This window comes from Amblyraja radiata, chromosome 21 (genome assembly GCF_010909765.2).
Source record: "Amblyraja radiata isolate CabotCenter1 chromosome 21, sAmbRad1.1.pri, whole genome shotgun sequence".
In the NCBI taxonomy this organism is placed as follows: Eukaryota; Metazoa; Chordata; class Chondrichthyes; order Rajiformes; family Rajidae; genus Amblyraja; species Amblyraja radiata.
Window position 1 is genome coordinate 5,580,435 of NC_045976.1, and position 144,179 is coordinate 5,724,613.

At 45.2% G+C, this 144,179-nt stretch overlaps 2 protein-coding genes and 1 non-coding gene across 3 annotated transcripts; 2 read left to right on the forward strand and 1 right to left on the reverse strand.

Moving 5' to 3' along the window:
* Window positions 1-15,831: 15,831 nt before the first annotated feature.
* On the forward strand, window positions 15,832-106,581 carry LOC116984958 (plexin-C1-like). Its single transcript, XM_033039320.1, has 8 exons — window positions 15,832-15,966; window positions 15,998-16,783; window positions 53,837-53,989; window positions 76,068-76,202; window positions 97,911-98,011; window positions 103,248-103,368; window positions 104,731-104,899; window positions 106,481-106,581. The coding sequence occupies exons 1-8, from the start codon at window positions 15,832-15,834 to the stop codon at window positions 106,579-106,581; spliced, it is 1,701 nt and encodes a 566-aa protein (XP_032895211.1).
* Window positions 60,936-61,062, reverse strand: LOC116985426. Its single transcript, XR_004415262.1, has one exon. It is a non-coding gene; the product is annotated as a U6atac minor spliceosomal RNA (small nuclear RNA).
* Window positions 106,582-126,519: 19,938 nt separating the features above from the next.
* LOC116984959 (plexin-C1-like) lies at window positions 126,520-136,170 on the forward strand. Its single transcript, XM_033039321.1, has 8 exons — window positions 126,520-126,553; window positions 127,262-127,323; window positions 130,270-130,409; window positions 131,054-131,242; window positions 132,680-132,770; window positions 133,270-133,461; window positions 133,571-133,726; window positions 135,991-136,170. Exons 1-8 carry the CDS (start codon window positions 126,520-126,522, stop codon window positions 136,168-136,170), a joined length of 1,044 nt encoding a protein of 347 aa, XP_032895212.1.
* The last annotated feature ends 8,009 nt before the right edge of the window (window positions 136,171-144,179 follow it).

Consider the following 144,179-nt stretch of genomic DNA (forward strand, 5'->3'; position numbering starts at 1 on the left):
ACATGAACTCCATTCTTCTCTCTTTGTTTCTTAACATACTCTTAAGATAATGACAATCCATGTTTGAAAAACCCGCCAAGAAACTTGCGCTGTGCATGCGCAGTAAGCTGCTGAGCAGCGCATGCACGCAGTCCACGGTGCAAAGGCAGAATTTCACTGCCTTTATAGACCGTTGTCATTGAAGGCTTGAAGCAGCGTCGACGACACGTGAGCTGCACATACGTGTTACATATACTGCGGATGAAAGGCACGGGTGAATTATGCCTACCTAAGAGAATGTTCTCTTAGGTAGGCATAATTCACCCGTGCCTTTACTATTTATATTTAATAATTACCATTTTATAATATTAGTCAGAGTAGGCACTGCTGACAGCATTTACCTGCAGTGTGGAAACAGGCCCTTCAGCCCAACTTTCCCACACCAGTCAACATTGTCCCAGCTACATGAGTCCCACTTGCCTGCGTTTGATCCATCGGATTCAGATTCAATCTTTATGGTCATTGTGCAGTGTACAGTACAGAGACAACGAGATGCAGTTAGCATCTCACCCAGAAGAGCAAAAATAGAATAATGGAACAGTAAAATATATATATGTACATACTGTAGCAGTAGTGCAATTTTTCCTGGTGGGAGTAGTGTCCGGTGGGGGGGGGGGGGGTGCAGAGTTAAGTAGTGTAACAGCCACAGGGAAGAAGCTGTTCCTGTACCTGCTGGTCCGGCAATGGAGAGACCTGTAGCGCCTCCTGAATGGGAGGAGGGTAAACAGACTGTGGCTGGGGTGAGAACAGTCCTTGACGATGCTGCGCGCCCTTCCCAGACATCGCTTGCTCTGGACAGACTCAATGGAGGGGAGTGAGGAACCGGTGATGCGTTGGGCAGTTTTCACCACCCTCTGCAGTGCTTTCCGGTCGGAGACAGAGCAGTTGCCATACCATACTGTGATATAGTTGGTAAGGATGCTCTCGATGGTGCAGCGGTAGAAGTTCACCAGAATCTGAGGCGACAGATGGACCTTCTTTAGTCTCCTCAGGAAGAATAGACGCTGGTGAGCCTTCTTGACCAGTGTTGATGTATTGTGGGTCCAAGAGAGGTCATCAGAGATGTTGACCCCCAGAAACCTGAAGCTGGAAACACGTTCCACCTCCGTCCCGTTAATGTGGATGGGGGTGTGCGTGCCACCCCTAGACCTTCTGTAGTCCATAATGAGCTCCTTGGTCTCCTTGGAGTTAAGGGCCAGGTTGTTGTCAGCGCACCATGCTGCTAGGAGCTGGACCTCCTCCCTATAGGCCGACTCATCATTGTCGCTGATGAGGCCAATCACCGTTGTATCATTTGCATACTTGATGATGGTGTTAGTACCATGTACAGGTGTGCAGTCGTAGATGAAGAGGGAGTAGAGGAGGGGGCTCAGCACACAACCCTGTGGAACGCCGGTGTTCAGGGTGAGGGTTGAAGAGGTGTGGTTGTCGAACCTAACAGACTGGGGTCTGTTAGTTAGAAAGTCCAGTATCCAGTTGCAGAGGGAGGGGTCGATGCCCAGGTCGCTGAGTTTGGTGATCAGTTTAGAGGGGATAATGGTGTTGAATGCTGAGCTGTAATCGATGAACAGCATTCTCACGTAGGTGTCTCTGTTGTCGAGGTGGGAGAGGGCGGAGTGAAGTGCCGTTGAGATGGCATCCTCCGTACTCCTGATCTTGCGGTAGGCGAACTGATAGGGGTCCAGTGTGGGAGATAGGCAACCTTTGAGGTGTGCCAGGACCAGGATCTCGAAGCACTTAGTGATGATGGGAGTAAGTGCAACTGGGCGGAAGTCATTGAGGCTTGCTGCAGTGGAATGTTTTGGCACCGGCACGATGGAGGTGGTTTTAAGGCACGTGGGGACAATTGCTTGGGCAAGTGACAGGTTGAAGATGTCAGTCCAGATGTGGAGTCAGCTGCGCAGCACAGGCCCTGAGCACGCGCCCGGGGATGCCGTCAGGGCCAGCAGCTTTTCGTGCATTAATCCTGCTCAGTACCACATACATGTCATAGTGGGTGAATGTGAGGGGCAGGTGATCAGCAGGGAGCACAGCCTTGATGGCCATCTCTTGATTGTCCCTGTCAAAGCAGCCATAAAAGTGGTTAAGCTCCACAAGGAAGGAGGCGTCGCTGGATGTGGGGGTAGTGTTGGTGGATCTATAGTCTGTGATGGTCTGGATGCCTTGCCACATGCGTCGGGGGTCGGAGTTGTTATTGAAGTGCTCCTCAATCCTTAGCTTGTAGCTATGCTTGGCCTTCTTGATGCCCCTCTTCAGGTTAGCCCTGGATGAACTGTAGGCTCGAGCATTGCCTGACCTGAAAGCGGTGTCCCTCCAAACCTGTGCTATCCATTCTCTCTCACCTTACTTTGTAATTCGATGTCACTACTTACATGTCTCACAAACAGAGCATTAACATTACCGGAAATACTTTCTAATTGACTGTCATGGGGCATAGTGGATGTGTACAATGATGACACAAAGTACAAGGGCAGTGTGCATTTGCCATTGTACCATCCATCTCTATTTTGTCCTTTGTTTTAACAAATACTGCATTTGCTGAGATCGTTCATTTTGTTTGCACTAAAATAAACTACTTTTCTACTTTTTATGTCTCAGTTTAATTTGGTGACTTTAATTTGCACTGTCACTTAATTTATGTCAATGTACAAATTAAATAAATGACATTGCAGCTTTGAATAAGTTGGCACGTTCCAGTAGCAATGTTACAACATTTTGAGATTTAAAAGATCAAGTCTGCAATTTATCCCATCAGATAAAGCATAACAATAAGTTTAATCTGACACCTAATTCACTTTCATATCTTTAGTATTAAAAATGTTATGGCCATTTTCATACTCGGAAATTAGCATCGTGTTCCCTATTGCTTTTCCATTGACTTAACTCAAAAGCTGTGATTGAGGACAGTCAAAAGCCCATAACTTTCTTAAAAATTAAGAGAACTGAATGAAATGTTCAGTTTATTATCGTTTGAAGCATTCTGAAACAAATATGAAACAATCTTACTTGGATGACCTGAAATTAAAGCATATAATTAGTTAGTTACCTAATTGTAGCTAATTGCAAAATTCAATTACTAGATCTAAACATCTATCCATTTCTTAAGAAAAGGTTAACATTTTTAAATAGCCTAAGTGTCCAAATAACATTCACACAAGAATTCACAATATAACATGATTTTTAAATCTCATTGTCATGAATTTATAGGCCAAATGGAAGGAATTTAGTGTTTAATTCCTGTAAATTAATGGCCATTTAAATCATCTTGCGAGTGAGATTTTGTGGAATGCGATCGTTTGGAACATTGCGGTAGCGGTGAATTTAAACCCCATATCGGCAGGAAAAACACTGCCGGTTCGTATGGGGCATTAATCACATTTTCTCCGATTACATTTTGATTAAAGTAATCCTAAGAAGCAAGTTTATATGTAAAATAGACAACGTATCTTATGTTTTGTTCCGTGCGTGAGATCCGTCCCGTTGTCGGCGTTGACGGCGTTAGAAGTAGATTTTTATTTTACTCCAGCGATTAAATTGTCCAGTGGTTTTTTTTAAAAACTTCCGAGAACGGCAGTCGGAACGATTTTTCAGCATCAGGCAAGTAGCCCAAGAAAATATATTTCGGACAGGCAGGAGAAAAATACATTTTAATACCGCCCCCCCCTCAAAGACACCAAAGTCGCACACACGGCCAGTGACAGAACTGCAGCGCCGCTGAAGGTAAGTTTTGTAACATACCTACTTCCAGTATTAACATAATCTGTCTTTAGATTGTAATTGTAAGAAATCACTCATAAAATATTGTGCAACTATATCTATTCCTTGTGTAGTTACTTTTAACATAAAATAATTAATAATTGTACAGCATTCCATGGGTCGCGGAACCGGGGGGGGCTAGGGGGGCTGCAGCCCCCCCTGCACTTTTTTGGCTAGACATGTCTCAATGTCTCCGGCTGCTGTGCTCTGAGCAACCTGGGTGGGTGTTGGAGAGCCGGGACGGAGGGAGAGATGGGAGCAGAAGCAGCGGCGGGGGCAGATGCGGATTGGGAGCCGGGGCTGGCGAGTGCTTGCCGGTCTGGCAAGTCGCTCGCTGAAGCTCCGGCCATGGAGCAGCCTCAGTGCAAGTGTCCCGGGCCGTCGGAGGCATGTGAAGCGTTGCTCGCTGCCATGAGAGTCTCTGCGCCAAATTCGCCCTGCTGACTGGCATGGACCAGGCTGTGGCTCGGTGCATCCTGGAGGACAACCAGTGGCTGCTGGAAGTAGGTACCAAGCACTGGGTAGAAGCGGTGGAAGATATGGGGGTGTTTGGAGAAAGCATCCTGCTTGCCTGCTAGATTTTCACTTACTGTAACTGCAGGAAAAATGTTCCTGATGTTGGGGGAAGTTCAGAACCAGGGCCACAGTTTAAGAATAAAGGGTAGGCCAGTTAGGACTGAGATGAGGACAAACTTTCTTCAAGCAGAGAGTTGTGAATCGGTGGGAATTCTCTGCCACAGAACGCAGTGGAGGCCAATTCACTGGATGTTTTCAAGAGAGAGTTACATTTAGCTCTTGGGGCTAGCGAAATCAAGGGATATGGGGAAAACAGTAAAGGGGTACTGATTTTAGATGAACAGCTATGATCATAATGAATAGCATTGCTGGCTCGAAGGGCCGAATGGCCTATTCCTGCATCTATTTTCTATTCTTGAGTATATGGCAATAAAACTCGACCACTTGATTTTGAAGCATTCATGCATAGTGGAGGTATAATGTAGTCATAGAGTGATACACTGTGAAAACAGGCCCTTCGGCCCAACTTGCCCACACCCGCCAACATGTCCCAGCTACACTACCCCATATCCCTCCAAACCTGTCCTATCCATGTATCAGTCTAACTGTTTCTTAAATGTTGGGATAGTCCCTGCCTCAACTACCTCCTCTGGCAACTTGTTCCATACACCCACCACCCTTTGTGTGGAAAAAGTTACTCCTCAGATTCTTATGAAATCTTTTCCCCTTCACCTTAAATCTGTCCTCTGATCCTCGATTCACCTACTCTGGGCAAGAGACTCAGTGCATTGAAATGTATATTTCCAATGCGTTTAGATTTCTCGAAAGGCTTCCTTTAAAAAAAGTTTAGTTTCCACAAACACATACCCCCTTTATTAATGTCATGGTTTGATGATTCTAATTTCAAATCAAAATGAAATATACGCCAAAAGGAGAACGCATACTTTCAAAATACACTGATTTTTTTCCCCGAGCAAAACATAATTTGTATGACTTTGCAAAATCAGGAAATGTTAAGATTATTTCTTGTCCCTTTTCCAACTACACAAAAAAAAAATAGCACTTGAAATTATAACACATTTAAAAGTTATTTGTCAGATTTTCTGTACCATGGCATTGGCGTTGATCTGAGGGGGTGGGGATGGGGGGTATGTGGCTTGTATTATTTCCCCCCAGTTTTTGGAGATACGTGTTTGGAGATAAACAAATCTACATAACTAAAAGTCTCATGTTGACTACTTCCTGTCTGCGCTGTATATTGATTTTAGAAAAAAATGCTACCTTATATCGCTATGGTTTTTGACCAGCCTACTGACATTCCTCCTCCACTGAGGCAGCCCTGAGGATTTTTACAATTGATGAACAATAAAAAAGTTATAAGTGTTTAAAATTTTTTGAGATCAGCTGATTGGTCCTCTCGCCTCTCAATCACCATGATGAAGGTAACGTCCATTCTGGGGGAGGCAGGACTATAAAACCCAGGATGCCTGGACGTGAGTCAGTCACTCTGGAAGATCGCGAGGGAGAGACTACGTCTGATTCTGCTGTGAGTCAACTGAACTGTGAGTCTACTGCACTGTGAGTCTGCAACGTACTTGCAATAAATGATTTGTTAGCCCTTAATGAAAATAAAATGAGTTGTTTGGCCTGTCCTGTGCTTGAAAATGAAATGGCAATGGAATTGAAATGAAATGAAAATGAGATGAGTTGTTCGGCCTGCCCTGTGTTCGAAAATGAAATGGCAATGGAAATGTAATGAAATGAAAATGAGATGAGATGTTCAGCCTGCCCTGTGCTTGAAACTGAAAGGGCAATGGAAATGAAATGAAATTAAATGAAAACGAGATGAGTTGTTCGGCCTGCCCTGTGCTTAAACTGAAATGACAATGGAAATGAAATGAAATAAAAATTAGATGAGTTGTTCGGCCTGCTCTATGCTTCAAACTGAAATGGCAATGGAAATGAAATGAGTTGAGTTGTTCGGCCTGCCCTGTGCTTGAAACTGAAATGGCAAAGGAAATGAAATGAAATGAAAATGAGATGAGTTGTTCAGCCTGCCCTGTGCTTGAAACTGAAAGGGCAATGGAAATGAAATGAAATTAAATGAAAACGAGGTGAGTTGTTCGGCCTGCCCTGTGCTTGAAACTGAAATGACAATGGAAATGAAATGAAATGGAAATGAGATGAGTTGTTCGGCCTGCCCTGTGCTTGAGACTGAAATGGCAAAGGAAATGAAATGAAATGAAAATGAGATGAGTTGTTCAGCCTGCCCAGTGCTTGAAACTGAAATGGCAATGGAAATGAAATGAAGATGAGATGATTTGTTCGGCCTGCCCTTTGCTTGAAACTGAAATGGCAATGGAAATGCAATGAAATGAAAATGAGATGAGTTGTTCGGCCTGCCCTGTGCTTGAAACTGAAATGGCAATGGAAATGAAATGAAATGAAAATAAGTGAGTTGTTCGGCCTGCCCTGTGCTTGAAACTGAAATGGCAATGGAAATGAAATGAGATGAGTTGTTCGGCCTGCCCTGTGCTTGAAACTAAAATGGCAAGGGAAATGAAATGACATGGAAATGAGATGAGTTGTTCGGCCTGCCCTGTGCTTCAAACTGAAATGGCAATGGAAATGAAATGAAATGAAAATGAGATGAGTTGTTTGGCCTGCCCTGTGCTTGAAACTGAAAGGGCAATGGAAATGAAATGAAATGAAAATGAGATGAGTTGTTCGGCCTGCCCTGTGCTTGAAACTGAAATGACAATGGAAATGAAATGAAATGAAAATGAGATGAGTTGTTCGGCCTGCCCTATGCTTGAAACTGAAATTGCAATGGAAATGAAGTGAGATGAGTTGTTCGGCCTGCCCTGTGCTTGAGACTGAAATGGCAAAGGAAATGAAATGAAATGAAAATTAGGTGAGTTGTTCAGCCTGCCCTGTGCTTGAAACTGAAATTGCAATGGAAATGAAATGAAATGAAAATGAGATGATTTGTTCGGCCTGCCCTGTGCTTGAAACTGAAATGGCAATGGAAATGCAATGAAATGAAAATTAGATGAGTTGTTCGGCCTGCCTTGTGCTTGAAACTGAAATGGCAATGGGAATGAAATGGCAATGGAAATTAAATGGAGTTGTTTGGCCTGCCTGAAACCACTCATTTTGGCCCACAAGGTCCTGAGTAGCCGAGAAACCAGTCCCTTTTGCTCAAAATGCCCGTATTAGCCCAGGAAGAGCATTTTGGGCCAAAAGACCCGTGCCAGGCCAGGAAAAGTCCAGAAAAAGTGCCTTTCACTGAGATTTCACTCAGATTTTTTTTGAAGAGTCCTTTAAGTCCATCAGGCCTGTACTAGCCCAGGAGGAGTCCCTTTGACCCGTCAGTAAGAATTCCCCCTGCAAGTATTAAACCTCACCCCAGTATTTGTCTCCCTCCCTTCATTGGCTCCCTGTGAGATCCAGACCAGGATAGACATTCCTCCTTCATTGCTGTGTTCTGCAGAAATAGATGAAACATGTCTAAAATTGATTCTCTATCCTCTCCCCCTTCTCTCTCATTAGTTTGGACATAATTTCTGACAGTTTCTGAGCTGCCAGCCCACCAGCCCTGAGTGACTGAGCTGCCAGCCCACCTGGCCTGAGTGGCTGAGCTGCCAGCCCACCAGGCCTGAGTGACTGAGCTGCCAGCCCAATAATCCATTCGGCCCACTATGTCCCTACTAGACCTATGGAAACCAGTCCCTTCGGCCCACAACACCCATACTAGCGTTCCAGAATGCCCCCCCCCCCAACTGGCCACCAATATTGGAATTGTTGGAGAGGTGGAATATTGCGTTGGGGACCAGCCCTCCTGTGTGAACGTGGGACCCAATGGGTCCCATTTTGTCTAGTTACTTTATAAAAGTCAACTGACTGCCTACCTGAGAGAACAATCTGCGCATGCGAGGTTTTTAAAAGATATTTTGAAAATCGACTGACTGCCTACCCTGAGTAATTACCCACGGCACGTGCCTGTAATATATGTATAATATATATATATATTTATATATACACACACACACACACACACACACACACACACACACACACACACACACACACACACACACACACACACACACACACACACACACACACACACACACACACACACACACACACACACACACACACACACACACACACACACACACACACATATATATATATATAATATAATCAAAAGTCTGATCTTGACCACTTCCTGTTTGCACTGCATATTGATTTTAGAAAAAACGCTACCACTTACGCTGTGATTTTTGGCCATCTTACTCAGTCTCCCTCTGCTGCGCAGGACAAGAGGATATTTCCTATCAATGAAAACTAAAAGACTTACTAATGTTTAAAAAATATTGTCAATCTCGTGTCAATCACGCCATGAAGGCCACGCCCCTTCCGGTGGGAGGGGGGAAGGACTATAAAACCCGGAAGTGTGGACGTGCCTCAGTCGCTGCAAGATGGGGGAGCGAGTGGTCACGACTCTCTGAGCTGTGAATAACACTGAACACATGTCGACTAAACTGTGAGTGTCGTTTTACTGATCTGTGAGTGCCCTTAATGTGGTTTGAAAATGAAGTTTGAAAATGAAAATGTGGTTTCAAAATGAAGTTTGAAAATGAAAACGTGGTTGGTTTGAAAATGTGGTTGGTTTGAAAAGCAAGCAAAATGTGGTTGGTTTGAAAAGCAAGCAAGGTGTGGTTGGTTTGAAAAGCAAGCAAGGTGTGGTTGGTTCCAAAAGCAAGCAAGGTGTGGTTCTTTGAAAAGCAAGTTTGAAAATCTATATAATTAAAAGTCAGATCTGGACCACTTTTTGTTTGCGCTGTATATTGATTTTAGAAAAATTGCTACCACTTACAGCCGGGGAGAGAGGGGGAGAGGAGAGGGGGAGAGGAGAGGGGGGGAAATGAGAGGGGGGAAGGAGAGGGGGGGGAAGGAGGGGGGGGAGAGGAGAGGGGGGTGGAGAGGGGGGGTGGAGAGGAGGGGGAGAGAAGAGGGGGGAGAGAAGAGGGGGGGAGAGGGGAGGGGGGAGAGGAGGAGAGCTAGGGGGGGGAGAGGAGGAGAGGGAGGGGGAGAGGAGGAGAGGGAGGGGGGAGAGGAGGAGAGGGAGGGGGGAGAGGAGGAGAGGGAGGGGGGGAGAGGAGGAGAGGGAGGGGGAGAGGAGGAGAGGGAGGGGGGCAGAGGAGGAGAGGGAGGGGGGGAGAGAGAGTGCCTTTTTACTTCAACCCAAACCCAAACAACCATTTGCAGGCAGTGCTTTTTTACCTCTAACCATATTTTCATTTTCAAACCAAATTAAGGGTACTCACAGTGCTGTAGACATTTGTCAGTGTCATTCAGAGCTCTGATTGAGGCACACCACTTGCAGAGACTGATTGAGGCACACTACTTGCAGAGACTGATTGAGGCTCACCACTTCCTGGTTTTATAGTCCCTCCCCCTCCCTCCAGCAAGGGCAGCAGAGAGAATGGGGAATTTTGTAAAAACATTAATATCTCTGTCAATTTTCATCGACGGGAAAAATCCTCGGCACACATGCGGCGGAGGGGGGCTCTGAGCGAGGTGGAAAACATGACGGCCGTAGGTGGCGGCGTACTCTCGGAAAGCCAAAACCGGTCAAGAACAGACTTTTAGTAATATACTAGACCAAGTGCAGACCCGTTGGGTCTGCTCCCCCAATGGTGTGATCCCCCAACCCAATATTCCACCATGCACAGGGGAGATTCCAGCACTCCCCTGCCTCCCTCAGCAGTGGATTTAAAAAAAAATCCAATTTCACCTCCCCTGCCTGCTGCAGCAGTTCCAATTGCAATACCAATTGGCCCTCGCCCTCCTGTTGAAGCACTTGCTGTGATATCCCATTGAGGTGAAAAGTTCAGAGTGTTCCTGTCTTGCAACTTTGTTTTGAAGTGTGTTGGAAGCTGATAGGAAGGAGCAGCGAATCAAAAGGAAGAAAGGCAGCCGGCGGACGGACGGACGGCAGGCGGCAGCCACAGACTTTTATATAATAATATATATATATATATATATATATATATATACATACATACATACATACATACATACATACATACATACATACATACATACATACATACATACATACATACATACATACATACATACATACATACATACATACATACATACAGTGGGACCTGTTGTGCCTTGTCCCTCAACGCGACCCATTCCCCAAAGCAATATTCCACCACTCACCCATAGCCCCCAACTGCGCAAGCACAGCTCATTTCCCCTCATCCCTCCCTCCCCGGCCCTTCATCCTCCCTCTTTCCCCTCTCCTCCTCCCCTTCCTAATCCCTCCCTCACCTCTCCCTCCCTCTGCTTTCCCCTAGTCACTCACTACCTCCCCCACTCCTCTCCCTCTATTTCCCCCTCCTCTCCCACTCTCCCTCCTCACCTCCCCCACTTTCCCCCCTCTCCGTCCCTACCCCTCCTCTCCCTCATACCCCCCACTCTCCCTCCTCACCTCCCCAGGATCTCGAGTTTGCCGCACCTTTCAACCGCAGCAGGGGCGGTTTCTCTGGCTGCGGCTGCTCTGGCTGTCGCGGCTGTGGCCGTCCCCTCCGGCCGCTTCCAGCCAACTGGCTGTGTGGCTGTGGGCGTGCAACGCTGGGCAACGCTGGGCGAGGCAGGCGCCGCCGGTGAATGACAGGACAGGAAACCAATCTGCATGCCGGTCACTGACAGGAGAGGAGACCAATCAGCGCATGCGCGGTTTATAAGATTTTTAAACCGTAATAACTTTGAAACTATACCATTGATTGGAACAAATGTTGGTGCACTTGAGCACAGGAGAAGCGTTATTGTGTACCGTTTTAGCACAAACAAAAAAAATGCAAACCGGAAGAGCACAGAGTTTTAGTTATGTAAGTGGGACACATTGGATCCCAGTCACACAGGAGGCCTGGTCCCCCAATGCAACCCATTTCCCAACGTAATATTCCACCACTCACATTTTCCAACGCAACCCGTTCCCCCAACCCAATATTCCACCACTCACGCATAGCCCCTAACTACGCAGGCGCGGCTCATTTCCCCTCATCCCCGAGCACTCACTCCCTCTCCCCTTCATGTGTGGGAGGGGGAGGGAGGTGGGGTGTGTGGCGGGAGTGGGGTGGGAGGGGAAGAAGGGAGGGGAGGAAGGGAGGGGGCATGTGTGTAGACGGGGAGGTGTAGGAGGAGGAAGAGGGTGGTGTGGGAGGATGGAGGCGTGGGGCGGGGGTGTATGGGGAGGTGTGTATGTGGGCAGGAGGGTTGTGGGAGGTGGTGGTGGGATGTGGGAGGATGTGTGTGTGTGTGTGTGTGTGGCTGGGGGGGGGGGTGTTGGGCGGGGGGTGTGCGGGGAGGGGTTTATATGGGCGGACTGGAGGGAGGTTGTGGGAAGAAGGGGAGAGGGGGGTATCATGGGGGAGGGGGGGCAGGAGCCCGCAAGGGGGACCAGAAGGCTAGGGGCTGGAGCTGGCGGTGCGATGGAGACACACAGGGGGCGCTGGTCACCAGTCGTTCTCCTCCGCCGGGATCAAAGTCTCCGCTTTTCATTTGGTGACATCGACGACATCTCTGACTCCGGGCTAGGCTGAGCTGGGTTGGGTCTCCGACTCTGGGCTGGGCTGGGTCTCTGATGTTGGGCTGGATCTCTGATGCTGGGCTGGATCGCCGCCGCTGGGCTGCCTTGGGTCCCTCCGAAAATTGGGTCCGGTTGGAATCCTCGGCCGACCATCCTCAGTTCCAGTAAAGACGCAATGGCCCAGGAAGGGGGCGGACTGTCCCGGGAGTGACAGGAGAGTAGCTCAATCTGCGCAGCGTCATCTGCGCAGCGTCGACTGGCAGGAGAAGAGATCGATCTGTGCACGCGTGGTTAAAACATTTAAAAAAAACTTTGCTATCTTGTACACCATTCAACCGATCGGAATCAAACTTGGTGCACTCGCAGCACAGGAGAGTGGTGAGTGAACCGACGAAAAATCATAGCGCTATCTCGTACCGTTTTTGGGCAAATAGAAAGATCGTGCAAACTGGAAGATAACAAGATCAGGGTTTTAGTTATTTACTGTACCAAGTGGGACCCGTTGGGCCTGGGCCCCAGGCAACCCATTCCCCAACGCAATATTCCAACACTCAGCCGTTCTCCCAATGCAACCTGTTCCCCCAATGCAATATTCCTCCACTCACCCATAGCCCCTAACTGCGCAGGTGCCACTGAGGGGTTCCCATGGTGATGCCCCTGATCCCCCTTCCTCCCCCCACCCCCCCACCCCCTCACTCCATTCCCCCTCAACATCCCCCCCTCGCATCCGCTCGTATTGGCTCTCTGGCGGCACAGCCATTCCCACCCATAGGGTCCCATTGTGACATAGAACACACAGGTATCACTGCGCAGGCACAGCTGACAGGGACAGCAAGTGGAAAAGGGATTTATTAAAGCTTAAAATGTGAATAACTCTTAAAATATTACAATAATTTAAATGTTAAAGATGAGATTTATTGGCCACTCTTTCTTGTTGTGTCTCTTATTGCATTCTGCAGCCAGGGAAGGGGGTCGGCTTCAGGCGGGGGCTGGTGGGGGCTTGTGGGGGGAGCGTCCTGCAACCAGGGGAGGGGCACGACTGCAGGCGGGGCCGGTGGGGAGCACTGCCATGGCCTACCACTGTGTGGCGGGGTGGGTGTGTAGAGTGGGAGGGTTGTGGGGAGGTGGGGGTATGTGGGCAGGAGTGGTGCGGTGGGAGTGGGGGTGGGGGTGTGTGTGGCAGGGGGGTGTAGAATGGGATGGGAGGAGTATGTGGGCAGGCATGTGGGTGAGTAGGGAGGGGGTAGAGGGGGAGGGGAGGGGCTGTATGTCTGAGAGGGGGGAGAGGTGTGTGTGGGAGGAGGAGGAGGGTGTGGGAGGGGGATGTGGAGGACAGGGGTGGTGGATGTGTGGGCGAGGGGTGTGTGGGGATGGGGGGTGTGGGTGTGTGTAGGAGAGGGGTGTGTGTGGGCGGGGGGTGTGGAGGGGAGGGAGGGTGTGGGGGAGGGGGCTGTGTGTTGGTGCGGTGTATGTGGGATGAATGGGGGATAGCGAGCGTTGTGGAGCCAGGGGGGGGGGTGTGTGGGGGTGGGAGCAGAGGTCCCTCCGAAAATTGTGTCCGGTTGGAAACCTCCGCCGGCCATCCTCAGCTCCAGTGGACGCGATGGAAACTTCCGCCGGCCATCCAGAGCCCCCCTTAGCTCCAGTAAAGATGCAATGGCGCAGGAAGGGGCAGACCGTCCGGGGAGTGACAGAAGAAAAGACCAATCCACGCGGCGCTGAACGGCAGGAGAGGAGCTCGATCTGCACACGCACAGTTTTTAAGATTTTCAAACCTCTTTACCTTTTACATTAGACCACTGATCAGAACGAAACTCGGTGCAATCGCAGCACAGGAGAACTGTGAGTAAGCTGGCAAAAAATCATAGTGCTATCGCGTACTGTTTTTGCACAAATAGAATGGCCGTGCAAACCGGAAGATAACAAGATCAGAGCTTTAGTTATGTACTAGACTAAGTGGGACCCGTTGGGTCCCATGTTCAAACGGGAGGGCTGATCCCCCGATGCAATATTCCACCTCTCCACCAATTCCAATATTGGTGGCCAGTGGGGGGGGGGGGGGGCTTTCTGTAGCGCTGGTATGGGTTCTTGGGGTGGCAGCTCAGTCCCTCAAGCCTGATCTGCTGGCAGCTCACTCGCGGCTGGTGGGCTGGCAGTTGACTCATGGCTATTCCTTGAAATTCCATTTCTATCAGGGTGCAAGGCCACCAAATTCAAGTGTAGTTTCCTACCACTTCAAGCAGCGTGCAAGGCCACCGATTCAGGTGCAGTTTCCTACCACTTCAAGCAGGGTGCAAGGCCACCGAATTCAAGTGCAGTTTCCAACCACTTCAAGCAGGGTGCAAGGCCACCACTTTTAAGTGCAGTTTCATACCACTTTCAGCAGGGTGCAAGGCCACCAAATTCAGTGCAGTTTCATACCACTTTCAGCAGGGTGCAAGGCCACCAAATTCAGTGCAGTTTCATACCACTTCAAGCAGTGTGCAAGACTGCCAAATTCAAGTGCAGTTTCATTCCACTTCAAGCAAGGTGCAACAACACCAAATTCAAGTGCAGTTTCATTCCATTTCAAGCAGGGTGCAAGGCCACCGAATTCAAATGCAGCTTCATACCATTTAATGCAGAGTGAAACCACCATAAAACCACACAAAACACCTAGCTCACAGTTCAGTAGACATTCAGTGTGTTCAGTTGATTCACAGCTCAGACAGAGCCGTGACCTCTCCTTCCCCCATCATGCCGAGACTGAGCCACACCCACACTTCTGGGTTTTATAATCCCTCCCCCTCCCACCGGAAAAGGTGTGGCCTTCATGGTGTGATTGACAGGAGAGAGATTCTCATCATTTTTTAAACACTACTAACACTTTTATTTTTCATTGATGGGAAGAATTCTCTGCACCTGCTCAGCGGAGGGGGACTGAGTAAGATAGCCAAAAATCACAGCCGTAAGTGGTAGCGTTTTATCTAAAATCAATATACAGTGTAAACAGGAAGTAAGTGCATTTGCAGTAGTGCCTTTCAACTTCAAGCCAAAGCACTCAAGCCACCATTTGCAGTAAGTAGTGCCTTTCTACTTCAAGCCAAAGCACCCAAGCCACCATTTGCAGTATTGAGTGCCTTTCAACTTCAAGCCAAAGCACTAAGCCACGATTTGCAGTAAGTAGTGCCTTTCAACTTCAAGCCAAAGCACCCAAGCCACCATTTGCATTAATAAGTGCCTTTCAACTTCAAGCCAAAGCACCAAGCCACCATTTGCAGTAAGTTGTGCCTTTCAACTTCAAGCCAAAGCACCCAAGCCACCCTTTGCAGTAAGTAGTGCCTTTTAACTTCAAGCCAAAGCACCCAAACAACCATTTGCAGGCAGTGCATTTTTACTTTAAACAAACCATTTTCAAACCACATTAAGGGGACTCACAGTTGAGTAAACATTTGTTCAGTGTTATTCAGATTGTATAATAAGATTGCCCCATCAACGGAAGGTTAGAGGCCCGACCGCTGGAGAACCAAGGAGAGAGAGATTGAACTTTTTTTCGTCTTCCATCACAGTGAGGAATGTGGAGGGGTCACTGTGGTGGATGTTTATGTTAAAATGTGTTTAGTGTGTTTTGGTGTTTTTTATTGGTATGACTGTATGGCAAATCAAATTCCTCCTATGTTGCAAAACATACTTGGCTAATAAAGTATTATTATGATATATCTATACACATACATACATATATTTACAAATTCTGAATAGATTATTTCAGAAGATGGTGAAAAAAAATACCAGCAGGTAATTCAAACGGAAAAGGAAGCGGGCGCTATCGTCGTGCAAGTTGTTGTCATTGCACAGTGTGAGTTGTGAGCGCACACAGTATGGAAGCGGGGCGCTTGTAGCCCTGGTGTTGGACACATCTCGCATTCATGCATCCTGCACAGGCTCTGCGGATCTGCCTCCTGCTCTCCAGCCTCCTGCTCGCCCGGGCTGAGGAGAGCAGCTACCGCTTCGAGAGCAGCACCAACAACATGGCCATGAGCAGCCGGGGGGGGTGGCAGGGTGTTCGTGGCCAGTAACAACTACTTGCACCAGTTCACCCGGGGGCTGGTGCTGGAGCGCTGGGTCCGCACCGGCCCGCGTCTGGACGGACCGTGTGAGAAGAGCCAGGGCTGCTGCCAGCGCTGGACCAACACCACCAATGTCAACCGCATCTTGGTGGTGGACGAGGACCACGGATATCTCATCACCTGCGGCACCGTGAGGGGCGGCACCTGCGAGGTGCGCCAGCTCAGCAACATCAGCGATTCCCAGCAGAACCAGAAGGGCCGAGTGGCCACACTGGACATGAGGGCCTCCACCCTGGCTCTCCCGGTGCCTATCGGCAAATCGACCCACATGCTGACCGCCGTCACCTCCACGGGCGAGGACAGCAGGTTCATCCCCGCCGGCTGCAAGGGCGATGGCAGCTACTACGACATCATGGAAACCCGCATCTTCTTAAGGTCTCTGGAGGCCCAAGTGAACGGGAGCCGCTTCCTCAACTACGATTCCGAATCTGGAGAGACGCTCGTAGACCTGCTAACCTCCGAGGAGCACCAATTCATGCAGGGTTTCCACCTTAACGGCGCAATCTACATCTCAGTCAATGCAGCCAACAACAAAGTCGTCTTCGCCAATGTTTCTAGCGTCAGGGAAGGCGTTCTGGTCAGCGTCTCCTGCAGCTTAGCTGGGAGTGGGCCCCTCCAGGTCTTGTCGTCTGCCCTGGTCAGCACCGCCGGCTCCCCGTCCTTCCTGGCCGCTGTGCTCTCTCGCCAGGAACAGCCGCAACACAATGCGCTCTGCCTCTTCGAGTTGGGGCGCTTCAACGCCGTCAAAAAGGTACGTTTTGCTTGGAAGATAGACACAAAATGCTGCAGTGACTCAGCGGGGCGGGCAACTTCTCTGGGGGGAAGGAATGGGTGACGTTTCAACACCTTGTCCTACTGATTCACTACCTTCAGTGTCTGAAGAAGGATTCCGACCCGAAGGTCAGCCCATCACCCACTTCTAAGGATGGAAATATCAAATACTAGAGGGCATAGGTGTAGTGGCCATTTGGCCTATTTTGCATGTCATTGTGGATGGCATGTTCCTTTAAATTTTAGCCAGCCCGTTATAATGTGGGTGGGATTTTATGACGTGTCTTGGGGCGTGTTTATGCAGCTTAACTGCTTGCGTGTTAGTTTAGTTGGAAATTCGTTTTGGACAGGAGAGGGAGAAGGTTTATCCTTCGACCATGTCAAGCATGTCAAGCATGTCAAGCATGTCAAGCATGTCAAGCCTCATGTGAAGAAGAAGACACGAAGAGTTTTCTAGTATCTGAAGTAATGCGCTGGAGTTCGAAGAAGATTGCTGGAACAAGTCGGAAAACCTTGGATGTATCTTACTGTTTTATATCTACAATAAAGAAAATATTCATTAAAAGACTGTGTGCTGAAGCTTTATGAAAGTAGAAGCTCTGTAAGTCTCTGAGGCAGCTTGCATGCGTACCGAAGATATTCCCCTTATCCCCTCTCAACCAATTAGTGGCTAGGGAGTTAATTTCCTGAAAGATCTGAAAAATCTGCCGCTACATTAAGTCGAAGGATACCTCCGGCAGGGGGTAATTGCCAGTCCCAGAGATTGGGACAGAAGAAGAAGAAGAAGAAGAAGCAGAAGATAAGTAAAAGCGAACCTCCGGCGGGGGTAAATACCAGTCCCTGAGATAGGGACAGAAGATCGAAGTGCGAAGGCTAAGACCTAGGAGAGGTGCGGCCAGAGCAGGACGAAGGCTAAGACCTCGAAAAGGCGCAGCCAAAGAAGATTGGTTCCAATCGTGGAACTGAAGAAGATCTCGGCCAGGAGGAGCCTTGAGGTCTATCAACAGCATCGGAACGCATCGGAAGACGTATCACTGGATTGTGAGTACGAATTGATTATTACCTTTTGAATTAAAATTACGGTTTTAATTGAAAGAATTCTGTAATAGAGCTCAACAAGCTGTTTTCTCCAGCGTGTCTGGGAAAGGCAGACCGACCTTGGATTGTTTTGAATCAAAGAGATAAAGGAGCATTCCATTGGAATTAGCATCATTTATTTTGCACCTGGAATTAGAGAGAGGTTCTCTACATTATCAGTATGTTTTAGTTTTGGAAGAAATTGTTGATAATAACAAAGTCACTCAGAAGCAGAGACTTTTTTTCGACTAATTTAAAGACTTGGCAATCTGCCAAGACCTCTTTTAAATCATGAAGGAAGATGAGGGCAGAGCCATGCCAGAAGAGCCACATGGTGGTGAAGAAAGACCAGCCAGACAACTTAAACTCACTGAGAAAGGTCGAAGTTATGTTCTCAAGGAGGCTGAATTGGATAGGAACAAGTTGGGGAAGAAGATTAGAAAGCTGTTTGAAAGTGTGAAGACACTCATGGAATCAGAAGAGAACCAGGACAAGGTGGAAGAGAAATTACGCCTGATAAGTAGCCTTAACCATGAGCTGAAAGAGAAGCAGGACACACTGCTGGAGGCAGAGCGTTCTCCAGAGGAGCGTGAAAGACATTTTAAGTGGGATTGTGAAAATACGGAGTATTATGATGAATCCAAAGAAGTTGTAGAAGGATGGTTAGAGCAAGTTAGCAAAAGTAAAGGTAGCAGAAAAGAAGATAGCCAGCCAGAAGAAGAAGGTGATGAAATAGAACCGGAAGATAGTATCTCAAATGTATCTTCACAAAGATCAGGCCGTAAATCTGGTAGCTCAGCCAGTTCGGTTTCGAGGGCTTCTGCTCGTTTGGGAGCAAAGGCTGAGTTAGCAGCGCTCTCAATAGAAGCGGATGCTATGAAGAAAAAACATGAGATGGCCCGACAGCAAGAAGAGATGATGCAACAGATGGCCCGACAGCAAGATGAGACAAAGCGACAGCAAGAAGAGATGATGCAACAGATGGCCCGACAGCAAGATGAGACAAAGCGACAGCAAGAAGAAATGGCGCGATGTCTGGAACAACTGGAATTAGATACAAAGTTGAAGGTGGCTAAAGCCAGAAGGGACATACTGGAAAGTGAAGGGTCTAGATGCAGCTCTAGATCATCAAAGGCGATAAGCTCTAGACAGAGAGCCAGACCTGCTCAGAGTGAATTGGCAGTTGAATCGATTCCACGGTCAAAGTCCACAGGATACCTTGGATTGGAAAACCTAAATAGGTTGAGTGAACCTTCAGCTCAGCAAATGGGTGCTGGACCGAAACTGGCTACTATAAGAACATCCGTACAAACTCGAGAAAGACCAGTGGACCAAGGAGAAGGGAATCAGGTTGGTCTATTGGCACTGCTACATAAGCAATCTGAATTCAACGAGATTATAGCTCGACGAAATAAATCTCTCATTTTGCCACCAGTTGAAATTCCTACGTATGCTGGAGATCCTTTAGAATATGAAACTTTCGTGAGGGCACTGGAAGAGGTATTAGAGAAGAAAGTTATGGATGAAAAAGAGCGCTTACGGTTTCAGGTGAAGTACACACAAGGAAAGGTGAAGGGGCTTGTGGAAAGTTGTCAGATGGAGCCAGACAACCAGGGCTATAAAAAGGCGAGAAGATTATTGAAGGAACGTTTTGGTGATGAACAGAGGATTGCGAATGCATACATTGAAAAGGCCCATGATTGGAAAGAAATCAGGCCAGAAGATGTGGATAAATTGAGTGAATATGCAATATTTCTGAGAAGATGTTGCAGCTCCATGAAAAATCTTGGCTATATGGAGGAAATTAATCTTTCAAGTAATATGAGAATCATCATTAGCAAGTTGCCCAGAAGAATGAGAGAAAAGTGGAGAGATAGGGCAGGTGAAATACGTGATAAGAGCAAACAAGTAGCCAGGCTACCAGACCTGGTGGAATATTTAGAAAGAGAAGTACGGTACATGTCAGATTCATGCAGCGGGATTATTGAAGAAGCCAAGCCACTTGCAATTTATAAGGGTTCTACCTATGTCAAAACTAAACAAAAGACAGGGCCTAAGAAAAGCAATTTTGCTACCAATATAATACCTGAGAATGTGTTAGGTGGAGCCAAAGAGGATGCACCGACCAGAAAGAATGAATTCTGTCCATTTTGTGATGAAGTAGGTCACACCATAAGATGGTGTCGTAAATTTAAGGAAAAGAAATATGAAAAAAAGATGGACTTTTTAAAAAGGAATGGAATCTGCTATGGATGTTTAAAGAAAGGGCACATGGTAAAAGACTGTAGGTGTCCAATAATTTGTGACAAATGTAAGCAGAATCATCCTGATGTGCTTCATACTGTAAAGAAAGAGCCAGATCATACTGAGCAGAAAAAGGAGTCAGCGGATGTAAATGCTATCACCTCGCCTCAAGTAACTGCACATATTGGGGCCGGAGAGAAAGCATGCATTTTCTCTATTTTACCAGTACAAGTGAGAAATAGGGAAACTAATGTAGTGTTGCATACATATGCATTTCTGGATCATGGGAGTTCAGCTACTTTTTGCACAGAGAATTTGATGAGAAGGTTGGACATTACTGGAGAGAAAGTTAAAATTCAAATGCGTACCATGAATAAAGAAAAGGATTACCAGAGTTATTATATAACAAATATGGAGATATCCAGTTTGGATGAAGATAATTTTATTCCAATTTCAGAGGTTTTCACACATGAAACAATGCCTGTTGGTCGTCAAAATGTACCCAGATGTGAAGACTTACAGCAATGGTCTTACCTGAAAGAAGTCAAAATAACAAAGATAAATTCTGATATTGACTTACTTATTGGAAGGAATGCCCTGAGAGCATTAGAACCTGTACAGATAATTAGGAGCCAAGGGGATGGACCATATGCTATGAAGACCCTACTAGGATGGGTTATTTATGGCTCCTTGGGTAAGAATAAGGAAAGCACCAGCAAAATGAATTGCCGTGCTGTTGCTGTTAACCAAATATCTACAGGTAAATTGGAAAAGCTGTTAATGAAGCAATATAATCATGACTTCAATGAAAGTACCAGCCAAGAACATGAAGAAATGTCTAGAGAAGAATTGAAATTCTTAGATATTATGAACCATTCAGTTAAGATGAAAAATTGACATTATTGTTTGGATTTACCTTTCAAGAAGGAAAGTGTCAATTTACCAAATAATCGCTATATGGCTGAACAGCGTATTCATGGTTTGAAACGTAAATTTGTTAAGAACACGAAATTTCAAGAGGAATATACATCCTTCTTACAGAATATGATTAATAATGATTATGCTGAAAGGATACCAATGAATCAACTATATCGAGATGATAGAGAGATCTGATATATTCCGCACCATGGGGTGTACCACTCGAAGAAAGGGACATTGAGGGTGGTCTTTGACTGCGCGGCAGTCTTTAAAGGGACATCACTTAACAGTGAATTACTGCAAGGTCCAGACCTTACTAACTCGCTCCTTGGAGTTCTCATCAAATTTAGGCAAGAACCGATAGCTTTGATGGCTGATATCAGAGCAATGTTTTATCAAGTGAAAGTAACTGGTAAACATATTGACTATCTGCGATTCTTATGGTGGTCTGAAGGGGATGTGCAGCAAGACCTTGTTGATTACCGAATGAAAGTACATCTTTTCGGAGCAGTGTCATCTCCAAGTTGTGCGAATTTCGCTTTGAGGAAAACCGCAGAGGATAATAAAGATTATTTCCCAGAGGAGGTAATTTCCACTTTGAAAAATAATTTTTATGTGGACGATTGCCTAAAATCCGTATCTACCGAGTTAGAGGCAATTCAAATAGTGAAGCACCTAACCTTTCTCTGCAATAAGGGAGGATTTGTACTTACCAAGTGGGTCAGCAACAGTCGTGCTGTTTTGGAAAGCATTCCACCAGATGACAGAGCCGAAGAAACCAAGGTGATGGATTTAGACAAAGACAATTTGCCAATGGAAAGGGCACTGGGACTGCACTGGTGTGTGGAAACGGATGTGTTTAAGTTTAAATTGTCAATTCAGGAACGACCATGCACAAGGAGGGGTATCTTATCTGTGATTGGTTCAGTATATGATCCTTTGGGATTTCTGGCACCATTTACACTGCCAGCCAAGTTAATTTTACAGAATCTGTGTCGAGAAAAACTTGGTTGGGATGAGAGTATAACTCAAACATCCTCGCACAGTTGGACAGAATGGTTAAAAGACCTCCAAAAAATGTCAACGTTTAAGGTAGATCGGTGTATAAAGCCTAAAACCATTGGTAATATCGGAAATGCGCAACTGCATCACTTTTCGGATGCCAGCGAAAGTGGTTATGGGACTGTTTCATACTTAAGACTACAAGATGTAAACAAAAGAGTGCATGTTGCATTCGTAATGGGAAAAGACAGAGTAGCACCATTGAAGCAAAAGACGATTCCCAGAATGGAACTTACAGCAGCAGTCTTAGCTGTGAAAATTGACATAATGCTGAAAAAGGAACTGCAATTTCAACTGGAAGAATCTACCTTCTGGACCAATAGTACTACGGTTTTGAAATACATTAACAATGAAAACAAACGTTTTATGAGATTTGTTGCAAATAGAGTTTCCTTTGTACTAGGAGCTACTAATGTTTCTCAATGGAGATATGTTAATACAAAGGAAAATCCTGCGGATGAAGCCTCTAGGGGACAAACAGCAAATTGCTTTCTTAATAACAAGAGATGGATCAATGGGCCAAAGTTTCTTAGTAAGCCAAGTAGAGAATGGCCAAAGCTTGAACTCGGATTTGAAATCTCTACAACAGATCCGGAAATTAAACAAAACATTTCGGTGAATGTGATTGAAAAAAACTCATATGACACCGTGAATAGTTTAATTACCCACTTTTCATCATGGAATAAATTGAGAACATCGGTAGCCTGGTTTCTTAAAATAAAAACAAGATTGTTGATGAAAATTCGGGAAAAGAAACAAATAACAGAAAGTATCTTGGAGAAGAATCCTGCGGAAAGGGAAAAGGAAATCAAATTCCAGACGCAAGTTTTTGAAGCTTCACCTATGTCTTGATGATCTCCTCAAAGCAGAAAATGCGATCATTTCTTTCTGTCAAAGGCAGAAATACAAACAAGAGATATTAACATTACAAGCTGGTGGAGAAGGGGTAAAAAGAAGTAGTCAATTGTATAAGCTCGACCCAATTTGGGAAGGAGATCTTCTGCGGATGGGTGGACGCCTAAACAGATTGGCCATGCCTGAAGAAAGGAAACGTCCTATCATTCTCGCTAAGGACTTTTACATAACAACATTATTATTACGGCATATTCATGAACAAATTGGGCATGGAGGAAGAAATTACATGCTATCCCAGCTTCGTAAAAAATATTGGGTTACCAAGGCTAATTCAGCAGCAAGAAAGATAATAAAAAATTGCATCATATGCACGCGAGAGCGTGGGAAACTTGGTATACAGAAGATGGCAGACTTGCCTTTGGAGAGGATCACTCCAGACAAACCTCCATTCACAGATGTGGGGGTGGATTATTTTGGTCCTATGGAAGTTAAGAGAGGACGTAGCCTTGTGAAAAGATATGGTGTGATCTTCACTTGTATGGCGAGTAGAGCGGTACATCTTGAAGTTGCATCTACACTCGACACGGACTCATGTATTCAGGCATTAAGGAGATTTATTTGTCCACGGGGTCAAGTTACTTCGTTAAGATCGGATAATGGTTCGAATTTCGTTGGAGCGGATAGGGAACTAAAAAAAGCACTCAAAGGCTTAAATCAGGATAAAATCCAATATACTATGCTTCAACAAGGCATAAAATGGAACTTTAATCCTCCTATGGGTTCCCATCATGGCGGTATTTGGGAACGATTAATTCGTATGGTACGAAATGTGCTGCGCTCCGTTCTGAGACAACAAGTTTTGGATGATGAAGGGTTACAGACACTGTTTTGTGAAATTGAGGCGATTTTAAACGATCGACCTATTACGAAAGGTTCTGACGATCCTAATGACCTGGAAGTACTCACACCAAATCATATTCTTCTGCTGAAAACCATTCCAACACTTCCACCTGGGCTTTTTGTAAAAGAAGATTTGTATATGAGACGTAGATGGAAGCAAGTACAATATATGGCAAATCTTTTTTGGAGGAGATGGATACAAGAGTATTTGCCTTTAATCCAAGAACGACAACGATGGCTAAGGATTAAAAGGAACTTTGTTCCAGGCGACATTGTGTTGGTGGCTGACTCTACAGCATCTAGAGGTTCTTGGTTAATGGGTAGAATACTGGAAATCATGCCTGATGTTCAGGGTTTGGTACGTATAGTGCGACTGAAAACAAAAAACAATGTTTTAATAAGACCAATAACTAAGTTGTGCTTGCTTCTAGAAGGCGAAAGCGAAGATGGAAGTGTCGAGAAAGAATTGTGATTGCAGATATATAGTGCATGCTATTTTTTCCTCATTAGTATGGTGGTTAGTATCCACGCCTGGCATGCGGGCGATCGCGGTTTGATTTCCTGACGAGGGAGCCACAGGGTTTTATTCCCTGATATTTTGATTTTGATTTTGATGTATGTTAAGCCTTAATGGCCACTTTTTTGATGTTATTTGGTAATTGCCTCATTATGTATTCGGAACAATTATGGGCCGGTAATAAGTGGCCATTTGGCCTATTTTGCATGTCATTGTGGATGGCAAGTTCCTTTAAATTTTAGCCAGCCCGTTATAATGTGGGTGGGATTTTATGACGTTTCTTGGGGCGTGTTTATGCAGCTTAACTGCTTGCGTGTTAGTTTAGTTGGAAATTCGTTTTGGACAGGAGAGGGAGAAGGTTTATACTTCGACCATGTCAAGCATGTCAAGCATGTCAAGCATGTCAAGCATGTCAAGTCTCATGTGAAGAAGAAGACACGAAGAGTTTTCTAGTATCTGAAGTAATGCGCTGGAGTTCGAAGAAGATTGCTGGAACAAGTCGGAAAACCTTGGATGTATCTTACTGTTTTATATCTACAATAAAGAAAATATTCATTAAAAGACTGTGTGCTGAAGCTTTATGAAAGTAGAAGCTCTGTAAGTCTCTGAGGCAGCTTGTATGCGTACCGAAGATATTTCCCTTATCCCCTCTCAACCAATTAGTGGCTAGGGAGTTAATTTCCTGAAAGATCTGAAAAATCTGCCGCTACAATAGGTTTAAGGTGAGAAGGGCAATGTTTAAAGAAGGTATGCGGAGCAAGGTTTTTACACAGAGTGGTGAGTGCCCGTAACACTGTGAGAGGTAGTGGCGGAGGCAGATACGATAGTTATGTTTAAGAGGCTTTTGGATCGGCACAGAAAATGGAAAAACAAAAAATGGTGGCAGCGCGGGCACATCGCGACGCCCCGTGTCTCCCGAGAATTTGCGAACTGGCGATAATCTACTTACTTGTACTTCAGAAGGTCTAGGGGCGGCACGCACATCCCCATCCATATTAACGGGACGGAGGTGGTTTCTGGGGATCAACATCTCCGATGACCTCTCTTGGACCCACAATACCTCAACACTGGTCAAGAAGGCTCACCAGCGTCTCTTTTTCCTGAGGAGACTAAAGAAGGTCTATTTGACTCCTCAGATTCTGGTGAACTTCTACCATCGAGAGCATCCTTACCAACTGTATCACAGTATGGTATGGCATCTGCTCTGTCTCCAACTTCAGAGGGTGGTGAAAACTGCCCAACGCATCACCGGTTCCTCACTCCCCTCCATTGAGTCTGTCCAAAGCAAGCGATGTCTGCGAAGGGCGCGCAGCATCGTCAAGGACTGCTCTCACCCCAGCCACAGACTGTTTACCCTCCTCCCATGCGGGAGACGCTACAGGTCTCTCCGTTGCCGGACCAGCAGGTCCAGGAACAGCTTCTTCCCTGCGGCTGTTACACACTTAACTCTGCACCTTGGTGATTGCCAGCCACCCCCCCCCCCCCCCGGACACTCCTTCCCCCAGAAAAATTGCACTACTACTACTGTATGTATGTATATATATATTTATTGCTCATTATTCAATGTTTGCTCTTCTGGAAAGATGCTAACTGCATTTCGTTGTCTCTGTACTGTACACTGCACAATGACAATAGAGATTGAATCTGAATCTGAATCTGGAGGGATATGGGTCATATGCAGGCAGGTGGGAGTTGGTCTTGGCATCATGTTCAGCACAGACATTGTGGGCTGAAGGGCCTGTTCTGGTGCTGTACTGTTCTATGTTCTATCTGTTGAAGTGGACATATCACTAGGGAGAGGTAAAATCATTTCCAGACTCTTAAAGAATGGAAGAAGAGATAAGTGTAGATTTGACTTTGCAAACATCTTTTGAGGAGGAATTGGAGGATGGCCATCTTTGTGTATAGCCCCAGGAGATACTAAATATTTCTCATCCGTTTTTACCGAAAGCTAGATTACAGAAGTTAAGGAATTGAAGCATAGGCGTTGTGATGTCTTGGGTCGTACACGGATTACCAAAGAGTGGGCATTGGTGGCTTTAGAGAGCAGTGAGCTGGATAAATCTGCAGGGCCCCATCAAGTACATCTTTGGACCTTGTGGGAAGCTGAGTCAAAGAAACTGCAGAGGCTCGTGCAGATATGATCCAATCACTGAGCCCAGTGGGGGGAGGGGCGTGGTCCAATCTCTGAGCTGTGAGGGGGTGCTCTAGAAATACAGGCACAAGGTTCCCTGAATGTGTAGGAAGAAACTGCTGATGCTGGTTTACACTGAAGATGGACACAGAATGCTGGAGTAACTCAGCGGGACAGGCAGAATCTCTGGAGAGAAGGAATGGGCGACGTTTCGGGTCGAGACCCTTCTTCAGACTCAGAAGGTGGTGAATTAGTAGAACAAGATGGGGAAGAAGGTGTTTGGCACGCTCGCCTGTATTGGAAAGAGTATTGAGTGTAAAGTTGTTGGCGAGACCAGTCTTGTTGTATTGTGTGCATTTCTAATCACCCGGCTATAGGCAGGAAAGGGTGCAGATAAGATTCACCCAGATGCTACCTGGATTTTCAGGCTTGGGTTATAAAGAAAGTTTAGATAGACTGCAACTTTTTTATTTGGAGTGTAGGAGACTGAGAAGTGGCCTTATTGAGGTGTACATGTGATGCGATGGGCGTGTTTTGTACACAGAGGGTGGTGGGTGCTTGGAACGCGCTGCCAGGGGTGGTGGTGGGGGCAGATATGATGGTGACATTTAAGGGTCTTTTCGATGGGCACGGAATGCAGGGAATGCAGGGAATGGAGGGATAAGGATTACGTGCAGGCAGATGAGATTAGTATAACCTTTCCACTCCCCTACTCCAACCTTACCCCCTCTGAACGTACAGCCCACCGCGCACTCTGCAGCAACCCTGACATTACAATCAAACCCACCGACAGGGTAGTCTGTTCGTTGACCTCTACCGGGCTGAGGCCAGGCGACAACTCTCAGACACCTTCTCCTACTGATCCTTGGACCATGATCCAACAGATGAGCACCAGTCCTTAATATCAAACACAATTACTGATTTCATCACTTCTGACTGTCTTCCTTCCACAGCCTCCAACCTTATTGTTCCCCAGCCCCGCACAGCCCGTCTTTATCTTCTCCCCAAAATCCACAAACACAACTGCCCTGGTAGACCCATTGTTTCTGCCTGCTCCTGTCCCACGGAAATGATTTCCACGTACCTCAAATCCATCCTATCCCCCCTGGTCCAATCTCTCCCGACCACATGTCGTTTGTCTCTTTACTGACTTCCACTCTCCGAGCCCCCACTCCCTCATCTTTACAATGGACGTTCAGTCACTCTACACCTCCATCCCTCACCAGGAAAGCCTTAAACCCTTCTGTTTCTTCCTCAACCGCAGAACCATCCAATTTCCCTCTACTAACACTCTACTCTGCCTAGCGGAGCTGGTCCTCACCCTCAACAATTTCTCCTTTGACTACTCCCACTTCCTCAAAGTCCAAGGCGTAGCTATGGGCACCCGCACGGGCCCCAGCTATGCCTGCCTCTTTGTAGGGTACGTTGAACAATCACTGTTCCAGGCATACACTGGCACTGGCCCTTGTACATAAGTCTATGAAAGTAAGCCAGGGCTCGAAATTAACGATTGCCCGGGTGCCACTGACCACTCAAAGCGCCGCCGGGCAACCTAAACACCGAGTAATTTTGCCCGGCTTGGCAACCAGATACTGGTTTGTACCAAAGATAGACACAAAAAACTGGAGTAACTCCGCGGTTCAGGCTGAATCTCTGGAGAAAAGGAATTTTGTGTCGGCGGTGATGGCTGTATTGCGTGGGAAAGATACTAGGTGCGGGATGAGGAAGAGTCTCAGCGAATGATGGGCCCCGAACAGCGGCAGCAGCGGCCACGGCCACGATAGCGGTTCCATCTCCTCCTCCTCCCGCACCCCGCCCGCCCTGATAAGGGCCTCTGCTTGCAAACCCGCTAAAGGCGCACTTTCAATACAAACCCTCCCGCACGCCAAGGCCGGGAGGAGGATGGAGGGAGGGGGAGGCCTCGGCGTGCGGGAAGGGTTTGTTTTAAAAGTGCGCCGTTAGCGGGTTTGCATGCAGCGGCCCTTATCAGGGCGGGCGGGGTGCGGGAGGAGGAGGAGATGGAGCCGCTGTCGTTGTCGCTGTCGCGGCCGCTGCTGCTGCTGCTGTGCGGGACCCGTCATTCGCTCCGACACTTCTGAAGCAGCTGCACCATAGATCCTTTAGCTATAGGATCTTTGAGCTGCACCGCTCGGCCCCGCACCTTGCTGTTGGCTGGCGGAGGAGGGAGGCGATGGCAAGGAGTTCCCAACGGCCAAGGCAGCGGGCGATGTTGTCCGAGGAGCGCTGACCCTCCTTCCTCCATACCTCGCGCCCCTTCTCTCTCTCTCTCTCTCTTGTACGCCCCCTCCACCCCTTATCCTGGGACCCCTCCTCTCCATCCCGCACTGATCCCCATTCCCGCCTCTATTCAGTCCTCACTAACATCCCCTGTGCTCCCCTCCCCATCTCCCCCCCCCAATCTATTCCTCCTGTGCTGATCACCCTATCAACCTTGCATTGATTCTCCTGCCGCCCCCCCCCCCCTCATCCATCCTACACTGGTTCCCCAATTCACCCGTACTTACCCCTTTCCCATCCATACTGTACTGACCCACCCTCCATTTACCCTGCACCTTCCCCTCATTCATCCTGTAGTGATCACCCATTCATCCTGCACAGACCCTCCGATCCACACTGTACTGACACCCCCCCCCCATTCATCCTGCGCTGATCTCCCCCCCCCCATCCATCCTGTACTGATCCTCCCATTCAAGAAGAATGCAATCTCGACCCGAAACGTTGCCTATTTCCTTCGCTCCATAGATGCTGCCTCACCCGCTGAGTTTCTCCAGCACTTTTGTCTACCCCATCCATCCCATACTGAACCCCCCCCCCCCATTCAACATCACTGACATCCCCCGTGCTCTCCCCTCACAATTTTACCTACTCCAACCAACATGTACTAATTCACCCACCCCCCCGACCCTATTGTCTTGGGAATGTCTTCAGATCGGACATTGACTATGTTTGATAACGGAATGCAATCAAATGTGTTTTAATTCCCAATGTTATTATTTGTTTTAATCCATAAAGATGGATTAATTAAATGGTGAATAAGTGGAACATTAAAACCGCAGTGTTCGATTGTCACTGCTGCCGTTGACACGTTATTACAGAATTCATTTTAATGGCAAATCAATGCTCTTAATATGGAGTATCAGTACTGTAGTTATTTAATGAGCAACATTCACAACTATACGTACGCATATATGTTACCATGGTCCAGGATTTATTGACACAGGTTGATCATACGTTGAATAATCCAACTACATTTCTGTTTCGCAGTGGAAAGAACTAATAGAAATTGCATTAATTGCAATGTGTAAAAAGAGTAGGTTTACAAGGTTAATTCCCGGGATGGCGGGACTGTCATATGCTGAGAGAATGGAGCAGCTGGGCTTGTACACTCTGGAATTTAGAAAGATGAGAGGTGATCTCATTGAAACATATAACATTGTTAAGGGCTTGGACATACTAGAGGCAGGAAACATGTTCCTGATGTTATGGGAGTCCAGAACCAGGGGCCACAGTTTAAGAATAAGGAGTAAGCCATTTAGAACGGATGAAACACTTTTTCTCACAGAGAGTGGTGAGTCTGTGGAATTCTCTGCCTCAGAGGGCAGTGGAGGCAGGTTCTCTGGATGCTTTCAAGAGAGAGCGAGATAGGGCTCTTAAAAAATAGCAGTCAGGGGATATGGGGAGAAGGCAGGAATGGGGTACTGATTGGGGATGATCAGCCATGATCAGATTCAGATTCAAATTTAATTTAATGATCACATTGAATGGTGGTGCTGGCTCAAAGGGCCAAATGGCCTTCTCCTGCACTATTGTCTATTGTCTATCATCTATCCCCAAAATCTATCTCGTCACATTGATGACTGCATCGGTGCTACCTCCCGCACCCATGCAGAACTCATAGACTTCATATCAACTTCACCACCAATTTTCATCCTGCACTCAAATTTACTTGGATCATCTCCGACACCTCCCTCCCCTTTCTCGATCTCACAGTCTCCATCATAGGAAATAGACTATTGCAAACCGACTGACTCCCACAACTAGATTGACTACACTTCTTCCCACCCTGCTTCCTGCGAAGACTCTATTCCCTACTTGCAATCTGCACCCAAGATGCGGTGTTCCATACTAGAACATCCGAGATGTCCTAATTCTTTAGATAACGGGGATTCCCCTCTCCCATCATTGATGAGGCCCTCACTCGTATCTCCTCAATACCCTGCAGCTCCGCCCTTGCTCCCCCTCATCGCAACAGAGACAGTCCCCCTAGTCCTTACCTTCCCACCCCATCAGCCGTCGCATACAACACATAATCCTCAGAAATTTCCGCCACCTCCAACAAGATCCCACCACTAGCCACATTTTCCCATCTCCACCTCTTTCCACCTTCCGTAGAGACCCTTCCCTCCGCAACCCTGGTTAACTCATCCCTTCCCACCCGAACCACCGCCTCCCCAGGTACCTTCCCCTGCAACCGCAGAAGATGCCAACACCTGTCGCTATACCTTCTCCCTCGACTCTGTCCAGGGACCCCGACAGTCCTTTCAGATTAGGCAGAGATGCACTTGCACCTCCTCTAACCTCATCTACTGTATCCATTGTTCAAAATGTGGACTCTTATACATTGGCAAGACCTAACGTAGACTGGGCGATCATTTCACGGAACACCTTCGCTCAGCCCGCGTAAACCAACCTGATCCTCATCAACGGTTTCTTGCTGTTTTTAAATCTCTTCTTAACCATCTCTCTCAGTGGCCTTGATACCAGTAAGAGTCGATTTATGCTGTTGTTCGGCTTTGTGCTGGTATTGCTCAGTTAGTGGATTTTGTTGTACTCATATGTGATTAGGAGGAGTGTTATGTAGTTCGTTTATGTTGTATAGATGCTGTTGTTCACTGTACAGACTTGGCATTGTGTCTTAACTAACAATAAAGTTGGTGGTGGTGATTAGTGGACACTTTATTGTCCCTTCCCCACTGGACCTTGTTCATCGATGAGTAACGCAAATTGAGGAACAGCATCTATTTTCACTTGGGCAGCTTACCTAGGGGGATGGATTCTCTCATCAGTAGCCCGCATTCCCCTCTCTCTCTCTCTCTCTCTCTGCTCTCCCCCCAAGTGCACTAGCTTCTCATTTTCACCCATATGGCTTACAATGGCCTGTTCCTGTTACTTTTGCATGTCTTTCATTCATTGTCTAAATTCACCGTCTAAATCTCTCATTTCCCTTATCCCTAACCAGTCTGAAGAAGGGTCTCGACCCGAAATGTCACCCATTCCTTCACTCCAGAGTTGCTGCCTGTCTCAATAGACAATAGTCTTGCTGAGTTACGCCAGTTTTTTGTGTCTATCATCGGTTTAAACCACCATCTGCAGTTCCTTCTTACACAGTATATCTTGGCATCAGATTCAGCACAGACATTCTCAGCTGAAGGGCCTGTTCCTGTGCTGTGCTGTTCTATGTTCTAATTGAGATGAGGAAGCACGTTTTCACCCAGTAAGTGGAGTGCCTGGATTGCCGTGACAAGGGAAATACTGCCAGTAGAAAGCTAGCATTCCCTTTTGGCGGAGAGTGGACACTTCAGGGATTGCCAACATGGCTTTGTATGCAACGGGTCATGTCACACTAACTTGATTGAAATTTTTGAGGAGGTGATAAGGGAGATTGATGAATGCTGGGCAGTGGATGTTGTATACATGGATTTTAAAAGGCTTTTGATATGGTAGCATATAAGATGCTTTTAGATAGCCACATGGGAGTTCAAGGAAGATAGGGACATGGATCATGTACAGGCAGATGAGGTTGGTTTAACAAAGCATCATGTTCAACACCAACGCTGTGGGCCGAAGGGCCTGATCCTGTGCTGTACTGTTCTATGTAGAAGGTTCCAATGTAGATCTGGAAGGAAAACTTGCAGGACTGTGGGGTCCAGTGGCGTGAGTAAGAAGGGGTTATGGGGAGAAGGCAGGAGAATGGGGTTGAGAGGGAAAGATAAATCTGCCATGATTGAATGGCGGAGTGGACGATGGGCTGAATGGCCTAATTCTGCTCCTAGAATTTGGAGAGAGGTGAGGCCAGGACAAAGTCTGGCAAGTGAGACGTGGATACAGGTTAGAGGGATTTTGATTGTCAGATGGGTGAACGAAAGCCAGAGATTGGAAGAAGACAAAAGACTGAGAGAGACAAAGGGCAGAGATGGAAATCTCTTGCAGGGATGTTTTTTCTCAGGTGACGCTACGCTGATGATTCAGCTGCACATTTTGTGATGCATTAGATTGCACCCCATAATTAAATACAGCCAGTATGTATCTCCTAGTATTTACAGATGCGGGCAGTACAGTGGTGCAGCGGTAGTTGCTGCCTCACAGCGCCAGAGACCCAGGTTTGATCCTGATTATGGATGCTGTCTGTACGGAGTTTGTACGTTCTCCATGTGACCTGCGTGGATTTTCTCCGGGTTCACTGGTTTCCTCCCGCACTCCAAAGACGTACAGGTTTGTAGGTTAATTGGTTTTGGTTAAGTTGTCCCTAGTGTGTAGTCTAGTGCTATTGTATGGGGTAATCGCTGGTCACTGTGGACTCTGTGGGCTGAAGAGCCTGAGTCCACACTGTATCTCTAAAGTCTAAAAGACCCAGAGCTGCTTTGCTTTGGTTCAGAGTTTTATTAGGGAGAGATGCCGAAGACCATCAACGTAATCAAGTACCCAAGTTTGGTCACCCATTTCATAGCAACTACAAATGCTTATTTGTGCACAGATAATGTGCAGAGATGATAGGAAATAATCTCCAGTACTGGTCAAGTTTTGTCTTTGCAACAGATGAGGATTTGTAAATCATAGAATGGAAGAACATCTTATGATAGAAACATAGAAACATAGAAATTAGGTGCAGGAGTAGGCCATTCGGCCCTTCGAGCCTGCACCGCCATTCAATATGATCATGGCTGATCATCCAACTCAGTATCCCGTACCTGCCTTCTCTCCATACCCTCTGATCCTCTTAGCCACATCTAACTCCCTCTTAAATATAGCCAATGAACTGGCCTCGACTACCCTCTGTGGCAGAGAGTTCCAGAGATTCACCACTCTCTGTGTGAAAAAAGTTCTTCTCATCTCGGTTTTAAAGGATTTCCCCCTTATCCTTAAGCTGTGACCCCTTGTCCTTCACTTCCCCAACATCGGGAGCAATCTTCCTGCATCTAGCCTGTCCAACCCCTTAAGAATTTTATAAGTTTCTATAAGATCCCCTCTCAATCTCCTAAATTCTAGAGAGTATAAACCAAGTCTATCCAGTCTTTCTTCATAAGACAGTCCTGACATCCCAGGAATCAGTCTGGTGAACCTTCTCTGCACTCCCTCTATGGCAATAATGTCCTTCCTCAGATTTGGAGACCAAAACTGTACGCAATACTCCAGGTGTGGTCTCACCAAGACCCTGTACAACTGCAGTAGAACGTCCCTGCTCCTATACTCAAATCCTTTTGCTATGAAAGCTAACATACCATTCGCTTACTTCACTGCCTGCTGCACCTGCATGCCTACTTTCAATGACTGGTGTACCATGACACCCAGGTCTCGCTGCATCTCCCCTTTTCCTAGTCGGCCACCATTTAGATAATAGCTTGCTTTCCTGTTTTTGCCACCAAAATGGATAACCTCACATTTATCCACACTATACTGCATCTGCCAAACATTTGCCCACTCACCCAGCCTATCCAAGTCACCTTGCAGTCTCCTAGCATCCTCCTCACAGCTAACACTGCCCCCCAGCTTAGTGTCATCCGCAAACTTGGAGATATTGCCTTCAATTCCCTCATCCAGATCATTAATATATATTGTAAATAGCTGGGGTCCCAGCACTGAGCCTTGCGGTACCCCACTAGTCACTGCCTGCCATTGTGAAAAGGACCCGTTTACTCCTACTCTTTGCTTCCTGTTTGCCAGCCAGTTCTCTATCCACATCAATACTGAACCCCCAATGCCGTGTGCTTTAAGTTTGTATACTAATCTCTTATGTGGGACCTTGTCGAAAGCCTTCTAGAAGTCCAGATACACCACATCTACTGGTTCTCTCCTATCCACGCTACTAGTTACATCCTCGAAAAATTCTATAAGATTCGTCAGACATGATTTACCTTTTGTAAATCCATGCTGACTTTGTCCAATGATTTCACCACTTTCCAAATGTGCTGCTATCCCATCTTTAATAACTGACTCTAGTAGTTTCCCCACTCCCGATGTTAGACTAACTGGTCTGTAATTCCCCGTTTTCTCTCTCCCTCCCTTCTTAAAAAGTGGGGTTACGTTTGCTACCCGCCAATCCTCAGGAACTACTCCAGAATCTAAGAGTTTTGAAAGATTATTATTACTGCATCCACTATTTCTGGAGCTACTTCCTTAAGTACTCTGGGATGCAGCCTATCTGGCCCTGGGGATTTATCGGCCTTTAATCCATTAAATTTACCCAACACCACTTCCCGGCTAACTTGGATTTCACTCAATTCCTCCAACTCCTTTGACCCGCGGTCCCCTGCTATTTCCGGCAGATTATTTATGTCTTCCTTAGTGAAGACGGAACCAAAGTAGTTATTCAATTGGTCCGCCATATCCTTGTTCCCCATGATCAACTCACCTGTTTCTGACTGCAAGGGACCTACATTTGTTTTAACTAATCTCTTTCTTTTCACATATCTATAAAAACTTTTGCAGTCAGTTTTTATGTTCCCTGCCAGTTTACTTTCATAATCTATTTTTCCTTTCCTAATTAAGCCCTTTGTCCTCCTCTGCTGGTCTCTGAATTTCTCTCAGTCCTCCGGTATGCTGCTTTTTCTGGCTAATTTGTACGTATCATCCTTCGCTTTGATACTATCCCTGATTTCCCTTGTTATCCATGGATGTACTACCTTCCCTGATTTATTCTTTTGCCAAACTGGGATGAACAATTTTTGTAGTTCATCCATGCAGTCTTTAAATGTCTTCCATTGCATATCCACCGTCAACCCTTTTAGAATTAATTGCCAGTCAATCTTGGCCAATTCACGTCTCGTGATCTTATGAATATGCTACCCATGAAGTCCATTCCAACTCTGTACTAAAGCACTTCATCTGGTCTGCTCTCTCTCCTCGCACCATAGATCTGCATGGTTTTCTTTCGTCTGTCTCTGCGCTTCCTCTTTGAGTGCCAGGTTGGAATCATAGAGTCAAGCAATCATACAGCATTAGCACAGACCCTTCGGCCCAACTTGCCCACATCGACCAACATGTCCCATCTCCACTAGTCCCACCTGCCTGCGTTTGGCCCATATCCCTCTCTCCATGCACCTGTCTAATTGTTTCTTAAATGTTGCGATAGTACCTGCCTCAACCACCTCCTCTGGCATCTCATTCCATACAGCCACCACCCTTTCAGTGAAAAGGTTACTCCTCAGATTCATATAAAATCTTTTCCCTTTCACCTAAAACCTATGTCCTCTGGTTCCCGATTCCCCTACTCTGGGCAAGAGAGTGTGCATCTACTTGATCTATTCATCTAATGATTTCATACACCTCAATAAGATCACCCCTCGTCCTCCTGTGCTCCAAGGAATAGAGTCCCAGCCTAAGCAACCTCTCCCTATTGCTCAGACCCTCAAGTCCTGGCAACATCTTTGTAAATCTTCTCTGCACCCTTTCCAACATAACAATATATTTTCTATACATGGTGCCCAAAACTGAACACAATACTCTAAATGTGGTCCCACCAACATCTTATACAACTGCAACATGACATCCCAACTTCTATACTCAATACTGACTGATGAAGGCCAATGTGCCAAAAGCCTTTTGACCATCCTATCTACCTGTGACTCCACCTTCGAGGAAGTCTCTGCATCCATTACTACCCCCGGCGTGCAAGATCCCCAGCGCTTGCTGTGTGAAATATTTTTAATATGTGCATCCTTTTTGGATTTTTTTGCACATCACCAACATTCCACATCCTTTAGCTCTTGACCTCTCTACTGACAGAACAGTTTCCAGTTCCTCTTTACCAGCCCTGTCTGCACATGTTCTGATGTGAGATGCCTCGATCAGGTCCCTTCACAACCTTCCCCCTGCTTTGCAACCCAGTGGGCCGAAGGGCCTGTTTCAGAGCAGTATCTCTAAACTAAACTAAACTAGACAGCATTGGAAGGAGTGAACACCATACAGTTGCTGTGGAGACAAGATCAAGGAAACCCTCAATGTGATGTGTGGTCGTACAGATGTGCCACATGGGGTAGAACTGACAACTGAAATGTCAGCATCAGTGAAGACCATCAGTAGATTAGAAATGTGCACCACCACAATCAGTACCTCACTCCACCAGGGCCAAGTCAGGGCATCAAATCTAGTTCAATGAAGGTTACAGAAGGGTATACTGGGAATACACCTGATATACAATGTTACCAAGTCAATTAGCCTACAAACCTTTTCGTCTTTGGAATGTGGGATATAGGAGCGGCATGGTAGCACTTTGTAGAATAAGGGCGGCATGGTGGTGCAGCGGTAGAGTCGCTGCCTTAAAGCTTCAGAGACCTGGATTTGATCCTGACTGTGGGTGCTGTTTGCACAGAGTTTGTACGTTCTCCCCGTGACCTGCGTGCGTTTTCTCCGGGGGCTCTGGTTTCCTCCCACACTCCAAAGAAGCACAGGTTTGTAGGTTTATTGGCTTGGTAACATTGCAAATTGTCCCTAGTGTGTATAGGATAGTGTTAGTGTGCAGGAATCGCTGGTCTGCATGGACTTGGTGGGCCGAAGAGTCTAAGGGCATAAGGAATAATAGTAGTATTAGGCATTCGGCCCATCAAGTCTACTCCGCCATTTAATTATGGCTGATCTATCTCTCCCTCCTAATCTCTGGTCCATATCTCCAAACCTTTCCTATCCATGTTCATTTCGTGTCCAAGTATGTCACAGTGCCAGATACCCGGGGTTTTGATCTTGATCTTGAGTGCTGTCGATCTGGATTTTGTGGATGTTCTCCGTGTGACCACATTGGTTTCCTCCGGGTGCTCCGGTTTCCTCCTGTCGTTGTTTACATGACTCAAATTAAAGATATAAATGACACAGACACGGAGAATTCTTCAAGAAGACGAGAAGCCTTTAATTTGCACAAATCTGGGCCTGGAACATTCAGAGATAGTACAGCTCGGCCACTCTCCAAATTTTCTCTGATCTATGCTTTCATGCAGCGTTTTATTAAAATTTCAGTTCTTATCTTTGGCTGCTTAGCATGTATGTTTTTACCAACTTTAACTTCTTACTGTCCTTGCCTTTTATCTCCAATCTCTGAGTTATCATAATGTCCTAACTGAAGCAAAATAAACTAAACAATAACATGTTTTTGGGCCTTGACTTCTGAGCACACAAAAATAGCTGACATCTGCGAGCTTTACTAAATGTTTTTAAACATATTGGTAAGATTTAAGAAGTAACGCGTTTCTTCTATATACATTCTATATAACTTCTATATAACTTCCTTCTCTGAGACTTTAAAAAGTCTCAAAAGACAAAGAAAACTACACACACATTCCCCAGGTCTAATCACTCATATAGCCCTAAAATGCAGGCTCGTTTAATTAATTGTACGTAATGCTGTGTAATGTTCTTTCTCTGGCTCCTTGAGAAACTGGGCCAAAACCCACCCCCATTACGTGAGGCAGGAAAAAAGACCCAGCTTCCCTTACAGGCTACATTTAACATTTTCCTAACAGTACTTCTTCATCGTAGTAGTATTCTATCACCAAGGTCCATTTTCCTTTAGGGCCGGATTCGTCTGCACCCGTTATCATTGGCAGTTGTTTCACAATATCTTTTACCAGGAGGGACTTAATACAGGGGAAAACACAGCACATTATTGCCGCTGCATGTAGTACGACCCCAATGGTCAGACCAATTTTGAATCAGGCATTCTCCCCAACATCCTCTCCAGCCACCCACACAATTGATGTCTTAACCCTGCGTTTCGTTTAGCCTTACTCCTTAGGTTTTTAACTTATCCATGGCTTTAGTGAAAGACCCCTCCAGGCTAGTATTATTACGGATAAAGGTACTCCCCAAAAAGTGCTCCCCAAAAAGTACACAAACACCCCCTTATTCTGACCTTATTTACATCAATTTCATAGTCACTAATGTCTCCAAAAAAAACTCACATTATCTTAACCATATAACAATGACAGCAATGAAATAGGCCACCTTGGCCTTTCTAGTCCTTGCCGAACATTTACTCCCACCTAGTCTCATCTACCTGCACTCAGACCACAACCCTCCATTCCTTTCCCGTCCATATACCTATCCAATTTATTTTTAAATGATCAAATCGAACCTACCTCCACCACTTCCACTGGAAGCTCATTCCACACAGCTGCCACTCTCTCAGTAAAGAAGTTCCCCTTCATGTTACCCCTAAACATCTGTCCCTTAATTCTCAAATCAAATCACTTACCTCAGGGCTATTATTTATTCGTACCTGCGGGACAGCCCTCATGTAATGATTGAAATGGTACCAGGTATATCAACCTTCTACCTGAACATCGGTCGGTGGTTTGGAAAACTCATACATACACCTTGTCTTCAGGTTTAAAGGGTCCTTCCTCCTGGTCCACCTCCAACAGCTTTTACTTTACCTGTTTATAAATAGACTTGTATATCATAATTAACTGTTGCATATACTTCTTAAATTCTATCTCTAATTGTTCCAAACTCGGTCCCTTGTAAGGACCTCTCCATTGTGCCACCTACATAGGTCGGCCAATAAACATCTCATGTGGTGTTATGTGGGTTATTCAGTTAGTTTGCATGCAACATCTCTTCAGTGCCAATGGCAGGGCATCGATCCAATTCAACTTTGTAATTACACAAATCTTATTTATATTAACCTTCAATGTTCCATTTATTCTTTCCACCATGCCTGTGACTGCAGGTGTTACACACCCAAATCTGTGTTTTACTCTAAGGGCCTGTATCGCCAACTTGACTACTCCCTAAATGAAAACAATCCGTTGTCAAAGCTGATTTCTGTAGGTCTACCAAACCTCTTAATTACCCTATTCATCATAAACGACACTACAGTGCTCATACCTAAATCTATTCAAACTTACCCTAGACGTAACAACAGCTTATCATCCTCCAGATGCTGTTCTGGCTGCTTCGTCTGCACTTTAATTTACCTTCTTATGTGCTTGACATTTAATGACAGCTAGTGCCCCTGACTTCAATATTGCTCTTATCAGGTCTAACTTTACTGCTAACTTTTGGTCTCCGTTGCTTTTCTCAAAGCCTTTCTATTTCCCTACTGCTCTAAACATATCACAAACTCCATAATCATATGCTTAGTCGGTATAAACTTCATCATTCTCACTTTCCCTCATGTCACATGCTTCTCTTAAAGCCTTAATTTCTGCCAACTGAGCTAAGCAAGGTTACAGGTTTCTAATTTAATTACCTTAAAGTCTAATTCATCCTTATACACCATTTCAAACCCTACATACTTGCTATTATGATCCCTTTTAACAATAAACATTCACAAACAAAACCTTTTTGTCTCCATCATTCAAAAGTTTTAACTGTAAAACATTATTTATGCTTGTTTGTCCTTCTTCCTTCATTATCTTTCTTAATGACGTCACAATTTCAACATATTTTCCAATCTAGTCTGAACTATATCCTGCCTTTCCCAAGGTCATCATTCTCTGCCCTACATTCTGAAATATTCTTTTTTTTTAGCCTTACAATATCTCTCTCTGTCTCTTACATTGCTTCTCACGTGGAACAAACCAACAAATCATCCACATTATCAAATACTTTCTAAGGGTACACCTTCCAACTCTGCCTTTATCATCTAATTAAAACATGGGGCTAGTATTCAAAACCCTACCTCATCCTAGCCTTTCTTGACATCCTCCTTTAAATCCCTCCCTCCCTTGGGGACCCCAGTCCTGTTAGGGCTTATATCCAGATTAATTTCACTCCTGATAGGACTTTTTGAGGAAACGCTCCCCCAAAGACATTTATTATTGGCATGTAATTCTCTGGCCCTGCTTGGTTTTGTCATAGGACTCACTTGTGTCAATTCATCACTTATTTCAGTCTTTTCAACCAGGTCTGTTGTTATTGACAACATTGTCTCTCTTTTTTCAGCTCTTTCTTTTTAAGCTCTTCCTGCTGGTTTGCAAGTCTTTTTCCTATCTTTCCGATATTTCTCGACCTCAGAGACCAACTGATCGCTGAATCGGGGGAGGGAAATAAATGACAATCCCACCACCTCCTCCAATCTACTTGACTTTAAGAGGAATTACATCCACCACAGTAGTTCATAATATAATGTTCAGTAACTGGTTGCCTTCTATTTCTTGTTCATTTTCAACTCTCCACCTTTTCAGCTCGTTTTCCAGATAGGCTGCAGGATTATTTGCCTCTCCTAGTGTATCTCCCCTTTATTCCTTGGTGTTCACCTTAAGTGGGTAACATTGTCTGAGGGCCTGCCATACCCTCTGCCTGACTGTGTCAAACAGCATGCCATTGCTTATTACATTGTTCACATCATTTTATACCATCCATCTTCAGTAGTTCTGTGTGTTTAGTGGTTCCTATCACTTTCACCAACAGTGCCTTCAAATCTCCCATAGCCAATAATTGTCCTACGTTCTCCTCCTCCAAAGCCCTAATCTATTTCCTCCCCCATCAGGGATATAGCGTGAGGTATTTTTTAGCCCTCTCAGTTTATGGGTGCCCCAAGGGATAATCTGTGTCTGTCCTGCTCTTTTCTTTTTAAAGCAGTCTCATCAATGTATCCCTATGCTTCCCACTTTAATCCTTTCTGGTATGCCTTCTTTCTTATTCTAAACTCAATTTCTTGCTTCTCAAATATTCTAGCCTCCTTGCAAATTCATTCACCTTTCTTTTTAAATCTTCCACTGACTCCTCCTGCTTTATTACTTTCACACCTGTCGTTTCCTACTTCTGTTATCTCCTAACTGCCTCTCTCCTTTCTTTCTAAACTGCCTAAGTGTATCTAATTCCTTTCCTTTCCGCTTTTCCCACTTTTCCAACTTGAATGTTTACCATAAAACAACAAACCATAAAAGCTGGTCATGTTTCATCAATTCACTTATTTCCAATTATTTCAATCCATTCTCACCACTATTTTAAATGTCCAATTCCTAGCACTAGTAACAATTTTCCAAATTAACTTTACTGAAAAGAAATCTAAAAGAAACATCAGAAATAAACCAAACAACCTACATTTTCCAACTTCCCCTTTTAGGTTACGAGGATACAAACAGTTAATCGTTATCTTACAGCTGTTCGTAACCTTCCCCCATTGCTTCCAATTTATTTAAAGGAACATACACCTACCCACAGTGGAAATGTTTTATTCTGCTCTGGGGGGACGTTTGTGTTCAACTCTATAATTTGTTGTGTTCTATTTTCTTTTATTCATTTATTAACCTTTTTCTCTGGTTGTTATGGAAACTTATTATCTATTTTATGTAAAACACTTTGGTGTCAATGCGAGTTGACTCAAAACGTGCTATATAAATAAAACTTACTTACTTACCCTTACAATGTGGTCTACAAATACAATAAAGAAAATAATTATCACATATATAAACTTCCTCATTCATTCCAAACCGGTTTTTACACACAAATCACATTCGTTCCATTCTTACTTCAAAGAAATTATTCAATTTTTTACACGTATTAAAATTTCAAAATTAACATTTATATAATTCTTATCTCCCTCCCAAGCCAAAGTAGGATGATCCAATCCTCCAGCAGTCAGGTTCCCAAACGCTGTGATTGGACATTGATTCAGATCGTGACCAGTCAGACTCACCATCACTCAAATTCTAACCACACCCTACTAAATCACAACCAATCAAAATCCTAGTCACTCAACATCTGACCACACACCACTCCCATTAATTTCCAAACAAAGGAAACACATTTATTTTCTGATCTCTCAGCTTAAAGAATGCTGAAAGCTTATCTCCACAAACAGTTAAGACACTCAGTCCTTAAACCATACACTATTATTATTGCTATTCTACTTTCTGCTATTCTATAATATTCTATCACTGTGTACACGTTCTGCCACGCACCTACCCCAAATTCGTATTTTGCCCGGATGACCCCTGGTCACCCAAGGCGTTGTCCACACAATACCTGCCTCGCCCGTGCAAAACCCCTGACTTCTCAGGGTGATAACCACGAGGTCTTAATACCTGCCTCGCCCGTACAGACCCCTGACGTCTCAGGGCGGTAACCACGAGGTCTTAATACCTGCCTCGCCCGTACAGACCCCTGACGTCTCAGGGCGGTAACCACGAGGTCTTAATACCTGCCTCGCCCGTACAGACCCCCGACTTCTCAGGGCGGTAACCACAAGGTCTTAATAAACTCTTAATAATCACATTACTTTCTTATCACAACTATTATTACTCACCACACACAGTGCGGCCTTCTTGGACAATCCTCACGGTCCTCCATTTTAGAACAATTTAGTGCCAGATTCTAGGGTCGGAGAGACCTTCTAACTACCTAGGCACTTCTGTGTCCCCAATGGCTTATCATGAACAACAGGTTATTAGTCCAAATGAAGCGGAAAACCGCATAGTTTTTAGGTGGCCACCTTTGTCCTGTTGTCCTTAAGAGACACATTAGGGGCTGGGAAGGCCCTGGGCTACTTGTCTTTTAATTAATGTTCTCTTACCGACCCTGCTCGCAGCGGCAATTTGTCGTGGTTTACATGACTCAAATAAAAGATAGAAATGACACAGACACGGAGAATTCTTCAAGAAGACGAGAAGCCTTTAATTTGCACAAATCTGGGCCTGGAACATTCAGAGATAGTACAGCTCGGCCACTCTCCAAATGTTCTCTGATCTATGCTTTCATGCAGCGTTTTATTATAATTTCAGTTCTTATCTTTGGCTGCTTAGCATGTATGTTTTTACCAACTTTAACTTCTTACTGTCCTTGCCTTTTATCTCCAATCTCTGAGTTACCATAATGTTCTAACTGAAGCAAAATAAACTAAACAATAACATGTATTTGGGCCTTGACTTCTGAGCACACAAAAATAGCTGACATCTGCGAGCTTTACTAAATGTTTTTAAACATATTGGTAAGATTTAAGAAGTAACGTGTTTCTTCTATATACATTCTATATAACTTCTATACTCCCACATACAAAAGACATGCCGGTTTGTAGGTTAATTGCCCCTGGTGGGTAGGGAGTGGATGCAAAAGTGAGATAACATAACGCTAGTGTGAACGGGCGATCAATGGTCGGCGTGGACCCAGTGGCCTGAAGGGCCTTTTTCCATGCTGTATCCATCAATGCAAATGTTGTAATTGTACCTGTATCTACAGTTGCTCTGGCAACTCATTCCAAATACACACCACCCTCTGTGTGGAAAAAAGATTCCCTTCTCACCTTAAATCTATTCCCTATAGTTTTAGACTTCGCTACCCTGCAGAAAAGATTGTGGTTATTTACCTTATCTATGTCCTTCTTGATTTTATAAACTTTTAGAAGGTATCGTCTCAACAGCCTGCTCCCCAGGGAAAACAAACCCAGCCTTTCTATTGAAGATAGAAACAAAAAGCTGGTTTGACTGCAGTGATTTGACTCAGATTCAAGGGTGAGGTTAGGGATGTGCAAGAAAGATTGGGGTTGAAAGGAATTGGGAGGGTTGGTAAGTAGAAAGGGGGGAGTAATATAGTTAACACGCTCGGTTTCTAACTTGTCTCAATTCTGACAAAAGTACAGCGACCTGAAATATCAACAGAATCAAAAATGATGATAGAAATCAGCAGGCAAGCAGCATCTGTCGAAAGCAAAACAAGCTAACATTTTAGGTCAAAGATGCTTCTTCAGGACTCAGAAAGATAGACACAAAATGCTGGAGTAACTCAGCAGGTCAGGCAGCATCTCTGGAGAAAAGGAATAGGTGACGTTTCGGGTCGAGACCCTGATTCTATCTCTTCTTCGCTCCAACGAGAGTTCTGCAACACCCTCTCTCTCTCGCTGCTCCCCCTCTGTGATTCCTACTGCTCTCCGGTTCCACGTTTAAACTGCAGTTAAAGAAGATTTAGATAATAGGTGCAGGGGTAGGCCATTTGGCCCTTCGAGCCAGCTCCGTCATTCAATGTGATCATGGCTGATCATCCCCAATCAGTACCCCCATTCCTGCCTTCTCCCCATATCTCCTGACTCCGCTATCTTTAAGATCCTCATTTAGCTCTCTTGAAAGTATCCAGAGAACCGGCCTCCACCGCCCTCTGAGGCAGAGAATTCCACAGACTCACAACTCTCTGTGTGAAGAAGTGTTTCCTCATCTCCATTCAACATGGCTTACCCCTTATTCTTAAACTGTGGTCCCTGGTTCTGGACTCCCCCAACATTGGGAACATGTTTCCTGCCTCTAGCATGTCCAAACCATTTATAATCTTATATGTTTCAATAAGATGTCCTATCATCCTTCTAAATTCCAGAGTATACAAGCCCAGCCACTCTATTCTCTCAGCATATGACAGTCCCGACATCCCGGGAATTAACTTTGTAATCCTACGCTGCTTTCCCTCAATAGCAAGAATGTTCTTCCTCAAATTATGGGATCAAAATTGCACACAATACTCCAGGTGTAGTCTCACTAGGGCCCTGTACAACGGCAGAAGGACCACTTTCCTCTCATACTCAACTCCTTTTGTTATGAAGGCCAACATGCCATTCGCTTTCTTCACTGCCTGCTGTACCTGCATGCTTACTTTCATTGACTGATGAACAAGGACCCCCAAATCCCATTGTACTTCCACTTTTCCCAACTTGACACCATTTAGATAATAATTTGCCTTCCGGTTTTTTATACCAAAGTGGATAACTTCACATTTATCCACACTGCCACCCAGCATTTGTGTCATCAGCAAATTTACTAATGTTACTTTGAATCCCTTCATCTAAATCATTGATGTATATTGTAAATAGGTGCGGTCCCAGCACCGAGCCTTGCAGTGCCCCACTAGTCACTGCCTGCCATTCTGAAAGGGACCCGTAAATCCCTACTCTTTGTTTCCTGTCTGTCAACCAATTTTCTATCCATGTCAGCACTCTACCCCTAATACCATGTGCCCTCATTCTGCCCACTAATCTCTGATGTGGGACCTTATCAAATGCTTTCTGAAAGTCCAGGTACACTACAATCCCATGTCCATTTTCCTAGTTACATCTTCAAAAAATTCCAGAAGATTAGTCAAGCATGATTTCCCCTTCGTAAATCCATGCTGACTCGGACCGATCCTGTTACTGCTATCCAAATGTGCCGCTATTTCATCTTTTATTATTGACTCCAGCATCATCCCCACCACCGATGTCAGGCTAACTGGTCTATAATAGAAAGATTAAACAAGAACTTACCGTTTGAAGTATGATCTTTATTTTATGATAAGTTGAATTGAGGGATTACATGAGGAGCCCGCCAGCCTGCATGCTCGTCAAACTTCAGAGCAACTGTATGAACCACAGACCACTTGCACAAACTTAAACTATAGAAAGATTAATAACCATTGAGTTACAGAATGATCTTTATGAGATTCAGGGTTGGGAGTGGAGGGCACGTAATCCCTCACTTCAATTTCTCATAAAATAAAGATCAAACTTCAAACGGTAAGTTCTTGTTTAATCTTTCTATTATAGAGTAACTCCAAATTGTACGCAACCATGCCCGTTATTCTTTATGAGATCATTCCCATAACAAGCTACCCTCATGTCAGTTATAATAATAATAATAATAATGGATGGGATTTATATAGCGCCTTTCTAATACTCAAGGCGCTTTACATCGCATTATTCATTCACTCCTCAGTCACACTCGGTGGTGGTAAGCTACTTCTGTAGCCACAGCTGCCCTGGGGCAGACTGACGGAAGCGTGGCTGCCAATCTGCGCCTACGGCCCCTCCGACCACCACCAATCACTCACACACATTCACACACAGGCAAAGGTGGTGCACTCCAAGCGGGATTCGAACCGGCTACCTTCCGGTTGCCAGACGAACACTTAGCCCATTGTGCCATCTGTCGTCCAACTGACATTTATCTACAGAGCATGGGAAACTTATGGGCCTGCCCCGCTTACGCAACTCTTTCGGCGACTGCTGGCACCCATCATAGGTCATCGCAGGTCGTCGAAAACTTTCAACATGTTGGAAATCCAGAGACCGAGCCAGAGATTGAGTAAAGACTGTATTCCTTGTGCTGAAATCAGTTGCTAAATGCATAATCAACTTAAAAGATACTGCTCCCATTAGGAATACAGTAGATGAATATATGCATAATAATTTACTGATATACATTCCACACTACTATGAGTCTAGGCTTTTAGAGCGATCATATAAAAGACACCTTGCATAACGTTAGTGAACAGCGGGTGAATAACCAATCATTTATTGTCCCACTTATGGGACCATAGAGAATGATAAAGCAGCACAAGCTGTGTCAATTGTGCTATAACATAACCGCTTCTCGAAGCCCAAACTGAAAGAAACACAAACCTCTGCTACTTCCATTTAAAAGTAGCTCACGTCTTGTTCACAAACTTCCCATACAATCGTGCAGAGCAAGCTGCCCGAGAAAAGGGCTGCACCAGCCATCACTAGTGCCTTCGAGTAAATAGGAGCTTCTTTCAGCCGCCTTTACCAAGGACACCCTGATTGAATAGGCAAAGTTGGCACTATTAAATTTCATGTTTCCTCATCCTTAATATCGTAAGAGGCATCTACTGATAAACCCGAGTCTTATCAGCTACAAATTTAGCATGTCGTCTATATACTCCATGACACAATGCCCCTTTGATCTGAGTAGGGCAGCATTAGCTTTAAAATCTTTGTAAATAGCCTAGGCCTGAAGACAACTCCTAGGTAGAGCCTAAACTTTCCACCACTGGCTTTGTTATCAAAACTAGATATATCTGTGCTTCTCGTGTATAGATATGACAAAGTATGCATCTTCAAGATCGATTGAGGCCCTAATTCTCTGAATCAGCTAAATTGGTCAAAGCCAATCCTCCATCTTAAACTGGGTAATCAAACACATGATCAGACTAGCCAAATCCTAACCTGATTTGGCATGCTCCATGTTTCTGCAATCTTGAGAAATATCAGAGATATACTCCTCGTGTTCTTGGGCAGACTACTTATCCTTTGTGAGACGTCTCTGATTCCACTTGGAGAACCATCGTTTCCTCTATTGACCGTACAGACGGAAATTTTTGGCTTCTTGTGGCGCAAGATGATGCATTTATCTATTTAATTATTTATTTCCTGCTCCTTGAATACAGGGTGAAAACCCGCTGGAATACTGGAGCTTTAACCACCTAGAATGGTACTCCACCCCCACAGCCTTGCAAGTCTTCAACTTGCTACATAAGTCCTCTCTGAAGAGATACTATGCAGGCTGCACGTTACTGGCCCTGTAAAAATGAGCCATTTTGGAAATTATCTCATGCCTTATAGCATTTTGCGAAGGCAATAGCCCCAACTGTGTATTACAGAGAAGTGATAATGCAATTTTCTGCACTTCCGAGATTTGAGACCCATCTACTGACTTGCAAAAGCCCGTAATGACTCTAGAGCGGTTTGGACTTGCTGACATAATTCTTTGCCTACATATCATCACTGGGACATCCCAACTGATGAAATTGATGTATGGAAACATCCAAAAGTCTGGCAGTTATCTGGACTGGCATATTACCCGGAAACATTTAGCCAAATCTTCCTCCAGTGAATCTCCTATCCCCAAAGGGATGGCAAATATGTGACAAGAGCCGGTAGCTCTTTCATATGATTAAAAATGAAGCATATCCCCCATTAGTTCAGGGATTCGATTTCCTTATCGATATCCACATAGTTGGAGTCACCTATGTAAGACTCTCCAACACTCCCTTCTTCTGACCGGTTGCATCGTGGCTTGGTTCGGCAATTTGAGCGCCCTGGAGAGGAAAAGACTACAAAAAGTAGTAAACACTGCCCAGTCCATCATCGGATCTGACCTTCCTTCCATCGAGGGGATTTATCGCAGTCGCTGCCTCAAAAAAGCTGGCAGTATCATCAAAGACCCACACCATCCCGGCCACACACTCATCTCCCTGCTACCTTCAGGTAGAAGGTACAGGAGCCTGAAGACTGCAACAACCAGGTTCAGGAATAGCTACTTCCCCACAGCCATCAGGCTATTAAACCTGGCTCAGACAAAACTCTGATTATTAATAACCACTTTCTGTTATTTGCACTTTACCAGTTTATTTATTCATGTGTGTATATATTTATATCATGGTATATGGACACATTTATCTGTTTTGTAGTAAATGCCTACTATTTTCTGTGTGCTTAAGCAAAGCAAGAATTTCATTGTCCTATACAGGGACACATGACAATAAACTCACTTGAACTTGAACTTGAGATATAATAACGCAACCCTGAACCAGGTGTTTCTCCCACAGGCATCTGACTGACACAGCCTGTACATGTCTCCTGAGCTAGGAGCACATTTCCTTTTTTTCCATTTTATTTATTTATTCATCCATTTATTTTTTCTTTATATATTTGTTTGTTTATTTATTTATTTATTTATTTGTTTTACTTACTGGACAGGTTGTGCCTGCTAGTGACTCCGAGTCCTTCCTCCCTTCTGGAGTCTCAATGGAGTTTCTTAGGGGAGGAAATAGAATGCAATCCTAAACCAGGTGTTGCCTCCTCAGGCCTCTGGCTGACTCCCTTTCAGAGCACCAATCTGTACAGGCATTGCCCGTCAGATGCTCCGAACAGCCACCTGCTCCAGTGGAGCCTCATTCTGCCACGGCAGCCGCTGCCCCGATCGAGCCGGCAGCGCTATTTTTAAACCGCCGGCTCCTGCTGAGCCTCCGTGGTGTTTGCGCTATTTATAGCCATCAGCTCCTTACAGAGCCTCCACAGCGGTCGCTGTCCGGCCCGCACCATCAGCCACTATTTATAGCCGTCAGCTCCTGCTGAGCCTCCACAGCTTTTTATCCCGCAAGCTCCACAGAGCCTCCACGGTGGCAGCTGCACAAGCTGTGCCAGCTTCTCCGGGCCCGCTGCCCCTATTTTCGGTGCAGCGGCCCGTTCCTGAAAGAAACATTTTCTCTTACCTGTCGGAGCAGTTTCGAACTGCTCTGATTCTCGCGCCATGCGTCGACGTATTTATGCGCATGCGGGCTGGCGGGCTATTCACATAGTCACTCACGTGACTTCGAAATAAAATTCCCTGTTTTCTCTCTCCTGCCTTTCTTAAAAAGTGGGATAACATTAGCTACCCTCCAATCCACAGGAACTGATCCTGAATCTATAGAACATTGGAAAATGATCACCAATGCATCCACGATTTCTAGAGCCACTTCCTTAAGTACTCTAGGATGCAGAACATCAGGCCCTGGGGATTTATCAGCCTTCACTCCCATCAATAAATTCATGTATTTCAGTCTTCAAGGGTCCAACCTTGGTCTTAACTAATTTTTTCCTCTTCACATACCTAAAGAAGCTTTTAATATCCTCCTTTATATTCTTGGCAAGCTTACCTTCGTACCTCATCTTTTCTCCCGTATTGTCTTTATAGTTATCTTCTGTTGCTCTTTAAACATTACCCAATCCTCTTGCTTCCCGCTCATCTTTGCTTCATTGTACTTCTCGTTTATTTTTATACTGTCCGTGATATACCTTGTCAGCCACGGTCGCCCCTTACACCCCTTGGAATCTTCATTCCTCTTTGGAATTAACTGATCCTGCACCTTCTGTATTATTCCCAGAAATACCTGCCATTGTTGTTCCACTGTCATCCCTACTAGGGTATTTTTCCAGTCAACTTTGGCCAGCTCCTCCCTCATGGCGCCATAGTCCCCTTTGTTCAAATGTAACACTGACACCTACGATTCACCCTTCTCCCTCTCCAATTGTAGATTAAACCTGACCATATTATGGTCACTACCTCCTAATGGCTCCTTAACCTTAAGTTCCCTTATTAAATCCGGTCCATTACACAACACTAAATCCAGAATTTCCTTCTCCCTTGTAGGCTCCAATGCTCTAAGAATCCATCACGGAGGCACTCCACAAACTCCCTTTCTTGGGGTCCAGTAACAACCAGATTTTCCCAGTCTACCTGCATGTTGAAATCTCCCATAACAACCATAGCATTACCTTTACGACATGCCAATTTTAACTCCTGATTCAACTTGCACCCCATATCCAGGCTACTATTCGGGGGCCTGTAGATAAGTCCCATTAGGGTCTTTTTACTCTTACAATTCCTTAGTTCTATCCATACTGGCTCCACATCTCCTGTTTCAATGTCACCCCTTGCAAGGGACTGAATTAAATTCCTCACAAACAGCTACCCCACCCCCTCTGCCCACCAGTATGTCTTTTTGATAGGAGGTATACCCTTGAATATTCAGTTCCTAGCCCTGGCCCTCTTGCAGCCATGTCTCTGTAATTCCCACAACATCATACTTGCCAATTTCTAACTGAGCCTCAAGCTCGTCCACTTTATTTCTTATACTTCGCGCATTTATATACAGCAATTTGACTTCGGCATTCACCTCCCCTCTCGCACTGCTCGCAATTGGCCCTGACCATACTCTCGTTTCCCTTTTCGAACTTTCCTTCCTATTAATTCGGGAGCCTTTTGCAACTTTTCCTGTACTCGTTTCCCCTTTAACTCCCTCTTTGTACTACCAATTTGTCAAACCCTCCCCCCACTATTTAGTTTAAACTCACACGTGTAGCCCTAGCAAAACTGTCTGCCAGAATGTCGGTCCCCCTCCAGTTAAGGTGTAATTGTACAGATCACCCCTACCTCACAAGAGATCCCAGTGGTCTATAAATCTAAATCCTTGCTCCCTGCACCAGCCCCTCAGCCACACATTCAGATTCTCTATCTCCCAACACCTGCCCTCACTAGCACGTGGTACTGGAAGCAATCCAGAGATAACCACCCTAAAAGTCCTTCTTTTCAGTCATCTTCCAAACTCTATAAACTCACATTGCAGAACCTCCTTCCTCTTCTTCCCGATGTCGTTTGTGCCCACATGCACAACTACTGCCGGCTGTTCACCTTTGCTCTCGAGGATGTTCTGAATTTGGTTTGTGACATCCTGAACCCTGGCACCAGGGAGGCCACAGTCCATCCTTGCGTCTCGTCTGCCGCCACAGAATCTCCAGTCCGCCCCTCGGACAATGGAGTCACCCACCACTATGGCTCTGCCCGACGTTGGTCTGGCCAGTCGAGTCCCATCTCTAGGATTGGAGCCACCGACGAATCCGCCACTCGGACTGGAAGCTTCGTCTCCCCCGACAGCTCCCAAGAGGGCGTACCTGTTGTCATTAGGCACAGCCACCTGGGTCTCCTGCACTCCACGGTTACCACCCTTTCTCTCAGTCACACACCTTCATTCTTCCTGTATCCTGGGCGTGACGACCTCACTGCAGGTCCTGTCCTGGAAACTCTCATTATCCTGGATGGCCCTGAGGTCATCCAGTGGCTTCTCCAGTGCCCCAACACGGTTCTTCAGGAGCTGAACCTGGACCACTTGCCACAGTTGTAGCAGCCAGAGGCTCCATCCGTGTCCCTGGTCTCCCACATTCTGCAAGCATCACACTGAATCATCTTACCCGTCATGTGTTCACCGCATCCAGTCCTCTCCAGCCTTTTCCATATTCTCCTCAGCCTCCTCGCCGAAGATTCTCGAGCCAAAGACTCGTATTTTTCTTACAAGGCACTTCCCTCGACAAGGCGCCCGACAGAAAACCTTGCTTATATTAACTGATAAATTGCACAATTTGCCACTTAACCAATTAACCAAAATTCCTCAGCCAATCACCGAACCTGCCGCTCCCGAGCTTGAAGGAATGCGATCCAAAACGTCACCTATTCCTTTCATCCAGAGATGCTTCCTGACCCACTGTTACTCCAGCACTTGTGTCTATCTTTGGTATCAACCAGCATCTGCAGTTCTTTTATACACAGGAGAGAAAACAAGGTCTAAATAGCAGAGGAGGTGGGGAGAGGACAATATGTGGAACAACGGACAGATCTATAATGGGGGGAATGTGGTACCCATAGAATTGACACCTGAAACATTGACACCTGAAACTGTGTTTCTCTCTCCATCTCCAGCCAGATCTGCTGAGTACTTTAAGCATTTTCTCAACATTTGGCTGGGCATTGGGGCTGAGATGCCATCAATCATACCTTCATTGATTTCAGAGGACAATCAGTGGTAAATTAAGCAAATAGTTTAATTTAACGTTTTTAGTTTGGAGATAGTGCCAAAACAGGCCCTTCGGCCCACCGAGTCTGTGCAGACTAGCAATCCCCGTACACCAGCACTATCTTCCACACATTAGGGACTGAAGCCAATTAACCTACAAACCTGTATGTCTTTGGAGTGAAATCGCAGCACCCGGAGAAACCCCCACACGTTCACCGGGAGAACATACAAACTTCGTACAGACAGTATCCGTAGTCAGGATCAAAACTGAGTCTCTGGCGCTGTAAGGCAGCAAGTCTACCGCTGCACCACCATGCCGCTTGTAGTAATTATTTTAAAGTATTGAGCTTTATGTAAATGGTTCTCATATTACATTGTGTCATTGTTTCAATTGTGTAAGAAGGATCTGCAGATGCTGGTTTACACTGAAGATCAACACCAAATGCTGGAGTAACTCAGCGGGACAGGCATCATCTGTGGAGAGAAGGAACAGGAAACCTTACGTGAGACTGGGGGCTCAGTCTGAAGAAGGGTCTCGACCTGGAACGTCACCTATCCTTTTTCTCCAGCGGTGCTGCCCGACCCTCTGGGTTACTCCAGCATTTTGTGTCTATCTTTAATTGTTTTAATTATTTAAAAAATATATTTACCTCTATTTTAAAACAAGAGCGAAATGTGTCAGAGACAGAAAGCCTGGCAGAAGCTTTGCTTTCCCCTGACATAGTTGTAGGGTGGACGTTTGTATCTGCATTTATTAAAATGTGAATAGAAACATAGAAAATAGGTGCAGGAGTAGGCCATTCGGCCCTTCGAGTCAGCACCGCCATTCGATATGATCATGGCTGATCATCCAAAATCCGTACCCCGTCCTGCATTCTGCCCATGTCCCTTGATTCCGATAGCCCTGAGAGCTATATCTAACTCTTTTGAATACATCAATAGTGTGAGCATTAATACATTTTATTGCCCATTTACAGCCTTTAAAACATTTTTTGTCTACCTTTTAGGGTCTTACGGCTGATCGCAAAATAGCCATTGCTTCGGACACAATAGACAGTACGGCGTTATTTAGTTACTCTGGATTGTTATCTGTGTCAGCTACGTTGGAGAGGAACTGGGCTGTCATATTCCTTGGAGCAGAAGATGGACGATTGATTAAGGTCAGAAAAACTACATCTGGCCATAAAAGCCTTCTTAAAGTTGCTCACTACTCTTTTTAGATGGACGTACACTTTATTTTCAAAAATGCTTCCACTTATCTGCTGTTCTGACGAGGATCAGTTTGAATAATTTCAGATCAAATGTGTACATGTTACTTGGAATTAATGAGCTGATCTCAGGTGTCGAATGTGCAGATATGCATTGCCCAGCTGGGTTACTGTTGTCAGTGGAGTAGTGTCTGCTGGCAGATGCTGGTTTGCACCGAAGATAGATACAAAAAGCTGGAGTAACTCAGTGGGACAGACAGCATCTCTGGAGAAAAGGAATAGGTAACATTTCGGGTCGGGACCTTTCTTCAGACCAGGGGAAAGAGAAATGAGAGACATAGAAGGGACATAGAACAAACAAATGAAAGATATGCATAAAGCAACGATGATCAAGGAAAAGTGGAGCCAACAAGGATCCATTGTTGGCTGTGGGCTAGGTGATAACGAGTTATAGACAGTGAAACTCAACAGGATGACAGTGAAACAAGTATGACAACTGGGATGAGGGAGGGACGGACAGGGAAAGGATGCAAGGGTTCTTTTCTTTCGACTATCTACTGGAATAGGCCGATCTCTGGAGTTTATAGTCTGCAGTTTTTGCCCCATTAATGAACAGTCCACGGGGAAAGTTTATTGGAGTTATCATATAAGCACGTCATGTTCCTGAAAAAACTGTTGGATTTGATGATACTTTACAGAGAGAGGCCAATAATGATGTTGGCTGCGAAGCCACCTTGTCAGATATGCAGAAAAGCTTCTTTAGTATAAATTGATTTAGACTTCAGGGATGCAGCGCAGAAACAGGCCCTTCGTTCCACCGAGACTGTCATGGGGAGAACGTACAAACTCCGTACAGACAGCTCCCGTAGTTAGGATTGAACCCGGGTCTCTGGTGCTGTGAGGCAGCAACTCAGCTGTTGCACCACCATGCCACCATGACGTGTTAGTATTTGTGATTTCTCACTGATGTTAACAAAGTAACTGAGAGGGCAGCGATTCTTTGCCACCGTCTTTCCTAGCAAATGGAACCTTCCTCCTAACATGGTTCTACCGCTGCACCAACCGTGCCGCCCACTGCTTTCTGGTGTAATGCACCCAAGCTCTGCCCCACACCCTCCTTTTGCCAATTTCCTGGTTTATTTGGATTTGGCCTGACTTGGCACTGGATCAGCTGACTGATTGCTGGAAGGACTCAGCGGGTCAAGCAGCATTTGTCTCGGCAAAAAGCTATAAATTGACGTTTTGAGTCAAGACCCTACATCAGGGCTAGGCTTGGCACTGGTCTTGAGAGCAGACCTTGTGTGGTGCAATCCACCAGAGGTATCTTACTGATATAACCATTGTAGTAGATGGCGGTTCACAGGTCGATGGCTGAGGATCCAGTCCTATTGCACAATGCCGACCAGTGTTACAGAGGGTTGTAAGTTTGCTACACTTTACAGACTCGAGCACATAGAAACACAGAAAATACAGTGGCTTGCAAAAGTATTCATACTCCTTGATCTTTTCCACATTTTGTCACGTTACAACCACAAACATAAATGTATTTTATTGGGATTTTATATGATAGACCAACACAAAGTGGCGCATAATTGTGAAGTGGAAGGAAAATGATACATGGTTTTCAAATTTTTTTACAAATAAAAAACTGAAAAGTGTGGCGTGCAAAAGTATTCAGCCCCCTTTACTCCGATACCCCTAAATAAAATCCAGTGCAACCAATTGCCTTCAGAAGTCACCTAATTAGTAAATAGAGTCCACTTGTGTGCAATCTAATCTCAGTATAAATACAGCTGTTCTGTGAAGGCCTCAGAGGTTTGTTAGAGAACATTAGTGAACAAACAGCATCATGAAGCCCAAGGAACACACCAGACAGGTCAGGGATAAAGTTGTGGAGAAGTTTAAAGCAGGGTTAGGTTATAAAAAAATATCCCAAGCTTTGAACACCTCACGGAGCACTGTTCAATCCATCATCCGAAAATGGAAAGAGTATGGCACAACTGCAAACCTACCAAGACATGGCCGTCCACCTAAACTGACAGGCTAGGCAAGGAGAGCATTGATCAGAGAAGCAGCCAAGAGGCCCATGGTAACTCTGGAGGAGCTGCAGAGATCCACAGCTCAGGTGGGAGATCTGTCCACAGGACAACTATTAGTCGTGCACTCCACAAATCGGGCCTTTATAGAAGAGTGGCAAGAAGAAAGCCATTGTTGAAAAAAAGCCATAAGAAGTCCCGTTTACAGTTTGCCACAAGCCATGTGGGGGACACAGCAAACATGTGGAGGAAGGTGCTCTGGTCAGATGAGACCAAAATTGAAGTTTTTGGCCTAAATGCAAAACGCTATGTGTGGCAGAAAACTAACACTGCACATCACCCTGAACACACCATCTCCACTGTGAAACATGGTGGTGGCAGCATCATCCTGTGCATCGGGAACAAACACATGATCCAAGATGAACTATGATATCAGTTTAGTTTAGTTTAGTTTTCTTCAGCAGGGACAGGGAAGCTGGTCAGAGTTGATGGGAAGATGGATGGAGCCAAATACAGGGCAATCTTGGAAGAAAACCTGTTAGAGTCTGCAAAAGACTTGAGACTGGGGCGGAGGTTCACCTTCCAGCAGGACAACGACCCTAAACATACAGCCAGAGCCACAATGGAATGGTTTAGATCAAAGCATATTCATGTGTTAGAATGGCCCAGTCAAAGTCCAGACCTAAATCCAATTGAGAATCTCTGGCAAGACTTGAAAATTGCTGTTCACAGACGCTCTCCATCCAATCTGACTGAGCTTGAGCTATTTTGCAAAGAAGAATGGGCAAAGATTTCAGTCTCTAGATGTGCAAAGCTGGTAGAGACATACCCCAAAAGACTTGCAGCTGTAATTGCAGCGAAAGGTGGTTCTACAAAGATTTGACTCAGGTGGGCTGAATATTTTTGCACGCCACACTTTTCAGTTTTTAATTTGTAAAAAAATTTGAAAACCATGTATCATTTTCCTTCCACTTCACAATTATGCGCCACTTTGTGTTGGTCTATCACATAAAATCCCAATAAAATACATTTACGTTAGTGGTTGTAACGTGACAAAATGTGGAAAAGTTCAAGGGTATGAATACTTTTGCAAGTCACTGTAGGTGCCAGAGTAAGCCATTCGGCCCTTCGAGCCTACACTGACATTCAATATCATCATGGCTGATCATCCAACTCAGTATCCTGTACCTGCCTTCTCTCCATACCCCCTGATCCCTTTAGCCACAAGGGCCACATCTAACTCTCTCTTAAATATAGCCAATGAACTGGCCTCAACTACCTTCTGTGGCAGAGAATTCCACAGATTCACCACTCTCTGTGTGAAAAATGTTTTTCTCATCTCGGTCCTAAAATACTTCCCCCTTATCCTTAAACTGTGACCCCTTGTTCTGGACTTCCCCGGCATCGGGAACAAACACATGATCCAAGATGAACTATGATATCAGTTTAGTTTAGTTTAGTTTAGAGATAGTCAAGTTGAGTCAAGAGAGTTTATTGTCATGTCCCAGATAAGAAAATAAAATTCTTGCTTGCTGCAGCACAACAGAATATTGTAGGCATAAATACAGAACAGATCAGTGTGTCCATATACCATAGAATAGAAAGATTAAACGAGAACTTACCGTTTGAAGTTTGATCTTTATTTTATGAGAAGTTGGTGCGAGAGACTACGTGAAGAACCCGCCAGCCCCGCATGCGTGTATATCTTCAAAGCAACTGTATGAAACCTCAGACCACTTGCACCAAATTAAACTATAGAAAGATTAATAGTAAGATTAAACGAGAATTTACCAGTTTGAAGTTTGATCTTTATTTTACGAGGAGTTACGATGAGCGATTACGTGAAGAAGCCCGCCAGTCCGCATGCGCGTCAATCTTCAAAACAACGGTGTGAAATCACAGATAACAGTAGCTGAAGTGACATAGTAAGATTAGAGAAGACTAGAACTACTGGATGACCTTAATGATACGAGGGTTGGGAGCAGAGGGCACGTAATCGCTCATCGTAACTCCTCATAAAATAAAGATCAAACTTCAAACTGGTAAGTTCTCGTTTAATCTTACTATTTTACTTCGGAGTCACGTGAGTGATTCCGTGAAGATTTCAAAGCTCTGTAATTTCATGCCGTGAAACCAAGTCCACACAACCACAACTGCTTCATTGACAGATAAGGGAAACATTCATAATGAATAAATAATAATAATAGTGACCCCTCTCATCCGGGAGGAAACTATACAACCGAACCTAAAATAGAGTTGGCAAATACCCCCGGTCTGGCAATGGGTTATTATAAAATGTTTGGAAAGTTCGTTCGTTTGACCATCCTGCAGCCGCTAGGATGTGGTCCAGCGGAACGTACATAACCCTTGCTGCTGATGTTGTAGCAGCCCTGGCGGAGTGAGATTTGAAAATATCAGAATCTACTCCTGTATAAGCCAAACTCCGTTTTAACCACCTGATGGTCTGAACCAATACCTTCTTATAAAGTTTATTTGTAACTAACAATCATTGCTAGATCAGAGCTTCTAAGGTGCTTGGTGTCCTTGACGTATTGTTGTATATGCATGACCTCACATAACCGAAGGTCCTGGGGTATGCCATGAAAACTAGTTTGAGACCTGACGCCCCCTGGTCTGCTTAACTAGATCATAAACATAAAATATTATATTATTTGCAGATGTAACCATCCTGTCCAATCGCAATTATGTAGTGACTGAACCTGTTGCGCTGAGACCAGCGCCATGAGAATAACTACCTTATGAGAACCAGGCCAAAGCTAAGGATGTAACTGGAGCCCACTGGTGACGTAGTGTTAACGCAACGTCAATATCCCATACTGCCCTGTACTTGTCCTGGGAGAACTTGTGTTAAAGATATCCTTTATAAACTCAATATCAGAGGGTGAAATCCGACAGAGCGGGTCCCGTTTGCTGCAGCAAATATGATGGGAAGGCACGTTGGGCACAATTAATGGCCCTATAACTCAATTTATTGTCAGACCCATTTGAAGATGAACTCCAAGACGTCAGTAATCTGTACCATATTAAATGTAACATTAACATTTAAACAAAACACTTCCCATCTCCTGAAGAGGAAATGTACTGCTTTTTTGGTGCTATCCCTGCACTCTGTAGTGAGCAGACACATGGATTGGTCTGACAACCCGAGACATAGGAGCAGTCTACTCAGAATCTGCATGTCAATAAATTGGTTTTATCAAGCAGAGGCTAGTTTCCCGAGCCACAGGCTGAACCAGCAACGCTTTACGTTTAGAATTACCGTATAAGGTTGTATTATAATTCCCGCCAAAAGCGAGAACCATGGCTGCATAAGCCAGTCAGACAGAACGAAAACCTAAGCGGGACCTTGCTGACTTTATCGCAAGACCCGACTGGGTGAGGCAAAATGGAGGAAGACATAAATTCATAAAATACTTTGTGATCCAACAGCCATTCTGTGTTGTCATTGATTGTACGTGATGATACAACAGTGCCAAACGAGATTAGGTAAATTATTACCTAATACTTTGACTTGATTGTACCCATGTGACTAACATATGCCACTACCATAGTGTATCAACTTGAAGTTGAGCATGCAGATTATGCATATTCGCTCAATAACCCTTTAACCCATAGAATACACCTAGTGTCTATAGATAGTTGATACCAATAACTGAAGAATTGGTAACTCATGCAAATCTCCTCCACCTCCGAACTAAAGATGGCATTCGTAATTTTCCACCTAAGAGCACTTAGCACCAGTTTGTAATATAACTGAAATTTTACTGACCAAACTACTGGAGCAATGCTGAATACTGTTCGTCCATCATTGTGACTTTGGTAGCTTCAGCTGGTAATAGCATATGTCTGTCATAATGACCTACATGACACTTGAGAGGTTGCTACTTTGCACAATGTAAGTTCCCCCACTTGCACAGCTGAATCACAGCTACTATATTGCCCATTACACTTGATGAATAGAAGGCTGCTTTATAACAACAAGGTTGTTACAGGCTTCTATTAACTCCAATCTCTTGCCCCAGGGCGGAGTCACAGACTAATTAATAGTTAAAGGTAAATCCCAATGAACAACGTCTATTTGGTATCAACTTAAATTTAACTGGATGGATGAGGAACCCCAATTTCTCAAATATAGTTCGAGGCTGAAACAGTTGATTTGTAGTAAAATACAGTGTTAGAATATCATCCAGACAAGACCTAACAAGTGTTTTTTGAACTCTGAGTAGTCCAAGCACTGATTTTAGTAATTTGGTAAATAACCTGGGAGCTGAAGTTAGCCCATTTTGCAATGCTTTAACTGTTATCATTGCCCCATCCAGATACATTTCAAATGTCTCCGGTGATCCCTGTGAATGGGAACTGAATAGAATGTATCTTAGAGATCGATGCATGCCATAAAGATCCTATGAAAATCAGTTGTTAGTCAGTAACGAAGTTTCCTATTCAGAAAAGTTTATACTGCACATGCGAGTTAAACGACATTCTCCATCTTTCACAATGGACAGGCCACGCCGGCCATAATTCCGTGCCTGCCTCGAACGACAACTTTGGCCCGATTTCCGAGCCTGTCTTGAAAGACAATCCTGGCCATAATTCTGAGCTTGCCTCGAAAGACAACTCTAGCCATAATTCTGAGCTTGCCTCGAAAGACAACTCTGGCCATAATACTGAGCCTGCCTCGAAAGACAACTCTGGCCATAATTCTGAGCCTGCCTCGGAAGACAACTCTGGCCATATTTCCGAGCCTGTCTTGACAGGTAATCCTGGCCAAAATACTGAACCTGCCTCATAAGACAATTCTGGCCCCAATTCCAAGCCTGCTTGGAATCCTAGTATTGTGCAGTTTTACATGGTTAGATGCCGATAAGTAGATGGCAATGCCTTAACCATTTGTGTGTTGTAAGGCCACTAGAGCCCCTTCCATCCTTATCAAGAGGAGTGCTTACCTTCTCTCCTTTCATACAACACATAAACTAATCAAATATTATCATTATCATTTGTACAAAAACAAGTGTAAATATTACCAACTTGTAAGTGGTCCACTTACCCCATGTTTCGGAAGTGCCAGCCCCACATAGCTGCATGGTTACCTTGGTTGTAGAGTAGGACTGGTAGGGTGCGTGGAACCTCTGCTCAGCTTTCATGCTGCCACCGGCTTCAGTGAACCGCTTACTGAAGCCGGTGGCACATAGTCCTCACCCATCTGAAAACCCACACTGCCCCCATCATGGACCCTTTCCAATTTGCATATAGGGCCAACCGGTCTGTTGAGGATGCTATCAACTTAGCTCTTCACTATTCCCTTCATCATCTGGAATCACCGAACACCTATGCACGCATCCTGTTTATAGATTTTAGCTCGGCCTTTAATACTATACACCCGATTAAACTCTACAATAAAATGTTGGACATGAGCATCCACCCAGCCATGTGCCATTGGATTCTACACTTTCTAACAAACAGACAGCAAAGAGTCAAGGTGGGTGAAAAACTCTCCAGCCCTTTGACTCTCAACATAGGAGCCCCCCAAGGGTGCGTTCTGTCACCCCAGCTCTTCTCACTTTACACCAACAACCTCACATCCCAATGCAGCTCAGTTAAAATTTTTAAATATGCAGACGACACAACAATAATTGGCCTTATCTCAGACAACAAAGAATCACAATACCATCTAACAGTCGATAGCGCAGTCAAATGGTGCGCAGACAACAACCTCCAGCTTAATACTTCAAAAACCTTAGAAATCATCATAGATTTTAGACGCAATCAAAACCACAAACCCCCGGTCCATGTCAACTCTCACCCCATAACCTCCACAAACTCATTTAAGTTTCTAGGCACCTATATCTCCAATAATCGAAAATGGCACATCAATGCAGACCACGTCATCAAGAAAGGTCAACAACGTCTATATTTCCTCAGACAGCTCAAAAAGTTCAGAGTTGATAAACACCTCCTGGTCCGTTTCTATCAATCAATCATTGAAAGCATCATCACCTCCTCAATCACAGTCTGGTACGGTAACACCGATAGTCACTCACTACACAGAATACAACGCATTGTCTCCAAGGCCTCCAGGATCATCAACTCCCCCCTCCCCTCAATCCATTCCAGTTATCTCCAACGTACCTCACAACGGGCAAAAAAGATCATCTCGGACCACTCCCATCCAGCAAATCACCTTTTTCCGTCTCTCCCTTCGGGGAGGCGCCTCAGGTCACTTGCTACTAAAACCACCCGCTTTAAAAACAGTTTCTTCCCCTCAGCAATAAGAACTCTCAATTCCGTCTAATAATCAGACAATAATATGACTTTTGATGTATACAGTGTCTTGTCTATGGTCTTTGTTTGTTCTTTTGCACTATGTATTGTTGGTGAGATTTGTGATTTGTGATGTGGTATGGATGCACTTTATTACGGTGATCTGTGTTATTAGTGGTATGTAACAAAAGCAGTGTACCATCATGTACCGAACCCAAATACCACCAACCCTGGTTACGTGGCAATTAAAGATTCTATTCTATTCTATTCTATTCTTCTATTACTGCCAATGGAGGCGTGGGGTGTGTTGTCGCTGAAACGATGAAGCTTTTGCTCGTCGTTGGTACCTTAATTGGTCCGACAGCTTTGCTTCCTCATCCAGGTTTTACCTGTTGAATAGGTCTTACCTGAAGAGAAGACTTGGCGGCTGGCCTCTAATATCCCCCTGATAGCGCTGTTCACTGCCGGCACTTATAGCGTGAGGGGAACTCTGGCCCCTTCCGGGTATTCTGCCAATGGCTGGTACTCTTCTGGCAGCAACACCTTCGTTTGCGAGGATTTCCTTGAAGCCATACGCATGTTCTCCAGTATGTTCCACGGACATACTTTGGAATTTGAAGTCAGTTACACATTGACCACTCGCACTCCCCTCCACAGAGAGGGAGATTCGTAGGCAGCCCTGAAGCGCTGATATGGCCCCTCCTACGGACGTATACCAGGATGGAACATCACATTTGTGGGATAAACGCCCGGGGTGCTATCCATGCTCCATTTTTCCCTGCGGGCACTTCTGATTTACCTTCGTGCCTCGTGGTATGCTCTCCGCAATACCTTCGAACTCATGAGTCAGAAATGACCCCGAATGCTCCCCTCCTCAGAGAGGGAGACATTGTGCAGAACTGTAACAGGTGCCGCTGCCGCGGGCTCCCGAGGAGACCCGGGTTGATAGCTCCCTCCTTTGGAGCGTATCATTGTGGAGCAACCTCTCCATCAGGTGCTCCATGTGGGTTTAGGCGCCCGAAGACGCTACCCATTGTAGGAGGGGAACCCTCCTGGCCTGACTCCCCGAGTCCATAGGCCTGACCGACTTATTGTTTGTTTTACCCCATGTCCTGGGGACCACAGCGGTCCGGGAGCCGCTGACGCGCTGTCAGCGACTCTGGTGGTGATACCGCCTTCCTCCTGGATTTACTCCCTCCACGGGAACCACAGCTGTCTGGGAGCCGCTGACCGCATTGTCAGCGACTGGGGTAACGAATCCGCCGGCCGCAGGTTACCCGCGCTTCCGCGGTCCGAACTGGAGTATCCCCACATCCCATAACCGGTTTCCCCGCGGCCCGTCCTGACTTCGTCCAGCAGGCCCCGCGGCCCGTCCGGACTTCTCTATAAGAAGAGGTTCCTGCAAGAAAAAACAGAACCTGGTAAGAAATACAAAACTTACCTGCAGGCAGGTTTAAACTTAACGCTGGCAGGAGCGACGCGTCTGCCAGTCAGTCGCTGTGCCATGCGTCAGACGTAATGACACGCATGCGGACTGGCGGGCTTCTTCACGGAATCACTCACGTGACTCCTAAGTAAAATAACGTTTGACTTACCGAATGATCTTTATGAGATTCAGGGTTGGGAGTGGAGGGCACGTAGTCTCTCACGCCAACTTCTCATAAAATAAAGATCAAACTTCAAACGGTAAGTTCTCGTTTAATCTTTCTATTTTATATCAAAGTCTCGTGAGAGACTGCGTGAAGCCTTCGAAGCTCTGTGGTTTCATGCAGTAATCCAATCTGAATGTGAAAACACTAAACAGATAAACCATAAATGGTAGAAAAGGCATGGGCCATTAACAACATGATGTTAACTTTACATACATGTATATCACCCTTAATTGGACCACAGTCCCAATTGCCTTTGGGTTAGACAATAGCTCATGCAACACAGTTCAGAACTCTATCTGCACCCGTCCAGACATGTTCAACAAATGTTATAACTTCTGAAAGTGCACTTATTTGAGCCTCCTGCTGTTGCAAGAGAGTGATCAAAGGGGAATATCCATTTTATTGGTTGCTGACGAGCTAGCCGCCCTGGAAGAGTGAGACTTGAAATGATTTGTATTCACTCCTGCTTTCAGCTGCTTACACTATATCCATCTTGAAATAGTTTGCACCAACAATCTCTTGTGAAACTATTATATAACAATGAAGAAACTTTTCTTTCATCTCACAGGTTCATAGTAACCTCAGTATGCCTTTTTACATAATAAACACACCCCAATCTCCGATCTGGTGGGTATGCTGTCAACTGCAACTTGTACCCAACCGTAGGTAGACAAAAATGCTGGAGAAACGCAGCGGGTGAGGCAGCATCTATGGAGCAAAGGAAATAGGCATCGTTTCGGGCAGAAACCCTTCTTCAGACTGATGTAAGGTGGGGGGTGGGAAGAAGAAAGGAAGAGGAGGAGCCAGAGGGCTGAGGGAGAACTGAGAAGGGGAGGAGATAATAAGGGCTACCGGAAATTGGAGAAGTCAATGTTCATGCCGCTGGGGTATAAACTGCCCAAACAAAATATGAGGTGCTGCTCCTCCAATTTGCGGTGGTGCTCACTTTGGCCATGGAGGAGGCCCAGGACTGAAAGGTCGGATTCGGAATGGGAGGGGGAGTTGAAGTGCTGTGCCACCGGGAGATCAGGTAGGTGATTGCGGACCGAGCAGAGGTGTTCGGCAAAACGATCACCAAGCCTACGCTTGGTCTCACCGATGTAGAACAGCTGACACTTGGAGCAGCGGATGCAATAGATGAGGTTGGAGGGGGTGCAGGTTGGAGGAGGTGCGAACCTCTGTCGCACCTGGAACGACTGACTACTTTGTACCCAACCGTGCCTGTTTTGTTTTATGAGTTCATTCACATAAAATGCTACCCTCTTATCAGATATGACCGAGAGATCCAGACGGAGATTTTCGAAGACTGCTCTTCGTGCTGAAATCAGTGTCATAAGCATGACTAACTTAAGAGTAACTGCTCCAACGTTTGGGATACAGCTGATGATAATTTGCATAAACATTTATACTGATTACACATTCCACACTACTTTGTTTCTAGGCTTTAGAATGTTCATATAAAATACACCTTCCATAACCTTAGTCAACAGTGGGTGAGAGCCAATCAATTATTGTCCCACTTATAGTACTAGATACAACAACAAAGCAGTACAAGCAGTGTTAATTACGCTATAACATAGTCGCTTCTCTTAAACCCAAACGGAAAGAAAACCACAAACCTCTGCTACTTCTGTTTAAAAGTAGCTCACATGTGTCTCTTCACAAAACTTTCCATACACCCATGCAGTGATAGATGCACGAGAAATAGGTTGAACTAGCCACTGCTTGCGTCTGAGCAAATATAGGATCTTTTTTCAGCTGACTTATTTACAATGGAAGCCATGGTTGAGTAGGCCAATTTGGCACTACTGTAATTCATGTTGCCTCGTCTTGAATTATCTTAGGAGGCATCTACTGATAAATACCCTGAGTCGTATCTGTGGGGGTCCGATACATATCTGCAGAGTTTATGACAAAACCTAAATATGTAATAGATAATGCCGGCTCCAGTATGGATTTTCATGTATAACAAACCCTAGATATTTTAGGAGTGCCTTGGATGCTGAAACAGCTAACTCTGTGACACCTGATCTCTACCCTATAATAAGCATGTCCTCCATAAACTCCATGACAAAATGCCCTTTAGATCTGAGTAGGGCAGCATTGACTTTAGAATCTTTGTAAATAGCCTAGGGCTGAAGTCAACCCCTTAGGTAGAGCCTAAAATTTCCACAACTGGCCTTGCCAGATAAACCTCAGATATATCCTGTGACTCTCGTGTGCCTTCGAGATCGATTGAGGCCGTAAAACTATTCCTGTATGTGCTCAGCTATTTTGCTGAGTGAAAATTATCCATCTTAAAATGGTTATTCCAAGCACATGTTCGGACTAGCCAAATCCTAGAATGATTTGGCATCCTCCAATTTTCTTCAACCTTGAGAAGTTATTAGAAATATACCCCTCTTGTTCATGTGCAGACTGCTCATCCTTTTGTGAAATTTCTGTTTCAACTTGGATAGCCAGTTTCCTCTTTAGACCGTATGTATGGAATTCTAGGCTTCTCTTGCCGGGGAGGAAATTGATCAGCCAGAAACTGAATCTATAACTGTTTATGATTTGTAAAATGGAAAGATCGGAGGTTATCTGTCCCCACCTGTTATTGAACCGTCTCAACCTATCTCTGACTTGAATATCGTCAGCACATCTCATGCGACTGATAGAATAATATTCGCATACCTCAACGGCCTCCACCTCATTGTCGCTTTGCAGTCTATGACGAGACAGACGGTGGCTGTAGATGATCAAGGCAGTTTCTAAGAAAGCACTTGCTATAAAAACCACCAAGGCTGCCAATAAAATAATAGACAAAAGGTGATTATCACCCCCCGCCACCAATATCCAGCAACCCCTGAGACTGACACCACCAAAAAATGGCCTTAGGCGGATGATCATTAGAGTCAATTGACCCAAGACTTTGCTCTGTCCCCTTGGCTCAGGCACCGTGGCCAGCTGGGGAACTATACTGAGAATGTGGAATGCGCTGAAAACCTGCGAATAAAAAGCCCTCAGGCTTGGTTTTAAGTGTGTAGGCCTGGTGCTCCAACCAGCCCCAGTGTTGTGGTATCTGCTACTAGTTTGGTAAGGATGATATGCGTGCAAGTAAACGGAAGTCTTACCCACAAAGGGTGTATTTACCACACCCACCGCAGCCTTGAATTCTTCTTGCAAGTCTTTTACTTGCTAGCCCGTCTTCTCCAAAGAGATACTTGCAGACTGCACATACTAGCCTTGCACAAAATTAGCATATATTGGGTTGATCTCAGGCCTATACCATCCTAGCACAATTAAGTTTAAACTGTGTATTACACAGAAGTGCTAAGGCATCTACTGCAATTCAGGCAGCTGAGTTCCTCCACCGACCTTGCAAAGGCCGTAATCCTTCTTTGAGAATTCTATGAACTTGCTGGAGTTTAAAGCCTTTTGACTTTGTTTTACCCTTCAGATAGCCCCAAATGGTAGCATTAACCTACGGACCTCCAGTGTCTGGCAGAAATCAGGACTAGCATACTATCCAGCTGTGTCCTGCATGATCTTCTCAAACAACCGATGAGAAGTCAAGTAACCGATGCTACTGCCAGTTCTTCCTCTAACGGTTCTTCTATCCCCGAAGGGATGGCAAATTTAGTCACGTGCCAGCAGATCCTTATAAGACTTGAGTTGATGCAAATCATCCACTTGATGTGGGAATTCGAGTTCACTGTCAACTGTCTCACAGTCAGAATCTTCACGAAAAATCCTCAAAACACCCCTCCTCAGAGTGGGAGATATCATAATGCAACCCTGAACCAGGTATTGCTGCCGCAGACCTCTGACTGGAACTACCCGTTTCGGTCGCCAGTGTGCGCAACACATTCCCTTCGACCAGCCTCTCAATCAGGATTTCCAGTATTGAGAGCCTACAGATGATATCCTCAATGGATGTTGAGGCAGTACCCTCCTGCCCAATATTGTCCTTTTGGACATTTTGCTGTTTTGGCCTTGGCCTTCCCTGAACTTGGGTCGCCAAACTGCTCCCTTAGGGAGCTTTTGCTTTTTATTATTTCTTTATTTACTTTTTACAACACAAACATGCAAGGCAGGTAAAAATGCTACATGCCAGTTCAGCCTTTACTGGTCTACCTATCCCCGAGAGGATGGCAAATGATGTTCCAGTGTGCTGGCATCTCTTATTAGCCGAGCTGAAATAATTTAGCATGTGTTGAGGGATTCCTCAAACTCCCTGCCTCTAACCAGGAGATATCCTCAAATATCTGAGTTTAACTGCCTCTATCAATGAAATGCACCCTCACTCTTGTGAGCAGGCTGATAACCTCAAGCATAGATGTTGAGACAGTGCTTCCCTGGCCAATATGATCCATTTGGACCGCCAGTTTCGAGTTGGTCTACCTGCACCAGGGTAGACAAGCTGCTCCTTCTGGAAGCTTTCAGAGGTTGCTGTGCAGGCCATGTTGCTTGCGTCTCTGAGCCCGGTTCCAACAAGCTGCTCCATTTCGGAACTTTCAGAGGTTGCTGTGCAGGCCAACTTGCCAGTGTCTCTGAGCTCGGGTCGCAGGCTGCTCCATTTCGGAGCTTTCACGGAAGTTAGTAAGCAGACCTTACCTGCCAGCGTCTCCGAGCCCAGGTTGACCTCCTTGTCGTAGCTTCAGCAAAGTTCCTTTTGCAGGCCATGCCTGTCCACATCTTCAGCCCCACGCTTGCCAAACTACTCCCTTTCGGAGCTTTAAACTGACATAGCTGTGCAGGTCGCGCCTGCCAGCATCTCTGAGCCCGGTGGGACAGTCTGCTACTTCAGGACCTTCTGCTCCTTTAGAGCCTTGGTGAAGCTTACTGTGCAGGTCGCACCTGCCAGTTACTCTGAGCCTGGTACGGCAGGCTGCTCCTTTGGAGCCTTGGCGGAGCTAGGTTGCGCCTGCCAGTTTACTCTGAGGCCAGCCGCCTGCTCCCTTCCGGAGCCTCACCGGCGGAGGCTCTATTTACGTTCTCCCCATGACCTGCATGGGTTTTCTCCAGGTGCTCCGGTTTCCTCCCACATTCCAAAGAAGTTCAGGTTTGCAGGTTAATTTGCTTTGGTGAAAATTCTCCTTAGTGTGTGTAGGATAGTGTTATTGTGCGGGGATTGTTGGTCGACGCGGCCTCGGTGGGCCACAGGACCTGTTTCCCTGCTGTATCTCTAAACTGAATTAAACTAAACTTGAGACTTGGCAAGGGCAACTAATTGCAAAATTAATGTGAAGGGGCGCAGTTTGTTATGAGCAGAGAGAGCTGGGCTGTTGATTTCCACACCGTTGTGGCTGACAGGGTAATCTGATGTGTAGGGAGGAACTGCAGATGATGGTAGGCAGACACAGAGAGCCGGAGCAACTCAGCGGAACAGGCAGCTTCTCACCAGCGCCATAATCAAGCTTGCAGTTGATACTAATGTGGGTGGCATTGCAGAGAGTGAAGATGGTTGTCAAAAATTGCAGCAGGATTTTGATCGGATGGGCAGGTGAGCTGAGGAATAGTTGTTGGAATTTAATACAGAGAAATGTGAGGTGTTGGATTTTGGGAAGCCCAAGATGGGCAGGGCCTACAAAGATGGCACTGGGGTGTGTTGTAGAGCAGAGGGATCTAGGAGTGCAGGTGCATGGTTCTTTGAAAGATGCGTCACAGGTAGATAGGGTGGTGAAAAAGGCTTTTGGCACATCAGTCTTCATCAGTCAGAGTATTGAGTACAGAGCAAGTTGGGAGGTCATGTTGCTGTTATATAAGACGTAGGTGAGGCCGCATTTAGAGTATTGTGTTCAGATTTTGACACCGTTAGTGGAAAGATGTTGTTGAGCTGGAAAAAGTGTAGATAAGATTTACGAAGATGTTGCCAGGTCTTGAGGGCCTGAGCAGGCTAGGACTCTGTTCCTTGGAGCGCAGGAGGATGAGGGGTAATCTTATAGAAATGTACAAAATCATGAGAGGAATAGTTCGGGATCACAAAGTTCTCCATTCACCTATTCTTGCCCAGAATAGGTTAATGGAGAACCAGAGGACATAGGTTTAAGGTGAGGGGAGAAAGATTTAATGGGAACCTGAGAGGTAACTTTTTTACTCAAAGGGTGGTAGGTGTATGGAACCAGCTGCCAGAAGAGGTAGTTGAGTCAGGGACTACAAGATACAAGATACATTTAATTGTCAGATGTACAGTGGTACCGTGAAATGTGTGGTCGTCATACAGCCATACGAATAATAAAGAGCATAGAACACGATAGTCTTTTAACACAGACATCCCCACACAGCGGGATCAAAGTTTCCCACTGTGAGGGAAGGCTCCAAAATTCGGTCATCCTCCTCTGCTGTTCTCCCCTGGTCGGAGGGCTCCCGAACCCCCCGCTGTCGCCGCAACGGGCGGCCCGATGTTCAGGCCCGCTCGCCGGGGTGATGGAAGTTCGACGTCGGGACTGGAGGACATCCTCAGCAGCTTGGACATCCAAATCGCCATCTCCTACCAGAGTCCGCGGCTTCCGAAGTCCACAGGCTGCGGTGGGCGGAGATTCAACGCTTGCGGCCCTCGGAAAAGGGCCCCAGGATTCCGCGATGTTGAAGTCAGTGCCGCCCGCGTTGGGAGCTCCGCAAACCACAGCTCCAATGTTGAAGCAGCAGGCCCAACACTCCAGAGCTTCAACGGCGATCCAAGTAAGGCATCGCCCCGCTCTGCGGTGAATCCAGTGCTGCGCCGCCGCTGCTGGAGCTCTGGTCCGGGACCCCGGCAGGAAAGGCCGCTCCAATCCAGGTGGTAGGCTGCGAGAGGAGAGCAAGGACTCGACTCAGAGAATAGTCATGTCCTCGCCAGGAAATGACTGGGAAACGGTTTCCCCCTTACCCTACCCCCCTCCCCCACTTTTATAACTAACTAAAAATTAAAAAAAGATGGAAAAACAAACATACTGTAGGCGGAGGCTGTCTTCAATGCGGCGCCCCTAGTGGCCCTACTATGATTATCGCAATGTTTAAGAAACAGTTAGACAGGTATATGGATTGGACAGGTTTAGAGGGATATGGGCCAAACGCAGGCAGATGGGACTAGTGTAGATGGGACATGTTGACCAGTGTGAGAAAGTTGGATCGAAGGACCGATTTCTACGTTACATCACTCTATAATCAGCCATTTCTTATTTTCTATTTGATTCTTGTAATTATTAATGATTGGTATCCTCTGAGGCAATTATGCATCTTCTGCTTGCTCCATACACCTCTGTTCAGGTAAGGCTGAGCTGGGTACTTTTTTTCGTTTAGTTTAGAGATACAGCGCTGAAACAGGCCTTTCAACCCACCGAGTCAGTGCCGACCACTGATTCCCATACATTATCGCACACACACTATTGACAATTTACAATTATAACCGTAGCACTCGGAGGAAACCCCACACAGCTCACGGGGAGAATGTACAAACTCTGTACAGACAGCACCCGTAGTCAAGATTTGATTTAAATCTTTTTATTTGAATTTCATAGCAATTTGCATACATACAATGATAACAGACAGTGACAGTCAAGGCATAATTGTGCAACAGAATGTAAGCGACCCTCAAAGCCCTTACCCATACCCACCTTCAACCCACCCGAATCAGGTCGGAACCAAATGGGGACAAACAACACTCACATACATACACATCCACACAAATATGGTAAGATAAACGAAACAAAAAGTACTAAAAAAAATAAAAATAAAATAAAAATAAAAATAAAAATAAAAAATAAAATTTAAAAAGGGGTCACTAATAACAGTAAATAAGTAAGTAATTAAATAAATAAGTGTGGGGAGGGGGGGGGGAGGTTAAGGGTAGAGCAGCTGCAGTAGAGCAGAACAATGGTGGAGAGCATTCAGTCCTCTTCCGAGTCCGGGGACAAGTTAAAAGAGTTAACAAGTTCCAAGAAAGGGTTCCATATATCTAGGAATGTCTTGGTAGAGCCTTTGAGAGAGAACCTAAGTTTTTCAAGCTTTAAATTGTAAAGCACCTCCGTAATCCAGCGGGCGTGTGTCGGGGGACAGGTGAGCCTCCAGTTAAGCAAGATCAGTCTCCGGGCTAACAAGGTTGTAAAAGCTAGGACCCGTTTCACCGCAACAGAGAGGTTGGTGTTGGGAGGGGTACCGAAAATGGCTGACAGTGGGTTTGGAGGAATAGTCTGGCCGTAGGCTCTGCTTATCAAGTCGAAAGCACTCCTCCAAAAGGCTGCTAGCTTAGGGCAAGACCAAAACATATGGCTATGGTTGGCAGGAGATTGATTACATCTGTTGCAGCTGTCCCTAACAGCGGGGTAAATTCTAGATAATCTTGCATTTGTGTAGTGGACTTTGTGAAGGACTTTGCATTGGATTAGGCCATGACGGGCACATATGGAGGAAGAATGGATCAAATCCAAGGCAGAGTCCCATTGCAGGTCTGTTAGTTTCGTATTCAACTCGCCCTTCCACGCAGCTTTTAATGAGGTATGAGGTTTCAATATAACCGACCCTAACATGTTATACAAAACAGAGATGCATTTCTTCCGGTTGGGATCTAGAGCTAAGATGATATCGGTCAGGGTTTCAGGGGGGCGATTTGGGAAATGGGGGAATGTCTTCTTCACAAAATCCCTAATCTGGAAAAAACGAAAAAGGTGGGAGTTTGGGAGGCTATAGTTGGACGGGAGCTCCGCAAAAGACGAAAAGATGCCATCCTTGTATAGGTTTTTGCTATGCCAGGTTTTGAATGCGTAGTCTGTACTTGAAGGTTTAAAGATGTGGTTTTTAAGCAGTGGGGTCAAGATGGAAGGGCCTTGTAAACCGAAGTTTTTCCTGAGTTGACTCCATATCTTGAGCGAGAGGGACGCAATTGGGCCTGCACCCACAGATGTTATAGGAAGGGGGAGTTGGGAGCATAGGACAGACCGCAACGGGAGATGTGAACTCGCCTTTTCCATGTGTACCCAAGTCGGTAGGTGTTCGCAATCATCATTCATCCAATACAGGAGTTTTTGCAAGTTAGCTGCCCAATAGTATCGCCTAAAGTCAGGAAGTGCCAAACCGCCGTCACTCTTAGGAGACTGCAGTATCGCCTTTCGGAATCTAGCCGGTTTGCTACCCCATAAAAATTTAGATATTGTCCTTTCTAATTTATCAAAAAAAGATTTAGTGATAAGTATAGGGACGTGCTGGAAAAGATACAGGAATTTGGGTAGGACGACCATCTTGACCAGATTTATCCGGCCCACGAGGGATAGCGGTAAAACTGACCAGCGGTCAAAATCTCTTTCAGCTTTCTCAACCAGAGGCAGAAAGTTTGTGCGGAACATATCAGATAAGGGTGTTGTGATAAAGACGCCGAGGTAACGTAGTCAGGATTTAACCCGGGTGTGAGGCAGTAGCTCTACTGCTACGTCACCGTGCCGCCCGTGATGTTGTAAGCAACATCACCTTTCTTTGCTTAAATTAATTCTTCCTCTTTCCCTGTAACTGATAACTTTGGTGCTGCATCCTGCACTTGAACTGAACTTGAGTATTTCAGCATCTTTGCTGCCAACTTTCACCCTGCTCTCTGCCACGTGGTCTGTCTCTGACACTTTCCTTCCCTTTCTTGACTTCTCCATTACTCATGAACCAATATCCATTGCAGGCCCTCCAACTCCTACCACTATCTTGACTATCGCTCTGTCTTCCAGCATCTCCACTTTGGTTGCATTGTTCTGATGATTTCTGGTATGTAGACCGTGATGTGAGTTACCTTGCTAGATAAAAGGGGTGACATGGAGGGATATGGATCGTGTACAGAGAGTTAAGAGTTTGTCTTGGCCTTATACTCTAGTACTTGTACTTGCCAAGTGCCAGTTTTTAAGTGGGGATCGACAGTAGTGTCATGTGATACAAGCATGTTAATCCGCGCTGACCAGCAATCCCCGTACATGAACACTATCCTACACGCTAGGGACTATTTACCATTTTTATCCAAGCCAATGAACCTATAAACTTGTATGTTTTTGGAGTGTGGAAGGGAACTGGAGCACCCAGTGAAAACCCACACGGTCACAGGGAGAACGTGCAAATTTCGTACATACAGCACCCGTAGTCAGGATCGAACCCACGCCTGTAAAGGGCCTGTTCCACTTTCACGACCTAATTCATGATCTTTTTTACTCGTGGACATTTTTCATCATGTTGAAAAAACGCCCCGACCTACTTGATGCCACGAGTACCTACGACTAGCATCACGACCTCCTACAACCTAACTACGACCTCGTGACGACCAGACTGTGAGTATGTGTCGAGGGCAAACTTGGCAGAGGTCGTGAATTAGGTTGTGAAAGTGGGACAGGCCCTTCAGGCAGCAATTCTATGCTACAGAACTGTGCAGCCTTATTTTTCTCATTTATTATATTATTTACAGAGTACCATGTTTACATATTCTGTTGTGCTGTTGCAAGTAAGAATGTCATTGTTCTGTCTCAGATACATGACAATAAAACGCTCTTGACATCCTCAGTAGAGGTCTGCAGTTACTTGCGGAAACCTCCTGTTGTGAGTGCCCTTTAAGTGCTGTTACTTTGAGCACATGGTACCATGGATCTTAGTCTGTCTGTGACTGTCAGAGCTCTGCCATTGCATTGGAGCTCAGAGCTGCAATCAATGCTGGCAGCAGCATAGGGCAGCATGGTGGCGCAGCAGTAGAGTTGCTTCCTTACAGCGCCAGAGACCTTGGTTCGATCCTGACCATGTGTGCGGTCTGTACGGAGTTTATACGTTCTCCCCATGACCTGCGTGTGTTTTCTCCGAGATCTTCGGTTTCCTCCCACACTCCAAAGACATACAGGTTTTTAGGTTAATTGGCTTGGTATAAACATAAATTGTCCCTAGTGTGTGTAGGGTGGTGTTAATGCACGCGGATCACTGGTCAATGCGGACTCATTGGGCCAAAGAGTCTGTTTCCGGGCTGTATATCTAAACTAAACTCAGCAGCTGAGAAATGGCATTATATGGGCATTACATTAGTGTGTGTGATGCATTAACGCATCAGATGCATTGGTGGGATGCTGTCATGTAACGAGAAACAGTTGCAATCGCATCCCATTCCAGCTAAAATGCATTTGATGTCTTTGGTAAAAAAGTAAGTTGTCCCTAGCGTGTAAGATATTGCTAGAGTACGGATGACCACTGGTTAGCAAGTGGGCTGAAGGGCCTGTTTCCGTGCTATATCTCAAACTCTAAAACATGGTGTAGAATATTAATCGGATTTCCAGGTACTGCAGTCAATTAATTTGCAGCATCACTTACACAAAATGGTCTAAACTACTATCGGGTGAGTTTTTGATCATGCTTTGTGATATTTTACAATGATCCTCACTGAGTGTCCTTGGTTCATGTTGCACTTTTATGCATAATTTTACTTTCTGTAAAACAGATAAAGAATAACAAGTCCTGTCCACAAAGTCCATGTTGACCATTCGTTTGCCTATAGTGATGCTGCTTAACCTGCAGTGTTCCTCCTGCAGTCTGCTTTTAGTGACTTGCTTTTCAGCACTGCCATAGACTGTCCAATACTTTAGACGTGGAATCAATTGTTACTGTAAAGTTGGGAAATGCAGTGGTCAATCTGAGTACGGCAAGTTCTTACAAACAATGAGGAAAATTGATATTTATTTAAATTTAGAGATACAGCGTGGAAACAGGCCCGAAGGCCTATCGAGTCCACGCTGAACAACAGTAGCCCTGTACGCTAATTTTATCCTACACTCTAGGGACAATTTACAGAGCCCATTTAATCTACAAACCAGCATGTTTTGGGGATATGGGAGGAAGCCAAAGCACCCGGAGAAAACCCATGCGGTCACAAGGAGAATGTGCAAACTCCATACAGACAGCGCCCAGAGTCAGGATCGAACCTGGGTCTCTGGAGCTTTCAGGGCAGCAACTCTACCGCTGCGCCACCGTGCCGCTCGTATGGGGAGTAGCAGTTTTAGCTGATGTTAGTTAAGGACAGATTCTATATCAGACTGGGGAAACAATGTCTCTATCATACTATTTGTTAGATTATTAACTGCATGACTTTTATTGCAGCTGGTTCTGGATGAAAACATGAAAGTACTTCGGCCGAGTATTCTGATTGAACTACAAGATGAATCTCCAATTAAACACAGCATAATGTTTGATAAAATAGATCCACATTACTTCTACCTGTTAACTGAGAGGATGGTAAGCTGATTTTTTTTCACAGTTCTATCATGTAATTAATGCCTTTCATTCCTGGCATGTGACATTATGGCAAAGCTGATGCTTGTAACTATCTGCAGTTGGCCTGAGAAGGTGGTTGCTGGATGGTCCTTGGATCTACTGCTTGCTATAGGAGACAAGGAGGAATTTCTTTAGTCAGAGGGTGATGAATCTGTGGAATTCATTGCCGCAGAAAGCTGTGGAGGCCGTCAATGGATATTTTTAAGGTGGAGATTGATAGATTCTTGATTAGTACGGGTGTCAGGGGTTATGGGGAGAAGGCTGGAGAATGGGGTTGAGAGGGAAAGATAGATCAGCCATGATTGAATGGTGGTGTAGACTTGATGGGCTGAATGGCCTCATTCTGCTGCTGTAACGTATGAACATGAGTGGTGGGCTCAGCGATTTTGCAGGACATTTAAAGGCCAGCTGTGTTGGTGGGGGTCTGGTGTATCACAAACTCCAGAATTGGTAGGGAGGAGGTCAACAAGTGTCATTCCCTGAAAACCTTGAATGAACTGATTGGGTTCCAGATCTTTATTAATATTAGACTTTAGAGATACAGCATGGAAACAGCCCCTTCGACCCACCAAGACCGTGCAAAGCAGCGATTCCCATACACTATCACTATCCTACACACTTGGGACAATTTAAAATTTTACCGAACCCAAATACATACAAACCTGTACCTTTTTGGAGTGTGGGAGAAAACCAGGGCACCCAGAGAAAACTCACAGTCACAGGGAGAACGTGCAAACTCTGTACAGACAGCACCCGTAGTCAGGATTGTACCCGGGTCTCTGGCGTTGTCAGGCAGCAACTCCACCTCTGCGCCACTGTGCCGCCCTTGTCCGCAATGTGTAGGATAGTGCTGGTGTGTGAGGTGATCACTGGTCGGCGCGGACTCGGTGGGCCGATGAGCCTGTTTCCACGCTGTAAATCTGGTCATAGAATGGTAGGGGGAAGGTCAGCACATGTCATTCCCTGAAGAAATTTAATGAACTGTTTGGGTTCCAGATTCATTTTAATATATTTGGAATTGTAGATTTAGAACACGGCAAAGTGTGAAATGGAAAAAGTGAGTTAATTTTCTTTTCAGATTCAAAACGTGTGATAGAATAAATATTTTTGCCTTGATCATCGGTACCCAAATCTTTGAAAGATTTAAGTTTTTACTGATTTTAATAGTGGCGACACCAGGATGAAGATAATTGGATTATTTTTAGTCAAATATGTTGTTTCTATCATTCTATCACCATTTCCCTCTGCTCTCTAAATAGACAGTCATTTTGGTGTAAATTCATTCTGTTTGCTGAGCAAACATTATTTCTCCTGCCACAAATACGTCGTCTGATGCTGCGTTATTTATTTCTGGTTGCTTTGTAACCTTCTTTGTGAGGAGGAAATTTGTACTTCCCTTATTAATTAACTCTTCTTGTATCACTTTGACTGATTTCAGAACCATGAAGTAAAATTCCATCACCCCAGATTTTTTTATTTTGGAGCCAATTGCTTTGAGAGTTTCAACGTGAAATTGTAATCTGATGACTTTGGACTTTACTTTAGACTTTGGAGATACAGCCAGAAACAGGCCATTCGGCCCACCCAGTCCGCACCAACCAGCGATCAACCCATACACTAGCATTATCCTATTCATTGGGGACAATTTACCAAGACGGCACCGACCAGCGATCCCCGCACGTTAGCACTATCCTACACACAAGAGGGACAATTTATAATTATACCAAGCCAATTAACCTACAAAACCTGTACATCTTTGGATTGTGGGAGGAAACTGGAGCACCTGGAGAAAACATACATGGTCATGGGGAGAATGTACAAACTCCGTACAGACAGCACCCGTAGTCAGGATCAAACCCGAGTCTCTGACGCTGTAAGGCAGCAATTCTACTACTGTGCCACCGTGCCGCCCAGTGACTGTGTACTGTGTTTCCATCATGTTACACACCATCCTGGTGTCATTACTTTTACAGAGAGATGAAGGTCCTGAGATCCCTTAACCAGCAGTAACATGGGAATTCTTGCACCACGGGGGATTCTCCCCACTCATTCACAGCATGTACACATCACTACCAGCTCCAGCCAAGACTTACACCTTTGAACCAAACTGATTCTGGTCCATTTCAAAGAGCAGTAAATGACCAAACATTTCAGTCGGTCTGCAGTCATTTCTCGGCTGCGCAAAATGGGAGGATTCCTTCCCTGAAGGACATTGGTAAACTAGTGGCAGCAATTTCAGGAGAAAGACCCACCAACATAGTCTCAAGACATCCAAGAATTACTAGAAAAGGCTGCTATTGCTGATCCTAAAGTATAAGGTGGTAGGGGGACTTTTGTGCTATTTTGTGCTCTACCCATGACCTTTATCTGGATAGACATGGACACAAAATAAAACAGCATGTAGATCATTGGTGAGTCTATCAAACAAGTCGTGTTATTGAAGACCTTAACAATGTGTACTGTAAAACACTCTCAGATATCCCAAAGTGTTTCAAAGATTCACAGTACCTACTGCATTTTATATTCTCATGACACAATGGTTTCTTATAGATTTGAAATATGTTCAGGTTCAAGTGAGTTTATTGTCATGTGTCCCTGTATAGGACAATGAAATTCTTGCTTTGCCTCAGCACACTGAACGTAGTAGGCATTTACTACAAAACAGATAAGTGTGTCCATATCTATATTACTAAAACTCTGTTCTTGACCGGTTTTGGCTTTCTGTGCTGCGGTTTCCGAGAGTACGCCGCCACCTACGGCCGTCATTTTTGGCAACCTCGCTCAGAGCCCCCCTCCGCCGCATGTGTGCCGAGGATTTTTCCCGTCGATGAAAATTGACAGAGATATTAATGTTTTTACACAATTCCCCATTCTCTCTGCTGCCCCTGCTGGAGGGAGGGGGAGGGACTATAAAACCAGGAAGTGGTGTGCCTCAATCAGTCTCTGCAAGTGGTGTGCCTCAATCAGTCTCTGCAAGTGGTGTGCCTCAATCAGTCTCTGCAAGTGGTGTGCCTCAATCAGTCTCTGCAAGTGGTGTGCCTCAATCAGAGCTCTGAATGACCCTGACAAATGTCTACTGCACAGTGAGCACCCTCAATTTGGTCTGAAAATGAAAATATGGTTAGAGGTAAAAAAGCACTGCCTGCAAATGGTTGTTTGGGTTTGGGTTGAAGTAAAAAGGCACTCTCTCTCCCTCTAGGTCCCCCCTCCCGAAAAACCACAACAAAGAAAGAAAAGAACCAAAGCCCGTCCCAAAAGGGAGCGAAGAGAAACAAGAGACGACACGAGAAAAGCGGAAGGAAACTCCCCTGCCCATCCCTTACACACCTCCCTATACCTACCCAACCCTCTCTCCTCTCCCCCCTCTCCTCGCCCTCTCCTCTACCCCCCTCTCCTCCCCCCCCCCTCCCCTCCCCCCCGCTTTCCTCTCCCCTCTCTTCTCCCCCCTCTCTTCTCCCCCCTCTCCACTCCCCCCCTCTCCTCTCCACCCCCTCTCTCTCCCCTCTTTTTCTCCCCCTCCTCCCCTCCATCCCCTCCCCCACCGTCCCTCCCCTAAACCCCCCTCCCCTCCACACCCCTACCCCCTTCCCTCCACCCTCCCTCCCCCTCCCTGCTCCCCCGCCCCTCATCTCACCCCCTCTCAGCACTCCCTCTCTCCTCCCCCTCTCTCACTCCCCCTCCTCCCATCCATTAGCGTGAGTGCGGGGGGGGGGGGTAGTTAGTGTGTGACGCTGCATGCCGCCTCCCCCCACAACCGCACGTTGGGGGAACAGACCCAACGGGTCTGCACTTGGTCTAGTACCATAATATAAATATACTAGACCAAGTGCAGACCCGTTGGGTCTGTACCCCCAACGTGCCGTTGTGGGGGGGGGGGGAGGGGGGAGGGGGGAGGTGGCATGCATCGTCACACACACTAACTATCCCCCCCGCACTCACGCTAATTACCCCCCTTGATACTATATTAATATTATTAATTTGCTCCTTTTACCCCATAACCACCCTATCTACTGATGCATAGCCCCCAACTTGCAGTCACATCTAGAGAGGGGGGGGGGGGGGGTAGAGAGTGAGGGCAGATAGAGAAGGGGCAGAGACAGAGAGAGAGAAAGACACACAGAGAGAGGGGCAAGAGGAGAGGGGGTGGAGAGGAGGAGAAGAGGAAGGGTGGGTGAGGGGGGAAAGGTGGGGAGGAGAGAGAGAGGGTGAAAGTTAGGGGGAGAGAGAGGGGGTGCTGAGAGGGTGGGGAGCAGGGAGGGGGAGGAAAGAGGGTAGGGGGTGTGGAGGGGAGGGGGTTTAGGGGAGGGAGGGAGGGGATGGAGGGGAGAGAGGACAGGGGGAGAGAGAGACAGGGAGAGAGACAGGGGGAGGAGAGAGGGGGAGGAGTGAGGGGAGGGGGTGGAGGGAAGAGGGTAGGGGGTGTGGAGGGGAGGGGGTTTAGGGGAGGGAGGGGGATGATGGGGAGGAGGGGAGAGGGAGAGAGTGGGGAGGAGAGAGGGGGGGGGAGGAGAGAGGGGGGGAGAGAGAGGGTGTGCTGAGAGGGGGGTGAGGTGATGGGAGGGGGAGAGGTGGGGAGCAGGGAGGGGGAGAGGTGGGGAGCAGGGAGTGTGGAGGGAAGGGGGTAGGGGTGTGTGGAAGGGAGGGGGATTTAGGGGAGGGACGGTGGGGGAGGGGATGGAAGGGAGAAAAAGAGGGGAGAGAGAGGGGGGCAGAGGAGGAGGGGGAGAGGAGAGGGGGGAGAGAGGTGAGGAGAGGGGGGGGGGAGAGGTGAGGAGAGGGGAGGGGAGAGGAGGGGGAGGGGAGAGGAGGGGGGAGTGGAGAGGGGGAGAGAGGAGAGGGGGGGAGAGGAGAGGGGGGGAGGAGAGGGGGGGGGGAGGAGAGGGAGGGAGAGGAGGGGGGAGAGAGAAAGGGAGACAGGGGGGGGGAGAGAGAGAGAAAGAGAGGGATAGGGAGAGAGAGGTGGGGAGAGAGAGGAACCCAAACCCCCCAAACAACCATTTGCAGGCAGTGCTTTTTTATTTCAAACTAACCATATTTTATTTTCAAACCACATTAATGGTACTTACTCACAGGTGTGAAGAAATTTGTTCAGTGTCATTCAGAGCTCAGCGTGCCCTCCATGTTGCAGAGTGATTGAGGCACACCACTTGCAGAGACTGATTGAGGCACACCACTTCCTGGTTTTATAGTCCCTCCCCCTCCCTCCAGCAGGGGCAGCAGAGAGAATGGGGAATTGTGTAAAAACATTAATATCTCTGTCATGTTTCTTCGACGGGAAAAATCATCGGCACACATGCGGCGGAGGGGGGCTCTGAGCATGGTGGCCAAAAATGACGCCATAGGTGGCGGCGTTCTCTCGGAAATCGCAGCACAGAAGGCCAAAAGCGGTCAAGAACAGAGATTTAGTAATATAGATAGACACATGAATAAATAAACTGATAAAGTGCAAATAACAGATAATGGGTTATTAACAGGGACATCTAGAGAGGGGGGGGGGGGATAGAGAGTGAGGGCAGATAGAGAAGGGGCAGAGACAGAGAGAGAGAGAAAGAAACACAGAGAGAGGGGCCAGGTTTAATAGCCTGATGGCTGTGGGAAAGTAGCTATTCCTGAACCTGGTTGTTGCAGTCTTCAGGCTCCTGTACCTTCTACCTGAAGGTAGCATGGAGATGAGTGTGTGACCAGGATGGTGTGGGTCTTTGATGATACTGCCAGCCTTTTTGAGGCAGCGACTGCGATAAATCCCCACAATGGAAGGAAGGTCAGAGCCGATGATGGACTGGGCAGTTTTTACTACTTTTTGTAGCCTTTTCCTCTCCAGGGCGCTCAAATTGCCGAACCAAGCCACGATGCAACCGGTCAGCATGCTCTCTACTGTGTACCAGTAGAAGTTAGAGAGAGTCCTCCTTGACAAACCGACTCTCCGTAATCTTCTCAGGAAGTAGAGGCACTGATGAGCTTTCTTGATAATTGCATTAGTGTTCTCGGACCAGGAAAGATCTTCAGAGATGTGCACGCCCAGGAATTTGAAGCTCTTGACTCCTTTCAACCATCGACCCGTTGATATAAATGGGGCTGTGGGTCCCCAGACCCACAAATATGTCATCATAGATCGATGTCTCTGTAACCTTCCATCTTTGTCTTTTGCCAGAGCTATCTTTAACCCTACACTTCATGTTTCCTTGAACATTTTTCTCCAATATATCTAACAAATACTATAGGTCGATATTCTGTAGGGAGAATAGATGGGGTCCACTATTAAAAACGACCGTTCGTTAACCTCTGGGGACTTGCCCACCAAACGCAGTGACAAAGAGCAGCTGTAATCTCTGGGTTGCAACGGATAAGAACATAAGCAGAACTGCGAACAACTATCCCCCCCTCAATAGATAAGGAAGCCTGCTTTTCAGCAGTGTATTGTTATTACCCTCAGCTATTTACAACCCCCAATGTCTATATAACTAAAAGTCTTTGGTTTGTGCCCACGATGTGTCTCTGTGTCAATGGTTAATTCCTATCTTCTTCCAAACGCTAGACCACAGCCTTCCTATTTTCACACATCCTACTCACATTTTTCCCGTGGTGGGGATAAACAATAGACAATAGGTGTAGGAGTGGGCCATTCGGCCCTTCAAGCCAGCACCGCCATTCAATGTGATCATAGCTGATCATCCTCAATCAGTTCCCCGTTCCTGCCTTCTCCCCTTATCCCCTTTAAGAGCCTTATCTAGCTCTCTCTTGAAAGTATCCAGAGAACCGGCCTCCACTGCCCTCTGAGGCAGAGAATTCCACAGGCTCGCAATTCTCTGTGAGAACATCTTCCCATCGCATTTCCACCTATATTTCCGAAGTTATTAATCATTGAAATTTTATAAACAGCCAAAACTGTCTTCACAGCTTCCAGCCTACTCACAGTGATGATGTCACAATGCCTCTCACAGTGCACCAATCACAATGGACTCTCAAGCTGGCTGCCGCCTGCCACAATGACATCACAATGGGACAATGCCAACTGTAACGAGGTTGCTGCCCCTCTACTAATATCTGAAGGGGCTGCTCATCAAGTTCTGGTTGCATTTTGGTCCCACGATCCTGGTATTTGGGCACAAGGCAGGGAGTGGGGAGGGCTGATCGGGGGGGGGGACTCTTATCGGCCCCCCTCCCTACTCACCCCCCCCATCCATCGCATCCTCCTATCCATCGCCCCCCCCCTCCCCCCGGGGTGAACGCCGACGCCGTACCCCCCCCCCCCCCCCGTGTTTGGGGACGGGGCCCAACGGGTCCCACTTGGTCTAGTATTTGGTGGAAGCAGACTAGAGGAAGCAGCTGATTGGGTGCAACCTCAGGTTAGCATTTCTGCTTTCTGGTTAAAGGTACAGTGCTTTAGTAAAGGTACAGTGAGCCAAGGGTACAGTGCTTTAGTAAAGGTACAGTGCTTTTTGTTTATATAATAAAGGTACAGTTTAAAGGTCAAGAGGGAGCAGCTGTTGTGAGTCAGATACCTGCTGATTTCTCCCAGCAGTTTCTATTGTATTGTACTTGTATCGGATCCAGGGTAAGGCGGGAGAATGACAGCCAGAGCAGTGTACTGTTCTGGATGTCAGATGTGGGAGGTCATGGAGTCGGATGGCCCTCCAGACGTCCACATCTGCACCAGGTGCATCGAGATGGGGCTCCTAAGGTACCGTATTAGGATCCTGGAGCAGCAGCTCGATGACCTCTGTCTGGTCAGGGAGAGTGAGGAGGTCATAGAGAGGAGTTATAGGGAGGTGGTCACTCCAAGACCACGGGAGAGAGACATGTGGGTCACGCTAAGGAAGGGCAAGGGGCAGAGGCAGGCACGAGTGAGTACTCCAATGTCGGTACACCTTGCAAATAAGTAGTCCTGTTTGAGTACGGATGGGGGTGACAGCCTGCCCGGGGGTAGCGACAGCTGACGGGCCTCCAGCTCAGAGACCGGTCCTGTTGCTCCGAAAGGTAGGGACAAAAAGAAGAGGGCAATAGTAATTGGGGACTCTATTGTTAGGGGGTCGGATAGGCGATTCTGTGGACGCAGTCGGGAGACCAGGATGGTGGTCTGCCTCCCTGGTGCTAAGGTCTCGGACGTGTCTCAACGCGTCCAAGATATCCTGAAATCAGAGGGAGAGGAGCCTGAGGTCGTGGTACATATAGGTACCAATGACATAGGTAAAAAAAGGGAAGAGGTCCTGAAGGGAGGACTTAGGGAGTTGGGAGGAGAGTTAAGGAAAAGGACCAAAAAGGTAACAATCTCAGGATTACTGCCTGTGCCACGCGACAGTGAGAGTAGGAATGGAGCGAGGTGGAGGATAAATGCGTGGCTGAAGGACTGGTGCAGAGGGCAGGGATTCAAGTTTCTGGATCATTGGGACTTCTTTTGGTAAGGTGGGACCTGTACAGAAAGGATGGGTTGCACTTGAACCCGAGGGGGACCAATATCTTGGCGGGGAAATTTGCAAAGGCTACTGGGGAGACTTTAAACTAGAATGGTTGGTGCGAGGGACTCAAATAGAGAAAGCTAGTTGACAGAATGGGAGGCAGGAAGCAGAAAAGGGAAGAACTCGGACACAAGAGGAGAAAGAAGAAAAAGGAAATAAACAGAGAATAAGAGGCGGGGGGTTTCTTAAATGTGCATATTTTAATGCTAGGGGCATTGTAAGAAAGGTGGATGAGCTTAGAGTCTGGATAGACACCTGGAAGTATGATGTTGTGGCGATCAGTGAAACATGGTTGCAGGAGGGCTGTGATTGGAAACTAAATATTCCAGGATTTCGTTGCTTCAGGTGTGATAGAATTGGAGGGGCAAGAGGTGGAGGTGTTGCATTGCTTGTCAGGGAAGATATTACAGCAGTGCTTTGGCAGGATAGATTGGAGGGCTCATCTAGGGAGGCTATTTGGGTGGAACTGAGAAGTGGGAAAGGTGTAACAACACTTATAGGGGTGTATTATAGACCACCAAATGGGGATCGAGAATTGGAAGAGCAAATATGTAAGGAGATAGCAGATATTAGTAGTAAGCACAAGGTAGTGATAGTGGGAGATTTCAACTTTCCACACATAGACTGGGAAACACATTCTGTAAATGGGCTGGATGGTTTGGAGTTTGTAAAATGTGTGCAGGATAGTTTTTTGCAGCAATACATAGAGGTACCTACTAGAGATGGGGCAGTGCTGGACCTCCTGTTAGGAAATGAGACGGGACAGGTGGCGGAGGTATGCGTTGGGGAGCACTTCGGGTCCAGTGATCACAATACCATTAGTTTCAATATAATTATGGAGAGGGTCAGAACTGGACCTAGGGTTGAGATTTTTGATTGGAGAAAGGCTAACTTTGATGAGATGCGAAATGATTTAAAAGGAGTGAACTGGGACATTTTGTTTTATGGGAAGGATGTAGAAGAGAAATGGAGGACATTTAAAGGGGAAATTTTAAGAGTACAGAATCTTTATGTTCCTGTTCGGTTGAAAGGAAACAGTAAAAATTGGAAAGAGCCCTGGTTTTCAAGGGAAATTGGACATCTTGTTCGGAAAAAGAGGGAGATCTACAATAATTATAGGCAGCATGAAGTAAATGAGGTGCTTGAGGAGTATAAGGAATGTAAAAAGAATCTTAAGAAATAAATTAGAAAAGCTAAAAGATATGAGGTTGCTTTGGCAAGTAAGGTGAAAGTAAATCCAAAGGGTTTCTACAGCTATATTAATAGCAAAAGGATAACGAGGGATAAAATTGGTCCATTGGAGAGACAAAGTGGACAGCTATCTGCAGAGCCAAAAGAGATGGGGGAGATATTGAACAATTTATTTTCTTCGGTATTCACCAAGGAGAAGGATATTGAATTATGTGAGGTAAGGGAAACTAGTAGAGTAGCTATGGATACTATGAGTTTCAAAGTAAAAGAAGTACTGACACTTTTGAAAAATATAAAAGTGGATAAGTCTCCAGGTCCTGACAGGATATTCCCTAGGACATTGAGGGAAGTTAGTGTAGAAATAGCCGGGGCTATGACAGAAATATTTCAAATGTCATTAGAAACGGGAATAGTCCGCGAGGATTGGCGTACTGCGTATGTTGTTCCATTGTTTAAAAAGGGTCATAAGAGTAAACCTAGCAATTATAGACCTGTTAGTTTGACTTCAGTGGTGGGCAAATTAATGGAAAAGATACTTAGAGATAATATATATAAACATCTGGATAAACAGGGTCTGATTAGGAACAGTCAACATGGATTTGTGCCTGGAAGGTCATGTTTGACTAATCTTCTTGAATTTTTTGAAGAGGTTACTAGGGAAATTGACGAGGGTATCGTCAATTGACAAAATTGACGAAATTGATTCTATTTCTCCCGCCTACCCCATTCCCCTGCCTTCTCCCAATAACCCCTAACACCCATACTAATCAGAAATCTATTTATCTTTGCCTTAAAAATGTCCATCGCCTCCACAACCTTCTGTGGCAAAGAATTCCACAGATTCACCACAAAATAAATTCCTCCTCATCCTCCCAAATGGATGTCCTTTCTTGATCAGTACAGGCATACAGGCTTATGATGAGAAGCCAAGAGGATGGGGTTAGGAGGGAGTTAGATCAGCCATGAGTGGACGATGGGCCAAATGGCCTAATTCTACTATTCATGACCTTATGACCTTTAATTCTGAGGCTATGACCTCTCCCACTAGTGGAAACAAAGGTCAACAAGAAGAACAGTGAAGTGCAAACTCTGAGGAGTTTTGCACCCTGGTGCATGCTGCAGGCTGACAAACCTGCAAGATTCTGCTCTGCCAACTTAATAAGAAATTTAGAAGCCACCAAATCCAGAGGCATTTCCCCTTGTCACTGGGAAGTGTGCTTTATATTGAGGATGTAGCTGCATTTCAAAAGCTTATTCTGGTTTTGGTCTAGAGTATTTTTAAACTGAGACGTAACGTGAGGAACTAGCAATTACATCATTGCCAAGTAGGGTAGACAAAAATGCTGGAGAAACTCAGCGGGTGAGGCAGCATCTATGGAGCGAAGGAATCGGTGATGTTACGGGTCGAGACCCTTCTTGATTGCCAAGTATATGCTTTGTGCGCATTTACGAAGATTAATTTGCCATTGTAGTACTCACCAGCATGTATTTGGTGAGATCCAGAGGAAATATAGGGTGGAGGGGTTGGTGGGGTATGTGGCCAACAGCACAAACAATGAGGAGGAATAGAAAGGAATACATGATGGCAAAGTAAATCCCATGGATCAACGTCTGAGTGGTCAATCGTGGCTTAAGGAATAAGGAAAGTTACTAAATGCAGTGTAGAAGCTAAGAAATCTAGCAATACAGATAAATAATAATTTAAAATAATTTCAAGTAGATTCAGGTAGCATGGTGGCACAGCTGTAGAGTTGCTGCCGCACAGCACCAGAGACCCGGGTCAGATCCTGACTACAGGTGCTGTTTGTATGGAGTATGTACGTTCTCACCGTGAACGCGTGGGTTTTCTCCAGGATCTCCGGTTTGCTCTCACTGACAAACTGCTCCAAAGACATACAGATTTGTAGGTTAATTGGCTTGGTTTAATTGTAAATTGTCCCTAGTGTGTCTAGGGTGGTGTTAGTGTGTGGGGATCGCTGGTCGGCATGGAGTTGGTGGGGTGAAGGGCCTTATTAGCGCTGTATCTCTACACCAAACTAAACCAGTGGTTCTAGACTGGGTGGTAGAAAGGGAAGAGAAGGAACTTGCTGTGGACAAGGGGTTGGGCAATGTGGGTTCTAAATGAGTGAACAAAATACTTATTCCAGGTGAGAGATTTGCTATGTATGGCTTTTCATTTTGACTGCCTCAGATGGCTCCACCGTGTCACCTCATCGCTTCATAATGATGTTTAGTTTAGTTTAGAAAACCAGTGCAAAAAAATAAGGCCCTTCGTCCCACTGACCAGTGGTTCCCGCACAGTAACACTATCCTGTGCAGACTAGAGACAATTTACAATTGTACCGAAGCCAATTAACCTATAAACCTGTAGGTCTTTGAGGTGTGGGAGGAAACCGGAGATCCCCGAGAAAACCCACGCAGGTCACGGGGAGAAAGTACAAACTCCATACAGACAGCACCTGTAGTCAGGATCTAACCCAGGTCTCTGGTGCTGTAAGTCAGCAGCTCTACTGCTGCGCCACCGTGTCGCCGTGTGGTGATCAGAATAGGATGCCTTTTATTATCATTCAAACAGACAAGGTTTGAACGAAATTTCATTCCTGCAGTCATAACATTACAAAAAAATCCAAGACACATTTTACACAAACATCCATCACAATGAATCTCCAACACCTCCTCACTGTGATAGAAGGCAAAAGTCTTCTCTCTTCCCTTTGCTCTTCTCCCACGGTCCAGCAGTCCAACTGCAGCGTCGAGGCGACTGGGGCTCATGATGTTAAAGCCCCCGGCGGGCGATGGTATGTCCCGCGGCCGTTTAAGCCGCGCCGGGCGATGTTAGGCCCCACTCCAAGTCATTTATCCCCGCAATTCCGGCGGGAGAAGTTGCTGTTGTGGGAGCTCCGAAAAGCGGTCTCCCACCAGGGACCTGCGAGCTCCCGATGTTGCTGTCCACCGGGCCTGCGGCTGGAGCCTCCGAAGCTCCGAAGTCGACTTGCAGCCGCGCGCCACCACAGCTCTTCCTGCTCCGAAGTCGGCCAGCTCTGCGATGGCGGGTCCGCAGGCTCCGTGACTGGAGCCCTCAGGTTGGTTCCGATTGGAGGCCGTCGCCGGCTCCACGATGACTGCAGTCGAGCCGCTGCCGTTAGGAGCCGCCTCACTCCAGCCGATCAAGAAAACACCAGCATACAGGCATTTGAGAAGTATCAGCAAGTACTCTCTCGAACTTCAACAGATGTGCTGCAGAATGTATTCTGGTAGGGTGCATCTCAATCTGGTGTGGCAACTGTGTGCTCTGCTCTTGGCTGCCGGATCCTGCAGAGAGTGGTGAACACAGCCCAGTCCATCACAAGCTCGTCATTTCCTTCCATCTAGAGCAGCTTCACAACGTAAAGCCAGCGAAGTCCGGTCAAGGATAGTCTGAAAGACATCAAAGAGGTAGATAGTAGTTCAGCACTGCCCTCTGGTTGTGGTAGGATGTTTCAGCTGCCTGATAATAGCTGTAAAGAAACTGTCCCTGAATCTGGTGGTGTGCGTTTTCACACTTCTATACGTTTTGCCTGATGGGAGAAGGTTATGATACCGGAACTTGAAAGCTCAGACGTTCAGACTTAAGGACTGTCTCATTTGGTTATTCTATGAATGTACTTCAATATTTTTTTGCACTACTCAGATTTTGCCTTACACTATTGCACCATTCTGCTATTTTACAATTGTTGGTGTTTTTATTGTTAACCCCATTCTCTTGCCTCCTCTAGCAAACTGCATGACATTGCTATGCTGCATTCCATTTGCCACTTCTTTGCCCACTCCCAACTTGTCCAAGACTTCTTGCTTCCTCAACACTACCTGCCCCTCCACCTATCTTTGTGTTATCCACAAACTTGGCCACAAAGCAATCAATTCCATCATCCAGATCATTAATACATAACATAAAAGTAGTGGACCTTACAAGGACCCCTGCCTAACACCACGAGTCACGGGAAGCCAACCCGAAAAGGCTCCCCTTATTCCCACTCTTTGCCTTCTGCCAGTCACTAGGAATTTGACGTTTCAACCATCTATACTTCGGCACCGCCATTGTAAACTGGGATATGTGTACTGCTTTGTTTCCTGAAGTCGATCACTGTCTCCTTTGTCTTGCTGACATTGAGAGAAAGGTTGTTGTCCTGACGCCAGGACACGCAATTCAAGTTCAACAGCTCCTTGAAACCCATCAACTGTTTCCTGGTAACATTACCAAACCCTTTTGCTTTCATTCTATCATTCCATTACAGACTCATTTTATTTCTTCAGCAACTGCAGATGCTGGTTTAAATAAACACAAAAGGCTGTAGTAACTCAGCGGATTAGACAGCATCTCTGGAGAGAAGGAATGGGTGGCGTTTCAGGTCGAGACCTTTCTTCAGATTCTTCTTCCATTCTTCTTCAGATTTTTTTAATATCTGTTTTTATCTGTCTTGGACTAGCTGTCAAAAACATTCTGCAAACTCAACATCTTTTCTATCTTTCATCAAGATTATTACTTCCTAAAAATAACCAGACAGTCATTTCTTGGAAATAATGTGAAGGAAAAATCCATAACCAAACTCTCACCATCTCTCATTTATATGTACTGTACAATACAATACTCTCACCATCTCTCATTTATACAGAATGTACTGTATAATATTCAAAGCTGGATTATAAGCCACATGTAGCTGCTTGCAGTGTAGCTGCATTCGCTTTCTTCACTGCCTGCTGTACCTGCATGCTTACTTTCATAGACTGATGTACAAGGACCCCCAGATCCCTGAGGTTTCGGCCCGAAACGTCACCTATTTCCTTCGCTCCATAGATGCTGCTGCACCCGCTGAGTTTCTCCAGCATTTTTGTGTACCTTCGATTTTCCAGCATCTACAGTTCCTTCTTGAACACCCCCAGATCCCGTTGTACTTCCCCTTTTCCCCACTTGACGCCATTTAGATAGTAAAATCTGCCTTCCTGTTTTTGCTACCAAAGTGGATAACCTCACATTTATCTGCATTAAACTTCATCTGCCATGCATCTGCCCACTCCCCCAAACTGTCCAAGTCACCCTGCATTCTCATAACATCCTCCTCACAGTTCACACTGTCACCCAGCTTTGTGTCATCTGCAAATTTGCTAATGTTACTTTGAATCCCTTCATCCAAATCATTGATGTATATTGTAAATAGCTGCGGTCCCAGCACCGAGCCTTGCGGTACCCCACTAGTTACTGCCTGCCATTCTGAAAGGGACGCGTTAATCCCTACTCTTGTTTCCTGTCTGCCAACCACTTCTCTATCCATGTCAGCACTCTACCCCGAATACCATTTTTCTCTCTCCCGCATTTCTTAAAAAGTGGGATAACATTAGCTACCCTCCAATCCACAGGAACTGATCCTGAGTTTATAGAACATTGGAAAATTATCACCGATGCATCCTAGAGCCACTTCCTTAAGTACCCTGGGATGCAGACCATCAGGCCCTGGGGATTTATCAGCCTTCAGTCCCATCAGTCTATCCAACACCATTTCCTGCCTAATGTGGATTTCCTTCAGTTCCTCTGTCACCCCAGATCCTCTGGCCACTACTATATCAGGAAGATTGTTTGTGTCCTCCTTAGTGAAGACAGATTCAAAGTACCTGTTCAACTCATCTGCCATTTCCTTGTTCCCCATAATAAATTCACCTTTTTCGGCCTTCAAGAGTCCAACTTTGGTCTTAACTAATTTTTTCCTCTTCACATACCTAAAGAAGCTTTTACTATCCTGCTTTATATTCTTGGCTATCTTACCTTCGTACCTCATCTTTTCTCCCCGTATTGTCTTATTGGTTATCTTCTGTTGTTCTTTACTCAATTAGGTAACATTACCCAATCCTCTTGCTTCCTGCTCATCTTTGCTACGTTGTACTTCTTCGCTCTAATTTTTATACTGTCCCTGACGTCCCTTGTCAGCCATGGTCATCCCTTTCTCCCCTTGGAATCTTTCTTCCTCCTAGGAATGAACTGATCCTGCACCTTCTGTATTATTCCTAGAAACACCTGCCATTTTTGTTCCACTGTCATCCCTGCTAGTGTATCTTTCCAGCCAACTTTGGCCAGCTCCTCCCTCATGGCCCCATAGTCCCCTTTATTCAACTGCAATACTGACACCTCCGATCCACTGCATCCTAATGGCTCATTAACCTTGAGGTCCTTTATCAAATCCGGTTCATTACCTAACACTAAATCCAGAATTGCCTTCTCCCTGGTAGGCTCCAATAAAAGCTGTTCAAAGAATCTATCACGAAGGCACTCTACAAAGTCCCTTTCTTGGGGTCCAGTACCAACCTGATTTTCCCAGTCTACCTGCATGTTGAAATCTCCCATAACGACCACAGCATTACTTTTACTACATGCCAATTTTAACTTCTGATTCAACTTGTGCCCTATGTCCAGGCTACTGTTTGGGGGCCTGTACATTAGTCCCATTAGGGTCTTTTTACCCTTACAATTCCTTAGTTCTATCCATACTGACTCCAAATCTCCTGTTTCAATGTCACCCCTTGCAAGGGACTGAATTTCATTCCTCACCAACAGGGCAACCCCACCCCCTCTGCCCACCTGTCTGTCATTTTTGATAGGAAGGTATACCCTTGAATATTCAGTTCTCAGCCCTGGCCCTCTTGCAGCCATGTCTCTGTAATTCCCACAACATCTAATTGCCAATTTCTAACTGAGCCTCAAGCTCGTCCACTTTATTCCTTATACTTTGCGCATTCATATACAGTACTTTGACCTCCGAATTCATTTCCCCCCTCGCACCGCTCGCAATTATAACCATATAACCATATAACAATTACAGCACGGAAACAGGCCATCTCGGCCCTACATGTCCGTGCCGAACAATTATTTTCCCCTAGTCCCATCTACCTGCACTCAGACCATAACCCTCCATTCCTTTCTCATCCATATACCTATCCAATTTATTTTTAAATGATAAAATCGAACCTGCCTCCACCACTTCCACTGGAAGCTCATTCCACACAGCTACCACTCTCTGAGTAAAGAAGTTCCCCCTCATGTTACCCCTAAACTTCTGTCCCATAATTCTGAAGTCATGTCCCCTTGTTTGAATCTTCCCTTCTCTCAATGGGAAAAGCTTGTCCACGTCCACTCTGTCTATCCCTCTCATCATTTTAAAGACCTCTATCAAGTCCCCCCTTAACCTTCTGCGCTCCAGAGAATAAAGACCTAACTTATTCAACCTTTCTCTGTAACTTAGTTGCTGAAACCCAGGCAACATTCTAGTAAATCTCCTCTGTACTCTCTCTATTTTGTTGACATCCTTCCTATAACTGGGTGACCAAAATTGTACACCATACTCCAGAATTGGTCTCACCAATGCCTTGTACAATTTTAACATTACATCCCAACTTCTATACTCAATGCTCTGATTTATAAAGGCTAGCATACCAAAAGCTTTCTTTTCCACCCTATCTATATGAGATTCCACCTTCAGGGAACTATGCAGTTATTCCTAGATCCCTCTGTTCAACTGCAATTCTCAATTTGCTACCATTTACCATATACGTCCTATTTTGATTTGTCCTGCCAAGATGTAGCACCTCACACATATCAGCATTAAACTCCATCTGCCATCTTTCAGCCCATTCTTCCAAATGGCCTAATCTCTCTGTAGACTTTGGAAATCTACTTCATTATCCACAACCCCACCTATCTTAGTATCATCTGCATACTTACTAATCCAATTTACCACACCTTCGTCCAGATCATTGATGTACATGACAAACAACAGTGGACCCAACACAGATCCCTGAGGCACCCCACTGGTCACCTGCCTCCAACCTGACAAACAGCCATCCACCATTACTCTCTGGCGTCTCCCATTCAGCCACTGTTGAATCCATCTTGCTACTCCTGCATTTATACCCAACCATTGAACCTTCTTAACCAACCTTCCATGAGGAACCTTGTCAAAGGCCTTACTAAAGTCCATATAGACAACATCCACTGCTTTACCCTCATCAATTTCCCTAGTAGCCCCTTCAAAAAATTCCAGAAGATTAGTCAAACATGACCTTCCAGGCACAAATCCATGTTGACTGTTCCTAATCAGACCCTGTTTATCCAGACGCCAATCCTCGGGCACTATTCCCGTTTCTAATGACATTTGAAATATTTCTGTCATAGCCCCTGCTATTTTTACACTAACTTCCCTCAATGTCCTAGGGAATATCCTGTCAGGACCTGGAGACTTATCCACTTTTATATTTTTCAAAAGTGTCAGTACTTCTTTTTCTTTGAATCTCATAGTATCCATAGCTACTCTACTCGTTTCCCTTACCTCACATAATTCAATATCCTTCTCCTTGGTGAATACCGAAGAAAATAAATTGTTCAATATCTCCCCCATCTCTTTTGGCTCTGCAGATAGCTGTCCACTCTGTCTCTCTAATGGACCAATTTTATCCCTCGTTATCCTTTTGCTATTAATATAGCTGTAGAAACCCTTTGGATTTACTTTCACCTTACTTGCCAAAGCAACCTCATATCTTCTTTTAGCTTTTCTAATTTCATTCTTAAGATTCTTTTTATATTTCTTATACTCCTCAAGCACCTCATTTACTCCATGCTGCATATAATTATTGTAGATCTCTCTCTTTTTCTGAACCAAGTGTGCAATTTCCCATGAAAACCAGGGCTCTTTCCAATTTTTACTATTTCCTTTCAACTGAACAGGGACATAAAGATTCTGTACTCTTAAAATTTCCCCTTTAAATGTCCTCCATTTCTCTTCTACATCCTTCCCATAAAACAAAATGTCCCAATTCACTCCTTTTAAATCATTTCTCATCTCATCAAAGTTAGCCTTTCTCCAATCAAAAATCTCAACCCTAGGTCCAGTTCTGACCCTCTCCATAATTATATTGAAACTAATGGTATTGTGATCACTGGACCCGAAGTGCTCCCCAACGCATACCTCCGCCACCTGACCTGTCTCATTTCCTAACAGGAGGTCCCTTCTCTAGTAGGTACCTCTCTGTATTGCTGCAGAAAACTATCTTGCACCCATTTTACAAACTCCAAACCATCCAACCTATTTACAGAATGTGTTTCCCAGTATATGTGTGGAAAATTGAAATCTCCCACAATCACTACCTTGTGCTTACTACTAATATCTGCTATCTCCTTGCATATTTGCTCTTCCAATTCTCGCTCCCCATTTGGCGGTCTATAATACACCCCTATAAGTATTGCTACACCTTTCCCACTTCTCAGTTCCACCCAAATAGCCTCCCTAGACGAGCCCTGCCAAAGCACTGCTGTAATATTTTCCCTGACAAGCAATGCAACACCTCCACCTCTTGCCCCTCCAATTCTATCACACCTGAAGCAACGAAATCCTGGAATATTTAGTTTCCAATCACAGCCCTCCTGCAACCATGTTTCACTGATCGCCACAACATCATACTTCCAGGTGTCAATCCAGGCTCTAAGCTCATCCACCTTTCTTACAATGCTCCTAGCATTAAAATATGCACATTTAAGAAACCCACCGCCTCTTATTCTCTGTTTATTTCCTTTTTCTTCTTTCTCCCCTAGATTTTGGGTCTGAGTGCTTCCCTTCTCTGCATCCTGCCTCACACTCTGTCTACTAGCTTTCTCTATTTGAGTCCCTCCCCCCAACCATTCTAGTTTAAAGTCTCCCCAGTAGCCTTTGCCCTGACCCTGAATTGGCCCTGACCTTACTCTGTTGTCCATTCGCAAGCTTTCCTTCCCATTAATTCGAGAATCTTTTGTAATTTTTCCTGCAGCCACTTCCCCTTCAACTCCATCTTTATACTCTCAATTTGTCAATCCCTCCCCCCCAATATTTAGTTTAAACCCACACGTGTAGCCATAGCAAACCTGCCTGCCAGAATGTCGGTCCCCCTCCAGTTAAGGTGTAACCCGTCCCTTTTGTACAGGTCACCCCTACCCCAGAGGAGATCCCAGTGGTCTATAAATCTAAGTCCTTGCTCCCTGCACCAGCCCCTCAGCCACACATTCAGATCCCCTATCTCCCTGTTCCTGTCCTCACTAGCACGTGGTACTGGAAACAATCCAGAGATAACCACCCTAAAAGTCTGGCATTTCAGTCTTCTTCCCAACTCTCTGAAGTCATGTTGGTGAACCTCCTTCCTCTTCTTCCCGATGTCGTTTGTGCCTACGTGCACAACTACTGCCGGCTGTTCACCTTCTCTCTCTCTCTCTCTCTCTCTCTCGAATGTTTAGAATTTGGCTCGTGACATCCTGAACCCTGGCTTCCAGTTCCTCGTGCTGGCGAGAGCAGGGACAGGCAGACACAGGACCTGAATGTGTGGCTGGGGAACTGGTGCAGGGGGCAGGGATTTTAATTCTTAGACCACTGGGATCTGTTTTGGAGTGAGGGGGAACTGTACAAAAGGGACGGATTGCACCTGAACAGGTGGGGAACCGGCATTCTGACAGGCAGGTTTGCCCCTGCGACTCAGGTGGTTTTAAACTAAATAAGGGGGGGGGGGTGTCAAATGGGATGGTCAAGGACGGAGTTAAAGGGAAAGGGAATAAAGGGATAGTTAATGACCCCAGAATTAATGGGAAAGAAAGCTCACAAAGGGATAGGAGAGTATGGCCAAGTGTAATAGGGATCGATGTGAATGGTGAGATGCGTAAGGAATTAAAAATACTGTATTTGAGGCTCATTTAGAGGTTGGTAGATATGACATTGTGGGGATTACCGAGACGTGGCTGCAGGAGGATCGGGTCTGGGAACTTAATATTCATGGCATGTTGGCCTTCATAACAAGAACATTTCAGTATAGGAGTAGAGAGGTTGTCCTGCAGTTGTACTGGGCTCTGGTAAGACCACATCTGGAGTATTGCGTACAGTTTTGGTCTCCTAATTTGTGGAAGGACATCCTTGTGATTGAGGCAATGCAGCGTAGGTTCACAAGATTGATCCCTGGGATGGCGGGACTGTCATATGAGAAAAGATTGAAAAGACTAGGCTTGTATTCATGAGGGGGGATCTTATAGAAACATATAAAATAATAAAAGGACTGGACAAGCTAGATGCAGGAAAAATGTTCCCAATGTTGGTCGAGTCCAGAACCAGGGGCCACAGTCTTAGAATAAAGGGGAGGCCATTTAAGTCCGCAGTGAGAAAAAACTTTTTCACCCAGAGAGTTTGTGGAATTCCCTGCCACGAGGGCAGTGGAGGCCAAATCACTGGATGGATTTAAGACAGAGTTATATAGAGCTCTAGGGGCTAGTGGAATCAATGGATATGGGGAGAGGCAGGCACGGGTTATTGATTGGGCACGATCAGCCATGATCACAATGAATGGCGGTGCTGGCTCGAAGGGCCGAATGGCCTCCTCCTGCATCTATTTTCTATGTTTCTATGAGGGAGCTTCTATCGCCGGGTGCGGGAGCTTCGATCACACCGAGTGCGGATGGTTCGACTCTCTCGACCGCAGGAGAATAAGCAGGAAAGAAGATAAGAGTTTATTGCCTTCCATCACAGCGAGGAATGTGGGGGAGTCTCTGTGATGAATGTTTATGTTAACTTTTATGTAGTTGTGTGTCTTGTTGCTTTTTTCCTATAATGACTGTATGGCAAATCAAATGTCACTGTACCTTAAACATGACAATACAGGACCATTGAATCATTGAACATGCGCACACACACACACACACACACAGATATGCAACACACATATACATACATTCATTTACACACACACATCACACACACATACATTCATATATATACACACACACACACCTACACCCCCACACACACACACATGGTGCAGAAAGGAATCTCCCGTGGGGATTCATCCCGAAAGGGAAAGATATATCAGCCATGATTAAATGGAGGAGTTGACTTGATGGGCCAAATTGCCTAATTCTGCTCCTATCACTTATGAACATATGAACTTGTGTGTGTTAGGAGATTCCTAATACATTTCTTTTCTCTTGGCTCTGCAGGTGAGACGGCTGAAGGTGGCAAACTGTAGCCAATACAGTTCGTGTGAACGTTGTTTGTCGGCACAGGACCCGTACTGTGGATGGTGTGTGAACGAGGAAAGGTCTGTTTGTGCAAAGCAGCCGAGTAGCAGCAACACTGCTGTACATCTACCTCGTAAAGCAACACTGATGTTAATCTGAAGATAGAGGAACTCAGCGCACCAGACAGCATCTCTGGAGGAAAGGAGTAGGTGACGTTTCGGGTCAAGACCCTTCTTCAGACTGAGCCCGAAACGTCACATTCCTTTTCTCCAGAGATGCTGTCTGACCAGCTGAGTTACTTCAGCTTTTTGTGTCTATCTTTGGTTTAAACCATCATCTGCAGTTCCTTCCTGCACACTGATGTCAATCAGTTTTGTAATCAAAATCAAGACAGTGTTTGTAAACAGGAGTATTTTTCTGCACAATTTCAAGGTTGTTTCTTCGGTTTATGTTACTCCTGCTACTGTCCAACCTCCTGGTCTTTATAATACTATAAATAATACTATATATAAAACTAATACTATGGGCATGAATTTTCTGGACCCAACCTGATGCTAGACTCTTCATAGTGGGCCCTCTCCACCTATACTCACTTCTCATTTGAGTTGAGTTTGGTTTATTGTCACGTGTACCGAGGTACAGTGAAAAGCTTTTGTTGTGTGCTAACCAGCTAGCGGTAAGACAATACATGATTACATTCGACCCATCCGCAGTGTACAGATACATGATAAAGGGAATAATGTGAATAACGTTTACCATAGTTAAAGTGTTATCCCACTTTCTCACCTACTCTGTACACACTGGGGGCAATTTACAGAGGGCCTATTAACCTACAAATCTGCCCCCATTTAAAAAAATAAATTATTGACCCAATTATACTTCCCCTTAATGCAGGGGTCAAACTCATTTTAGGTCACTGGCCGGATTGGGCAAACTGAGACTTCATGCAGGCCAGATCAGTTGTGCATGCGCAAACACATGCGCTTTCATTGGCTCATTGGGTAAAAAAAGGTAAGCAGTAGTTTTAAGAATTAAGGATAACCGACCGGTAATGTTAACCTGAAAAACCGGGAGCTGTAACGGCGACTGTCAGAGTGGAACACAAACACATCGCTTCCTTCACCAGACCGTGAATTTTTTAGACAGCGCACCCCCTGCTTCCACTATCTAAAAAGTTCACACGGTGCAAAGCCAAGGTGATACAGGCACACATCCCAGAGAGCAGGAATGTTGGTGCTGTAAAAAGACAGCTAAAGCACAGTAAGTCCTTTTAAAAGGGGGGGGGGGGGTGGGGGGTAAAGGAGCAGAGGCAACGTTTAAGAAGCCAGAGATACACGGTTGTGAAGCTCGGCAGACATTTAACATTACCGGTCGGCTATCCTTAATTCTTAAAACTACTGCTTACCTTTTTTCCCAATGAGCCAATGAAATTCACCGGTCAGCACTGGCTACGAGAACCTTCGACCTCCTGGCAACCCATTAGGACCTCCTGGCAACCCACCTTCGGCTCGAGATTTCTCGCTAATCTTTATGACGGCTTCATTCTAGTCGCCACTAATTTTTCAACATGTTGAAAATTTCACGGCAACCATAATGAGGCCGCTACTAGTTCCCAGAATACAGGAACTTCTCACGAGGTCCATTAGGATTGGAATTAACTTACAGTCGTAAGCTACAAGAAAGTTGTGATGTGAGAAAAACAATGCTATTTTGGCTAAGATTTTGGGAAGGGGATATCTAGTCTGGGGGGCGAGGGGGTGTCTTGAATGGGAAGAGGGGGCTGTCTGGAATGGGGGGGAAGGGGGTGTCTGGTCTGGGACGGAGTGTCTGGTCTGGGGAGCTTCTGATCTGGGGAGAGGGGGATGTCTAATCTGGGGGGAGGGGATGTCTAGTCTGGCGGGGGGGCAGTGTCTGATCTGGGAGGTGGTGTCTGATCTGGGGAGGTGTCTAGTCTGGGGGTGTCTGGTCTGGGGGGGGAGGGGTTGTCTAGTCTGGGGGGAGGGGGTATCCGGAATGCGGGGGGGGGGGGGAGTGGGGTGCCTGGTCTGGGAGGGGGATGGCTTGTCTGGGGAAGGAGAGTGTCTGGAAAGGGGATTTCTGGAATGGGGGGGAGGGGGGGGGGGGGGGGGGGTCTGGTCTGGGGAGGTGTCTGGCCTGGCGAAGGGTTGTCTGGAATGGGGAAGAGCCAGGGGGGTGTCTGGAATGGGGTTGAGGGGGATGTCTAATCTGGAGAAGGGGGGTGTCTGGTCTGGGGGGGCAGCGCATCGGATGGTCACCAAATTCAGACGACGTCTCACCTACCCGCAGGCGGTGTCTGGAGGGGCACTGTTCTCCGCCCTGGCGGTCGGGAGCGCCCGTCATCAGCGCAGTGAGGAGGCAGCCGCCGATGGCGATGATGAGCCGGGCACCGAGAGCGTCCACGGCGGCGGCAGCGCGGCCTCGCGCTCAAAGATCACAGAGCGGAACTTTGCTCGCGCTCACCCTCCCGCCGCGCGCACGCGCAGTGGACCTGCCCGCCGCCGCGCGCACGCACAGTGGTCCCCGCACGCGCAGTTGTTGCCGCCCGCGGGAGCGCGCCCTGGGGCCGCTCGAGACGCCGCCGCCCGCATCAAGTGAACGGTTTAATTAATTGTCAAATGTTCATTCTCACCTCTACCAGGCCGCCTGTCCCGCTGAGCTACTCCAGCATTTAGCGACTACCTTCGGTGTTCTCCTTCTTCTTCTTGTAGGATTCCGGCAGTGTAGACCAAAGATCTTATAGCTCCGCTATAGGATCTTTGGTGTAGACGCTGCTAAGCGTATTACTGCCCTCCACAGGTCAAAGTTTGAACTAAATTCTTACATACAGTCCTGTAACTTGCAGGAATTGAAGAACAGCCCTGGATATCAGTTGATATTTCTCACTGTCCAAACAAAGATGAAACAGAAAAAGCCTCAACTCCAAGTCCTGTCAGTCTAACAAACAATACTTTTTGTTCTACCCTGTACTTTTTACATTCTAGGAAAACATGCTTAACTGTCTCATTACTCCCACATTCACACAAGCCAGAAACATGTTTCCCTACAATGCACAAATAGTAATTTAACCCACAGTGTCCCAACCTCAATCTACACAGTTTAACTGAGTCCCTACGGGACAGAGATGTACAGAAACATATTTTCCTAACTTCAGATTGTATAGAAAAGTAGTGTCTACCCCTGACTTCCATTTCCCATCCTCTCTGCCATTCTTTTGTTAAGCCCTCTTTAATTATTTCTCTCAGTTCCACTCTCCCCAATAATACATGGATATCTATTTCTCTTCTTAAACTCTCCTTTGCTATGAGGTCCACCTGCTCATTCCCCCTCACCCCAGCATGCCCGGGAACCCAGCAAAAAGTGATGTTACACGCAAACCCAATTCTAGAAAACACACTCATGATTTCATTTAGAATGTCAGGACGAGCTTTAGATTTCCCTACTCTTAAAGTTTCAAGAGCAGCTGCAGAATCAGAACAGATAATGACTTCACTAAAACTGGCTTCCTCAATCCACCATAGAGCCCATTGAATTGCCATTAATTCAGTCGTGAGAACAGAGCTTCCATCAGAAATGCGCCGGCCAATCTTCAACCCAAGCTGCTCCACATACACTCCAAACCCAGCTCTCCCACTAACTGGATCTTTAGATCCATCTGTAAAAACAATCAAAGTGCTCTCACTGATTGAATTAAGATATTCCACTATACCTTCGGTGTTCAGTGTATTTATAGATTATAAATGGTCGTGAATTTACTTTTTTCCCCCCCAAATCATCCTGAGGGCTGGATTGGACCCCAGTAATTTGACACCCCTGCCTTAATGTAATTGTTATTCTGAACCCTCCTCCTGTATCGGAGCATTTTGTTCGATCCTAGGGATAATACTGAACTTAGAGAATTTATCACACAGAAGAAACATTTAGACAGGTACATGGATGGATAGGGCAGGTTTAGAGGAATATGGGCTAAACGCATGCAGGTGGGACCTGTGTAGATGGGACATGTTGGTTGGTGTGGGCAAGTTGGTCGAAGGGCCTGTGACTTAGACTCTATGAGGAGGTCATTCAGCCCATCGTGTCAGTGCTGGTCAATGTGAAGCTCCCCGGCATAAACCCATGTACCAACACTGGGTGCCTTGGCTGGTAGGTCATGGTCTTTAAACACAGATATAAATATTGTATAAATGTGATTTATACCTTTAGCACTCGTTCATACATTGTTTCTCACCCATCATCTGAGTTGAAAAAATTAATCTGTATCTTCTTCCTAATCCTTCTACAAATTAATTTCAGTGTCCCTGGTTTTGGACTTTCCTGGTAAGGGTGCCAGGTTCTTCTTAATCACTCTGTAATTTTATATGTACCCCTTAGCTTCCTCTGTTTCAAAGCAAGCAACCCCAACCTATTCCATCTTTCCTTATGTGTGCAACTTTTTAGTCCTGGCAACATGCTGATAAATGTCCTCTGCTCCTTCTTCAACCCATTCACATCACTCCTGTATTGTGGTGGGCAGAAATGTCCAGCTCTTGATTTAACAACCCCTGTCTTGGGTCATTGCCTTGGGATGAAGGACATGTAGAGTTGTAACCAGGGATTTTTTTGTTAATGTCCAGAGGCCAATATCCCATCATCCTGACCCAATGAGTTAGATGTTGTCTAGGCCTTAATAACTAGGCCGAAGATAGGTACAAAGTGCTGCAGTATCTCAGCCGACCAGGCCATATCTCTGGAGAAAAAGGGTGGATAACGTTTCTATTCGGAACCCATCTTCAGACCCGAAACGTCACCCATACATTTTCTCCAGAGATGCTGCCTGAACCGCCAACACTTTATATCTTTCTTCGGTATAAACCAACATCTACAGTTCCTTCCTACACACTAATATCTAAGCCATTGGTTTAAGTGTTTTGTTTCCTAATAGATCATCATTGTCCACTTTATCCACTGCATTTCGTTGTCTCTGTACTGTACACTGACAATGACAATTAAAGTTGAATCTGAATCTAAATCTGATTGACCTGCACTGCTGAACAAGGTAGTGTCTAGAAAACAATTTTGCTGAGGTGACACATTGCTGCCATTTTCAGAAGATAACCGTGAATTAATCTTCATTTTGGTAATATCCGAAATAATTCAGCTTTCTGCAACGTGCAAATGTTAGTATCAATAATATATAGCATTATGACCTCAAAAAAATGCCTGCTTTCCTGTGTATTAAAAGGCAGGAATTTAAAGCTAAAATTAACATTCTCATAATTCCACTCAACACAATTTACGAAAAGTGTCCATTTTTTACAGGTGCTCCTTTAACAGTGAATGCCAAAAAACAATTTGGATAAAGTTCACAGGACAAGCTGACAGTTGTCCAAAAGTTGCCTTTCAACCTTCGGCAATTGCTGATAATTTGGACAAGGCACAGGTAATATCAAATTAACTCAAACTTTAGAAATTACATTGTGGATTGTCTTAATATGTCCATTTTGTGCACAATTGACAATTGCCACAGAAGGCTGTGGAGGCCAAGTCAATGGATATTTTTAAAGGAGAGATAGATAGATTCTTGATTAGTAAAGTGTCAGAGGTAATGGGGGGATGGCAGGAGAATGGGGTTAGGAGGGAGAGATAGATCAGCCATGATTGAATGGCGGAGTGGACGATGGACCAAATGGCCTAATTCTGCTCCTATCACACGGCACACATTGTCCAAATAGTGATTAGAATGTGGATCATTCCATTGCAGGGAGTAAATGAACCAAATAACAGGGGAATCCCAAAGGGGAATCAAGGTAAAAATGTGAAGCAGAAAGGAACAGAAGGAAACGCCAAAGATAGGCACAAAATGCTGGAGTAACTCAGCAGGTCAGCCAGCATTTCTGGAGAACACCATTGAGTTACTCCAGCATTTTGTGCTTCTCCATTGAAGGCGCCTGTCCCGCTGAGTTACTCCAGCATTTTGTGTCTATCTTCGGTGTAAACCAGCATCTGCAGTTCCTTCCTACACAGAAGGAAATGCCAACATTGTGTGATAAAGACAAACGGAGCAGCATCATGTAAAGCATAAACTCTAGCAGAGAACAGCAGGGCCAAATGGCTTTTTATTCTGATGCGATACTGCTTAAACTCTGAAGCTAGATAAAGACATAATGCAACAAGGAATAGGAGAAGCAAGGAACTAAAGATGCTGGAATCTTGAGCAAAACACCAAGTTCAGCATCTGCAGCTCCTTACGTCTCTTATTCCTTGTTGCCTTATGTCCTTACCTAGTTTCAGAGTTTATCCAGTATCACCACGGAATAAAAAAACATTTGGCATCTAATGGTTTTGTTTAGAGATATAGCACGTAAACACTAACACTATCCTACACACACTAGGATAGGATTTACATTTATAGCAAAGCCAATTAACCTACAAACCTGTACGTCTTTGGAGTGTGGGAGGAACCCGGAGATCCTGGAGAACGAACAAAATCTGTACAGACAGCACCTGTAGTCAAGATGGAACACGGGTCTCTGACGCTGTAGGGCAGCAACACTACCGCTGTGCTACTGTCTTTACCCGGTTTCCCCTTATAATCATCTGTGCAGATTTGTCTCATCTATTCCATGTAATGACATTCCGCATTCTAATGACTCTTTGGGCATTAGCATGTTTCTTTAGAGTTTCCAGATACCTTTATTGGTGACCCAAACTTTTGATCTTTACCACTTTTTTTGCGGGCACGTTGTTGTAACAAGTGAAGTTTGCTCAGAGATATATCTTTTAACTTTATTTTCATTTTCAGCATTTTAAAGTGATATTAAAAGGGAATCTTGGCAATGTAAACAGACAAAAGGGAGAGTGTATGATGAGGAACACCAAGACGAATGAGATTATTTGCCATGCCAATTACAGCACTTATTACCTCTGCCATCTGTCCAGCAAGACCTACCTTCAGCTCAGCAATCAGATAGGTACAGTATTCCTACAAGGAGAGATTGGGTTTTGTCTGAAGATGGACACAAAATGCTGGAGTAACTCAGAACCTTCTTCAGAATGGTCTCGACCCAAAACGTCACCAATTCCTCCTCTCCAGAAATACTGCCTGTCCCGCTGAGTTACTTTTTTTGTCTACGGTTTAAACCAGCATCTGTAGTTCCTTTGGGTTTTGTCTAAAAGGACTGACTGAACTATTACTTTCCTGTACATCCCTTGCAACTTGATGTAACATTCATTGTTCTGTATTTCTTGTGTTGAAAGAAATCCATGACTACTTTAGCTACTTTACCAAAAAACAAAGTAATATTGTTGAGTGCTGATATTTCTCATAAAGCAGCACCCGTTTGGGATTTGGCATGAGTAAATCTGATACAAAAGGATCTTCTCTGTTTCTCTGTAAGAAGAACTGCAGATGCTGGAGTAAACCAAAGATAGACAAAAAAAGCTGGAGGAACTCAGCGGGACAGGCAGCATCTCTGGAGAAAAAGGATGGGTGATGTGTCGGATCGAGACCCCGCTGAAAAAGGGTCTTCACCCGAAACGTCCCCTATTCCTTTTCTCCAGAGATGCTGCCTACCTCGCTGAGTTTACTGCAGCACTTTGTGCCGAAACGCAACTCTGGTGCTGGCTCCCATTGGGTTTGGTTCTGATCATCCGCCCATTTATTGAATTGATGGCAGATTGCAGAGCTGTGATGGGCAGAGAGATGGGCTGTCTGAGTCCCCTGCTCCTGCTCCACCTAACTAGTATAGTTAGTGTGTAAACCCCTATTTACCCTGTGGGAGACCGTTCCCACCTCATCCCATTACTCCTCTTCCATTAAGGGGAACTGGCAGGTGAGGGGTGGGTCTGTTGCCACGTGTGGCGGCAGGCAGTAAATAGGACCATTGGGTGCTTTCGTAACATTGTCGGCACCAACACTTTGGCAAAACTTGTGGGCTGCCTAGGCTGTATGCAAAACTAAGCATTTCACTGTACCTAGGTGCATGTGACAATAAAGTATCATCCATTCAGTCATTAGAGTCACAGAATGATACGGTGTGGAAACAGGCCCTTTGGCCCATCTTGCCCACATCGGCCAACATGTCCCAGTTACACTAGTCCCACCTGCCTGCGTTTAGTCCATATCCCTCCAAACCTGTCCTATCCATGTACCTGTCTAACTGTTTCTTAAATGCCGGGATAGTCCCAGTCTCACCTTCCCCATCTGGCAGCACGTTCCATACACCCACCACCCTTTGTGTGAAAAAGTTACCCCTCAGAATCCTATTAAATCTTTTCCCCATTCACCTTAAACCTATGTTCTCGGGTCCTCGATTCATCTACTCTGGGCAAGAGACTCTGTGCATCTACCCGATCTATTCCTCTTGTGATTGTATACACATTACTCCTACCAGACCCACTCAGGGAACTGTAATGCAGCCCAGAGTTAAACCAACCTGGTATTCAAGGCAATGCCAGTCTCTTGCCCGTCTCACAGCATGCAAACCCTGTTAAAAATCGGATCTTAAGATTTTAGAAGATTTTAATGCACTTTTCTTGCCTGTTTCCTGCAGACCCATTCGTAGAGGCATCTTTTCAATTAACGTCCCTGAACATCACCACCAAGCTGCATAATTGTTTTAACAGTCATGCCTCCCGCGGTAACAGTCCTTAAGTTTGTTAGCTCATTGTGTCAAGTAGAATCTTTGGATGAGTCTGGAATAAAGTACTGTCAGGGTCACAAAACAGAACTATTTCAGAAAAATATGTAAAGCAATCTGGGCGGCACGGTGGTGCAACAGTAGAGTTGCTGCCTTAGACCCGGGTTCCATCCTGGCTACGGGTGCTGTTTATACGGAGTTTGTACATTCTCTCTGTGACCGTGTGAGTTTTCTCCGGGTGTTCCGGTTTTCTCCCACACTCCAAAGACGTACAAGATTTTGTAGGTTAATTGGCTTTGTAAAATTGTAAATTGTCCCTAGTGTGTGTAGGATTGTGTAAGTGTGCGGGAATCGCTGGTCGGCGCGGACTCAGTGGACCGAAGTGCCTGTTCAGCACTGCGTCTCTAAACTAAACTAAACTCAATTGCAAAAATTCCTATTCTGAAGGATTTCTATTCCTAAACCATCATTATGCTCATTTATTTTCACGAGTTATGGAACTTTACATTAATGCAGGACCTTCCCATATCAAGGTGGTACACAGGATCACAGCTCCACATAGTTCAGCTTGGGATTTTCTATGGCTGAGGAATGCATTTGGAGACTAATAATTTAGCAATGAATTCCACAAATTTACCTCCCTCTGACTAAAGAAATTTCTCCTCATCTCCTTCCTGAAGGAACTGTGGAATTCTTTGCCACAGAAGGCTGTGGGGATCAAGTCTGGATATCTTTAAGGCAGAGATAGATAGATTATTGATTAGTACGGGTGTCAGGGGTTATGGGGAGAAGGCAGGAGAATGGGGTGAGGAGGGAGAGATAGATCAGCCATGATTGAATGGCGGAGTAGACTTGTTGGGCTGAATGGTATAATTCTCCTATCATTTCTGATCTTTTGACCTCAGCTCCTAATTCTTTCACCTCCCTCTAGTGCCCATCCACACCTCCAGATTCAGAGTCAGTTTAATCCTGGCTATTATCAGGCAACTGAACCAACCTACCACATGTAGAGAGCTGTGCTGAGCTACTATCTACCTCATTGGTGACCCTTGGACTTAGTTTTTGATTGGACTTTACTGGCTTTACCTTGCACTAAACATTATTCCCATATCATGCATCTGTACATTGCGGATGGCCTGATTGTAATCATGTATACATAGATACATAGAAAATAGGTGCAGGAGTAGGCCATTCGGCCCTTCGAGCCTGCACCGCCATTCAATATGATCATGGCTGATCATCCAACTCAGTATCCCGTACCTGCCTTCTCTCCATACCCCCTGATCACTTTAGCCACAAGGGCCACATCTAACTCCCTCTTAAATATAGCCAATGAACTGGCCTCAACTACCCTCTGTGGCAGAGAGTTCCAGAGATTCACCACTCTCTGTGTGAAAAAGTTTCTTCTCATCTCGGTCCTAAAGGATTTCCCCCTTATCCTTAAGCTGTGACCCCTTGTCCTGGACTTCCACAACATCGGGAACAATCTTCCTGCATCTAGCCTGTCCAACCCCATAAGAATTTTGTACGTTTCTATAAGATCCCCTCTCAATCTCCTAAATTCTAGCGAGTATAAGCCAAGTCTATCCAGTCTTTCTTCATATGAAAGTCCTGACATCCCAGGAATCAGTCTGGTGAACCTTCTCTGCACTCCCTCTATGGCTATAATGTCCTTCCTCAGATTTGGAGACCAAAACTGTACGCAATACTCCAGGTGTGGTCTCACCAAGACCCTGTACAACTGCAGTAGAACCTCCCTGCTCCTATATTCAAATCCTTTTGCTATGAAAGCTAACATACCATTCGCTTTCTTCACTGCCTGCTGCATAGTCTTAACTCGGTACACGTGACAATAACTAAACTGAACTGAACTCTCCGGGACTGGTGAACCTGTACAGGCTGATGTGCCGGGCTCATCCTCCTGCTCTGCCTTTTGCAGCTCCCCTAATTTACCTCTCCCATTTACTCAGTGATCAGATAACCTTGTCTATAGCTGAACCCCCTGGTCATCCTGGTTTTACCCTGTCAGCGACATGCCATCCCCCACCCTCTACAGGTTTTTATTGTGTCCTTTTCAGTTCTGAAGTGTCTCTGATGTTGAGGCATTGGCTTTAGACAGACACAAAATGTTGGCGTCGTTCAGCGGGTCAGGCAGCATCTCTGGAGAAAAGGTAGGTGACGTTTCAGGTCGAGACCCTTCTTCAGACAGAGAGGGAAATGGGACTGAGAGATATAGGCGGCGATGTAGAGAGATATGGAACAAATGAATGAAAGATATGCAAAAACTAACAATGATAAAGGAAATGGTCCATTGTTGGCCGTGGGCTAGGTGTAAATGAGTTATACAGACAATGACACTCACCAGGACTACATATAAACTAATACAATGACTAGGGTGAGGGAGGGATAGCGAGAGTGGGGAAGCAAGGGTTACTTGAAATTAGATAAATCAATATTCATATCTCTGGGTTGTAAGCTGCCCAAGACATTGACTTTGCTTCTCATCTCACAGGTGTGGCCTGAGTATACCCAGCATTTTCCATTTTCGTTTTAGATTTCCAATATCTGCAACATCTTGATTAGTGCCCCTGTGCTGCTCATGATACACTCTGCAATGGGATGGTTAGGCCTGGTGAGAGATTGTATGCTGTTATTTCTGTGTTTCTATGCCACTATCACCTGCTAACCAAAGGTCCCTTTTTCCCCTTTGTTCGCTAGATGTTCCAATTGTGTTAATTCTGGATGTTACTGGTGGGCAAAAGTGCTCTCTATTTCCTAATCTAAGTAAAACGCAGGTAACAGTCATCAGCTTTATTAATATCAATATCAATTTTAAAAGAGGACAGACATGAAATTAACATCAATTTTTTGTTTCAGGCCTGCCCTCATGTTACTCGTGCAGAACAATCTACACAGTTAGACCTTCACATTTACCTGAAAGATGCTGAAATTCTCGAAATAAGGCTAAATACCCACTCTTGTATCTGTGTGAGGGCAAAGTTCATCATTTAGTTTGGGAAGGAAGTTTACACCGAAGATAGACACAAAATGCCGGAGTAACTTAGCATCATCCCTGTTGAGAAGGAATGGGTGACGTTTTCGGTTGAGACCCTTCTTTGGTCTAAGAAGGGTCTCGACCCGAAACGTCATCCATTCCTTCTCTCCAGAGATGCTGCCTGTCTCGCTGAGCTACTCCAGCATTCTGTGTCTATTTAAACCAACAATTACATTTTCGATTTAAACCAGTATTTGCAGTTCCTTTCTACACTTCTTTAGCTATCTATCTATCTTCTATCTTCTATATTACTAAAAGTCTGTTCTTGACCGGTTTTGGCCATCTGTGCTGCGATTTCCGAGAGAACGCCGCCACCTACGGCCGTCATTTTTGGCCACCTTGCTCAGAGCCCCCCTCCGCCGCATGTGTGCCGAGGATCTTTTCCCGTCGATTAAAAATGCCAGAGATATTAATGTTTTTACAAAATTCCTCATTCTCTCTGCTGCCCCCGCTGGCGGCAGGGGGGAGGGACTATAAAACCAGGAAGTGATGTGCCACACAGTCTCTTCAAGATGGAGGAAGGCAGAGGGTCACGTTTTTCTGCGCTGTGAATAACACTGAACACATGTATACTCAAATGTAAGTGCCCTTAGTGGTTCTAAAATGCTTGCAGAATGTGTCTATTGGTTCTAAAGCTTGCAAAAAAAGTGTCTATTGGTTCTAAAGCTTGCAAAAAAATGTCTATTGGTTCTAAAGCTTACAAAAAAATCTCTATTGGTTCTAAAGCTTGCAAAAAAATGTCTATTGGTTCTAAAGCTTGCAAAAAATGTGTATTGGTTCTAAAGCTTGCAAAATGTGTCTCTATTAGTTCTAAAGCTTGCAAAAAAAGGCTATTGGTTCTAAAGCTTGCAAAAAATGTCTATTGGTTCTAAAGCTTGCAAAAAAATGTCTATTGGTTCTAAACCTTGCAAAAAAAGTGTCTATTGGTTCTAAAGCTTGCAAAAAAGTGTCTATTGGTTCTAAAGCTTGCAAAAAATGTTTATTGTTTCTAAAGCTTGCAAAAAATAAATGTCTATTGGTTCTAAAGCTTGCAAAAAAATGTCTATTGGTTCAAAAGCTTGCAAAAAATGTCTATTGGTTCTAAAGCTTGCAAAAAAAATGACTTGGTTCTAAAGCTAGCAAAAAAAATGTCTATTGGTTCTAAAATGGTTCATACTAGCGCTCCTTGGGTGCAATGGCTTGAAGTTAAAATGCATTACTTACTGCAAATGAGGGCGTGGGAGCATTGGCTTGAAGTTGAAAGGCACTACTTACTGCAAATTGTGGCTTGAAGTTGAAAGGCACTACTTACTGCAAATGGTGGCTTGAGTGCTTTGGCTTTAAGTTGAAAGGCACTACTTACTGCAAATTGTAGCTTGGGTGCTTTGGCATTAAGTTGAAAGGCACTGCAAATGGTGGCATGAAGCTGAAAGGCTCTACTTACTGCAAATGGTGGCTTGGTTGCTTTGGCTTGAAGTTGAAAGGCACTACTTACTGCAAATGGTGGCTTGGGTGTGGCTTGAAGTTGAAAGACACCACTTACTGCAAATGGTGACATGAAGTTGAAAGGCACTATTTACTGCAAATGGTGGATTGGTTGCTTTGGCTTAAAGTTGAAAGGCACTACGTACTGCAAATGGTGGCTTGGGAGCTTTGGCTTGAAGTTGAAAGGCACTTTACTGCAAATGGTGGCTTGGTTGCTTTGGCTTGAAGTTGAAAGGCACTACTTACTGCAAATGGTGGCTTGGGTGTGGCTTGAAGTTGAAAGACACCACTTACTGCAAATGATGGCTTGGGTGTGGCTTGAAGTTGAAATACACCACTTACTGCAAATGGTGGCATGAAGTTGAAAGACACCACTTACTGAAAATGGTGGCATGAAGTTGAAAGGCACTACTTACTGCAAATGGTGGCTTGGGAGCTTTGACTTGAAGTTGAAAGGCACTACTTACTGCAAATGGAGGCTTGGGTGCTTTGGCTTGAAGTTGAAAGGCACTACTTACTGCAAATGGTGGCTTGGTTGCTTTGGCTTGAAGTTGAAAGGCACTACTTACTGCAGCTGGTAGCTTGGGTGTGGCTTGAAGTTGAAAGACACCACTTACTGCAAATGATAGCATGAAGTTGAAAGGCACTACTTACTGCAAATGGTGGCTTGGTTGCTTTGGCTTGAAGTTGAAAGGCACTGCTTACAGCAAATTGTGGCTTGGGAGGTTTGACTTGAAGTTGAAAGGCACTACTTACTGCAAATGATGGCTTGGGTGTGGCTTGAAGTTGAAAGGCACTACTTACTGCAAATGGTGGCTTGGGTGCAATGGCTTGAAGTTAAAATGCATTACTTACTGCAAATGGGGGCGTGGGTGCATTGGCTTGAAGTTGAAAGCCACTACTTACTGCAAATTGTGGCTTGAAGTTGAAAGGTACTACTTACTGCTAATGGTGGCTTGGGTGCTTTGGCTTTAAGTTGAAAAGCACTACTTACTGCAAATTGTAGCTTGGGTGCTTTGGCATTAAGTTGAAAGGCATTGCAAATGGTGGCATGAAGTTGAAAGGCACTACTTACTGCAAGTGGTGGCTTGGGAGCTTTGGCTTGAAGTTGAAAGGCACTGTTTACTGCTAATGGTCTCTTGGTTGCTTTGACTGGAAGTTGAAAGGCACTACTCACTGCAAATGGTGGCATGAGGTTGACAGGCACTACTTACTGCAAATGGTGGCTTGGGTGCATTGGCTTGAAGTTGAAAGGCACTATTTACTTTTAATGGTGGCTTGGTTGCTTTGACGAAGTTGAAAGGCACCTCTTACTGCTAATGGTGGCTTGGGTGTGGTTTGAAGTTGAAAGGCACTACTTACTGCAAATGGTGGCTTGGATGCAATGGCTTGAAGTTAAGGCATTACTTACTGCAAATGGTGGCATGAAGTTGAAAGGCACTACTTACTGCAAATGGTGGCGGGTGCTTTGGCTTGAAGTTAAAAGGCACTACTGTAAATGCACTTACTTCCTGTTTGCACTGTATATTGATTTTAGATAAAACGCTACCACTTACGGCTGTGATTTATGGCCATCTTACTCAGTCCCCCTCCGCTGAGCAGATGCAGAGAAATCTTCCCATCAATGAAAAATAAAAGTGTTATTAGTTTTTTTTAAATGTTGAGAATCTCTCTCCTGTCAATCACTCCGGTGGGGGCGAGGGAGGGGTTATAAAACCTGGAAATGTGGGTGTGGCTCAGTCTCTGCAAGATGGAGGAGGGAGAGGTCACGACTCGCTGTCTTTAGTGGCTTTGCACCCTACTTCAAATGGTATGAAACTGCACTTGAATTTGGTGGCCTTGCACCCTGCTAGAAGTGGTAAGAAACTGCACTTGAATTTGGTGGCCTTATACCCTGCTTGAAATAGAATTTCAAGGATTAGCCTGATCCGCTGAGTTACTCCAGCATTTTGTGTCTGTTATCTTCAGTGCATTCGCAGTTCCTTCCTTCACACTCACTGATCACTTAACTTAGTGCAGCTTGTGGAGCCTTACATTGTATGGGTTTCCACGGTTCCTCCGTCACAGGTAGATGGGGTGGTCAAAAAAGCTTTTGGCACATTGGCCTTCATCAGTCAGAGTATTGAATACAGAAGTTGAGAGGTCATGTTGTAGTTGTATAAGTAATTGGTGAGGCCGCATTTGTACAGTTCTGGACACCATGTTATGGGAAAGATGTTGTCAAGTTGGAAGGGGGGCAGAGACGATTTACGAGGATGTTGCCATGACTAGAGGGTCTGAGCTATAGGGAGACGTTGAGCAGGCTGGATCTCTATTCCTTGGAGCGCAGGAGGATGAGGGGTGATCTTATAGAGGTGTATAGAATCACAAGAAGAATAGATCGGGTAGATGCACAGACTCTCATACCCTGAGTAGGGGAATTGTGAACCAGAGGACATAAGTTCAAGGTGAAGGGGAAAAGGTTTAATAGAAATCTGAGGGGTATCTTTTTCTCACAAAGAATGGTGGGTGTATGGAACGAGCTGCCCAAGGAGGTAATTGAGGCAATGTTTAAGAAACAATTAAACAGGTACATGGATATGACAGGTTTGGACATATGGACCAAAAGCAGGCAGGTGGGACTAGTGTAGATGGGACATGTTGGTCGGTATAGGCCATTTTGGGCCGAAGAGCCTGTTTCCACGTTGTATCATTCTATAACTCCATAAAACAATGATTTTTCTCAGTGACTGACGCCTTGTAATCATCTGACGATGTGAAAGGCACTGCATAAATGCTTGCACAAATACTCGCCACCTCAAACGGGATCCCACCACTGGTCACATCTTCCCGTCCTCCCCTTTCTGCTTTCCGCAGAGACTGTTCCTTCCATAACTCCCTGGTCAATTTGTCCCTTCCCATCCAAACCACCCCCTCCCCTGGTACTTTCTCTTGCAACCGCAGGAAATGCTACACTTGTCGCTTTAACTCCCCTCTCGACTACATCGAAGGACCCAAGCAGTTTTTCCAGGTGAGGCAGAGGTTCACCTGCCAACTGCTCTACATCGGTGAGACCAAGCGTAGGCTTGGCAATCGCTTCGCCCAACATCGGTCCGCAATAACCAACCTGATCTCCCGGTGGCTCAGCATTTCAACTCCCCCTCCCATTCCAAATCTGACCTTTCTGTCCTGAGCCTCGGCCATTGCCAGAGTGAGGCCCAGCGCAAATTGGAGGAACAGCACCTCATATTTCCCTTGGGTAGTTTACACCCCATCGGTATGAACATTGACCTCTCCAATTTCAGGTAGTCCTTGTTTTCTCCCTTCTTCCCCTCCGCTTCCCAGCTTTCCCACAAGCCTACTGTCTCCGTCTCTTCCTTTCTTTTTCCCGCCCCCTGAAGATCTCGACCCAAAACGTCGCCTATTCCGTCTCTCCATAGATGCCTCCTCACCTGCTGAGTTTCTCCAGCATTTTTGTCTACCTACAAATCTGAGGTATCACAATGAGGAGGTGAAACCAAGTGAGGCTCTATGGAATAAATGTACAGTAACAAACATTGTAGAGGGACCGAGTGGCATAGGGAATGAGAGTGCGGATGGAGTATGGAGGATTGAATTTGCAGTTAGGACGGTCGGTGTCAGTAGAGGATGCAGCAGCATCAGGGAAGGGGGCTCTGCCAGGGTAGATGGCATGGAATTGCAGGATGTGTGGCTCAGCATCAAGATACAATTCATGGCCAAGTCAGGAATGTGTGAGACTTTAAGTGTGGCACGGTGGCGCTCCGATAAAGTTGCTGCCTTACAGCGCCAGAGACCCGGGTTTGATCCTGATTATGGGTGCTGTCTGTATGGAGTTTGTACCTTCTCCCCGTGACCTGCGTGGGTTTTCTCCGGGTGCTGCGGTTTCCTCCCACACTCCAAAGACGTACAGGTTTGTAGATTAATTGACTTGGTAAATTTGTAAATTGTCCCTATTGAGTGTGGGATAGCGTTAGTGTATGAGGATCACTGGTCGGCGCGGACTCGGTGGGCCTAAGGACCTGTTTCATCGCTGTGTCTCTAAACTAAACTAAACTTGGAAAGGATTTGAAAGAAGAGTTCCAAACTGCAGTGGTAGTTAGCAGTGATCGAGGGAGGGACAGGGAGGAGAGGATGAATGGTTGATCGCGTTCAGAGTCACACATCCTAAAGAGCATCAAGACAGACACAGAATGCTGGACAGGCAGCATCTCTGGCGAGAAGGAATGGGTGACATTTCGGGACGAGACCCTTCTCCATGTAGTTCACTCACAGGATTGATATCATTCACAAAGTCAACATTTATTGTTGGTTTTTAATGTGGATCTGATGCCAGACAACGACTTTATTCCTTAGAGCTCAGGAACCTAAGAGGTGATCTTAAAAGGTGTTGTTTAATTTAGTTTATTGTCACATGTACCGAGGTACAGTGAAAAGCTTTAGTTGCGTGCTAACCAGTATGCAGAAAGACAAGACATGATTAGCATCGAGCTGTCCACAGTGTACAGATACATGATAAAAGGAATAACATGTTTAATATTTAGTGCAAGATAAAGCCAGTAAAGTCTGATCAAAGATAGTCCAACGGTCTCCAATGAGGTAGATCAGGTTGTTGATAGGATGGTTCAATTGCATGATACAGCTGGGAAGAAACTGTCCCTGAATCTGGGTGTGTGCGTTTTCACACCTATTCATTTTGCCCGATGGGGGATGGGGAGAGGAGGGGAAGAGGGAGTGACAGTGCATTAAATCATGATGGGAATAGATAGGGTGAATGCATACTATTTGCATAGTCTTTTTCCCAGGATTGGAGAATCGAGAACCATTAAGAATATGTTTAAGGTGAGAAGAGAAATACTTAATAGGAACTTGAGGGACAGCTTTTTCACATAGAAAGATGTGGACATATGGAAAGAGCTGCCAGACAAGGTATTTAAGGCATGTACAATAACAATTACATTTGGACAGGTATATTGATAGGAAAGGTTTGGAGGGCTATGGGCCAGTTGTGTGCAAATGGGACTAACGTGGATGTGGCATCTTGGTGGGTATGGACAAGTAGGGTTGAATGGGCCTATTTCCATGCTCTATAACTAGAAGTGTAGGAAGGAACTGCAGATGCTGGTTTACACCAAAGACAGACACAAAATGCTGGAGCAACTCAGAGGGACAGGTAGCAAGTCTAGATTCCTTCTCTCCAGAGATGCTGCCTGTCCTGCTGAGTTACTCCAACATTTTGCGTCAATTTTCTATATAACTATAACTCTAATGACATCAGTAAACCAGAAGGGTTTTTACAACAATCCAGTTTTATAGACATCATTCCGGGTATCTGTTTTGTTCCAAATTTAATTAATTCCATGAACTTCAATTCCTCTGCTGCTGTGATAGCGTTCAAACATACATGAATGAATTAGTTTAGTTTAGAGTTACAGCACGGAAACAGGCCCTTCAGCCCACCGGGTCTGCACCGACCAGCGATCTCCACCGATCTCCGCAAAAAAAAGGTGGGAGCGTGTCAAAACCCAGCGGAGTAATTGGCAAATATAGAGGGTAAAATGAGTTTAAAGGGAGTTTAAAGAGATTCTAGCAACTCTGATGCAAAGAGATTCTACCACTGCGCCACCATGCCGCCCAAAATGCAATGGTAGGAATGACCACCGCACGGTGGCACAGCAGTAGAGTTGCTGCCTTACAACGCCAGAGACCCGGGTTCGATCCTGACTATTGGCGCTTGTCTGTACGGCGTTTGTATGTTCTCCCTGTGACCTGCGTGGGTTTTCTTTGTTTTCCACCCATACTCCAAAGACGTTCAGGTTTGTAGTTTAATTGGCTTCGTATAAGTGTAAATTGCCCCTAATGTGTGTAAGATAGTGTTAATGTGCGGGGATCGCTGGTCGGTGTGGACTCGGTGGGCCAAGTATGATAAGTTTTAATCTACAATTTGAGAGGGAGAAGTGTCAGTATTACAGTTGAACAAAGGGGACTATGGAGCCATGAAGGAGGAGCTGGCCAAAGTTGACTGGAAAAATACCCTAGCAGGGATGACAGTGGAACAACAATGGCAGGTATTTCTGGGAATAATACAGAAGGTGCAGGATCAGTTCATTCCAAAGAGGAAGAAAGATTCCAAGGGGAGTAAGGGGCCAACCATGGCTAACAAGCGAAGTCAAGGACAGTATAAAAATATAAGAGAAGAGGTATAACATAGCAAAGATGAGCGGGAAAACAGAGGATTGGGTAATGTTTAAAGAGAAATAGAAGATAACTGAAAAGGCAATACGGGGACAAAAGATGGGGTACGATGGTAAGTTAGCCAAGAATATCAAGGTAAAAGCTTCTTTAGGTATGTGAAGAGGAAAAAATCAGTTAAGACCAAAGTTGGACCGTTGAAGACTGAAACAGGTGAATTTATTATGGGGAACAAGGAAATGGCAGATGAGTTGAACAAATACTTTGGATCCGTCTTCACTAAAGAAGACACAAACAATCTTTCTGATGTACTAGTGGCCAGAGGATCTAGTGTGACGGAGGAACTGAAGGAAATTCACATTAAACAGGAAATGGTGTTGGGTAGACTGATTGGACTGAAGGTTGATAAATCACCAGGGCCTGATGGTCTGCATCCCAGGGTACTTAAGGAAATGGCTCTAGAAATCGTGGACGCGTTGGTGATCATTTTCCAATGTTCTTAAATTCAGAATCAGTTCCTGTGGATTGGAGGGTAGCTAATGTTATCCCACTTTTTAAGAAAGGCGGGGGAGAGAAAACAAGGAATTATAGACCAGTTAACTTGACATCGGTGGTGGGGAAGATGCTGGAGTCAATCATAAAAGATGAAATAGCGGCACATTTGGATAGCAGTAACAGGATCAGTCTGAGCCAACATGGATTTACGATGGGGAAATCATGCTTGACTAATCTGCTGGAATTTTTTTGCTGATATAACTAGGAAAATGGACAAGGGAGATCCAGTGGATGTAGTGTACCTGGACTTTCATAAAGCATTTAATAAGGTCCCACATAGGAGATTAGTGGGCAAAAGTAGAGCACATGGTATTGGGGGTACTGACATGGATAGAAAAGTGGTTGGCAGACAGGAAATGAAGGGTAGGGATTAACCGGTTCCTTTCAGAATGGCAGGTGGTGACTGGTGGAATACCGCAAGGCTCGGTGCTGGGACTGCAGCTATTTATAATATATATTAATGATTAAGATGCAGGGATTGAAAGTAACATTAGCAAATTTGCAGATGACACAAAGCTTGGTGGCAGTGTGAACTGCAAGGAGGCTACTATGAAGATGCAGGGTGACTTGGACAGGTTGGGTGAGTGGGCAGATGCAGTTTAATGTGGATAAATGTGAGGTTATCCACTTTGGTGGCAAGAACAGGAAGGCAGATTATTATCCGAATGGTGTCACATTGGGAAAAGGGGAAGTACAACAAGATCTGGGGGTCCTTGTTTATCAGTCACTGAAAGTAAGTATGCAGGTACAGCAGGCAGTGAAGAAAGCGAATGGCATGTTGGCCTTCATAACAAGAGGAGTGGAGTATCGGAGCAAAGAGGTCCTTCTGCAGTTGTACAGGGCCCTAGTGAGACCACACCTGGAGTATTGTGTGCAGTTTTGGTCTCCAAATTTGAGGAAGGACATTCTTGCTATTGTGGGAGTGCAGCATATGTTCACAAAGTTAATTCCTGGGATGGCGGGACTGTCATATGTTGCTAGAATGGAGTGGCTGGGCTTGTATACGCTGGAATTTAGAAGGATGAGAGGGTATCTTATATAACATATAAGATCAAGTCAAGTCAAGTAGCCTTTATTGTCATTCAGACCTTGTGGTCTGAACGAAATTTTGTTGCCTTGCAAAAATGACAAAAACACAATAAACACAAATTAACATCCACCACAGTGAGTTCACCAGGCTCCTCCTCACTGTGATGGAAGGCAAAAATCTTAAGTCTTTGTCTCTTCCCTCCTTATTCTCCCTCTGCGCCGAGGCGATCCAGGCTTCAGATGTTATGACCCCGCCGGGCGATGGTAAGTAATGTCAGTTTAGGGGTTGGACACCCTAGAGGCACGAAACATGTTCCCAATGTTGGGGGAGTCCAGAACCAGGGGCCACAGTTTAAGAATAAGGGGTAGGTCATTTTGAATGGAGATGAGGAAAAACCTTTTCACCCAGAGAGTTGTGAATCTGTGGAATTCTCTGCCTCAGAAGGCAGTGGAGGCCAATTCTCTGGATGTTTTCAAGAGAGAGTTAGATATAGTTCTTAAAGATAGCGGAGTCAGGGGATATGATGAGAAGGCAGGAACGGGGTACTGATTGTGGATGATCAGCCATGATCACAGTGAATGGTGATGCTGGCTCGAAGGGTCGAATGGCCTACTCCTGCACTTATTGTCTATTGTTTATTGTTTCTGCGCTGTATCTCTGCACTAAACTAAACTGAACTGTATAACACTCACAGCCTGCTGGGGTTGTTAATGCAGATACAGTAGAGGGTTCTTCCAAACTCAATTGCATGACCAAGAGAATGAGAGTGAGGTTTTAGGGTTTTGAGTAAGAATACGGTGGAGGATGGAGGATGGAACCGGTGGATTGTCCTTTCAAACTAGCGGACATAATGATGGGCCAAATGGTTTCTTTCAGTACTGCACGTTTCTGATTTTATAATAAATCTGGGCCTAGAGGAGATACCGTGTGGCCTCAGTCTCTGTGATGAGGGCTTGAAGGTCATTTGAATTGTAATGTAATCTTGGAGCCAGGTTGTGAGGGAGACAGTGGGGAACTGAGCAAGTCTCTTGGTTCTATTTAAGATATATATTAATGATTTGGACGAGGGAATTGAATGCAACATCTCCAAGTTTGCGGATGACATGAAGCTGGGGGCAGTGTTAGCTGTGAGGAGGATGCTAGGAGGCTGCAAGGTGACTTGGATAGGCTGGGTGAGTGGGCAAATGCATGGCAGATGCAGTATAATGTGGATAAATGTGAGGTTATCCACTTTGGTGGTAAAAACAGGAAAGTAGATTATTATCTGAATGGTGGCCGATTAGGAAAGGGGGAGATGCAACGAGACCTGGGTGTCATGGTACACCAGTCATTAAAATTAGGCATGCAGGTGCAGCAGGCAGTGAAGAAGGCGAATGGTATGTTAGCATTCATAGCAAAAGGATTTGAGTATAGGAGCAGGGAGGTTCTACTGCAGTTGTACAGGGTCTTGGTGAGACCACACCTGCAGTATTGCGTACAGTTTTGGTTTCCTAATCTGAGGAAAGACATTCTTGCCATAGAGGGAGTACAGAGAAGGTTCACCAGACTGATTCCTGGGATGTCAGGACTTTCATATGAAGAAAGACTGGATAGACTCGGTTTGTACTCGCTAGAATTTAGAAGATTGAGAGGGGATCTTATAGAAACTTACAAAATTCTTAAGGGGTTGGACAGGCTAGATGCAGGAAGATTGTTCCCGATATTGGGGAAGTCCAGAACAAGGGGTCACAGTTTAAGGATAAGGGGGAAATCTTTTAAGACCGAGATGAGGAAAACATTTTTCACACAGAGAGTGGTGAATCTCTGGAATTCTCTCCCGCAGAAGGTAGTTGAGGCCAGTTCATTGGCTATATTTAAGAGGGAGTTAGATGTGGCCCTTGTGGCTAAAGGGATCAGGGGGTATGGAGAGAAGGCAGGTACAGGATACTGAGTTGGATGATCAGCCATGATCATATTGAATGGCGGTGCAGGCTCGAAGGGCCGAATGGCCTACTGCTGCACCTATTTTCTATGTTTCTATGTTCCTGAAACGTTCAAGGCAAGACAAATAGTAATGCTGATCCCACCAATGTGGGTCTTATTAGAGGCAGACTGGACGAGATATGCTGAATAAAATGTTGTGCAACTTTAAGAACTGCACTATAAATTAAGTATTTTTCAAGAAGTTTCGTATTACAATGTTTTACAGAAATCTAACCTGAGCTGTGTATATAATGGGAAAGTCGAATTGACATACTCAGCCATGTGGATTAACAAATCTGTCATCAAATGCGGCAGGCCCACGGTAAGTTGATTCCATTAATTAAGCTTCCTTCTGTTAAATGTGAATCATTGTATCTTTATCTGTCACACTGCCACATCAAAATGTAGGCCCGGTATCATCATTCAACTTTGAACTTCCATCAAATCAACTTGTGGCGGGAATGTACTATCAGTTTTATAATATTCATTCTCTATTGAGGCGAACATGTTCTGATTTTATCTTGTTACTGTACTTTATATATAATTTTGCTTTTAGACCCTTTTAGAGATAGTGTTTTGAATTCAAATATCAATAATGGCCCGTGTATTTTCTTCCTTGATTCTATGCTCATTAGGCATTGTGAATCTTGGAATACTTATAAGGCATTGCAAAATATAAACCATTAAATAATGGTGAGGAAGCAGGCTGAGATCATTTCAACAGTATCGTAGCCTTGAACACATAATCCAGGCTGATTCTCCATTGCACCATTGATAAGGTGCCATCTTTTAACCTGAATTTCTAAATGACCGTTCAAGTTTACAATGAGGGGGGACCTGATTGAAACTTGCCGAATAGTGAAAGGCCTGGATAGTGGAAGTGGAGAGGATGTTTTCACTTGTGGGAGAGTGTAGTACTCGAGATCATCGCCTTAGAATAAAAGGACGTACCTTTGGAAATGAGATAAGAAATAATTTATTTAGTCAGAGGGTGGTGAATCTGTGGAATTTATTGCCACAGACGGCTGTGGGGGCCGAGTCCATGGATATTCCTAAGGCGGATATTTACAGATTCTTGATGAGTCCAGGTGTCAGGGGTTATGGGTAGAAGGCAGGAGAATGGGGTTGAGAGGGAAAGATCTTCTTCCTCGTGTCCGGCCATTTTCTATATCACGTCTTTCTGGTCGGTCGGTGGTTGCAGAATTGGCTACTTCATTCAGTCACTGTGGTACAGTTCCTGTCGTCAGCATTGCCCGGGATGCGCCACGTGGAGGCTCCTGCTTGCATCAGAGGGAAAGATAGATCAGCCATGATTGAATGGCGGTGTAGACTTGACGGGCCAAATGGCCTAATTTGGCTCCTAGAATGTGGGGAAAAACCTAGATGGTTGTAATGGGTTTAGTTTTTTTTGTTTAATTTAGAGATACAGCACGGAAATAGGACATTCAGCCCACTGAGTCGACACCGACCAGCAATCCCGGCACATTAACGCTATCCTACACGCTCGGGACAATTTACACATACACCAAGCCAATTAACCTACAAACCTTTACGTCTTTGGAGTGAGGGAGGAATCTGAGGATCTCAGAGAAAACCCACGCAAGTCGCGGGGAGAACATACAAACTCCGTACAGACAAGCACCCGTAGTCAGGATCGAACCCGGTTCTCTGGATCAGAATAGACACAAGTTAGAATAAACTGGCAAGTTTGTGAGAAATGTAAAAAATAACAATTGTAACATAATAATAAAGCTTTTATTAATGTAAAAAATAACAATTGTAAATGTAATAGTAAGCTTTTCAATGATCCCATCTTTAACTGGGCCATTAACAATGCAAGAAATACTGGATCACAGAATCATAAGAAGGTAGCAGGGTGGAAGAAGGTGGAGAACTCTTGAAATGCTTTCATAAACATTTTAAAATCAAATGCGAAAGTGGGGTAACACAGATCTGTTGTGGTTGGAAATGATGGTCAATTGTCTTCGGTAAAAATTGTAAATTGTCCCTAGTGTGCAGGATAGTACTCGTGTACGGGGTGATCGCTGGTCAGTGCGGACCTGGTGGGCCAAAGGGCCTGTTTCCACGCTGCATCTCGAAGCTAAACTAAAATTAAAATCTTTGAGACGGGAGAACAAGTTGGAGGTAATACTCTTGGTCAGCGCAGGTTCATGAAGACTTCACACATCAGATGCTCCAGATGTCCAGATTAAACTTGGGTTACTGAGGGGGTGCAGCTGCAGCACTGCTAGTTGATGCTGCTGAGAAGGTTTCCCTAACATACTGTACTTGGTCACCCGAATAATTCAGTTTATTGTCACGTGTACTGAGGTACCGTGAAAAGCTTTTGTTGGGTGCCAACCAGTCAGCAGAAAGACAATAAATGTTTACAATCGAGCCATTTACAGTGTAGGAAGGAACTGCAGATGCTGGTTTGAACCGAAGATAGACACAAAAAGGTGGAGTAACTCAGCGGGACAGACAACATCTCTAGAGAGAAGGAATGGGTGATGTTTCGCGTCGAGACTGGAACATCTGAAGAAGGGTCTTCACCTGAAAAGTCACCCATTCCTTCTCTCCAGAGATGCTGCCTGTCCCACTGAGTTACTCCAGCATTTTGTGTCTATCTTTGAGCCATTTGCAGTGTACAGATACACGATAAGGGAATAATGTTTAGTACAAGATAAAACCAGGAAAGTCCGATCAAGGATAGTCTGAGGATCACCAATGAGGTAGAAAGTTGTTCAGCAGTGCTCTCTGGTTGCGGTAGGATGATTCAGATGCCTGAACAGCTGGGAAGAACTTGTTATAATCAGAAACAACTCTTCTGCAGATTTGAGGAAAAGTGTAAACTTTATCGCTGGAACCAGTGTGACTCACACCACAATAGAAAGGGGCAAACAAAATTATCTGCACAATGTCAGACCCATTAGCTGCTCATTGTACTAGAGTTCAGCAAGTTTGACTTTTAGCCTATTTGTTGTTGACACTACTCTCATAAATTCATAGTCCATAAATTATAGGAGCAGAGTTAGGCCATTCGGCCCATCATGTCTAATCCGCCATTCCATCATGGCTGATTTATCTTTCCCCCTCAACCCCATTCTCCTGCCTTCTCCCTATAACCCGTGACACCTTACTTACCGAATAGTGAAAGACTTGGATAGAGAGGATGTGGAGAGGTTGTTTCTACTAGTGGGAGTGTCTAGGACCAGAGGCCATAGCCTCAGAATTAAATGACGTTCCTTTAAGAAGGGGGTGAGGAGGAATTTCTTTAGTCAGAGGGTGGTGAATCTGTGGAATTATTTGCCACAGCAGGCTGTAGAGGCCAAGTCAATGGATATTTTTAAGGCAGAGATAGATTCTTGATTTGTATGGGTGTCATGGGTTATGGGGAGAAGGCAGGAGAAAGGGGTTGAGAGAGAAAGATAGATCAGGCATGATTGAATGACGTAGTAGACTATATGGGCCGAATGGCCTAATTCTGCTTCTATCACATGACGTTATGACCTTTCTAAAGCTACGTCCTTCTACTCTGAGGCTGTGGCCTCTGGTCCTAGATTCACCCACTAGTGGAAATCCATTCTATCCACTCTGTACTGTGTTCTGACCTATAGGCGGTTTATTTATTCATGTGTGTATTTACGTATATAATGGTATATGGACACACTGATCTGTTTTGTAGTCAATGCCGACTATGTTCTGTTGTGCTGAAGCAAAGCAAGAATTTCATTGTCCTATCAGGCACACATGACAATAACCTCTCTTGACGACTTGATAGAGAAGTTTGTCCATTTTCTGTTGTCAGCATTACCAATTCTCTGTTCTCTCAGATGAGAGAGCTGTTTTATACGTGTCAGTATTTCTGTTGGAAATTAAGATTTTGCACTTTTAAAATTAAATGCATAAACTCATGCATGCACAAGTGGTTAAATTAACATTGTGACAATGTGCTTTTGATTGCAGTTTGATGATGAACGAAGGATAATTCCTGTGAACCTTATCCATACTAATGATGCCAAAAATATTATTGACAATCCAAACAGTATCACAGGTAAATAGATGTCCATCCAGCATTTAATATTCTTTGGATACAAATAACAGAAGTGCAGCATGTGTTTCAGACCTCTTCATAACTTTCTGTGCAATGAACTTTCTACAATCGATATCTAATCCATTTGCTTCATGTGTGATTATAAACTGAATTACTCCCTTGTGTGGGTGTAGAATGGCTGTCTCTCTTGACAGGCTCATGAGCAATATGTAGCAAACATGAGCAAACTTGCCCACACCAGCCAACATGTCCCAGCTACACTAGTCCCCACCTGCTTGCGTTTGGACCATATCCCTCTACATCTGTCCTATCCATGTACCTGTCTAACTGTGTCTTAAATGTTGTGATAGGTCCAGCCTCAACAATGATACATGATACACCCACCACCCTTTGAGTGAAAAAGTTACGCCAGATTCTTATTAAATCTTTTCCCCATTCACCTTAAACGTACATCCCCTGGTCCTCGACTCCCCTACCCTGGGCAAGAGACTCAGTGATCTGAGATAGGATAGGTGTTGGAGGTCCTGGTGTTAGACAGCAAGGAATCAGGCCCTTTGGCACAACCAGCGAAAAAGACATCAATCTTTCACCTTATTTATGCCCATAAAATGCTGGAGTAACTCAGCTGGCCAGGCAGTATCACTGGAGAAAAGGTATAGGTGACATTACTGCTCATGACCTTTCTTCAGACTGAGATTCCTTTTTACCATGACAGTATGAAGAAGGGTCTTGACCTGAAACGTCACCTACTCCTTCTCTCCAGAGATGCTCCTTGACCCGCTGAGCTACTCCAGCATTGTGTGTCTATCTTTGGGTTAAACCAGCATCTGCAATTCTTTCCTACACCTTATTTATGCCCATGATGTTTTTATAAAGCCCTATAAGATCAGCCCTCAGCCTCCACTCCAGGGAAAACAGAACCTGTCTATCCAGTTTCTCCTAATATCTTAAGCCTTCCAGTGCTGCCAACATTCTTGTGAATCATTTTAGTTTTTAGTTTTAGTCCTCCATCGACCCAACCCTCTCCCTCCCACGATAGACACAGAGTGCTGGAGTAAATCAGCGTGTCAGGCAGCATCTCAGCTAATTTAGTTTAGAGATACAGTCCTTCGGCCCACCAAGTCTTCGCCAACTTGCGATCCCAGCTCATTAACACTACCATACATGCACAAGGGACAATTTACACTTATACCAAGCCAATTAACCTTCAAACCTTTATGTCTTTGGAGTGTGGGAGGAAACAGAAGATCTCGGAGAAAACCCATGCAGTCACGGGAAGAACGTACAAACTCCGTACAGACAGCACCCGTAGTCAGGATCGAACCTGGGTCTCTGGCACTGAAAGCGCTGTAATGCAGCAACTCTACTGCTGCGCCACCGTGCTGCTCTCTTCATCCTCTCTGGCTTAATCACATCCATCTTTTAGCCTGGTGACCACAACTACACATAATGCAGTCTCATCAACATATTGTACAGATGCAACAAAACGTGTCGACTCTTGCACTTATTGTTCCAGCAATGAAGCCAAACGTGGTTTACACCTTTTCCATCACCCTGCCTACCTGTCATTGACAGTGAGCTGACGTAAGATGTTAGCTCACTGTCAATGACAGGTGGGCAGAGTGGTGGAAAAGGAGTAAACCATGTTTGGCTTCATTGAAGCCGTGTCACTGGACCGTGGGTTGGGTGGAGAAGGGCTCGCTGGTGCAGACCAGCGGCATCGTCACCTAGTTTCAATGTGAAACGACATAAAGCGCGGGAGTAACTCAGCAGATCGAATCAGTCTGAGGAAGGGTCCCAACCCAAAACATCACCTAGCCATGTTCTCCAGAGATGCTGCCTGACCTGCTGAGTTACTCCAGCACTTTGTGTACTTTTGTGTATTAACCATCATCTGCAGTTCTTTGTTTCAACTACATACAATGATAATCGTTTACTCGGTTTAGTTTAGTTTAGAGATACAGCATGGAAACAGGCTCTTCGGCCCACCGAGCCCGTGCCGACCAGCGATCCCCACATATTAACACTATCCTACACACACAAGGGACAATTTACACTTCTATCAAGCCAATTAAACTCTAAACCTGTACGTCTTTGGAGTGTGGGAGGAAACCAAAGATCTCGGAGAAAACCCACGCGGTCACGGGGAGACCGTACAAACTCCGTACAGACAGCACCCGTAGTCAGGATCGAACCCAGGTCTCCCGTGCTGCAAGCGCTGTAAGGCAGCAACTCTACCGCTCTGCCGCCGTGCTGCCTTTGTCGGTTATAGCGTACAATCGGCAATAATGGACAGCATTCCCTCCTCCCAATGGTCCGTTATAACGAGGGTTTACTGCATTGTGTTTTTGCATTCCCGTTGTATTGAACTATCTGTTTTTACAGATTATGGTTGTGATGACCGGAAGGCAGACTGTGTTTTCTGTACGCCACAAAAAAGTTGCACGGTAAGGAATATTCTCTTTTAATTAATTTTTAATGTTGAGATTGTGTCAATATAACTTTCACTGAGTCTTGCATTTCGATATGAATGACATACATCAATTCTAAATTTCAGTTCCACTAAAGCTAGATACCGGAAATGAAAAATAAATTCCTGGAGATACTCAACAGATCAGGCAGTATCTGTGTAGAAAGAAACAAGGTTAATGTTTCAATAGGACTGTTCTGATGCAGGGACATCAAGCTGAAATGTTAACTTGTTCTCTCTCCGTGGATGCTGTCTGACGCCCGTAGTGCTTCCAGCACTTTTGGTTTCAGTAATATTTTTCTTGAGATTAAGGAGTATGGAAACTAATGTTAATGATCCTTAACATGGTCCCAGTTCAAATCACACCAATAGCAAGATGGCAAGTTTAGTTTAGTAAATCAAGGGTGGTATGGTGACATGGTGGTAGAGTTGCTGCCTTCCAGCACCAGAGACCTGGGTTCCATCCTGACTACGGTTGCTGTCTGTATGGAGTTTGTACTTTCTTCCCATGACCTGCGTGGGTTTTCTCTGGGATCTCTGGCTTCATCCCACACTCCAAAGACGTACAGATTTGTAGGTTAATTGGCTTTGGTAATATTGTAAATTGTGCGTTGTGTGTGCAGGATAGTGTTAGTGTGCGGGGATTGCTGGTCGGCTTTGACTCAGTGGACCGAAGGGCCTGTTTTTGCACTGTATCTCTAAACTAAGGGATCAAAATATAGGTTATCATAACGTTAATAGAAAAACATCATCAGTTGCTTCCTTTACAATTTTCCTCTCTTCACATAATTTCAGAGATGCCAGTTCCATACATACCATACTTTAGAGCTGTATGTAGAGTCTCATGCCCAGAGTAGGGGAATCGAGGACCAGAGGACATAGGTTTAAGGTGAAGAGGAAAGGTTTAATAGGAATCTGAGGGGTAACTTTTTCACACAAAGGGTGGTGGGTGTATGGAACAAGCTGCCAGCGGAGGTAGTTGAGGCTGGGACTATCCCAACATTTAAGTAACAGTTAGAGAGGTACATGGATAGGACAGGTTTGGAGTCATATGGTCCAAAAGCGCAGGCAGGTGGGACTAGTGTAGCTGGGACATATTGGCCAGCGTGGGCAAGTTGGGCCGAAGGAACTGTTTCCACACTGTATCACTCTATGACTCTTTGACATACATACAATCTTCTTGAGGCCTATTATGTGGCATATTATCAAATATCTTTTGCAAGTGTATATGTATCAAGTCAGCTACATTCCCTCATTAATCATCTGCATGACTTAATCACAAATGATTTGTCTTGAACAAGTCAGTTCTGGCTTCCTCTACTTGATCCACATAATCCACTTGTTGACATGATCGCTATTTAGAACTTGCCTCATGCTAAACTGACCCATCTGTCCTGGTTTTATTCCAACAACCTTATTTCAACAAGGTTGTTTACGTAGGCAGATTTCCAGTGATTGGGCACCATCCCTGGACTTGTAGTTGTTTGAAAGATCAAGGTCAACCTTTAATTTCCTCACTTCACAATTTAGCATGCATTCCTCGTGACTAAGTAATCTCTCCACTTTGTGCAGTTAGCTTTTCTAATCCCTGTAATTAGCATATCCAGAATTATAATTTCCCTTTTCATGGTGTAAGAAAGAACTGCAGATGCTGGTTTAAATCGAAGGGAGACACAAAATGCTGGAGTAACTCAGCGGATCAGGCAGCATCTCTGGAGAGAAGGAATGAGTGTCGTTTCAGGTCGAGAGTCTTCTTCAGACTCAAAGAAGTCTTCAGTAACTCAGCGGGTCAGGCAGAATCTCTGGAGAGAAGGAATGGGTGACGTTTCGGGTCGAGACCCTTCTTCAGACTTGAAGAAGTCTTCAGTCTAAAGAAGTCTCGACCTGAAACGTCACCCATTCCTTTTCTCCAGAGATGCTGCCTGACCCGCTGAGTTATTCCAGCTTTTTGTGTCGACCTGTTTCCCTTTACTTTGTTGAGCTTCCATCAACATCTGGCAAAGACTTTTAGACTTTACACTTTACAGGTACAGCACAGAAACAGGCCATTCGGCCCACCAAGTCCACGCCAACCACTGATCCCCTTACACTAACACTATCCTACACACAATAGGGACAATTCACAATTTTTCTGAAGCCAATTAACCTACAAACCTGTAGGTCTTTGATGTGTGGGAGGAAACCAGAGCACTCGGGGAAAACATACGAACTCCATACAGACAATCAGGATTGAGCCCGGGTTTCTGGCGCTGTAAGGTGGCAACTCTCCCGTTGCGCCACTGTGCCGCCTCCTTTTGTACCTCAGCCGCGTCCTCTGCCTCCATCAGTAGGCTCCCTTTTAGATCTCTCGTTAACCCTGGTCCTTTTCCTGCAACCCTACTCTTGTCCACATGCCTACAGAACATGTTTAGTTTCTGCCGGTCTTATCTCACACTCTTGCTTTGCCTCTCTTATTTCCTTTTCCCACTCTGAAAGTTATGTAATCAGTCAGGTTCTCATTTATGTAAACAACTTGTCATCTGCCACACACTTTTATTCTGCTCTGTAGTTTTAGTTTCCATTTTTCAATCATGCTTTGTGCATTGACTTTAATTTTCCTGTCCTTCTCCCTAATAAGAAACTTCGTCAAACTCACTAGCTTTGGGGGAGGCAGCGGTAGAGTTGCTGCCTCACAGCTCCAGAGACCCGGGTTTGCTCCTTACCACTGGGAGCTCCGGTTTCCTCCCATACTCCAAAGGCGTACAGGTAAAAATTGTACATTGTTCCTAGTGTGTAGGATATGTTCGTGTGCGGGGATCGCTGGTCAGCACGGACTCGGCGGGCCGAAGAGCCTGTTTCTGCGCTGTGTCTCTATACACTAAACTAAACTAAATTAATCTCTGCCACCTAGAACTGGTAATTTATAAAACTCTTCTTGTGCTAGGATTCGATCGTTACGTCTATAAATCCAGACCGTGTGGCCTCATCAGAGAGGAACACATTGAGCATTGTTGGGAAAAGGCTAAATGTTGGATCGAGAGCTTCACTGCAGATCCATGGGATGGCTGACCACAGTGCAGACATGTAAGTGAAAACAGTCACAGACTGTGACGTTTTACTGATAGTCAACCCTTTTTGAATCTTATGGACTTATCAAAAGAATTTTAACACGGTATGCAGCATTCTCTATCAAAGTTGAGATAACCAGATATGCTTGTTTAAACAAATGTGTACAAATGGTGCAGCTGGTAGAGCTGCTGCCTCGCAGCACCAGAGACCCAGGTTTAATCCTGACCTCGGGTGCAGTCAGTGTGGAGTTTGCAGGTTCTCCCTATAACCACGTGGATTTCCTCCGGGTGCTCCGGTTTCCTCCCACATCCCAAAGACGTGCGGGTTTGCAGGTTAATTGACCCTCTGTAAATTGCCCCCCTAGTGTGTTGGGAGTGGATACAAAAGTGGGATAACATAGAACTTCTGTGTCATGTTCTTACAAAGAGTCTGCACCTAAATGCAAACGTGTCTATTCTTCAGTGTTCCTGGCAACGTCTATGGTTTGTTTTCAATGCTGGGGAACAGATACCCAAATGTTCCCTGAATTGCAAGCAGATAATGAAGGACAAATAAAGTGTTTCCCCCAGCATCAGTTGTTCCCCCTGTCAAACACTGAGGTCATGGAACTTGGCATTGCAATAAAATGTTGTTTCTTTTTTGGACATTTCTACTTCCAGATCAAACGATTGCACGATTGAGAACAGCACTTTGGTGAAATGTGTATTACCAAAGGCAATCCATGGCAAGAAAACTGTGTGCTTGTTATATGATTCTGAAGAGGACTGTGCGGCTAACAGAACTGCTTTCCTGGAGTATGTCACCAACATCCGTGTGACTGAGATTCACCCAGCAGTATCCTGGCTTGAGTAAGTATGGCAGCAGTGGAGCAAGGGATGGAATGGTAATGCTATTTTCTGAGTTTCAAATGGTATTCTGGCTGATTGTACCTTGCAGGAGATAGAATCATTGAAAATAGGTGCAGGAGTAGGCCATTCTGCCCTTTGGGCCAGCACCACCTTTCAATATGATCATGGCTGATCATCCAACCCGTTCCTGCTTTCTCCCAAATCCCTTGATTTCATTAGCTCTAAGGGCTCTATATAAGGAGATTATTCATGTTGAAGGCCGAAATTAGGAAGCAAGCTGTTCGGAGGAATCGATCACTATACTCATAATCACAAGCATGGCATTAATGATGGGTCACCGAGAATGAAGGGGGGCCATGGTGGCGCAGCGGTCAGTGTGGTGCAGCGGTAGAGTTTTAGGGCAGTCACGGGTGCAGTCTGTACGGAGGGGGAGGGGGGGGGGGAAGCCCGCTGCCATGTGCGGCAGCAGGCAGTAGATAAGACCGTTCACTACTTTGTAACTTTGTCGGGCACGTGGCCACACTTGTGCACTGCCCAGGTTGTATGTAAAACAAAGATTTTCACTGCACCTAGGTACCCTTAGAAACATGTGACAATAAAGTATCATTCATCCAGTGATTTAGATTACAGCCATTATGGCAAGGCCTGGAAATGGGAAACCACAACATGCTCATCGAGGCTGGGGAGTAAAGGGAATTTGGACACGGTGGTGCAGCAGTAGAGTTGCTGCCCTACAATGCCAGAGGCCCGGGTTCAATCATGACCATGGGTGCTGTCTGTATGGAGTTTGTAAGTTCTCCCTGTGACCGCGTCTCCCTGTCCCACACTCTAAAGATGTACAGGTTTGTAGGTTAATTGGTTTTGGTAAAAATTGTCCCTCGTATGTAGGGTAGTTTTAGTATGTGGTATGTATGACAGGCCAGAGGGTCTGTTTCCACGCTGTCTCTCTAATATCTAAACTCAAAATCTGATGTCAGGGATGTTGGTTTGTGTGATGGTCTAGGCTGTGTCCACAATTTGCTGCAATTTCTTGTGGTCTTGGATGGCGCTGTTCCCAAACCAAACTGTGTTGCATCCCGATAAAATGTTTTCCATGGCGCATCTGTAGAAGTTGTTGGGATGGTTGTTGGGATCATGCTGAACTTCCTAAGCCTTCTTGGGGGTAGAGATTAATTCCAAAACAGTAAGATTTTAATTTAAATAATGATCAATGTTACACAAGGTAACATTGATATTGGTCACCAGGATATCAATGTCAAATTATATTTGATATCCCATGTCAAATATCACACATTACGTAGGAAGATGCAAACATATATTAGTCTGGCCATAAATGCCAAACCTTAGTCTTGTTTGATACAGAGGGACCCCCCTGTCCTCTACTAATATTTATCTGTTATTGAAGTCTTGATTTCTTCTTTCTGTTTTTATTTACTGTGGAGGACGAAGAATGACAATAAGCGGCAAAAATTTTGATGTCGTTAAACAGATGCAGATATCATTATCTGAAGGTCGCAGGTCATGGATTGTAAATTCATTTTATCTTCCTGTTCCTGAAAGGTGCATTAAACGTGGAATAACTGATTTTTCAGATGGTGACATTACAATTTAATTTGTAGGTCAACTCTGTATGTTAATGCTGGAGTCATAGTCATAGAGTGATACAGCGTTGAAACAGGCCCTTCGGCCTAATTTGCCCACACCGACCAACACGTCCCATCTACACTACTCCCACTCTGCATTTGTCCATATCCCCGTCCAAACCTACTATCCATGCATCTGTCAAAATGTTTTCTAAACCTTATGATAGTCCCTGCCTTAACTACCTCCTCTGGCAGATCCTTCCATACACCCACCACCCTCTGTGTGAAATGGTTACCCCTCAGATTCTTATTAAATTGTTTTCCCCCTTCACCTTAGACCGATGACCTCTGTCCACAAATCTATTCTGGGCAAGAGACTCTGTGCGTCTACCAGATCTATTCCTCTCATGATTTGATACACCTTGCTATCTGTTTGTTGTCTAGAATTGTTCAGCTGATCAAGGGACCTGGACCTGTGAATCTCCATTTATGCAAAATGGGATTCCAGGTAACTACTCTGTATTTTTTCGCCTCTGTGGATCTGAGCAGCAAGTCAATATGATATACCACGAGAATCCTATATTTTACAACTTTACAAAGGTTATTGACGAAAAACAACTCCTGATAACAGTGATGGTAATAAAAAGCTCTTTCATTGTTTCAAATGCTTGACATCCACAGCTCACTTATTTTGAGACATTCTCTAACTTTTATTTCTCCATTGACAATTTTTTTTATTTTGCAGCGAAAGATAGATAATTTAGATCTTTCTAAAAGTGACGTTAAGATCTTCATTCCCAGGGGTGCAGACGGTCCGTTGGAATGTAACATTACAGCAGTGATGGCCGACAAAATAAAATGTGTATTAATCACAAATGACATTTCAATATCAGAATTAGAGGTACATTCAAACGATTGTTTTTATTTGTGCTATTTTAGTGGTGAGATCATTCTTTGCACCGTCTCTTGTCATAGAGCGTGGAAACAAGCTCTTCAGCCCAACTTTCCCTCACCGGCCAACATGTCCCATCTACACTAGTCCCACCTGCCTGCATTTGGCCCATATCCCTCGAAACCTGTCTGATCCATGTATAGAATTTTTCATGGAGGTAACTAGTAGAGTGGATAAGGGAGAACCAGTGGATGTGTTATATCTGGACTTTCAGAAGGCTTTCAACAAGGTCCAACAAGAGATTAGTATACAAACTTAAAGCACACGGTATTGGGGGTTCAGTATTGATGTGGATAGAGAACTGGCTGCCAGACAGGAAGCAAAGAGTAGGAGTAAACGGGTCCTTTTCACAATGGCAGGCAGTGACTAGTGGGGTACCACAAGACTCAGTGCTGGGACCCCAGCTATTTACAATATATATTAATGATTTGGACGAAGGAACTGAATGCAACATCTCCAAGTTTGCGGATGACACGAAGCTGGGGGGCAGTGTTAGCTGTGAGGAGGATGCTAGGAGGCTGCAAGATGACTTGGATAGGCTGGGTGAGTGGGCAAATGCATGGCAGATGCAGTATAATGTGGATAAATGTGAGGTTATACACTTTGGTGGCAAAAACAGGAAAGTAGTTTATAACCTGAATGGTGGCCGATTGGGAAAAGGGGAGATGCAATGAGACCTGGGTGTCATGGTACACCAGTCATTGAAAGTAGGCATGCAGGTGCAGCAGGCAGTGAAGAAAGCGAATGGTATGTTACCATTCATAGCAAAAGGATTTGAGTATAGGAGCAGGGAGGTTCTACTGCAGTTGTATAGGGTCTTGGTGAGACCACACCTGGAGTATTGAGTACAGTTTTGGTCTCCTAATCTGAGGAAGGACATTCTTGCCATCATGGAGTACAGAGAATGTTCACCAGACTGATTCCTGGGATGTCAGGACTTTCATATGAAGAAAGACTGGATAGACTTGGCTTGAACTCGCTAGAATTGAGAAGATTGAGGGGGGACCTTATAGAAACGTACACAATTCTTAAGGGGTTGGACAGGCTAGATGCAGGAAGATTGTTCCCGATGTTGGGGAAGTCCTGAACAAGGGGTCACAGTTTAAAGATAAAGGGGAAATCTTTTAGGAATGAGATGAGAAAAACATTTTTTACACAGAGAGTGGTGAATCTCTGGCATTCTCTGCCACATAATGTAGTTGAGGCCAGTTCATTGGCTATATTTAAGAGGGAGTTAGATGTGGCCCTTGTGGCTAAAGGGATCAGGGGGTATGGAGAGAAAGCAGGCACAGGATACTGAGTTGGATGATCAGCCATGATCATATTGAATGGTGGTGCAGGCTCGAAGGGCCGAATGGCCTACTCCTGCACCTATTTTCTATGTTTACCTGTCTAACTGCTTCTGAAATATTGGGATAGTCCCAGCCTCAACTATCTCCTCTGGCAGCATGTTCAATACACCCACTACCCATTGTGTGAAAAAGTTACCCCTCAAATTTCAATTAAATCTTTTCCCCTTCACCTTAAACCTTTGTCCTCTAATCCTCAGTTTACCTACTCTGGGCAAGAGACTCTGTGCATCTAACCCGATCTATTGCTCTCATGATTTTACTTCGGAGTCACGTGAGTGACTACGTGAAGACCCCGCCAGCACGCATGCGCGGTATATCATCTCTCGCATTGCGCAAACGACAGGCTGGTGGAGCGCTGCTTCCAACAGCTCGGACCCGAAAGTAAGTTTTTAACTTTTTCAGGTCTCTTTTTTACTGCAGGAAACGTTCAGAGCTCCTGCTGGAGGTCCGGGGTCGGAACCCCAGTGCCACCCAGCTCCCTTCTACAGGGACCGCCGGGGGGGGTGGGGTGCTTGGGGGAAACCTCAGCTACAGGGACCGTGTGGAAGACCGCGGGTAGAACCGTGCTTGGGGGACACCCCAGCTATGGGGACCGTGTGGAAGACACGGCTAGGACCGCAGAAGAGCGGGTAGCCAGCGGCGAATTCAGACTCCGGCTGCCCGAGGAGGGTAAGAGCTAAAACAGGAGTCTGAAAGGCCTAGACTGAAGTCAGGCCAGGAGGGTTCCCCTCCGACATGGGTTCGTCCTCGGACGTTTTACCCATCCTGATTGGCCATGGAGGGCCATATCAGCACAGGTCTCCTCGAGAGCCTGTGGCAGCACCCTTTTCAGGGCTGCCTACAAAACTCCCTTCTGTGAAGGTGAGTGCGAGGGATCAGTTGGCAACTGACTCTGAGCTCGGAAGCATGTCCGAGGAACAGTGCTGGCTGGGAGATACCATGCACCTGGAAAGACATGGGGTCCACATACACCAGCAGCTCAACGCTCCAATCAAGGACGGAAATCGAACCCACATCGGGGGCCTTTTGGGCTTACCATAAAACCACCGGTAGCCATGACGGTAGGTGGGTCTGGTTCTTTCCGAAACATGGGGTCGTGGACCATTTACAAGAAGGTTGGATGAGATTAGTTTATACTGCACAGTACAAGCGAGACAGTCTCGGAATATGGCTGGAGTTGTCGCTTTAGGCAGGCTCGCTATTATGACAGATGAGGCCTGTTCATTATCAACAAGCTCAACTCGCATGTGCAGTATAGACATTGAAACTTCGTGACTATTAATTCCCATGGGGTCAGCTTCATTCACAGGGCACCGGAAATATCTGAAATTCAACTGGATGGGGCAATGATACAGTTAAAAACATTGCAAAATAGGCTAACCAGCTCCCAGGTTATTTACTAATTTAGTGCTTCGGCTGCTCAGAGCTAAAAAATATTGTTAAGAACTATCTGGATGAGATTTAAACGCTGTATTTCGCAAAGTTAGCTGTATCAGCCACAAAACCCATTTGAGAAATTGGGTTCTCATCTGTCCAGATAAATTTAAGTTGATACCAACTGAAATTATTGATTATTGGGATTACCTTTAACTCTATTAATCATCTGGGACTTCGCCCTGAGGTAAGGGGTTGGAATTAATTGAAGCCCGTAACAATCCTTTTCAAACAGCCTTCCGTTCATCAAGTATAATTGACTATTTATATTGGCTTACAGCTGTGCTATTTGGGCCTTTGCACAATCAGAACTATATAGCATGCAAAAGAAGTAAGCACTCAAGTACCATGTGGTCATTGTTACTAGCTCTATGCTATTCCACTAAATCAGTAAAACTTCAGTTAAATTACAAACTGATGCTATTGTTCACAATGAGAAATTGCTCATGCTCATAGTTACAGATGTGGATGGGAGAGTTACCAATTCTTCAGTTACATGGTATCAACTACCTATAGACACTGGGTGCATTCTGTGGATTAAAGGTTTATGCGAATATGCCTAATCTGCATGCTCTAGTCCAAGTTGATACACTTCGGTGGTGGTAAATGTTATTTACATGGGTGCAAACAAGTCAAAATATCCGGTGATAGTTTACCCAAAGCTCATTACGGTACACAATATGGGTGTTGGATCACAAAGTATTAAAATACATTGTGAACATTAAAGACCAAGATGCTTGCATCCAGGCTCAATCACCAGTGGGAAAAAAAATGTGGCATATCAGTAGCGATGGTTACATTCTAGCTACACTAAGGAGGAATGTTCTTTTATGTCTTCCTCCATTTCTGCCTCATCAGACGGGTTTGCAAAATTCAGCAAGTTCCCGCCTCAGGCATTTTCATAGTGCCTGCCGGGCTTAGCCAGCCATGGTTCCCACTGATGTGGGGAATAATAGAACCTTATATGGTTATTTCTAGACACAAGTATTGGTCTAGCCGTGACGCGGGAAACCATCCTCAGCATGATATAATCAATTCATTGACTTACAGAGACTGAGAAGACCGTTCCTGCGACTCGGGTTGTTAAACCAACCATGAACGTGCTCGCTGCAGATCGCAGGGATAGCACCAAAAAAGAACATTATTTCCTCATAAAGAGATGGGAGGTATTTGTTTTATGATTATATTACATAATTCAGCACGGATGACTGACGTCTTGTAGTTCATGCTCATATGAGGGCTTGACAATCATTATGTTTAAAGTGCCATCTACTATACCTAAAGTGCTTTCATCATACTGGCTGGGAGGAGAAGAATCCACTCTGGGGGGTCACGCTCTGAGTTCTAGATTATGAAGGATATCTGCAACTCGAAAACTCCCAGGCCTAGGGACGCAGAGATATGGGGTGTTAACATTGTGCTACGTCGCTTCGCTGAAGGGCTCCAACTACATCCCTGTCCTTGGGCTAACTCACTTATAAGTGGTTATGCTCATAGTGCTGCATGCAGCACAACAGGTCCAGTCATTACATAAACGTTGACTGGATAGGATGATTATATCTGCAGGCTAAATAACACTTATGTTATGACTTAGTCAAGCAGAATAGACCAGGGGCACCAGATCTCAAACTAGATGTTCACATATCCCATGAACCTTTGATTGTGTATGGTCACACATCTACACCAGAATGTTAGATCACTAGAGCCTAGAGACTCTGAACTAGCAATATTGTTAGTTACATCTAGCCTCAAAAGAAGGTATCACTACAGACCATCTTCAGGTGGTTATGGGTCTGGCTTATACAGGAGTAAATACTGACATTTCAAGTTACTCCACCAAGGCTGCAACAACCTCAGCAGCAGGGTTATGGAAGTTAGCGGGACTACATCCTAGCGGTTGCAGGATGGTCAACCTAGCAATTTTCCACACATTTAGTACTAACCCATTACCAGATCGGGGGTATTTACGAACTCTATGATAAGTTCTGTTCATTGTTCCTCCCAGGTGAGGGAGGTTACTATTGTCATTATTCATGTCTGAATACGATAACATACTTCCTCCCCTGGTCAACTAAGGCAGTGAGTGAAGCATGGACGCGTTCCACGGCATGAAATCACAGATCTTTAAAATCTTCACGTAGTCACTCACGTGACTCCGAAGTAAAATAGTAAGATTAAACGAGAACTTACCAGTTTGAAGTTTGATCTTTATTTCATGAGGAGTTACGTCGAGGGATTACGTGCCCTCCGCGCCCACCCTCAATCATAAAGGTCAACTGGTATTCTAGTTCTTTTTATCTTACTATGTTTATTTCATCTACTGTTGTCTGTGATTTCACACCGCTGCTTTGAAGAATGTCGCACATGCGTGCTGGCGGGGTCTTCACGTAATCCCTCGACGTAACTCCTCATAAAATAAAGATCAAACTTCAAACTGGTAAGTTCTCGTTTAATCTTACTATTTTATACACCTCTATAAGATCTCCCCTCATCCTCATAAGGTTGAAAGCCCTTGAAGAGGATATTTACTCGAATATAACCATGACTGGGGATAGAGAACTAAATTTATACGGATGTTCATAATTACATGAAGTTTTACAGAATAGATTAAAATAAACTGCTTCCACTGCCACAAAGTTCAGTAAGGAAAGGATACAGAATTAAGGTAACTGCAAACAGAACCAAGGCTTGGGGTTGCATGGTAGTGTAACGGTAGAGTTCCTGCCTTACAGCGCCAGAGATCTGGGTTCGATCCTGACAATGGGTGCTGTCTGTACAGAGTTTATATATTCTCCCCTTGACCTGTGTGAGTTTTCTCTGGGATCTCCAGTTTCTTGCCACTCTCCAAAGAAGTGCGGGTTTGTAGGTTAATTTGCTTGGTAAAATGGTGAAAAGAAATTGTCCCTAGTGTGTGCAGGATAGTGTTAGTATTGGTGGTCGACATGGACTCGGCGGGCCGAAGGGTCTGTTTCTCTAAACTAAACTAAACTTGTCAGGGGTTGAGAATGTTTTAATACAATGAGTTCTGGTTGCAATGGTAGAAGAATGGATGTTAACTTACATAAGGAACTTGAAAAAAAGAGGTTCTCAAGGCATTAAAGAAAGATTACACAGCTCTACAAAGAGGCTACACGATAGAATACAACACAATACACGATATAATTTGACATGAACATCCCCCCACAGAGGAATCAACGTTCCCCACTGTGAGGGAAGGCAATAAAGTTCAGTCGTCTTCCTCTTTGTTCACCTGTGGTCGGGGCCTTTGAACCCTCCGCAGTCGCCGCTATGGGCAGCCCGATGTACAGGCCCTCTCGACGGGATGATCGGAGCTCCGGCGTCGGAACGGAAGAACGCTCTCAGCGGCTTGGAGGTTCCGAATCGGCCACTTCCGACCGGAGACCGTGGCTCCCTAAGTCCACTGGCCGAACTGGATTGAGATTCAACGCTGGCGACCCTCGGCAAAAGATCCCATGACTCCGCGATGTTAAAGTCAGCGCCGCCCGCGGCTAGAAGCTCCACTAACCACAGATCCGCGGTGTTCAACTCAGCAGGCCCAACACTCCAGAGCTCCAACACGGCGATCCCCGGTAAGGCATCGTCCCACACTGAAGCTCTGGCAGGAAAGGCCGCGCCAATCCAGATGGTAGGCCACGAGGGAGGGGCGGAGTTGCGCCTTGGAGAAAAGACGTATCTCCAATCAGGAAGTGACTGGGAAACGGTTTCCCCCTATTCCCCACCCCCCCATATAAAAAAGACTAGGAAACCTTTAAAAATATACTTTTAGACACACTTAAAATAACAAAAAGGGTGAAGGGATGGACAGCTGCTGGCAAGGTTGCCACATTCGATGGCGCCACCCGATAGTATAGTTTAGAGATACAACACAGAAACAGGCTCTTCAGCCCACCGAGTCCACGCTGACCAGCGATCCCCGTACATTAATACTATCATACACACACTAGGAACAATTTACAATTTTTACCGAAGCCAATTAACCTGTAAACTTGTACGTCTTTGGAGTGTGGGAGGAAACCAGAGCACCCGGAGAGAACGCATGCAGGTCACAGGGAGAATGTACAAACTCTGTACAGACAGCAGACCTGGTCAGGATCGAACATGAGTCTCTGGAGCTGTAAGTCAGCAACTCTACCGCTGCGTCACCATGCCATCCTGGAGGACTTTTATGACGTTTGCGTTAGGATTGCTTTTATTAGAGGGAAAACAAGAATTGAGAACTAATGGATGAATACGTTATGTCATTCTAGACCTTGGTAAATATTATGAATTCATACAAGTTCTGGAGTAGAATCTTGAAATTCCCAATCCTGAGAATGCATTATACACCATCAACACTATTTCAACCCTTGGTTTAAGATGTGGGAATGAGTTTTTCAGCATTCACATTTCAGAATAAATCCCTGCAACTCCAAATCCCTTAAAATCCTGCAACATGAAAAACATACTGCACCATTCTGAACTGAGAAGGCCAGAGATCAGGCACCATATCTGGAGAAAAGGAATAGGTGACGTTTCGGGTCGAGACTCTTCTTCAGTCCCTATCATTCAAAGTGGAATATTGAAATTGTTGATTTAAAATCTTGATCATTTACAGTTATTAACTCCTAGTGACTTAGATCTTGTTGCTTTAAAAGTGTTAAAGTTATGTTTTCTACTTAGGTGAAAATTGGTCAATGCATTAGGAATCTAATGGTTCCATCTACCAACAAATCCAATTTAATTCGATTACTTGTGAGCCTTGTTATTCTGGTGATTTTGATTGTCAGTAAGTATTTAATATACAATGTTAAATATTCGTTAAAATATCTGATCTCTGTTCGTGCTCTCCCAGTCTTGTCTTGCCTGCCACTTGCTTTGGCCAGAGTTGGAATAATGGAAATGAGGGAGGGATGTGGGGTGGATCCACATAAAGATGTATGGATAGCAGAAAGGGAATGATGGAACAAATCTGAACTGATGGATTCATAGTTTAATAGATGAAGATTGAGTGAACAGGGAGAAATGGATGGATGGATGAATAGAGGATAAGCACTGTTCCTAAACTCACAGTGGTTGTGTAATTAAGGCATCAAGAATTAATTACAGGCTAAATGTGTGTTATTGCAGTTGGTCAAAATTGGATTAAACTTAGAATAACTGTGGGTGACCTAATCATCTGTGCATCTTCAGCAGCTTACAACCCAGCAGTATGAAATATTGATTTCTCTAACTTCAAGTAACCCTTGCTTTCCCTCTCTCCGTCCCTCCCCCACCCACGGCATTTTACTAGTTTCAGTTGTCTTGTAGAGTCTCATTGTCTATAACGTCTTCACCTAGCCCACAGCTAACAATGGCCTGGCTCCTTTATCATTGTTACTTTTTTGCATATCTTTCATTCACTTGTTCTATATCTTTCTATATCATTATGTCTATATTTCTCATTTCTCTTTCCCCTGACTCTCAGTCTGAAGAAAGGTCTCGACACGAAACGTCACCCATTCACTGCTGTCTGACCCGCTAAGTTACTCCAGCTTTTTGTGTCTAGCTGTAGCAAGATTCAGTATATGAGGAAACAGAAAACCTAAATGCTGAAAGAACTCAGCCAGTCAAGCAGTATCTACGGGAAGAAAAACTGTTAATGTTTCTGGTCTGATGAATAATTTTCAACCTGACAACAAGGTTGCCTTCTCTTTCCAGAGGTGCTGCTTGACTGGCTGAATTAATAAGGTCATAAGTGATAGGAGCAGTAGTCAAGTGTACTCCGCCATTCAATCTCTGGCTGGTCTATCTATCCCTCCTAACCCCATTCTTCTGCATTCTCCCCATAACCTCTGACACCTGTATAAATCAATAATCTATCTATCTCTGCCATAAAGAATTCATCCAGCATTTGGTTTTGTTTGAAAGTTTAACAATCTGCAGTTTTCTTTTTCCATATATGGGAAATCATCAAAAAGTCAGCAGTATTAGAAATATTTAAGGAAATGCTTTTAAAGATATTGGAGCATTTTAATTTGAAGATGCAGTGTGGTTTTCACAAGCTTAATTCTGCATTATTATTTAGTATATATTATTTTTTGGGTCACATTTCACAAACTTTGACTAGAAATCTGTTTGAGACTTCTGGTTTTGGAAATATTGTCCCTGCAGTGGTTAATGTTATTTACTTGGAACTTAGTTTCCTTTGATTCACAGTTGATCAAATTATTCCCTTTCTCTAGTATGTTGTTGGGAATTGAGTCCGAAAGACAAGCAATTCTCTAAAAAACTGGATCCCCAAATGGAGCTCTTGGAAAGTAAATACCGGACACAAATTTGATAAGGTAACTAGTAAATGTTTAATGCTGAAAGTTTAACTATTGCATTTAGCAATGCATCATCTATGGTAGTAAAGGGAATCCTAGTGGTTCAGCCACTCTTGCTATGCAAATCCTCGGCAGCCATGGGAAGGAGTCATGGGATATATGGGGGAGTGCCCTAGTATATAAGACTGGATAGACTCGGCTTGTACTAGCTAGAATTTAGAAGATTGAGGGGGGATCTTATAGAAACGTACAACATTCTTAAGGGGTTGGACAGGCTAGATGCAGGAAGATTGTTCCCGATGTTGGGGAAGTCCAGAACAAGGGGTCACAGTTTAAGGATAAGGGGGAAATGTTTTAGGACCGAGATGAGGAAAACATTTTTCACACAGAGAGTGGTGAATCTCTGGAATTCTCTGCCACAGAAGGTAGTTGAAGCCAGTTCATTGGCTATATTTAAGAGGGAGTTAGATGTGGCCCTTGTGGCTAAAGGGATCAGGGGGTATGGAGAGAAGGCAGGTACAGGATACTGAGTTGAATGATCAGCCATGATCATATTAAATGGCAGTGCAGGCTCGAAGGGCCGAATGGCCTACTCCTGCACCTATTTTCTATGTTTCTATAAGAACTGACCTTCCCTCTCTCGCTCTCTTGCTCTTCCGCTTCCTCTCTCTTCATGACGTTCCAAAACAGATATTTTGGATTCCAAATTGGTGGTGAGCTGATGACTGCAGCCGGCAGCCCAGCCCAGCTCTACAATAATTAATGCTATGTATGCAGCCATCAACTCTGCACGGCAACCGGACGCCATCTTGGGCCCTGCAGTCGGGCCGCCTGATTCCCGCCAATGCCTGGCTTAGCTGATTGCAGGCTGCCAGGGTCGCCCGCCCGCGTCCCTGGCCCACCGCAACAGTCAGCGGTGCAGCAGCCTCGGCCCTCGCTTTCCTTCCCACAGCACCTGCCCGGAGCTGCCCTACGGGGCTGAGAGGCTGCGTCTGCCAACACTCACCCACCAGCTGCTGCAGGGGCTATGAGTGTAGCTGCCCAGCATCACCGACACCACCTCCAGCATCACCGACTCCTGCCTGACGGCGGGGAGAGAGAGCGGGCCCATCCATTACCCTGCTGGCCGCTGCTCAAGGCCTAGCCACCCGATAGGGCGGGCCTACCTGGGGCGGCTGCCCGAAGACATCCTCCTTCTCCTCGCGCAGCGCGGATTCCCTGAATCTGGAGGTGTGCGTTTTCACACTTCTATACCTTTTCCCTGATGTGGGGAAGGGAGAAGAAGGAGTGGCCAAGGTGCAACTCATCCTT

Coding starts and splice junctions, on each gene's coding strand:
- LOC116984958 (XM_033039320.1), top strand. CDS start 15,832: ATGCATCCTGCACAGGCTCTGCGGATCTGCCTCCTGCTCTCCAGCCTC. Junction 98,012..103,247: donor TGGTGTGTGAACGAGGAAAG/GTCTGTTTGTGC, acceptor CATTTTTTACAG/GTGCTCCTTTAACAGTGAAT. Junction 103,369..104,730: donor ATAATTTGGACAAGGCACAG/GTAATATCAAAT, acceptor TTTCATTTTCAG/CATTTTAAAGTGATATTAAA.
- LOC116984959 (XM_033039321.1), top strand. CDS start 126,520: ATGTTTGGCTTCATTGAAGCCGTGTCACTGGACC. Junction 132,771..133,269: donor AAGGTCGCAGGTCATGGATT/GTAAATTCATTT, acceptor TTTGTTGTCTAG/AATTGTTCAGCTGATCAAGG. Junction 133,727..135,990: donor TTTCAATATCAGAATTAGAG/GTACATTCAAAC, acceptor CCTTCTGTGAAG/GTGAGTGCGAGGGATCAGTT.